The sequence below is a fragment of the Leguminivora glycinivorella genome, chromosome 16, assembly GCF_023078275.1.
Source record: "Leguminivora glycinivorella isolate SPB_JAAS2020 chromosome 16, LegGlyc_1.1, whole genome shotgun sequence".
Lineage (NCBI taxonomy): Eukaryota > Metazoa > Arthropoda > Insecta > Lepidoptera > Tortricidae > Leguminivora > Leguminivora glycinivorella.
Window position 1 is genome coordinate 11,068,853 of NC_062986.1, and position 135,603 is coordinate 11,204,455.

The 135,603-nt window shown below is 37.5% G+C and overlaps 2 protein-coding genes across 2 annotated transcripts; both read right to left on the reverse strand.

The window, feature by feature from the left end:
• Positions 1–17,359: 17,359 nt before the first annotated feature.
• Positions 17,360–104,254, reverse strand: LOC125234700 (G-protein coupled receptor dmsr-1-like). The gene is made up of 7 exons (XM_048141056.1): positions 104,153–104,254; positions 57,167–57,563; positions 55,875–56,033; positions 53,491–53,627; positions 34,504–34,606; positions 26,745–27,132; positions 17,360–18,461 (listed from the first exon to the last, which is right to left on the reverse strand). Exons 2-7 carry the CDS (start codon positions 57,428–57,430, stop codon positions 18,238–18,240), a joined length of 1,275 nt encoding a protein of 424 aa, XP_047997013.1. The 5' UTR covers positions 57,431–57,563; positions 104,153–104,254; the 3' UTR covers positions 17,360–18,237.
• Positions 72,385–73,310, reverse strand: LOC125234701. The gene is made up of 2 exons (XM_048141058.1): positions 73,068–73,310; positions 72,385–72,811 (listed from the first exon to the last, which is right to left on the reverse strand). The coding sequence occupies exons 1-2, from the start codon at positions 73,087–73,089 to the stop codon at positions 72,489–72,491; spliced, it is 345 nt and encodes a 114-aa protein (XP_047997015.1). The 5' UTR covers positions 73,090–73,310; the 3' UTR covers positions 72,385–72,488.
• Positions 104,255–135,603: the final 31,349 nt, after the last annotated feature.

Below are 135,603 nucleotides of genomic sequence, written 5' to 3' on the forward strand. Positions count from 1 at the left end.
TGCTCCAACAGAACTGGCAAATGACCTCTTGGTTGTTCAATAACGATTAGGAATTGTTAGTTGCTGCTCACTGTAAAATAGTTATTTATTTTACAAGGGGGCAAAGTTGTTATTTAACAAGCTATTTTGAAGCGCAGTTCGGTGTTCCTAACCCGATCGGTTCTACGATACTGAGCTCCATTGCACGTTAGCAAATATTGAGTCGGGAGTTATTGGCTTCCGTTAACGACCAAGTTTGGACGCCGTATAGTGTGTTAAGATAGGCAGGATACAAATGTCGACGAGTTATTAGTAGTTGAAATTACTCGCCAGACGAAATTGTTCTCTGGGTCTTACGAGTATATGCCTTTTGTATAATATTCAGAAAAAAATAGAAAAAAAATGGTTGTATAGTGGAATTTTACTATCGTTACCCACACGTCCTTAGGTCGGGGTGCGTAGCCGAATGAAACGCTAGTAGATATCTATCTCTATCGCCCGTGCGTATCGGCGCGACAGAGTCGGACTAACTGGCGTGGCGTTTCGTTTTCGTTTGGCGTCGGAGAAATGCCATTCGGCTACGCACCCAGGTCAGACTTTTAATCGTTCGGAAATAAATTGATGCATTTGATACTCGTATTACTTAGTTTAATGTTTTACAGTTAATATTTTCCAAATGTTTGTTTCATACGGTGGTAAAATGTGTTATAACCTACGTGCCTTGAAACTCTCGACATAGGATTGAAACTTGAAATACTCTTCAATCTCTACCCCAAGCCAAGTCACCTTTATTTGGTTCCCAAGCCAATGCAGCCGATCATAAAACGATAATTAAATACAGCCTACATCTACATAATTATGTTCTACTTTAGAAACACTTTGGTACCCAAAGTATATATAACCGCCAGCGGTAGTTTTCAAAAATTCCTGAAAATTTTACACATTATGAAAAAACATGTCATATGTAATTAAAGCGACTTTTCTTTCGAAATTGAACTTATCAACTTTTTCTCGGCTTACCTAACAGATGCGATTGTCACGATAAGAATAATAACATACAACGACTCAGCCAAAGCCTGCCCCTACCATTTGAATATTTTACATCCGTCCATATTACTTCCCAATAGTTTCGAAAACGGTAGAGAGTTGTAAGCTTTACAATCACCAGTGAACATGTGCTCGCCATATACGCATTGTTATTATTGACCAGGAGACCAGGTAACGCTGGTTTACGCAATAAGTAGAACAAGTAATGAGAATGGAATTAGCAATGCTAATGGTTCGCAGTTTCAGAATCGCTGTCGTCGCAAACTGCTTTGGGACTCATGACTTATGGAAATATGTCCCTGGCCGATTTCCAACAAGAGTTATTGTAAAACGCCACGTAATGCTATCCAGCAACCCCACATTGCGTTTTGGTTTTTTTTATTATACGAGGATTTAGTACACAATAGGTGCTGAAGTTGTACTTACTTGAAATGGATAGACCAAAACTTAAAAAAAACCATGTGTACTAAATATTCTAGCCTTTTATTTAGTGGAAAAATGGGAGCCTATGAGGAAATTAAGTAGGGGTTGCTTGGAGGATCCTCTCCAGCAACCCCAACTTCATTTTGCTTTTACTCCTAAACTAAAGGGGTACAAATTATTTCAAGTAAGTACAAATTCAGCGGTTACCTATCAAAAAGTCGAAAATTGTAATGTCGAATATTAGTAGCCCGAAAACGCTTCCCATTTTATTAATTGCCCTAAGTTTTGTTTACCCGAAAGTACTTTTCCCCTATTATTATTTTCCCCATTCTTATTTCGCTGTAATTTTGTTTCGCTTATGATTCGAATCAACACTTATTAAAATGCCTAAGAATCATTTGACAACTACTTTTTGTCGCGTAAAGTTTTTAATCCGAAATATTATTTAGCCGCTATATCAAAACTTCGAAATTCGAATTAACACTTGTTAAAATTCCTAAGTATCATTTGACAGCTATTTTGTATGGCGTATAGTTTTATAATTCGAAATATTAGTAAGCCGCTATATCAAAAGTTCAGTAAATCCTTAATTTTCTAACAAAAGTTTGTTGCCGACCCTCACGGTCGCAGTTCTTACTTGACCCTCACGGTCGCAGTTCTTACTTGACTTAAGAATCCTTGCCATAAGGGTTTATGGCAAAGGTTTGTTTCTGTATGATCGCAGTTCTAACCTAACCTAACCCACTTTTCTAGCACAAGTTTGTTTCTGTATGGTCGCAGTTCTAACCTAACCTAACCCACTTTTCTAGCACAAGTTTGTTTCTGTATGGTCGCAGTTCTAACCTAACCTAACCCACTTTTCTAGCACAAGTTTGTTTCTGTATGGTCGCAGTTCTAACCTAACCTAACCCACTTTTCTAGCACAAGTTTGTTTCTGTATGGTCGCAGTTCTAACCTAACCTAACCCACTTTTCTAGCAAATGTTTGTTTCCGTGACGTAACCTAACCAATTTTTTTGTATTTTTTTTACAATGATATTAGGGAACATGACATTTCGATGTCGCGTTAGCATCGGATTTATGAAAAGGTGGTTAACGAAACGGTTGTCAAATGATAAGATTGGCAACCGTTCTTCTGGTTATTGAGTTTCTATAAAATGGTATTAGGGAAAATGACATTTCGATGTTACGTAGCATGGGATTTATAAAAAGGTGGTTAACAAATCGGTTGTCAAATGATAAAGTTGGCAACCGTTCTTCTGGATATTGAATTTCGGGAAAACGATAATGTGGGATAGCAAACTAGCGACATATTGAAAGTATGGTAAACAATGTATTTGGATTATAAAAATTCTGTCAACCGTTTTCGGACAAGTGATAATCGGACAAAGGATTTTCGAAACATCGATAGGTTACCAAATTCAGCACCTATTGTGTACTAAATCCTGTATAAAAAAAAACGCAAAATGGGGTTGCTGGAGAGAATCACGTTTTATATCTTAGAACGCATAAGCGAAATTCTCTCCTCCTCTTGAATTTGAATGTTCTTGCGAGATACCCCCGTGTGGTTAAGAAATTAACCACTCCCTTTTCCCGTGGTGTAGTTAGAAGATGGCTGTAGATTATGGGTTCAATTATATAGTGGGCGACGTGCTGGCAAATTGGCTACCTGCTGTTGGTTTTCTTTCAACCCCTTAATTGCTAAAAGTGGCACTACAACTTTAGCAGTTTCATGTGGTTTGTCGGCCCCTTTTTGTGGTTGTCCATTACATGCCTCTTCATAATTAGTCTGATTGTACTTTACGTACGTCAAATGATAACTGATCGAGGAGCCAGTGATCTAAGTAGTTTGAAAATTGAAAATTATAAAACAGAAAAACCTCTTATCATAAATCTGACTAATTATAATACATATTGTTATTCGTCATCATCATCGTCATATCGGCATTTTATCACCCACTGTAACTAGTATGCCACTTGCCCCGGTTATGTATTTATAAAACGTTATTGAGCAACACCATGATAAGTCGGATTTTGATAACCCTGAGCAAGAGAAGTGTCAAGTAAACGTCATAATTGCATAGAACTTTGAAAGACCTCGCGCACAATCTAAAGGTATCAAAATACAGCTTCCTTTATAAAGATTTAATACTTCCTACCGTATTTTCTCGAAAATATTCTTATTCGTCATGATACTTCTGCGAATGTCGATATTTCTGGTAGACTGGCTGAAATAACAAAAGACGTTCGTGCGTTTCTATAATAATATTTGCACAGCTCTTTTTGTGTCATTGAATAACAAAGAAACCATCTAAGTTGTTCATATCTTATAATAATAGTAGCATTTATGTAATCATGCGGTTGTATAAATAATACTAATAAAATACATCTAAAGTTTATTTTCAAAATGTATCATCACATACTACGTTTATCTCTTAAACATTAGTATCAAAGGAAAAAGCTTGTCATCGCCAGTATTCACTAAAAGAAGGTAAAATAACGTATTTATCCCATAATCATCTAGATCGGATTTTTCACCACACCCTGCAAAGGCTACCTTTTCAAAAATGGGTAAAAAAATGCATTGACATGAAGTGCGGCAAAGGAATCTGTAGCAATTCTGCCCCGTGTTTAGAAATTTAAGCTCAAATTTAAGTGGTGATTTTAAATAACAAATACTAGCCCCGATGCACATGTTTTCGTCTAGTCAGACCATTTTTTGAGGTTCTCCTGTTTGTACAAAAATAATGTCTTAGTTCAAAAATCATTAATGTTTAATGCTAATACTAATCTAGTTTATTTTTTATGGCAGTATTGTACAATAACTAAATCTAAATACAAGAAATATCATTGATACTGAAAGGAAAAAAATGACCATTTTTATTTTATCTTTTATAGATGGGTATTACACTGCATGCCAGATGTAAGGGGTCCAAAGGAAATAAACTAAAAACAAATCTTCAAGCCTATGCATGCAGAACTGCTATAGAAGAGGAGAACGTGATTAAGATAACATTTTTTTAAAGTATTTTTTTTTTTACAATATAAGTTAGGTAACTTACATGCAATTTTATTATACAATCAAATTAAACTATATTATAGTACTTTTATAATTCTCATTACTGTGACGTGATATACCTACGTGTAAACGTTATTAGAATAAACAAAATGTTTCTGTATTACTAGACGAACTCTTTTGCATCGGGGCTAGTATAGATCAATGAATACCTTTAATGTGAACATTATTTACCTATAATGCTTAAAAGTTATTTGTTTTCTTTTTTCTTGCATTGGTGTGGTGAAAAAGGTGTGTCACTCGGAAGCAAAAGTTAAAATCTTTGCAAAGTTCAAAATTCTACTTGTTGAAGCATTCGCTATGCTCGTATTCAGTTTGGGGTTCTTTTGCTTTTGCAAACATCAACTTTGCTTCCTCGTAAAATATACACATAACTTTGTGCGTGATATTTAGCTAGTTCCCTTTGACCCTTTTTGTTAGACTAATAATAGATCCTAAATTAAAGAGACTCCAGACAAACATGTACTAACATGTACCGCTATAAATAAACTGTACATTCCATTAGGAAAATATTCTACACATTACCCTATATTACCTACTCATATTTACATAATTAGACAACAATGAGGGTCCTACAGAACAACCACGACAGATAAAAATATACGCTAAACAATACGCTTTATTCAAACGTCCTACGACTAAGTATGATCTTTTTCATAAACCGAATATTTTACGTGGTTTTTGCGTTGGTAACAAATCGTCCCGTGTCTTCTAAACGGTCATATCTCATAATGACATTTTTTTTTCGAATTTTATTTAAGGTGATTTGTTCCTCAAAATATATTTCTTCCGTTGTTAATTTAGGGATGTGCCCTTGTGCAGCAGTAGGTATGAATTGAGCACAATAAATAAGTGCGTGTTTGTGATGAAAATCCTGTCTGTAATCAGAACTTTTTAGTAAAAATACAAAATATATTATATGTAATTAAACATTTTGATCAGCTGTGAATAAATAAAAGAATGTCAATTATCATAATAATGTTGTCGGTTTATCACATTCTTTCAGTAACTTGCGATCTCTTAAAATTTATCCCGTATCTTTTCTTAAGATATTTTAAAGCACGAGTTAGACTTTGCTTTTAATGGACTATGTTCATTTATATGAAATTAACATCATATTATCCGACTCGTCTGCAGTCCTGCATTTTTGTGGTGATGGTCTGATGGTATAAGTAGAACCAAATGAATCTGAACCTTTTTAGGGTTCCGTAGTCAACTAGGAACCCTTATAGTTTCGCCATGTCTGTCTGTCCGTCCGTCCGCGGATAATCTACTGAGATTATCCGCGGACGGACGGACAGACAGACATGGCGAAACTATAAGGGTTCCTAGTTGCTAGTAGCTTTCTAGTGCTAACGGTCACTGGACCGTTAGCACTAGAAAGCTGAATTTTGGTACCAATATGTATATCAATCACGCCAACAAAGTGCAAAAATAAAAAAACCGGCCAAGTGCGAGTCGGACTCGCCCACCGAGGGTTCCGTACCTACAAAACTTTTACGTTACTCACATAATTCTAAAGACTGGGCTAGGCTAGAAGTATAGGTTCTCTAATGAGCATAATTGTGTTTAGCGCCACCTCTCGACGAATTCGCGAACTAATTAGCACAGCTTGCGTGAGGTCTTTTATAATGTTAACCAAATTCAACATTTTTTATTTTATTTTAAAGTAGGTGTTTTATGTAAACTTTCGTAGCTATAAATTTCAACACCCTTATTCATAAACGTACACTAAAGTATCCAGCCGATAAAGTTCGTTTGTCCCTTTCTATCACACCAATACGTCGGAAAGGGACAAACGAAATTTATCGGCTTGATAACTTTAGTGTACGTTTATGAATGGGCCATTTTTTTCAAAGTTGTCCACCCCGTTTTTGGCTTGTCCCATACTTTTGATATAATATTTAGCGTATTTAAAGAGTCTAAACTAATGAAGACTATTTTTTATTCGAACCCAAATTTAGTTGACAGTAATTTACAATATTCATTTAAATTTTTATTACAATTATGTATTTGTTAAAAATTATAATGTGATAAAAAATGGGCAATTTTTTGCTGTCCCACGTCAAATATCGTTTTTTTTTATGGATTTTATTCTATAAATAATTGTACTAAATATTGATGACGGCATAATTTGAAAAGATTGAGTTATACGCTATTATGTTATAAAATATTTCATGTTAATAAATAAACGTACTATTTAAAATTAAGTATAATTTGCCGAGACGGAATCTGGTAATTGTGGAATTTTCCATTCCGAAACCGCAGAATGACTGTTAAAATTAAAAGAAAGTTCCTAACATTTGGTAGCATTTTATTTAGCTTGGCAAAATTAATTTAAAACTACTCAATACCGCCATCTTGCATTTGCCAGTTGCCGCCAAACACGCATCAAAGTAGCTCGTACTCAGGGGTAACTTGTTCTCATTCCACCTTCCGAAACCAAATTTGCGGGTAAATACGTAATATGCAACCTTTTAACATCGATTCCTGAAACAAAGCACTAATACTGAAACCAAATAAGCCAATTAAAAGCAAGATTTGTGATTATTTAAGAAATAATTAAGTAAAATATCGCCGGAGGTAGCGTTCCGTTACTTCCGATCCGATACTAGATCGTTGGTTTCGTATAGGCGGAAAGAAAAACGTATCGGAATGGAAGTATAAAGCGGTATTCATGTGGTTTTAATGTGATGTTTTAGTTTAATTTTATTGCGGGAAATAAAAGAAAAACGTATGGAATTAAAACTAATTCATCAAAAATATGGTAATCAATCACGGACTACACACTCCGGTTGTTTTAGTCATTATGCACGATATGCTTTGGAGGTCTTAGGTACTCACGTTCAAGTGTAGACGAGACCTTAGCTTTCATCCGTTACCCATACAGTCAGATCCGTTACTGTCCCATGTTTCAAATAGTTTTATTTGCAAAAATTAAATACAATTTGTTATTAAACTACGTTTCCGTTATTTTATATTGAAATAGTAACGTTTAAACTATTGATTACAAGTGATGGCATCCTATAAACTTTTGAAACAGTATAGTAATCTTAAAAATTCTCCTCTACTTTGTACTGAAAGTAACGGAACGGATATATATATGGGTTTAAAAAAATAGTAGTCCGCATTTATGTGAAAATAAAAGTGTAATTTCTTCATTTGTTATTTTAGAATGAATAATAAACATATTGTAAAATTCCCAAACCTTTTATATTTACATTATCTGCGATTAAATTTGGTTGCGGAACGGAACACTCGCTTTTCCTCAACTCAACAAAAACATATTTTTTTCATTAATTACTTAAAATTCAAGTGAACCTTCTATATTTTATATAAATTTATTTATTAAAGAATCTATAAAAATAGCTTTTAATAAATTTCTATCGGTTTCATTTTCATATCAACTTTTTTCGGGGTGGACAACTTTGAATAAAATGGCCCGAATAACGGGGTAAGTAAGTATGGTAAACATCAGAAAGGGTGAGTAAAACAATCTGAAAGGTTCTAAGTTTTACTTAAAGGTTTTTTTAATCTAATCCAAATTTGGTTATGGTAGCTGAAAAAGTAGCTGTCAAACGAGCAAGTCGCATAAATAATCGCAGTACAAGTTTTATTAAAATTTTGAAGACAAACCTCAATATAAAGCTAAGGTCTCGTCTACACTTGAACGTGAGTACCTAAGACCTCCAAAGCATATCGTGCATAATGACTAAAACAACCGGAGTGTGTAGTCCGTGATTGATTACCATATTTTTGATGAATTAGTTTTAATTCCATACGTTTTTCTTTTATTTCCCGCAATAAAATTAAACTAAAACATCACATTAAAACCACATGAATACCGCTTTATACTTCCATTCCGATACGTTTTTCTTTCCGCCTATACGAAACCAACGATCTAGTATCGGATCGGAAGTAACGGAACGCTACCTCCGGCGATATTTTACTTAATTATTTCTTAAATAATCACAAATCTTGCTTTTAATTGGCTTATTTGGTTTCAGTATTAGTGCTTTGTTTCAGGAATCGATGTTAAAAGGTTGCATATTACGTATTTACCCGCAAATTTGGTTTCGGAAGGTGGAATGAGAACAAGTTACCCCTGAGTACGAGCTACTTTGATGCGTGTTTGGCGGCAACTAATATAAAGAACCAACCGGAGTGATAAGTGTAGCACATAACCTCACCATCATGTATCAGCGTTATATCGGACGAAAACCGTGAGTTACTTCACTTAAAATCAAAACGAATTTCACATAATTATGAATACTCAATGACGCACACATACACAAGTCAAATTAACGACCATAAGCTTTAAAAATAAATAAAATCTACCGCATCAACAGGTGATTTCATAAGTCATAACATTCAACTGACATTTGATACTTTGACAGTGACAGAAACGGTTTCGTTCAGAAAAGTGAACGGTTGCATTCCAATAGTTAAAAGCTGGTTGCGTTCCGATACCAAAAAATTGTTTGACTGAAGATATTTAAGAATACAATAGAATACAATGACTCCAACGATGATGAATAAGACTTCCAAAAATTATAGTTGCTACCAGTGTAAAAAAAATATCAAAACTACAAGCTACCTAAAGTGTTCGCAATGCCTGCATGCCTATGACTTGATATGTTTAAAAATGACCGTAAAAAATTTTAATGTCATGACTAAAGAATTAAAAGAAACTTGGCTCTGTAAAACCTGTCAAGTAAAAGAACAGTCAAAAAAGACATCAAAAGAAATAAGGAGCGATTCTCAAAATTCTACTCCAGATAATGTAACTCAGAGGAAGCATGTTTTACGCAAGAACCCATCCTGTGAAAGTTTATCCAGCTCTTCAAGCAACGTAGATATTCCAAGTTCCACATTAATTGATGAAAATAACACACGAATGAGCCTGCCAAATGTATCACATGGCGAAAACTCTGAAGTACTTGACCTAAAGGTACAAATAGAGGGACTTCATACTGAGTTATCTAGTGCTCATGATGAAATAATTAAACTAAACACTGAGAACACTGACTTAAAAAAAGAGATAGAAGACCTTAAGAAAAAAAATAAAATACTAACAAAATTACTTAATGACGACAATTCTAGAAGAAGTTCACCCATAAAGGGTCCCTGTGGTATAAATTCACCACTACGTAATTCTAATCTAGAACATAAGCTATCGGACACACTAGAAAAAATACAGAAATTAGAAAATGACATCGCAAAAATGGAAAAAAAGAACAAACAGTTACAAGCTAAGCTTAGTGAAGCTCTCAAAACAAATACTCAAATGAAAAGGAAGTCAGCTTTTCTTGACAGCAAAAATTTAACTCTTACGCGCATAGAACAGTCAACGAAAATTTTGCAAAGGACTGCTTACCAAATACAAGAACACCTTAGCAAGAATATTTCAATAGAACACAGGGATGTGAACTCGTCCATAAATTTGACCCTGCCTCCAGAACCGAAGGCTATTAGGAAAAGTGAAGCTGACACTGAGCGAAATATTCATAACTCTCACAAGCCAAAACTACTTCTACTATCCGATTTTCATGGCGCTGAATTGTTGTTACCCCTCTCAAGAATCAGACGTAATGATTACGACTTCACAGCGGATATTATTAAGTATGGGACTACTGAACGCGTCTTACAAGGTGTCAAAGAAAAAATTGCTAACTTTACAAAAAGTGATTGTTTGGTAATATTGTGCGGAGGAAGTGATCATAATATTAACTCCGTAAATAAGGTTGTAAGTCTCTTAGAAAGTACTGTTAAAAATGCCACTCACACCAATGTGATCATCTGTGATATACCCTATAGTGTTAACCAGTACGCTGAAGATTACAATAGTTATATAGGAAAGATTAATTTTGCCCTGCATAAGAAATTTGCTAACACTGACTCAAACGTTTGGCTTCAACCAAACAGTACTTATTTAGGGCCCGCTGACTATAAATTAAATGGTAATGAACTGAATTTTAGGGGCAAATACAAATTGGCCAAATGTATAAACAACGTGTTAAAGAGCGTGAATGAAGCATTCTATAATAAGGGTTCTTTTTTATAAATAACGTAACTAGCCGCAAGGCTAGTAAACCAGAGCTTGGTAAAAGTAGCAGTGCAGATCTTGTAACTTATAATCATATACATGTGTTACATCAGAACATAAATGGCATAATTAATAAAGCTGACGCATTAAGCGTCCATTTAGATAATTTACTTGAATCTGGTAAGCCAATAGACGTTATTTGTATAACAGAACATAACATGAACTTACAAGATGACATTCATTTAGTGATATCAAATTACAATCTAGCCGCCCATTTTTCAAGAAATAATAGAAATGGTGGGTCATGCATATTAGTCAGAAACATTCATAAATATAATATTCTACCAGAAATCGCTGGCTTTTCTATTCCTAATATAATTGAATGCTGTGCGGTGGAGCTAACAGATCACAAAATTATTATTGTTACAATTTATAGAGTGCCTAAGAATGACAATAATTCTGTAAGAATATTTTTTGATAAACTGTATTCCATTTTAAACCACATATGTAGTAGAAATAACAAAATAATAATCTGTGGTGACTTTAATATTGACATTCTAAAAAGGACCTCGTCATCATTAGAATTTAAGAATATATTATACAGCTACAATTTAACACTAGCTATTCTGGAGCCGACAAGATTATGTAGTAACACTTGCATAGACAATATAATCCATAATGTACGGGGCAGTAAAGCTGAAGTAATTGAATTAGCACTTTCTGATCACACAGCTCAAATTCTAAAATGTCCAGTAAAGAAAACTAACCTTCTGACCCATTGGTACATTAAAAGGAGAGACCTAAGCCAGGAAAATATAGATAAGTTCACTGACTGCTTGCAAAACTTAAACTTTAATGAAGTATACTCATCCGTTGATCCTAATGAAGCATTCAATGCTTTTTCTGACTTATTTAGCCTATTTTATAATCTATGCTTCCCTTTCCAAAGGGTAAAAGTATCATCCACAAAAAAACCTAAATGGATATCGAAAGGTATAAAAAACTGCTGCAAAAAAAAGAGAATGCTACTTTGGAAATGTCGATGCTCTCGTGAAAATGGCGACAAAGAGAAATATAAAAATTACTCTAAGCGACTTAAAAAAATTATTAACTTAACCCAAAAGTCACAAAATAATCATTTAATTACTGTTGCTGAAAACAAATCCAAAGCTACCTGGAAAATAATTAATCATTCAAAACTCAATCAGCCGAAGCAATATATTTCACAGATAGCAATGAATAATAATGTTATAATGAATCCTCAACAAATTGCCCAAGAATTTAACAATAATTTCATTGACCAAATTCAACCAATTAGTACAATTAGTTCTAATAACAATTTGACATTTAATGTACTGAATTCTTTATTTATGCAGCCGTGTACTCCCAAAGACATTAACAATATAATAGGATCTCTTAAAAATACGAACAGCACTGGCTGTGATGGCATTAGTACGATTATAATAAAGAAAGTTGCTGATATAATTTCACCCATTTTAAGTCATATCATAAACCAATGTATCACGTGTGGTAAATTTCCTGACAAATTAAAGTTGACCATTGTAAAACCTCTTCATAAAAAAGGTAGCAAAGAAAACATTAATAATTATAGACCAATAGCTCTAATTCCTGTATTTTCAAAAATTATAGAAAAATTTTTATATAGCAGCGTATCAAATTACTTTGAATGCAATAACTTATTTGCTAATGAGCAAAAAGGTTTCCGAAAGAATATGTCGATCAATATGGCTATTTATGACTTAGTTCAAACCGTCTTAAAGAATTTGGATAAAAAGCGCCCAGTCGCAGCGTTGTATATGGACATGTCGAAAGCGTTCGATTATGTTGACCATCAAATACTTTTGGACAAACTTCATCGCTACGGAATACGCGGCAATGTACATTCTTTAATAAAATCTTATTTAAGCGGTAGGAAACAATTTACTCAAATCAATCAACTATGTCCAAAGTCGAAGATGGAAGTAACATATGTATCGAATATAAGAGAAGTTCGTTATGGGGTGCCGCAGGGAAGCGTTCTAGGGCCCCTGTTGTTTCTGATTTATATAAATGATATGCCAAATGCTACAGACCATTCAATGGTTCTTTTTGCTGATGACAGCACCATTATATTTTCTGATAGTGTTTTGAACTCTTATGAGGTTGACATCAATGGAACTTTGTGTAAAATTATAGATTGGCTAACAAGTAATAATTTGAGAATTAATTTGGACAAAACGAAACTTATGACATTTAAACAAAAGACTAATTATTTACCTAATTTAACTGTAGCTTATAAGGGGCAAAATGTTGATGAGACGGACGTGACTAAATTTCTAGGATTGTATGTAGATGATAAGTTGACATGGAAAGACCAAATTGACTCTATATGTAAGAAATTAAACCAATATTCCTATGCACTGTATAATTTAAGAAAAAGAGTGAATATGCCAGCAGTGCTCACTGCTTACCATGCCTTTGTGACATCGACCCTAAGGTACGGAATAATATTTTGGGGTAACTCTACAGACCGAGAATTAGCTTTTCTGGCTCAAAAAAAGTGTGTTAGATCCCTGTGTGGCATTAGTTTTGAAGAATCGTGCAAGCCTTACTTTCAAAATCTTAAGATCCTAACACTTCCTAGTCTGTATATTTATGAAATGTGTATTTTTGTCAAATGTAACTCTCATTTATTCTTAAGCTTTAAAAGCATACGACTACAAGGAAAAATATTGCATTCAGTTGTACCCAAGACAATGCTATTCCAAAAAATGTAGTCGGAATGGCCCCAAGAATATTCAACAAAATACCACAACATATTCAATTATTACCACTTAACAAGTTTAAAAATGCCTTAAAATTGTTGTTAGCTCAAAAGAGTTACTACTCTATAAAAGAATTCTTAGATGATAAAGACTTCTGAATATTAGGATATAATTATGTAGGTAATTATTAATTTATAGTTTGACATGCATGCTCTCAAATTTGTATGCCGTAAGGCGCCACATAGTGAAACTGAACTGAAATGTAATGTAACAACTTATGTACACCTATGTTGGACAAATAAATAATTCTGTATTCTGTATTCTGTATTCTGTTTTTATTTGTTTACATGAGAGTTAAAATTCCATTGAAACCATTATGTACTTTAGAAAGTACATTCGGCGCCACGAGGCTAGATACACTGTCACCTACAGTCCGATCGCTTAGTTGCAAATGTGTGCGTCTAGTTGACAAACGAAAACTTCGCAATGTAGTAAAAACTACTTTCATTTTTTTACAAAAACAACGTTATTTCTTAGTAATTAAAGTTCAATTTCAAATGCAAGCAATTGGCGTGCACACTTACGCCATGTCTTGCGTGGGCGACGGTCGCGCGACCGTCGCCGTCACGTCTCATCGCATCGTCTACTTCCATATCGATAAGGTTTGATTTCGTATGCGTTGCATCGCCGTCGCGCGACCGTCGCCCACGCAAGCCATCGGCTTATTAGTCGCGGTCGTCAGAGGCGTCCCATAATTTGTTTCAAGCTTTATACACAAGTTTTCCTTTCAATAGCAATAGCTAACGTAACGCTTGGCTTGAGTAATAAAAACTGTATAGTTAAATTAATAAAATATGTATAAGTAGGATATTGAAATCTTCTTTCTTCGTTGAGCCCTCACAGCTAACTTTAACTTACAAACGGTCTTAAGCACATGCACTTCTGAAGGCGCTTAAGTCATTTTTGCTAATAAAAAAAAACCACAACGTTCTATGAACATTGGTCAGGTGCGAGTCGGTTTTCGACTTTTCCATACAAAGAACTCATGAGCGCCTGAACGACTATAATGGCAAAGTTAACGTTTCGCACTTTCAAGACTTTACGCATATATCTCGGAAACGATAAGAGATAGAGCAAAATGGACTTCAGATTTGGGCTTTCGGTGGCACAAATTCTATGTTTTCGTCAACAGACACCTTTTTTTGGACCGATTTGAATAAAATTTTGCTCTGTCAATTTATAAACGGTCTTAAGCGCCTCCTTTTTAGTAGGAACTTAAGTCATTTTGTACAAATGAAAAAAAAATTGAACAAGTTCTAAAAAGAAAAAGACAGAAATGAATTTCTTTATACCTGTCCAACTCGCTTACACAATTTTAAGACGTTTAGTAACTACTTGCAGCGGCAGTGAGTGAAATTCGTAATCTGAGTTTTTTTCTCTTAAGTCCGACTTACGCTTGACTGTAGATTTCTAATAGGTTTTCCTGTAATCTACAGGGAGAGGGCTATCTCGTGTATTTTTTTGAAAATTTTACGCTAAGTAGTTTCGGAGATAAGGGGGGGGAATGGTAATTTTTTGCTTATTTTCTTAAATTACTTCTAAATTACCAAAACAAAAAATATAAAAAAAATATATTTCAGATGCTGATAAAATGCTCTTTCATTTGATATGTAACACAATATAGTTTTAATAACTTTGATTTTTAATTTTCAATTTTACCCCCAAAAGTGACCCCTGTGATTAAATTTCATTTAATTAAATTACATGTCCGTCTTTGGGCCACAGGTTTACATACGTGTGCCAAATTTCAAGTAAATCGGTGCAGTAGTTTCGGAGAAATCGGCTGTGACAGAGGGACAGACAGACACGCGAGTGATCCTATAAGGGTTCCGTTTTTCCTCTTTGAGGTACGGAACCCTAAAAATGGAAAAAATGTATTATTAGGGTACCCCCCCTACATATAAAGTGGGGGCTGATCTTTTTTTTCATTCCAACGTGTGATATATTGTTGGATAGGTATTTAAAAATGAATAAGGGTTTACTAAGATCGTTTTTTGATAATATTAATATTTTCGGAAATAATCGCTACTAAAGGAAAAAAGAAGTGCGTCCCCCCCCCCTCTAACTTTTGAACCATATGTTTAAAAAATATGAAAAAAATCACAAAAGTAGAACTTTATAAAGACTTTCTAGAAAAATTGTTTTGAACTTGATAGATTCAGTAGTTTTTGAGAAAAATACGGAAAACTACGGAACCCTACACTAAGCGTGGCCCGACACGCTCTTGGCCGGTTTTTTTGGATAAATAGATTTACCAAAAACAAAAAATGCAGATGTGGCCGTTTAGCAGGCACGGGACGAAATGATACAGCAAACATTGTCCGTGATGCAAATTTTCATGCGGACCCTGCTCTAATCTCAAAGGATTTACGACAGGAATATTTCTACGCTACGCTAACTTGGGGATGTCACGAGGGGTTTCGTAAAAGGTTTAGGCTCTCGGCGCACGGCGTAACGAAATAGATGACCTCTATCTAGCCAAGCTTACAATAGACGGTCCATGGTGAAAGATACGTAACTGGCTCTGTTGCATACGGGAATGCGTATGAGAGAAATAACAATGACAGGTACGATACTGTTTAGAGCACATATAAGATCAAGTTGAAGATTGCACGCTTAAAACTTTTTCAGGCTACAGACTCAATGTAGTATAGTAATACGTGCGTAGAACAAAAGCGTATTGAGAACAAATATAATACTCTAATCTAATAAGTCTCGCACAAAGCGCTGTTGCAGCGAAAGGCAAAACCACCCAACTCGATCTTAAGGTTTAGATGCAATATGGTTTTATGTTAATAAAAGACGTTATAGTTTACATAATCGCAGCGACATCTTAGGCTTATAAAAGCGCATAATTTAACGTTAAGCGTATCGCTTCTCTTACTTTAGGACGACGCAGTGTGCTGAGAGCCTAAACCCTTGATATACAACCGGCCATAAAGGACTCCCTCTGGTTTGCATACGAATTTTCAGAGACTGCGGAGTAGACACAAACTATTTTGTAATTATGTCATTTAATTTATTACACATAAATGAACTTCATTTTTATGCTAATGAGTTCTCCATTTTCATTAAATCTGACGCACAGTAATTACTAACCTGATTACTGAGCACAAAACACGTGTCAGTGCTGCTAATAGCGATTATGAAAAACGTTGTGTTATTAATGAGTTATTGAGTTTGCATTCTAAACGTTAACACCAAAATATTTTGATGTTTGAAGATTTTTAAAACAATTTCAAAATCAGACTCGGGATTGCTGCTTTTTTTAACCTCTTGCCGCTCAATATCAAGATAGGTACATTTTGTTTCAATGGAATTTTAACATTCTAAGTGAAACTGTTTTGCCTTTAAAATATTTCAAACAAATGGACATACATGGTTAGGCAGAAACGTTCCAAATCATCTGTAATTGTCATTGAAATAAAGACACTCAATTTAAAGTATAATTAGCATCAAATTCCTCTAGCAAATTTCTAGTAATAGGTGGGCTATTACTAGGTTAAAACTGAGCACGTTTATTCGCGGAACATTGTTACTATTACTCGTCCATTTGGATATTCCAGTCCGAATTATAAGTTTTTTCCTGAAAATGTAACACAGGATTTAACCGCTGCAGTTATATAAAATTTAAAAACACTAACCTACCGGTTACCGCTATTCATAAAATGTTTCGCGAAATTCTCCATAAATTCAGAGGCACAAAAATTCAGTTTTGAATAAAATTTTCTTTACAGCATTTCTAAAATATTTTCAACTGCACATAACGATATTTGGCTCTGAGACTGCAGACATAAGATTTAGTTTTCATATTCCGGAAAACCCACATTTTAGCTTAAGTATAAAAAATCCGGGGATGGTGGCAGGAAAATATGGCAAGCCAAAAGATAAAATATACGGCTGGAGGAGGCTTTTACCCAGAAGGGGTCTACAGAATACAATCAATGTCTGTAGAATAATTATGGGGAATGATGGATATCTACACATTGTAAACACACTGACACATAATTTAATCATGCACCAGTCCATTCGTCATTCAAGCGCTCTCGACTATAGCCTGCCTAGTTTTCGAAGCTAAAGGAATATGTGTTTCAACACAGATTATTTGTATGTCTTTCCAATCATGGAACAATGGTGTTCCGGACCTTTGGGAGGCGTGCGCGGGGCCGGAGCCAACGCGTAGAGACCTTTTGACACTTTAATGAAATGTAGGAAGTAGACCGAGCGGATGTTTCCCTTGCCCGTCTCATGGGACACGCGCAGAGGCAGCACCAGCCAGGGTGTAAGGACTATTTGACAGCAATTGGAATCTAAAATGAACTAGGCTATTGGATGATGAAAGCGATGGACTAAACACAGATAATTATTATCAATATCTATCATAAGTTGACATCCCAACGGTACCTTTAAATATTGAAAAAGTCTTGCAAAGTAGGTCATTCCATTAATATAACATTAATGTGTTCATTGCGTTTGCATTGAATCTTGCTTGCACCAATATGTCTGTGACATTTATAAGTAGAAGCAGGTCAAATTTATATCAATTCCAAAATTCTAATTATCTTTCGGACAGTTTTGTAGCAAACACAACTCAATACCTCAACCGTCATCACTTCTAAAAACAGTTCCTTTCCTTATGCTTCTATTTTAATCATCACTCGGTAAATATAGTCTAGACAAAAATTTTATAAATCCTCTTGAAGCGACTGGCAAATCACATTACTTTTTGGCAACCGGTTTTTTCAACATTTGACTCTACTGAATGAGAATTTGCCGGGCAATCGTCCAGTGTACAATGAACTCATGTCAATGAGAGTCCCATGGAGAATGTTTGTTCCAAATTCAAACGAATGTAGTTTGAAGTTCGGTGTGAGACACGGCGCGCTGTGTGGGCGCGCACCGCGCTCGCACGATCTGCCCGAAGCTCGTGCGGAACTGGCGCGACATGGAGCAGTAGAGCACGAAGTTGATGGCGCCGTTCAGCAGCGCCAGCGCGTCCATCAGCTCTCCGAACAGGTCGTAGCAGCGCTTGAAGAAGCACCGCCCCAGCATGCCACTCAGCAGACCTGAAGATAGATTCTTGTTATATGGTGAAAACACATGAGCTTAACTTTTGCCGCGCAATTTCGGTCGTGTCATAGCTCGTGTCACGTCATCATGTGACCGAAATTGCGCGGCAGAAATTACGCTCGTAACACTTCATTCATGAATGGTCTTATTCTTAAGAATGCGTACTCGGTATCCTAGACCTACGAGTATCACTATACCTGTCGTTTCGTGCACTTTCGTACTTGTTACAAGCTTTCATAGTTGACTGGACTTTATTTTCACAGGCAACTAATACCTACTGACTGAGACAATTTAGAAGACCCCAAACAACATTATTTATCACAGCCACCTCCTATGACTTGCAATATTTGACCCGTACAAACATTATTTTTATGATCTGCAATAAAGACGAATTTCAAATGAAAACATCCATGCACTTGCAAGCATAATCAATAACGTTGAGGCAGAACCGCATGGTTCATTGGCTACACTACCGTGTCTGGGTGCACCTTTGTTTTATGATTCCAAGAACTACACCATAATACCGTATATTTCCTTCCGTGGAAGCGGTCATGAATACACTTCGGCGAATATACAAATATTGTATAACTTATTATTGTTTATATACGGCTCCATATGCTCAGAACGTGTAGGCTTTGGTGCATCTGAAGCATAGGAAAGTGTACCTTCTGTAAACGCTATAGATACTTTTTGGTTCCGTACCTTAAAAAGGAAAAACGGAACCCTTATAGGATCACTCGTGTGTCTATCTGTCCGTCTGTTACAGCCAATTATTTCCAAAACTACTGAACCGATTAACTTGAAAGGCACACATATGTTAACCTGTGACCTAAAGACGGACATGTAGTTTTAATTAAAAATAAATAAATATAGGGGCCACTTTTGGGGGGTAAAAGTCAAAACCCATTAGAAATCTACAATCAAGCGTAAGCGCGTTTTCACATTATCCGATCCGATATCGGATGTCGGCCCAATATCCCATACATTGCAGGTGCCATCTTGGATTTATTCTATTGAAATTCTTCCGACATCCAATATCGGATCGGATAATGCGAAAACGGACTAAGTCGTACTTAAAAGAAAAAAAAAAGTGAATTTCACTCACTGCCGCTGCAAGGAGTTACCAAATTTCTTAAAATAGTGTGAGCGCGTTTGAATATTATATATCAATTCATTTCTGTTTAGTTTCTTTTAGAAATTGTTCAAAATATCGATTATTACTTAAGTGCCTTCAAAGAAGGAGGCACTTAAGCCCTTCTTGTGGTGTACGGAACCCTTGCAACGCGAGTACAACTCGCACTTGGCCAGTTTTCCTCCTAGACACTGGAACAGCAATGGTTGAACAGATAGAAAATGACTCGCCCGTGTAGAAATGCGGTGAAGAGCCCCAAACAATGTATAGAGCGGTTTAGGATTATAGTTTCATACTGTTAGGGCCACTTGCACCAAAGAAAATGGAGGGTTAACCCGAGGGTTAACCCGCCATTTTATATGGAACTTGACAGTTGACAGCCCACTAACCCTGAATGGTTGGTTCAAGTGGGCCTTAGTGATTTGTCTGTTAAAAGCATCATGTATTTTTTTAATACAATATACCGAATACAAATATTATATTTAGATTTTATGTACGAAATAAAAGGCAATATTTATTTATTTATTTAATCTTTTTTGTACACAAAGAAAGAAAAACTTATAGTACAAAAGGCGGACTTGCCAGACAGCATTCTCTACCAGTCAATCTTTAGGCAAAGCAGAGATATTGTGGGCGGTGATATTACTAAAACTTTACATAGTTGAGTTACATAGTTGTTTAATATTTATATTATATATTTTATTTTAAAATTAGTCGTATGTCAATATGAACAGTCATTTATTTTAATGGCACTTTTTCCGGTTGGAATACTTTTTCCTAAAATAAAAAAATAAATACTACAGGATATTCTTACACAGATTGACTGAGTTCCAAGGTAAGCTCAAGAAGGTTTGTTATTGTCGGTACTCAGACAACGATATATATAATATATATATACTTAATATACAAAGAACTAATAAAATACGTCCAATTATGCTGCAGGAAATTAAGTAGTGGTTGCAAAGTGTAAGCAAATTAACCATTAATTAATTAAACCGTTTTTTATTGGTATTATAAATAAATTCGTATGAATTGACTTCTGAAATAGTCATACTAGTTATGAAAAAAAACTGCACTTTTGGATGGAAGCAAGCCGCTTTGCATGGTGATAGTAGACATCATAGTAAACGATTTTTTCCGAGGATATCGAAATTTCATCCCTTAGGAAGCCGAGCGTAGCGAGGTGTTTTATGAAAATTAAAAAAATTCTATCTTTTTATTGTGTAGTCCGATTTTGACAAAACGTATCTCAAATGAAAGGTATTAATTTTTGTAATTAAAAAAAATACAAAGAAAAACATTTGAAAGAAAAGTAAGAAAAAAATTAAAAAAAGTAAATTTACGTCTCGCACTGAATAACTTCAAAGAATGACAGACAAAATGTACAATGTCGATATACGAGTTTTTTTAATCGAAGACAGATAAATTTGTAGCTGAAAACTGAAGACCGCATTGAAATCGGATTAGCATTTTTTAAGATACAAGTTGCCAAAGTTGGGAAAGATCGCTTTATATGGCCACTTTGAAATTCCTTTGCCAGAAAGTCAGAAATAATATGTTTTTCTGACACAGAAAAATACATAGTAACAGTACACATCAAAATAAAATTAAAAATTCCGAGGATATTATAATTTCATCCCTTAGAACGACGAGCGTAGCGAGGTCGGTTACGAAAACCGAAAAAAAATCTCATTTTTCTGTACGTCGTCCGATTTTGACAAAACATGTTTCATTTGAAAGGTATTGCTTTATGTAACTTAAAAAAAAATATTGAAAAAAATTGGAAAAAAAATGTAAGATTTAAAAAAAAAACCTTAATTTTCGTATCACTCTGAATAACCGCAAAAAACGGTAGACACGGTGTATAATTTCGATATTTGATTTTTTAAAATTAAAGACAAATAAATGCATGATTATAAACTAAAAACCGAATCTAAATCGAATCAGTAGTTTTTAAGATGCAAGTTGTCAAAGTTGGCTTAGTTTGTTTATATGGTCGCTTATAAATTCCTTAGGCAGAAAGTCTGAAACATTATATTTTTCTTACAGTTAAAAGTATGCATAGGTAATAGACATCATAATAAACAATTTTTTACGAGGATATAAAAAATTCATCCCTTGGAAAGCCGAGCGTAGCGATGTCTGTTACGAAAAACAAAAAAAGGCAGTTTTTTTTTATTGGATCGTCTTTCTAAGGGTTTCTAAGGAATAAAATTTTTATATCCTTGTAAAAAAATGTTTATAATGATGTCTATTACCTATGCATACTTTTAACTGTAAGAAAAATATAATGTTTCTGACTTTCTAAGGAATTTATAAGCGACCATATAAACAAACTAAGCCAACTTTGACAACTTGCATCTTAAAAACTACTGATTCGATTTTGATTCGGTTTTTAGTTTATAATCTTGCATTTATTTGTCTTTAATTTTAAAAAATCATATATTGAAATTATACACCGTGTCTACCGTTTTTTGCGGTTATTCAGAGTGATACGAAAATTAAGGTTTTTTTTAAAGAAATCTTACATTTTTTTTCCAATTTTTTTCAATATTTTTTTTTAAGTTACATAAAGCAATACCTTTCAAATGAAACATGTTTTGTCAAAATCGGACGACGCACAGAAAAATGAGATTTTTTTTCGGTTTTCGTAACCGACCTCGCTACGCTCGTCGTTCTAAGGGATGAAATTATAATATCCTCGGAATTTTTAATTTTATTTTGATGTGTACTGTTACTATGTATTTTTCTGTGTCAGAAAAACATATTATTTCTGACTTTCTGGCCAAGGAATTTCAAAGTGGCCATATAAAGCGATCTTTCCCAACTTTGGCAACTTGTATCTTAAAAAATGCTAATCCGATTTCAATGCGGTCTTCAGTTTTCAACTACAAATTTATCTGTCTTTGATTAAAAAAACTCGTATATCGACATTGTACATTTTGTCTGTCATTCTTTGAAGTTATTCAGTGCGAGACGTAAATTTACTTTTTTTAATTTTTTTCTTACTTTTCTTTCAAAATTTTTTTCTTTGTATTTTTTTTTAATTACAAAAATTAATACCTTTCATTTGAGATACGTTTTGTCAAAATCGGACTACACAATAAAAAGATAGAATTTTTTTAATTTTCATAAAACACCTCGCTACGCTCGGCTTCCTAAGGGATGAAATTTCGATATCCTCGGAAAAAATCGTTTACTATGATGTCTACTATCACCATGCAAAGCGGCTTGCTTCCATCCAAAAGTGCAGCTTTTGGCCAAAAATTCTCCATAACAAGTATGACTAAAACTTAATTATAAAATGTTATAATTTGGGGATCAATTTTTGAATTTCGAACGCACGAGTTCGCCGTTCGAAAGTCTGTGGAAAACGACGTACTTAATTTTATTGTGGAAAAAAAGGACGGCAAGTAATTTTAAAACTAGTGGTAATGACCAGTCGTTTTCGATTCTGTTAGTAGAATTTAATCCGTAGTAGTGGAGATATTATTGAACGAATTTCACGAAATCGAATGGCCGATATTCAAAAATCGGGCCCCTGGTCCGAAAAAAATGTCACATTACTAAAAATTTAACAAAGTTACTTATATTAAGTAAAAGCGAGTAAATAATGTATTAACTACTAGTTACATCCATACTAATATTACTCGTATAAATGGGAAAGTGTGTTTGTCTGTTTGTTTGTCCGCGTTTCACGGCAAAACAGAGGCACGAACTGACGTGATTTTTTTAAGTGGAGATAGTTAAAGGGATGGAGAGTGACATCTTAGGCTAAGTTAACCCCCCAATTTCCTAAAACGGACGGGGGGGTGGACGTTTGTATGGAACATTCAGCAATTTTAGAATTTAATGCGAGCGAAGCCGAGGGGGGGGGGGGAAGCCAGTTTTACAGAAACCTTTGTAGTAAGGAAGTTCAAAAAACATTTTCGGTAAATTCTGGCGGAAACCTTCTTATTAATAAATACCAAGCTTTGAAACTTTATCTCTGCCACCTTGAATTTGATATCTTTATTTTTCTTGTAATAATTAATTTATTCAATGTTATATTAAAATTGTTTCCACGCTATAAACATGTGTGATTTATAAGTTATGATTGTTATGAAACAAAAATAGTTCATTACGATACTAGTGCGAAAAAAAGGAAGTTCGAATTTCCTTTTCGTACGTGTATCGTACAACGTTTTTCAGTACAGACGAGGCTTCGAAGTTTCGACCTGGCATATAATGAACCACTTCTCGCACTAGTGACTAGCACTAGTGCGAGAAGTGTAGTGTCGATTTAAAACACTCCCTTCGGTCGTGTTTTAATTTATCGCCACTCGTTTTGAACTTCCTTTTTTACGCACTTGTATCGTAATGTACTATTTCAGTACTGATGGTGTTTTTGTACGCAGTTTGTAGTGGTTTATTATATGTTAGGTCGAAACTTCGAATGGCCATCAGGGGGCCGATTTTTGAGTCTCACGGCGTTCGAATTCAGAAAATTGTCACTGAAAATAATAGGCAATTCACCGTTTTCAACCGGTATTTTAGTGACAGTGAGACTCAAAAATCGGCCCCCCTGTACTGAAAAACATCGTACGATACACGTGCGAAAAGGAAATTCATAACTCGTGTCGATTTAAAACACTCCTTTTTGTCCTGTTTTAATTTATCGCCGGTATCGAATTTCCGCTTTTCGGCATTTGTACTAATATAAATTAGACGACCGGTCTGGCGCAGTCGGTAGTGACCCTGCCTGCTACGTTGCGGTCCCGGGTTCGAATCCCGGTAAGGGTATTTATTTGTGTGATGAGCACAGATATTTGTTCCTGAGTCATGGATGTTTTCTATGTATATATGTAAGTATTTATATATTATATGTATCGTTGTCTGAGTACCCACAACACAAGCCTACTTGAGCTTACCCCTCGGTCAATCTGTGTAAGAATGTCCTATAATATTTATTTATTTATTTATAAAACAATTTAAATAAATCAGATAAACGTTTGATACCTGCTAACTCACGTGAAGAATGACCAGAAATATATGACTACTGTCAGAAGGGCGCTGTCATTTTGATGAATGGAGTGACAGTTCAGTTTAGTATGAAGAAAATAGTTCTTATGAATCTCCGCAACATGGCGCGTAGTACAGTCAACAACACAGCTGTGTATACAGACAAAGTGCCATAAATATGTATACAGAACTTTATTACCTGTACTTAAAGGTGTGTATACATCTTTTTGGCACTTTGTCTGTATACACAGCTGTGTTGTTGACTGTACACGTTAAACTTTCGTGAGACATATTCAAATAATTAATAAATCTACGGTTGTAGGTACTCACGTTATTATATCGTTATTGGCGCGTAGTCATATATTTCTGCTCAGGCTTTATGATAGAAAGGTTTTTCTAATATTTAATTTTTTTATCTAATATTGTGTACGATTACCGCCATACATCATTAATGAAGTTCTAAACAGATTATACATAGGGGTAAACCTAATGAGATTACTGAGTTTCAAAGCAAATTAATTAAATTATCCTCAGACGAAAATAATTTAACACTGGAGGTTTTGATGACTTTTTTTGATGTAATTATTTCATTCATTTCAAGGGTATAACAAACTTATACTTGAGAAGATGAAAGAAGTGAAGTCATCCGATATCAAGTTGTTACTTATGGTTAGCTGGAAGAAATCCCTTAAAGAGATACACTCGCCTTTGTACACAACCATTATAATTATTCACTGTACTTGTAATTTGTTCTGTGCAATAAAGTATTTACTACTACTACTACTTATTACTTTAAATAGATAATAAATAAAAAAAAAGATTTATTATAAAATAGACTTATTTACATTTTACTTAAGGCACTGGTTCCACCGCGAGCTATTTTTTCTTTTATTTGCACGCGAGTGCTTATTTTTGTTCGTTTTTATAGCCGATAGCGCATAGCTTAGCTCGCGATGGGGTCAGTGCCTAAAACATATTTCAAGTCTTTTCATTCAATTAATGTTTATGTTTCTATTACAATAGCGCTTAGAAAAACGCTCCTTAGAAATATTTGTTTCAATAAGGCTAGGGTTTCGGATATTAGTGGAGTGTATGGAGAGTGACGGTCGCTATATGATGGCACCGCTATCGTAGGAAACCCGAGCTTAATGAACGGCCTGGCCACGACATTGCTCTCAGGCGACAGTGGCGAGCGGAGACAGTGGCTTCGAACGAAAGGTCCTATCGCTGTGTCTCGCTCCAACCTAAGGTCGCCACTCGCCGCTGTTGCCTTAGACCTATGTCGTGGCCAAGCCGTAAGGTTACATTATCAAAGTATAAGGCCTGATTTAGACGGCGTGCGAACTCGCATGCGATTTTAGTTACCTTAAACGGGACTTAATCGCGTAAACACTTACTTAGCCCTTTATATTTAGCCCGACGTTTCAAACATCACATTATGTTCGTGGTCACGGGTAGACTGGCGAGGAATTGCATCAACATCTTCTAGCCGCGCGAGTTTTTCGAACTACCCGCATTTGTTCTTGATTGTTCGCTTTTGCGCTAGGTTTATGAAATGCTGAGTGCAAATCGTGTTTAAATCAAAATATATTTACCGATAAAATATCATTATTTAGAGCTTTAGAATGTGTTCAGTTAAAAATTACCAGTTTTAATACAACCAATTTAAGAATGACGATTGGTCTGGCCTAGCGTGTAGTGACCCTGCCTGCTATGCCGCGGTCCCGGGTTCGAATGGCATTTATATGTGTGATCAGCACAGATATTTTGTTCCTGAATCATGGATGTTTTCTATGTATATAAGATTTTTATATTATATATATCGTTGTCTGAATACCTGGAACACAAGCCATCTTGAGCTTACCGTGGGACTCAGTCAATCTGTGTAAGACTCCTATAATATTTATTTATTTATTATTTTATGAGAACTTAGTGTTTTTGGTAAACCCATTTTTAAGTACTTTGTGGATAGTGTAGGTATGCAACTTCACATACACCCGTGAGAGCGGTTACTAGGCGACCAGATCATTCTCTGGTTTCTTGATAGCGGTGCCACCATGTAACAGCCATCTTCATAATCGTAAGTGTTCCGCTATCCTAGGAAAAAAACATCATAAAGTTTCAAATTGAAATCAAGTACACTTACCCAGAATTCCCTGTGGAAACTCAGTGATCAAGAATAGCAGGAGGACAGCAAGCAGCATCTTAGTGGTCCTGTCCGTTCGCCGCTCGGCTTTTGAGCGCTTGGTCGATTTTCTCGTGAAAAAGTTTCCGTTCCCATTGACGCCAGTATCCGACGGACACGCATTGTAGCTTTTGAGAGCTTTTTTCCTGGTATTCGCCCGATACAAAGCCCGAATGAGCCACGCGCTTATGATAGTGAGGATTGCGCAGGGCAATAACTTTATAAACACCGCGTGAACCCAGAAGTTTATTTGGTAAAGACTGCCATCGAAGTCTGAATCCACGAAGTAAACTTTCATAGCGGCGCCGGAGCTCACGTCTATAGTGAAGTCCTTGTGTATTGTGAACACCTGGAATAGAAAAGTTGAGTGAAATGTCGTGTCAATAGGAGGGCTGAAGAGGAATTTTGTGCCAACAGAAAGGATGAAGTTATATCTGTTGTTCTGAAATACAGCTTGACAAAAAAGAGTAGAAATATAACTATTTTTTTTATCATAAGTAACATTTTCTCATCGAAGTGTCAAAATCTGTCAAAATAGTTGCGACATAACGGTTTACATAGACGATGGCGCCCCTATTTTGTTCCACTTTTTTGGCAGGCTGTAAATATGCTGTCATCTACGTAACGACCTACTTACTGCTACCACAATATAATAAAGAGTACTATCGTACAGTATGGCCACTCCCGCTCCCCGCTGAAAGCGCCGCCCACCCCCTCCCGGTTACCTCACAGTTACCGCATGTCAAAAACGCGAACAGTCAACCTGTCATATCTCACTCATACAAGCATGGTACGCGTTCACCTACACGAGCTTAGAATGTGTGCCAGGAACGCGCCTCTTTCATATATTTGATCGCCAGTTTCCGAGATGTGCTGCTACTACTATTTAAATACAGACAACTAAATTCAATAAGATGTGAATTTGCACCTCGTTATCGTCGTAAAATAAAATGAAGCACGCCGCTTTACGACTTTCAAGAACTTAAGATGTTTGTGATTTAAAAGTAGCAAAGAAAGGAAAAATATAATGACCTTGTTAAGAGAAATCATAATTGTTTTTCCTCTAGAGCTTTCCGTTCATAATTAAGTTTCCTGGCAACACAGACGATATTAAAATATTTGATCCATTTGATCACTTATTGTCACAGACACTAGGTATCCTGGATGGATGTGGAAATGTAAGACGACAAAAACATAGAAACAGTCGGATCAAAAACGTGCGTACGAACGAAGCAGGTCGAGCCACTTTAGTTAGAAATACTATTTTTAACCGACTTCAAAAAAGGAGGAGGTTCTCAATTCGACTGAATGTTTTTTTTTTTTTTGTATGTATGTTACTCGATATCTCCGAGAATCGTGGACCGATTTTCAAAATTTTTTTTTGATCGAACCGGTATAACCCCGAGATGGTCCCATTGGCACCAAGTCAGGGGTCTGATGATGGGATCTTGGAGAAATCGAGGGAACTCTTCAAATGTTATAGGCACATGTAATGATTTTAGTGTATTTTTCAAAGGTACACCAGTATTTACGCCTGACGGTAGTAATTTTATGTGGCTGAGCTGATGATGGAAGGTCAACTCCTCAATGGTTAGGAGTTAAAGGATAATTCTTTCACTACTGTACATATATTCGGACTGATACATATAATATCACTAGGAACCACTAAAAATCAACAAATAAATTAACTTTTTAACAAAAAATAAAACCGCCTTCAAAAATAAGCGCGTTACAAAACACGGAGAAACTAAAAAGCAAAAAATAATAAACCTTTGAATTCAGATTTCTTATCGTATTGCAATAATCTAAACATCCAAATTATAAACAAATCAATTATTTTTGGAGTCGGTACCAGACCTGTTCGTCGCCTTGCTATTGCCTGTTTGCCCCACCCAACCATACACAGGCTGCTGGTACCGACTCCAAAAATAATTGATTTGTTTATAATTTGGATGTTTAGATTATTGCAATACGATAAGAAATCTGAATTCAAAGGTTTATTATTTTTTGCTTTTTAGTTTCTCCGTGTTTTGTAACGCGCTTATTTTTGAAGGCGGTTTTATTTTTTGTTAAAAAGTTATTTAAATAGCCTATAGGGTGTCCCACTGCTGTGCAAAGGCCTCCCCCCCTAGATTTCCAATCCTCCCGATTAAGTGCAGCATCCTTCCATTTGTTGAGAAAGGAGTCCAGATCATCTCGCCATCTCTTTCCGGGCCGACCCTTCAGACCCTTATTATAGGTATACTTATCCTTTATTCATCTTTCCTCTTAAGTTAGGCTGTTTATAATATGAATATAAAAGTAAAATACAAAAACACATACAAAACGATTTAAAAAACATATACTTAAACACATTATAAAAAACCTAACCTAGGGTGCCGCCAGCAGCGGGGCAGGGCCCAAGCTGCCGGTGGTTAGGGTTGCAGAGAGAGGAACCGTCGGACTATCCGCGCTGTGTCCAAGATCACCGCCTTCTGCATCTGGCCCTTGATCCAGCCACCTATCGAGACTATCGAGAGTCTCTTAAGATGTTGGTCGAGACTCTTCGCTATGAGATCGTTCGCTGAAACGACTATCGGAACAATGATCGTTGATTCAACATCCCACATGGAGGTTATCTCGTGAGCCAAGTCTAGGTACTTACTGGACTTGTCCTTCTCGGCTTTCACGAGATTCTCATCATGGGGGATGGTGATGTCAACGAGCACTGCCCGGCGTTGCGGTCGATCTATTATCACAATGTCAGGCTTATTGGCTACAATAGTCCTGTCAGTGATAATAGATCGATCCCAATAGAGCGTGACACGACCATTTTCGAGAACTGGCGCAGGTAAGTACTTGTAGTACGGTACTTCGCGGTCCACAAGGCCGTATTGAAGAGCAAGTTGCTGGTGAATAATCCTGGCTACGAGATTATGTCTGTGCAAGGTATACTTATTATTATTAATTACTGCAGCTCTACTTTTACCACAAAGGTTACTCTTAGCTATTAGCGCCTATATTAATTACAACAAGGCTGATCACAAAACAGTCGTCTTAGGTTTTAGGGACTTTTAGAACTTTCTCATTTATAGAGTTTCGAAGCTAATAAAGGATTGGCATCCGTGATTGATTGATGGATGGCCATTTTTAACACGACTGAACTGAAATGATGAAGATATAGATGATAAGTTAACGAGTGACTTATGTACAGTTGAGTTCATAAATATCTGTACATTTCACATGAGGTGAAAAAATATACACATATTTATGAACTCGACTGTACTCCAACTGTAATACCTCTGCCACACACTCGACGAGCAGCGTGGGAAGTAGCGAAGGAAGTAGGCAGAGGCATAGTGTGGCCACGCTACTCGTCATGCCGCTCGTCATGCTACTCGTCAAGCCCACCGCTCCCTATTTTGTCGGTTTTTTTGGCGCGAGTCAAAGGGCCGGCAACAACCTAGTGCGATAATCGTGCGAGTAGGGCAGTGTGTGGCCGGGGAAGGCAACATCGCGAGGAGCAGCGCGAGGTGCATAGTGTGGCAGAGGCAAAATGACTTGACTGATGACATGACTAGACTGTACAAAAGAAAATTTTCATATACTGATTAAGGCAACCGGGACAAAAGAAAGTAAGGTAAGAGATTATTACAGCTATTATCTTCGTCATTTCATCTTCAAGCCTGACTTATTTACTTGCATAACAACTAACTAACTAACTAACTAACTATTGTGGCTCAGTGATCCAAAGTGAATCTTGGCCTCCGAAACGAGAGATCGCCACCTGTCCCGATCCTGCGCAGCCTCTTGCCAGTCTCTGACTTGAAGCCGACGCAGATCCTCCACCACACTGTCCTCCCAGCGGTACCTGGGTCGACCCGCCGGGCGGCCACCAGCCGGTCGACCCAAGAACGCTCTCTTGACAGCCCGATCGTCTCCCATTCTGAGTAAGTGACCGAACCAGCGAAGTCTGTGGGCTTTCGTTTCGCCGATGATATTGGGTTCGGCCACTAACTCCTCGATCTCAGCATTTTTCCGGACCCTCCAGGTGCCATCGTCTCTCTGAATAGGTCCCAGGATCTTGCGAAAAATCTTTCTCTCCGCTACCAGGAGCTGACTTTCTTCTTTCAGTGTTAGTGACCAGGCCTCACAGCCATACATAAGGATAGGCCGTATGACGGTTTTATATATCCGTAGCTTGGTATGTTTGCTGAGAAGCCTGGACACTAACACTTTATGAAGGGCTGCACTGCACCGCAAGGAGTTTTGGATACGTATTTGGATTTCCTCCTCTCTGGTGTTAGTGTCAGTTACAGTGCATCCAAGGTACCGAAACTTGTCGACTCCACGATAGACGGTACCTCCTACATGAAGACTATCTCGCCGGATGCGTGTGTTCTTGTAGCGTTTCATGTGTAGGTATTCTGTCTTTTCCTGGTTGATCCTGAGACCTAATCTAGACGCCTCTTGTTCCAGGACACTGGCTGCCTCCGCTACTTGTTCACGGCTTTCCCCTAATAAAGCTAGGTCATCTGCGTACCCTACCACCTTGTGCTTACCGTTCAGCTCTACCCCAATGTTCAAAGTCAGAACCTTCCGAACAACATGTTCTAGGGCTAGATTGAAGAGCACAGGTGATAGGGCATCCCCTTGCTTTAGGCCGGTCATAACCGTGAACTCTTCCGACAGTTCATTCCCTACTCTAACTCGCATTCTGCTTTCCCTGGTTGCTGCGGTGATTATGGCTACCAGTTTTTTGCATAACAACGTTATATAATATTAATATCATAACAACTGAATAATTATTTAGTAGGTATCAATACCAAAATAAACTAGGATAAAAAAACAGTAAGTCCAAAATCCTCGTAAGAACCCCACGTTGAGTTGAGAAAAGGAAGAAGTTTAAAAAGAAATGACTTAAATAATCTAATTATTTAGTTTTTTCATCTTCATTACCTAGTTTATTTACTATTACTACGCATAAAGTACGAGTATGTTAAAACCGAAATACAACAGTATACATCCCTAGTAAATAGCATTCCCTAGAGTTCCAATTCGAAACTATTATTAATCTGTGTTTCCGTAATGAATACTCACAGATCGATTAATTTAAGGTGCGACGCGCAACCTTGGACAAGCTTCTATCACGCAATCTCTCTTTATAAATCACACGGGAAGACAAATGGTAACTCAGACGAGTTATAATCAGTCAGCGCTTCTAAACTCATTAAGCTTGCATAAGTGTGGTCTGATTGGAGCTAAGTTTCTAAGCGAGGGACCAAGTTAATAGCCTTCCACAAAGCTTATAGAGAAAAGCTTGTTTGCTTGCGAAAACCACGTCCCCGTTAAATAATATACTGTATTTTGTAATTGTTGACATTTACTTAAAAACTCATTATCTGTACAGTTTTAAGTTGATGAATTTATAAAAATCAGACTTAAATTTATTGTTATGGTTTTGGTTTTAACATAAAAATAGGTTCGCGTTTATATATTCTTATATAAAATACCTCGTAGACAACTGGGACCGATTGAAGTCTCTTTTCTAAAACATGTATTGTATACATTTATGTAAGTTTTAACTTGAGTCCGACAAATAGGCTCCAGGATAATTTCATTTCCAAGTAGGTAGAACACTTTTAGCCGACTTCCATTCCATTCATTTACGCCCGTGTGGTGATGGGTTAAGAATTTCACCACCCCCTTTCTTCCCGTGGGTGTCGTAAAAGGCGACTGTGGGATATGGGGTAAATTGTGGCGTAGGCGAGAGGCTGGCAACCTGTCACTGCAATGTCACAGTTTCGTTTACTTTCAACCCCTTTTTTGCCAAGGGTGGCACTGTAACTTTAGCAGTTTCATGTGCTCTGCCTACCCCTTTATGGGAAACAGGCGTGATTGTATGTATGTATGTATGTCCATTTATTAAACGAAAATATTTATGTTACTATTTATCATTAATCTTTCTAATCTACAAATATAATGTGTCATTCCACGAAATAGAAATAGAAGAAATTAATTGCTTGGTACTAAACTGCGGGCGTAGCACACTAAGTGGGATAAACTTTATCGAATCGATGCGTCCCTATTGCATTTACAAATAGTGCGCAAAGGATAGCCTGACGTTACACCGTTTATTAAGCGACCGTGCTTGCCTGCCTACCTACTGTCTAGTCGTCACAGCTCGCCGGGAGTGTAGGTATGCATGCAATTTTTTCTTACACACTAACTAATTAATTTGTCATCCAAGATGACTTTTTTTTTATTTATTTTTTATTATAAATTGGCTTACTCTTGGCCACAGACTAGCCGAAGGCAAAGACGTGGCCTACGATGGAGTGAGCTCGCCCAGAAGATGCCTGTTCACTCTTGATTTGAAGGTTGCCGGGTTATATGAGCTCGGAAATATAGCCGCTGGCAAGGAATTCCACTCCTTGGCAGTGCGCATAAGAAAAGAAGAAGCAAAGCGCTTCGTGCGAATTCGCGGAATATCTACCAAGTAAGGATGGAAACCGGCCGTGCGTCTAAGAGTCTACTCCTATACATACATACTTTTTGCTATCTTTTAAATTATCTAATACTCTATTAACATTTCGAGCAACATTGAAACGTGGTTTCTCTGAAATGTACCAACATATTTAATGAGTTTAATGACTAATAAAAGTGAAGCTTAACAACGTAACGTTCAATGGGAGTCTCTAAATTGTGATAGTAGATATTAGATAGTAGCTCTGCCAGTTTGTGTATGCCTTTAGGCGCCGATATCTTAAACTTATTTTGTTGGCAGTATTTCCGAATAGTATTATGGCTGAGATCAAAATAAATCCAAAATACAATATTGTGTCGATAAACAATCAATGCACATCGTAGATTTCCGCGTTATGGCACTGTAATTAATTAAAAATATAAATTTTACCATGATTTTTAAAATCTGTGTTGATGACCAGTCTGGCCTAGTCCGCGCGGTCCTGGGTTCGAATCCCAGTAAGGGCATTTATTTGTGTGATGAGAATATTTGTTCCTGAGTCATGGATGTTTTCTATGTATGTATATAAAAGTAAGTATTTATCTATTTAAGTATGTATGTCGTCGCCTAGCATCCATATTACTCAAGATTTGCTTAGTTTGGGGTTGGTTGATCTGTGTAAGGTGTCCCCCAAAATTTATAAAAAAAGCCATGACATGAGGTCATTCTTTTCATCGCTAGCACACAGGCCTACTACCAAGCATGTCAACATAATAATATTATCAAGTTCGAGTTCAAAACTCATGTCCTTATTCCTCAAAAACCTTTGTAATCGGTTGTTGAGGAATAAGGAGATGATAAAGTACGAATAAACGTATACTCAGTCTACTGATTTTAAAATGATTACCGAATAGACCTCAGATTCTTAAATCTGTGGAATAGACGGAATGGACACCAAACATGACGTGCCGGCGTGACGGCAGACCGCGAAGGAGATGGCGGCACGATCTTGGCGTCTTTCGAAAAGATTTTTTTTTTATATTGGGGACACAAAGCTTGTACTATGGATGCTAAGCGACGATATACATAGATAGATAAATACATACTTATATACATAGAAAACATCCATGACTCAGGAACAAATATCTGTGCTCATCACACAGATAAATTCCCTTACCGGGAATTCGAACCCTTATTCGAACCCGGGACCGCGGCTTAGCAGGCAGGGTCACTACCGACTGAGCCAGACCAGTCAGTCGGTATATAAATACTTACAAAATATGAAGGAATACAAAGGATTGGCGGCAAGACGAAGCTAATAAGAATCGCCATGGAACAGCGACGATCTGTGCACAGCGTTGGGCTGTATGAAGGGTACCTGCAACAACAAACAACTTGAACCAAGCATATAACATAAAGTACGATCAACCAATTTCAATCACATGCCACTCTAGAACCCTGTCTTATTAACACCGTGCATTATTGGCCATAGACGTCACTTTTGACATTGACTGTGAAAAGGTTCAACAGTGGCCTAGGACTGCATTAGGTCACATTACTAAATATATCATGGTATTCATGGTACATATGTATTTTTTATCTATTTTCGTATATTTATATTACTTATAATACAATAAAAGACTCATATATATGATATGACAGACGACAATAACCCACACTTAAAATGGGATACGCAATTACATGTTATCTAAGCGTTGCCTACGAATCTTTATGTATACCAGGGTGGCTAGCCGAATGGCACAATCGCTCACGAAACGCTCACGAAACGAAGCGCTAGTAGATATCTATCTCTATCGCGCTTGCGTATTGGCGCGACAGAGCCAGCGGCGTATCGCTTTCGTTTGGCGTCGGAGAAATGCCATTCGGCTACGGGGCCAGTGCCGTAGCCGAATGGCATTTCTGCGACGCGAAACGAAACCGAAACGCCGCGAAAGGTAGTCTGGCTCTGTCGCGCCAATACGCACGAGCGATAAGGATAGATACCTACGAGCGTTTCGTTTCGTGAGCGTTTCGTTAGCGTTTGTACCATTCGGCTACGTAACCCACAGGCACAGGTGTGCAGGCCCCGTAGCCGAACGGCATTTCTGCGGCGTTTGGCGTCTATCTCTATCGCTCTTGCATATTAGCGCGACAGAGCCAGGCTGCAGAAATGCCATTCGGCTACGGGGCCTTTTTTTTTTACCCAGGGGGAATCCGTTATGGATCCCACAGGCCCGGGAGAAAGCCAGTGGGTATGTCCGACTCCCACGGACTAAACCCCCTGGGATGTTCCGACGCTCGCTTTTTTGGCAGGGTTTCGGGTTTCGGGCACTCGGTTGTGTGTTATTCCATATGGATGTATGTACTTATAGGAATAAATAAAGTAGTAGTAGTAAAACACTTTATTGTACCAGAAAATAATACAACACACAACAAAAAAAAGTTTATCACTAGTACAAAGGCGAACTTATCCCTTTAAGGGATCTCTTCCAGTTAACCTTTGAGCAATTGAAGGAGAATTGGAGATGGTAGGCATACAGTACAAACGGCGCAAAGTACGCCAATGGTAGCGCCATATCTCTTTGCTAGCTTGTAAACTCCTGAGTTGATTCAGCTAGGAGGTCGAAACATACTGTCTGAGCCTTCGGAAATGTCATATACTTGGAATTTTCGACCGTTGCCTTCGTGTTCGTGACCCGGAGGCCGAGCGGTTTAGGTATCCGTCCGGTAAACGGAGGACGCTGGTTCGATTCCAGCTCGGGACACTTGGAGGCCTAGGTCACTTTTTAGGGTTCCGTAGTCAACTAGAAACCCTTATAGTTTCGCCATGTCTGTCTGTCCGTCCGTCCGTCCGTCCGTCCGTCCGTCCGTCCGTCCGTCCGTCCGTCCGTCCGTCCGTCCGTCCGTCCGTCCGTCCGTCCGTCCGTCCGCGGATAATCTCAGTAACCGTTAGCACTAGAAAGCTGAAATTTGGTACCAATATGTATATCAATCACGCCAACAAAGTGCAAAAATAAAAAATGGAAAAAAATGATTTATTAGGGTACTCCCCCTCAGCGCCGGCCCGTGAACTCGATCAGGGTAGAGCGAGTTTGAGTTTTGGCGCCCTTGGAAAGAAGTTTTACTACGTAGGAAAATAAATCGCTAGCGTAGCGAGCGCGAATTTTTTTTTTAGTAATGCCGTAATTTGAAGATTAACGCAATACGCGCGATTTTTTTTCCTATTGACTCTATTAATTAAGACAACCCGCCAGCGGGGAATCTGCTAACTTTCAAGCTTTTATCGTCTGCAGAGCTGCGGTCTTTGACATATTTTGGGGTATTTTGACTTCACAAGGCGCCTATGTTCCCGACTTTTAGGCCTTATATTTCGCTATCACTACTCATAATTTTTTATAATACTAAGAGTTAATTAAGAGATTAATTGTGGACTCGATCGACACCGTCGGGATGCCCATTTCGGTATTTTGCCACTAAGTGATCTGAGTGCTTTGAAACTCGCTCACCATCTGCTGTGACTCACACAATTGCGCCTCTCTGAGACGTTTTGCGCCTTTGGCTTTATGAGGAACTCCGCTTTAGACTATCGGGTAGACTCATATTTTTGCATTTTGATAGCGACGTAACTTTGCCGTTCGCCGCACAACAACGTGGTTCGTCAAGGGCTAGAATCCTCCTTTCCTTTTACGGAGCCCTTATGAATGGCAATGTGGTGCAACTTCCCACTTAATCTAAATTACAAATCTAGATTTTCAATAGGTGGATTCATTTCCGACTCCTCTCGCCATTTTGTGATATGTGCGCGCCCACGCAACGTACCTATAATTTTTTGTATGGCTTTTTCCACAATCTCAATTTTGGCGCCCCCTTATCATGTGGCGCCTCGAGCGGCCGCTCCACTCGCTCTACCCTCAATCCGGCCCTGCTCCCCCTACATGTAAAGTGGGGACTGATTTTTTTTTTCATTCCAACCCCAACGTGTGATATATTGTTGGATAGGTATTTAAAAATTAATAAGGGTTTACTAAGATCGTTTTTTGATAATATTAATATTTTCGGAAATAATCGATCCTAAAGGAAAAAAAAGTGCGTCCCCGTCCCCCCTCTAACTTTTGAACCATATGTTTAAAAAATAAGAAAAAAATCCCAAAAGTAGAACTTTATAAAGACTTTCTAGGAAAATTGTTTTGAACTTGATAGGTTTAGTAGTTTTTGAGAAAAATACGGAAAACTACGGAACCCTACACTGAGCGTGGCCCGACACGCTCTTGGCCGGTTTTTCTTTGTATATGTCATTTATTTCATGTTTATGTTACCGTTTCCGTGGCCGCTCCCGTATTCCGTATTAAAACTAGAACGTTTTCTACTGTTTTAACGCATTAGGTCTGTCTTACAGAACGTTTCAATTATCCATGTGCTTCTAGATAGTCACTCTTCTCTGTTTTTACCTATCATTAGGTTTGTTTTATCTAAAAACGTAAATCTATTTTACGAGTATTTGCCTCTTGAACGAGCGCGCTGAATTGGTGCCTATTACAAACATGATGTAAAAATTGTGTTTTATATCTACGCCCAATTTTGGTAACATTTCTTTTAAGTAGCACTCACTTGCAATTGCAGGGTTCATTAATCTATTTTTTATGAATCATATTACGTTTTAACTTGTAATTTTTTTTTTCAAAGGACATTTCGACATTGTCACACTTTTTAACCGCCGCCCTTAAATCTCAAGAAAGGTGGTTCTCAATTCGTCTGTATTTTTTTTATGTTTTATGTTTGTTCCACGATATCTCCGCCGTTACTGGACCGATTTTCAAAAAAAATTTTTTTGATTGAATGTATATGCATACAGATTGGTCCCATTTTTATCAGAACCCAGTTCTAATGATGGGATCCTGGAGAAATCGAGGGAACTCCTCAAATCTGAAAGGCATACATATGGTGATTTTTGTGTTTTTAAAGGAACAGCATGCATTTACGTCCGGAACAGTGACATTTAGTGCAGTGGAACTGCTGATGATGGTCAGAACGGAACTCCTCAAATCTGAACGGCACACTTATAGTGACTTCGCTATTTTTATAAGAACAGCATGCACTTACGTCCAGAACAGTGACATTTGGTGCAGTGGAACTGCTGATGAAGATCAGAACGGTACTCCTTAAATCTGAACGGCACGCTTAAAATGACTTTGGTATTTTTATAAGAACAGTTTGCGTTTACGTTCAGAACAGTGACATTTGGTGCAGCGAAACTTCTGATGATGATCAGAACGGAACTCCTCAAATCTGAACGGCGCACTTATAGTGACTTTCGTATTTTTATAGGAATAGCATGCATTTAAGTTCAGAACAGTCACATTTATTTGTTAGGAGATTTGTTATCTTTGTTACTATACTTACATATTGAGTTTTCAAATTTTGTCAAGCTCGATTTCTTATAATCGGATATCGGATTCATGAGGAATTGAGGAAACTCTTCAAATCTTAACGGTATACGTATATTCATTTGTGTTTCCATCAAATAATCAAAGATTTATATTAAAATCAGTTTTAAAATATACGTCCACATTTCTACATAATCCAACATTCGCAAGTACCTTTCACCAGAACCCCAAAAGCGGCGGTTTTTTTTCTTAAAAATTATTTCTGTTACGTCACGTCTACATAATTTTAAAGCGATTTATTCATTTAATGATGCTCCATTACTTTTATTGTAACAATGAAAACAAACCACTCCTAAGCAATAAAGAATCTTCTAAGACGATCAAATATAATGGTCCTGTAAAATTATCTTCAGAAAACTGCTTAGAGAGAGTAGGGTATTTATCATGAAAATAAATGACCGAAAAATAGCTATTACCCTGAAGTAACTAGTTTAATTTCCATTGCGTAGTTAAAATAAACCTCTGTATTTGATTATGTTTTTGAATGAAACAGATAATTTTCAAAGTTGAGTTTGCCAAAGACGCCTTGCCTTTCAGAGATAACATACACTAGACAATTTTCGACTCGACTGGTATGGCGGCCGGGTGGGTCTAGCGATAATGACGTTAACAGCATAAAGCTGTTTTCCCCTCACTAGCTCGGAAACACGTGTTTTGTCCTTTAATACCAGCGGGTAAAAACGCATTTATTTTATCCACTAGTGGGTAAAGTAATTTGACCTTGAATAAAGTCAAATTAACTGCTTTAAAATTGATAAAAGTAGGTGAATCTAGTAATAAAGATGGTTTACCACCCGCGGAACTACTGGAAGCAGTGAAAAATGCATTTTTTTGTGTTGTACTTTCCTCACTACAGTGAGGGGAAAAGTTTTGTGTTACACTCGGGTGCAAATGTATTTTACTTCTCGTGTGTTAAAAAACTCGCAAGTTCAGGATTCTATTCTCGAACCACTTGCTTCGCTCGTGGTTCAACTATAGAATCCTTTCACTTGCTCGTTTTTCAATTCCACACTCGTCGTTAAAATACAACTTTGCCCCCTTGTATAACAAATAACTATTGTTGGTAAGCCCCGCTCAAATACCGGTTACTTTTTCTTTAGTTTTTCTTTAGCCACTGATGATGTGTTTTAAATTAGGCCTTTTTAGGATTATTTTAACCATTGTAACAATTTTTCTTTAATTTTCTTTTAGCCGCTGTTGATCTGTTTTTAATATTAGTGATTTTTAAGATTATTTTAACCAATGTAACAATTCAGTGCTCATACTTAGGTATTTCATTTATTTGTTACAATTCTGTACGGAATCCTAAAGAAAGAGAACCATTTAACATTTCGCAAACCTCTTTTCCCTACTCTGCGCCAATTAAATTAGCATAACGTCATAGTTTGAGACGAGTAGAGTGCGCTCAAGAGGGTTCAGGTCTCAGGAAGATAGACGGCCGACCGAATAACCGACGACTCTTGTGATTTCTCATAGAGTACCTACCTACCTACTTATTAACGTTATTTAATAAATTTCTTCTATAAAATTATTAGTAGTAGCTTTACGGCACATAGCGTTGAATGTCATTCACAAAAACACGTACATTCTTTCGTATTGTGAAACCATATAAAAGTTAGATTTGTCAAGGTCAAGTCACAAAACTATATTTAGAAGAAAATAATCTACTTGTAAAGGAGCCGAGCGTGTCACATTTTGTACTGAGATTAATATTAAGTATATTACATGAATTTCCTATTACAGGTACCTCCTGTGACAGGAAATATATACCTGACCCTTGAGTGCTCACAATTTTTATATTGTTGCAATTAAATATCACATAACAAAGCATTTTTTAAATGTATCGTTGATTTTCACCTGAAAAAAATGACGCACGAAAGCTGCAAGCTGTAAGTAGGGCCGGACTACCTATGTAGACGTTTTAATTGAGTTTGTTTGGTATGCTAAGTGGATGCGTTTGCTTGATCTATAGTATATTTATATGAAATTTGTGGACCACAGAGATTGTCACCTGGGCTAGGTACCGTGAGCTGCAAAATTGCTTATGAATGATTTATTTTCACCAAAGACATACTTATGTAACTCCGTATAGACAGCTACAGTCTAAGAAAAAAACGTACCTCAGAACAATATAGAAAAAGGTACGGTGGCCTAGATGGCGTTACATCTTTGGGGGACGCTCGGCTAGATGGCGTTAATATTAATATTTGACATTTCAAGCTAAGCATAACACATATCAAGCTAATAATATGGGCCAAATTGTCAAAACTGAGGTTTAAAAGTTGTAAGCTTGTGTCGAGGGATGGCATGCAGTCTATGCACTGTGATGACACATTTTACTCTGAAATAAGACGTGCTCAGTTTCCTGACTCTTTCATGAGACTACTTAAACTCCATTTTTTATGTCTTCCGTAATATTTTTGTCTGATTAGTCCTTCTAAATACCTGGTACTGTTATATGTGTATTTATTTATATATTTTTTATTTGTATATTTATGCATATAGTTATTTATCTTTATGTATGTATGTTTACCTATGTATTTTATAAATTTTTTTTAGTCTGTATTGTGCGATAAGTTTATTTCTTCGAATTTGTTGACACCTACTGACATAATGTAAATTTATCAATTTCCGCCATTGAACTACTATGTACTACGTACTAGAAATGACAACTCGAACATATTCTGTGCTCCGACCGGCAGCGGCGGCAGCGCGAGGCGCATGCGCGTGAAGCGAACCGTGTCATAGAGTAAGACTTGACCACCTAGACGCGACACTTTTAGTGTAGACCTTTGTTTTATACTTTGTGTGTGAAATACTAAGTAGTTTACTTTTAGCACTATTATACATTGTGTTATATTTAATTTCTACTCAGTGAAATAAAAATAAGTAATTGTTTTTTTCATAAATTTTAATTTCCTTTGAATAAAATTAGTTTTGTAAGTTTCTGTCGCTCAGAATAATAATCGCGCCATTCACTTTGTTTTACCTCCCTTAAACACCGGTTGCATTAAATACTATTTCAGTTTTGGTGTCATTATTTTTCGTCAATAATGAGAATTATAATTCAGAAATAATTCAAAATCATGCTTATTGTATAATATTATCGACTAAAATTCGTATTAGAACCGTGTAATATTCAAAACTATAAATTGAAATAAATATTTTTATATTATATATTGAAAACAGAAGGGTAAGATGGTTGACAGTGGATCACTCAATTTTTCGGAGGCCATATCTCAGGAAAGGTTTGACATATTTACATTTTGTTTGGACTCTTATATACATCATTTATTTAAGATTTATTGTGTTGTGGTTTAAAAGCTATATTATGAGACATGTATGGTCACTAACGCTTTAAAAAAAAAATGGAATTTGATCCACTGTGCAACAGGGGGTGTGAACAATGGATATACCAGTGGTCCACAGTGGACCAAAGAGAATCATATCAGAAAGATAAGGGGAAAAAGAATGAAACAGAACATGTATTAATTTTTATTAAAATATTCAATACTAAATATCAAAACCTAGTAACATAGGTGTACTGATCATCTAACTAAAAGATCCAATTTGTAAGAATTTCCACTTTCGGCCATACAAGCTTAGTAAACAGCCATACAATAAAACAAAAATAAATATTTCTTGTTATCTAACTTAAACTTTATAATGTAAGAAAATTAGACCAATAATTATTATGCGTATATAAATAATTAACTACTCAAAATGCTTTTATGGGATCAATATTTCTGAAATGAACATTTCTGACCATACAACATAAGTAAGAGCCACATAAAAATAGTCTTCCAAGATTTTTTTATGGCAGCCTATGCTTTTTCCACTCGTTCGTTTGGTATTCCTCCTTCATTTCTACAGGTGTGACCCTTTTTAGAGGCAGTCTGTAACATAGGAATGTGTATTAAATCTGACCCACTGTGTACTTGACCCATATGACCCAATGTCAACCTACACGCCAAAAAAATTAAATAATAAAAAACAAATACAAAAAAAATATTTATAGCGGAAAATGTTAAAACACACAATAGCTTTTTAATCAAGGTAGTAATAAAAACGATAACAAGACATTCAATGGCATATAATTCGAAATTATACGATAAATTCCAACTTACGTAAATATGCTACCCGCGGAGTGATATCACGTTCACACCTGCACACAACGTTCTGTTCGCGCGGTCCCCTGGGCACTGAGCTAGTAGGTACGTGTTGGCCAGAGGTATCCACGGCGCGTAATAAATTAATAATAGTGTATTTGAATTCGTCGTAGTGTGCGTGACCTATTGTGCACCAGCGACCCACTGTCAACCACCTTACCCAATATGATCACAATTATTATCTACATGTCATGTCTGCGCGATTCATCTATGATTCCAGTTGTCAAAATGGCGGCCATAGCATCGCGTTTAAGGAGCCCGTCCCTTCATTATAATAATTACTTAAATTCAGTTAGATCAAAATAGCTTGTCTACTAACCGATGAAATGTGACACCGTCACTTTTATTAGATTTTCTCGTATGGCTTCAACAGTATCTTATAGCACAGGAAGGCATTTTTTCATTTTATTTGTGTGCAGTCAGAGACAACCTCCTCCCACCACGCGCAGTGACTGACTGAGGCAACATAAGTCCACTGGACTTATGTTCGTGGCGCAAACTTTTTGTTCGCCGTGTCCTCTCTAGTACATTATACCTCAATGATTTCCGCTACCTTAAGGTGGTCTGGAAGAAATCGCTCTTTAGCGATAAGACCGCCTGTTGTTTACCTTTGTTCGTGTTGCTTCCTTGTTTGTATTGTTGTATTTTATTAAGGTGTGCAATAAAGAGTATTTGTATTGTATTGTATTGTACTCTCTATAATACTCGATCCTCTTTGTTTTCACTGATAACTTCGTCCTACATTTTTGCAGCTTACTGTACCCCTAGATGGACTGCAAACTAATATTTGTTTCAAGGTGCAGTACGTATCGCAAGTTTATCGAAGTAATTCAAGCTGTGATCTACACACAAGCCTGCTTTTCCCAGTAACTGAACCTCCCGCCCACTGAGAATTTCCCAGTATCATCGAAACGCCAAAGGAATTGCTCCGATCCGATCGGACTACAAAGGAGGCAAACTAGTTGTAGCGGGCGGTACTTAGATACAACACGAACACGACCCAGGCAGTAGGGATTGCAAATCCAGTTCGCCCGGATCCCGTAATAGTACATTGTGCAACAAGGGAGGTAAGGGGATCATTAAATACGAGTGTCGTGATATATTCACGACAGCCGCAGGCTGGAGTGAATATAGACACGCGTATTTAATATCCTTACCTCCTGAGTTACACACAATGTTTTTCATCACATTTGAGAGAAAATACAGAGAAAAAAGTCATAAGGCAAAACTTTCAACGCAACGGTGGCGTTGTGACCAGTAGGTAGTGTATCTTCATCTATATCAGATTATTCATATTAAATCCATCGTTAGTGATAACAAACACTTTTTGAACGAAAATAAACACGAAAATTCTGCATATAACTTAAATGCAATATTCAAAACAGCATATAAATCATATAATTAAACAAAAATTTTACTTATTTTTCATTCATTTAAATATTTTGATCTGTTGTACTCTCCGTTGCTAGGCAACGGTGGGTGTTGGGTGGGTGCCTCGCGTACGCACGCGGTCAAGCGCGAGTAGTGAGCATATTGTCAGATTTTTTTTTAATGGCTTCGCACTCCTGGCGCATTTAGCCAGCCGTATTGTCAGATTGTAAATTATAACGAATTATCTGAGTTTTACGAACTAAATTTACGAAATAAATGCAAAACACGCCGAAATAATTGTAAAACATAAATAAAATGCACTTTTCATACCGTATAATATTTTGTATAGCTTAATTGGCAAATTTTGGTTGTGCAACAAAAATCCTTGGCTGATTGAAGCATCCTTTGCCTGATGTATTGTACGAATTGTAATAATTTTTAAAACTAAATCCATTACTCCCTTGGGAATAAAATAGTACATTAATGCTTCAGTACAGCGAGACCTTTAAACAGCAAATATTATTATAGGACATTCTTACACAGATTGACTGAGGCCCACGGTAAAAGGCTTGTGTTGATGAGACAAATACAAATATAATACAACACAGCACGTTATGAGTTGAAAGATAATTTAAGGGTTATGTGATAAGCTGTGTATAACAAATTTATTAAATATCAAACTCCGTTTTTACTATGTGACTGGCGTTGTAATGTAATACATTTTGTTACTTAGTTTCATTAATTTGTATGTCTTTCCCATCACGGAACAATGGTGTTCCGGACCTTTGGGAGGCGTGCGCGGGGCCGAAGCCAACGCGTAGAGGCCCTTTTGACACTTTAATGAAATGTAAGGGGTACACCGAGCGGATGTTGCCCTTGCCCGTATCATGGGACACACGCAGAGGCAGCACCCGCCAGGGTGTAAGGACTATTTGAGAGTTAATGGAATCTAAAATGAACTGGGCTATTTTGATGAAAGTGATGGACTAAATACTGGGCTATGGATAAAAAACCGGACGCCTGCCTAATAAAACGGTATTCAATTTTATTTCCGGCAGACGGTGACTCGTCCCCACAAGATGGGCCCCCACAAAAAGCGACATCCACGATGGCTCAAGGGCAACACCGGTGTGAGAACTCAAGGGTGTCGAGAGGTCATTAATTTTATTGTTAATAAGATCAAAACCTTCTGGTATCATATCATGCAAAAAAACTAGTTTTATTTTTATTTTATTTTATTACGAGTATCATATTGATATCCCTATCCAAAACCAGGACCACCGGACCGAATCACGACTATTAATAATATATAATTCGGCCAGGTGCGACCAGTTTTTATTTACCAAAGCGGATTGCAATCACTGCTAGGGAGCTAGGAAGATCTTGCACCTGTCGTCTTGCCGCTGGTTGAATCTCAGAATCGGCCTGCTTTCCTTTACCACACCACAGTATACGTGCGTTTTGTTATTAGGTGATCCGATGTCGGATGTAATATTGTATAAGGTACAGTGGGACAAATCTCGACTGGGGGGCAAATGTAACTGGTCCATTTTTTCCATGTTTTACTATGTTTGCATTATTAAATAGAGTGTCCACCGGTTATTATATGGTAGGTGTGTTCAGTGGATACATGTAGAACTCAACATCATAGTGTAATATTGGAAAAAATTGACTAGTTACAATTGTCCCCCAGTCGAGATTTGCCCCGCTGTACCTTAGGTATGTAATTACAACTTGTAAAATAGAAATTATGCTTTATGCTTTATTTGACGATTGTTATGAAATAATTAGTTTGATTGCAATCATATATGTACCTAGTTCAAATATCCTATTAAGAATGCAATGGGTCCAATTCCAACTTGGACCTACGGCAGTTGTATAAATAAATAGACGGCTTAAGACAACATACGATTTATACGATTAGACTATAGACTTGTCTTGACATAATTATATTATGTACGGTTGTAAGTATCTGTGTACGACCCTGTTAATGACAAATAAAAGTACGGGAGTAGAAAAAAAAATTTATAAGAATACCTACTTACACTTACCCTAGAAAATACACCGTACGTGTTTGACAGCGATTCAATGTCGAATCGTGGCTTCCCTTTCTAATTCACGGCATCGACACTTACAAACTCTGTCGGCCATTTAGGGCTGTCAAAAAACAATTAATTATTTTTCCCCTCACTAGCTCGGAAACACGTGTTTTGTCCTTTAATACCAGCGGGTAAAAACGCATTTTATCCACTAGTGGGTAAAGTAACTTGACCTTGAATATAATCAAATTAACTGCTTTAAAATTGATAAAAGTAGGTGAATCTACTAATAAAGATGATTTACCACCTGTGGAACTACTGGAAGCAGTGATAAACGCATTTTTTTGCGTTGTAGTTTCCTCGCTATAGTGAGGGGAAAAGATTTGTGTTACACTCGGGTGCAAATGTATTTTACTTCTCGTATGTTAAAAAACTCGCAAGTTCAGGATTCTATTCTCGAACCACTCGCTTCGCTCGTGGTTCAACTATAGAATCCTTTCACTTGCTCGTTTTTCAATTCCACACTCGGCGTTAAAATAAAACTTTGCCCCCTTGTATAACAAATAACTATTATCCGTAACGGATATAATTAGTCTTATTAGCAACGCTGAGCTAAAAATCAGGTATCGCTCAAACGGGTGAGTTTCGTATCCGCGCAGCATTTGTTAGCTATATGACTTCAGATTTTGCTATCTTAATAATAATGTACATACCTAGGCAGGTAGTCTATCTACTCCTACAAAATTAATAATTTTCACATTCATAGTAACCCAGTTACCTTGCCTTTACTGTTAATTTACAATGCAAAATGTGCCAAGAGTCGAGACTTGAACCCATTTGAGGTTATGTTTAGTTGCAACTAAAATAGGTAACGAAGAATTTCAAGACATAGGTTTGTTGTTTTAAAATGAGAACGAGGAGCGCTCAATATAATAAAATAAATATTGTTACTAAAACGTTCGTGGCCCACAAACTGGTCTCGCCGGAAGATCAGCGCTGACCCGGGGTCAGCATTTATGCGTGATATTTCGTGGTGAACCCGACTTACTTTTTTTTCTAAGGTACAGCGGGGCAAATCTCGACTGCGGGTCAAATTTATCTAGTCCATTTTTCTATGTTTCACAATGTTTGCATTATTAAACAGAGTGTCCACCGTATGGTAGGCGTGTTCAGTGGATACACGTAAAACTCAACATCGCAGTGTAATAACGGAAAAAATGGATCAATTAGAATTGCCCCAGAGTCGAGATTTGCCCCGCTGTACCTTGATCTTATTTTTGTACAGTATTTTTGCGATTAGTTTTGAATATTGATTTCTTGATCTGGTTTTCCCTTCTGTTTGCTGCTTGGTATTTCTATTGAGGACTTATGACTAACTACTTTAATTTGTATAATTATTTTATTTATTTATTTTATTTATTTTATTATGAAACAAACAGTCATCCAATGAAATAAGGTCACAACATGTTTTCTTAATAACGTATAATAGACTTTATGTGATTAATTTTCTTCACTCGTCGCACTGTAGACTTCGAAGTTATAAACTTTTTAGGCAAATCCCTTACAGAGAGGGCTGGTTTTCTTTGCAAAGCCGCTATGAGTTTCTTCTCAATTTTTCTATCTACAAACCCCCTCACTTACGACCACTTCCAGGTCAGCACCGAATCCCACCAGTCTTTCTAAATCGTTTAAGCACCCTTTGAATGGTTCTTATGCCTGTATTCAGCTCCTCTGCTACTTTTTCCTAGTATTGACTCCATATTCGACGTGTTTGTACACTATATTTTCGTGCAACTTTTCTTGGGAAGACGAAATCTTTCAAAATGTATTTTAAATTGACTTTTTTTTCTAATAACTATTAATATAGGATTGTAACTTACAAATGACAGTATTTTTTTAAACCCTTTTGATTGAAAGTTGTAACGTAATCGCTGCTTGTAAAAACGACATTTTTTTCTGGGACAAGCTTTAAATCAGTCGATGACGTAAGAGTCTCGGAAAATTCATTTTATGTAGAATGTGAACAGAGCCTGCGAACAAAATTTATTAAATTTACATTTCGACTTTTACTCTAACAAGTATTCGTTAACATATTAATTAACGACTATAAATAAATCGACTCGAGTGACGTCACAGACGTCACGGTCAATTTACTTCATACACTTATATCCGACTACTGGATTTAAAAAGTGCCACTGTCCATGTTTTTCTTATAATCTTATAATGAAGTGCTTAAGGTGGCTCGCTTTCCATACAAAAAACATCTACCATTTATTTAGTCACCGCACACTACAACTAAATAAAAATATGCGCATACATCTTACTATACATTATCCATCGTCGCAGTATTGAACGAAATACATTGTTTCATACAGAAATCATGGACAAATCCATGTGAATTTTTTATTAATTTTACGAAAATGTGCGTGCCAAATTTTGTGTACAGACACAGAGCCGTCATATTTCGCGCATTTTTAGTTGACATTGTCATCAGTGACACTTGGCTCTTGACAAGTAATTATTTAAAGATATTGGTTTACTTAACTCAAGCAGACTCAGAAATAATGACTTATTTTGTCAATAAAGATACATATCGTGTATTTCGACACTGCTAGTGTAAATCGAAATGGCGTCTCGGTCAAATGCATTGACTATGAAGCAGGAGATCTCGAGTTCCATTCCGGAGTCATTTTTAATCATTTGAACTTTTTTTGGATTTATTAAGTTTTTTTTATATTTTTTAATAGAATAAATATTCTATTAAAAAAGACTCTTACTATATTTCTTCTACAAAAATACAATACAATCTTTATTATGCCTTTGTTGATAAAATAAAATATTACACGTCAGGTCAGGTACATAGGTCATAGTGTGGGCCACAGATGTCATATATACCATAGATCAAGCAAACGTATCTACTTAGCGTGTCAAATGAACTCAGTGAAATCCACTGAGTTGTCCGTCTTTAATCGCAGCTTGCAGCTTTCGGGCGTCAATTTTTGTAAGTTGAAGTCAATCAAAACATAAAAAATGAACTTGTTTCTTCTATCTAAATATAGTTCTGTGGTGTGGGCATAGTATTAGTAATGTGCTGACTTCCTTACATTTAAGCCCCATTTAGATGGTACGAGTTTCTCGCTCGCCTTGGTCGAGAAACTCGTATGACATTATCGTATGCGATAATCGCCTGGCGAGTATCGTACGAAAACGTTTACATTAGTGCGAGAAATAAAAACTCGCATACGAGTATCGTATGCGAGACTCGCCAGGCGATTATCGCCAGGCGAAATAGTTTAGACGGAGAGTAGAATTTTCGGGAGATATTTCCATAACATTTCTCGACTCGTCTAAACCGGTTCTCGTATGACATTTTTTCTCGAACGTGCGATTATTGCACGAATCGGAGCGAACCGATTTTCATACGAGTTTTGCCTGTCAACTTGCGTGCCTAGTTGCTAATTAATTAATTATAAACACATATATTATATGCTTTTTTATAATATTGGGTATAATTTACCTTGGATTTATTCGAATTTAAGATGTACCCAATAATATTAAAAACACTATAAATGATTTATGAAGGTCTCAATAATATACAATAGGGAAAATAATGATTTTGACCGTAGCGTTACCTAGCTAATAAAATCTTGGTTTCGATACTTGCGATTAGGTTTAGGATATTATTAAACATAGAATATAAATAACATTTTTTTTTAATTATAGTAGGCATTTTGCCCCATAGATATATGGTGTAAAATGTCAGTAGGTAAACATTAACTGTATAATATTAATAAGCCGAATTTATTTTTGGTTTTAGCAGTTACTGAGAGGTAGCTATAAATATAAAAACACCATGTTTTACATGATTTCTACTGAATTCATTTCGACTGAGTAGCGTATAAACTCGTATACGATTCTCGCATATGAGTTTTGTTTACACGGAGACATACAAATATCAAAGGCGAGGCGATTATCGCCCCCTCTCGTGCGATATCGTACGCATAGTTTACATGATACGATATTTTTTCTCGTACTTCGATAATCGTACGTTCGAGGCGAGAAACTCGTACCATCTAAATGGGGCTTTACTGAGCTAGTTGACCTAATGTTATTGTTGTGTGAATGTTTTTCTTCAACAACTAAATAGTTATTATATATGAATATGTATGTAGGTATGTGGGTAGCTTTTGCACATTGTAATTTTTCCTCAGTCACTCGTTGGGCTCAGAGACCACGAACGCTGTAGTGTTCGAAACGTCGGGATGAATTGTAAATTCATTATACACGATTTAATCCGTTTTCATAGTTTTTATTTCATGAGTAACTATCGCGGTAACTGAAGACAATATTAACTAAATGGTTACAAATAATAATTATCATCAATATAATCTGGTCCAGGCAGGCAATTATGGTCGCGCGATAAATGATAAAACATCTGGCCGTCCCTATAATCGCACTTACTAATAGTGCGACAGGGACGGCCTGATATTTTATCGTCTATCGCGCGACCATGCTACCCGTGCTGTACTAGCTTTTGCCCGCGGCTTCGCTTGCGTTAGAAAGAGACAAAAGTAGCATATGTCACTCTCCATCCCTTCAACTATCTCCACTTAAAAAACATGTCAATCCGTCGCTCCGTTTGGCCGTGAAAGACGGACAAACAAACAAACAAACACACATTATCTTTGGTGAAACAACGAATTCTTCCACTTCAGATTATAGAGTAACCAGCTTTTCCCATTTATAATAAACTAGGTTTTGACCGCGGCTTCGCTCGCGTAAGAAAGAGACAAAAGGTAGCCTATGTCACTCTCCATCCCTTCAACTAAATCCCCTTAAATAATCACGTCAATTCGTCGCTCCGGTTTTGCCGTGAAAGACGGACAAACAAACAGACACACACCCTTTCTTATTTGTAATTTTAGTATGGATTTGACATTATTATTTATATTTAAATAATTATATAAGTACGTATAGCCTAATTTCGTCGGTAACAGCGTGTTATGTAATGGCGTCGTTGGTGAACAGTCGCCTGTCACGCCGTGAAACTACGTTCGAATCCCGGGATTCTATAAACTTTTTGTATTTTTTTTGAATATAAATTTCGTATTTTTTATTGACCGAGCAAGAATGGAGAGCCGAAGATTTTATCTTAGAAAACATATTGATTTTTTTATTGTCATTTTGATTTTCTATTTATTAAGTTGAGAATTGAGATATAAAACACAACTTTTAATACCCTCGCTAAATATAATATATTCTCGAAATTACTCCTTTGATAAAAAAAGTCCACTTGAGTTTTTAAAGCACTACGATACTCAGTTAACTATTGCATTTTCATTTACTAATTTAAGATTTCAAAAGCGATTTGAATACCCTTGCTCCATCGAAAATTAACAATTAGAAAAAAAATCATTCGAATCGTACTTTAGAAACTAAAATTTATCTATACTTTTTGGATTTTTTTACGGAACTAATTTGTTCCGTCTATTGTCCTTTGAGTCGTCGGCAACCCAAACCTTCCTTTGAACTTGTACATTCCTTTTTGCTGTGCACACACAGCAAAGGGGAGTGTACAAGTTTCTAATGGGGCGGCAACGCGCATGCGACACTCTTTGAGTTGCAGGCGTCCATAAGTTACGGTGACCGCTTTCCATCAGGCGGACCGTATGCTTGTTTGCCACCGACGTAGTATTAAAAAAAAAAAGAGAAAAAGTCCTGGATTCGAACCCAGTACTTCCATGCAAATCATGCGATGGCACGTATTTACCGCAAGGCTATTTAAACAAGCTGTCGCCGCGTGAAATTATCGACTAGAAGGAATACAAAAACACTGTTTGTATGTGTGAGTGCTACTTAAAAATAGTGTAAAATAGTAAATTTATCTACATTAAGGGATATACGTTACAATGAGAAGTTGAATGTATGTTGTAATACGTCAATTTTAATATTAAATGTTCGCGAAGCATAATTGAAAGTATATAAATGCCTGTACGACTCCACAAAAAAAGTAAGACCGGTAATTTGCAGATTAACGCCATCTAACGCAGCCTGAGCTTCGGGTAACCTAGGCGAGCCACCTTAATATCGTGCATGATATATTTTTTTAAGGACAAATAAGTTATCTATTGTTGCAAAACATTAACTGCCATTGTCATCCGAGTATAACCGTCGTCGAGAGCATTCAAGTCATGGAACGACGATAAATCAACCAATTTGATTCGAAACCGAGCCGTATTTAGGGTTCCGTAGTCAACGAAACCTTATAGAGCCGTCCGTCCGTCCGTCCGTCCGTCCGTCCGTCCGTCCGTCCGTCCGTCCGCGGATAATCTCAGTAACCGTAAGCACTAGAAAGCTGAAATTTGGTACCAATATGTATATCAATCACGCCAACAAAGTGCAAAAATAAAAAATGGAAAAAAATGTTTTATTAGGGTACCCCCTACATGTAAAGTGGGGGCTGATATTTTTTTCATTCCAACCCCAACGTGTGATATATTGTTGGATAGGTATTTAAAAATGAATAAGGGTTTACTAAAATCGTTTTTTGATAATATTAATATTTTCGGAAATAATCGCTCCTAAAGGAAAAAAAAGTGCGTCCCCCCCCCTCTAACTTTTGAACCATATGTTTAAAAAATATGAAAAAAATCACAAAAGTAGAACATTATAAAGACTTTCTAGGAAAATTATTTTGAACTTGATAGGTTCAGTAGTTTTTGAGAAAAATACGAAAAACTACGGAACCCTACACTGAGCGTGGCCCGACACGCTCTTGGCCGGTTTTTTTAATGTCATCGAACTAGTTTATTTGTCAAATAACAGTCACATTTCGTCACTACTTTTAAAAAAACTTGTATCTTCGTCTGTCAATGAAAAGAAAATTGTAGTAAGCATGTATGGAATGCATATAGACTTCTGCGTTTTAACTTTGAGGAGCAGCGTGAGATACGAGATTTTTTCAAAGTAGTGACGATTTCATTTATCCTAATACTGTACCTAAACCTTCTTTAGGTTCAAGCACACATTGCTTGCCCTAATTGGTCAAATGCGCGCAGAGAGAACATACTCTAGAGAATTTACGACGGGTACCACGGCGGTTAAGATGTTGTAGAGGTGATCACGTGAGCCACGATAGCTGTAGACCCGGTACGCTGTACACCGGTGGGCTTGAGAACTTATTCTTTCGCGTATGGTAAGTATATATTTCAGTTTATAACATTCACTTTTTTTACTTACTTGATAGCTATATATCGCCAGACAGCAAGGGACAACGTGAGCAATATGGAGGCGGTGTGCAAGATCTGCGTGAAGTGCATGTGAAACAGCATGTACACAGCCCACGAGTGCGGTCTCTCGTCTTGTGCCGGTAGGATCTAAGTAAAAACAAACAAAATACTCTATTAAAAAAAATGCAATATACTACCCTACGTAATAGAACAAAAAATCTACAACTGAGAAGTGAAAGACACTGTCAAGGCCTTGGAATATTGATGAATGTGGTTAACGCGAATTGAGATTAAGAGTATCCTTCTTTTTCAACATTATCTTTAGGCTACGGACGCAAAATACTATTAAAGTGCGACCTGTAGACGGCAAAGGGCACGTACTCCAGCATGACGAACACGTCGGCCACGGCCAGCCACTTGAGCAGCCGGTTGATGGGCGCCGCGGCCAGGTGCTGGCGAGTCAGCACTGCTACGAGTAGTAACAGAGAGCACTCACCAGGTACCTGTAGACGGCGAAGGGCACGTACTCCAGCATGACGAACACGTCGGCCACGGCCAGCCACTTGAGCAGCCGGTTGATGGGCGCCGCGGCCAGGTGCTGGCGAGTCAGCACTGCTACGAGTAGTAACAGAGAGCACTCACCAGGTACCTGTAGACGGCGAAGGGCACGTACTCCAGCATGACGAACACGTCGGCCACGGCCAGCCACTTGAGCAGCCGGTTGATGGGCGCCGCGGCCAGGTGCTGGCGAGTCAGCACTGCTACGAGTAGTAACAGAGAGCACTCACCAGGTACCTGTAGACGGCGAAGGGCACGTACTCCAGCATGACGAACACGTCGGCCACGGCCAGCCACTTGAGCAGCCGGTTGATGGGCGCCGCGGCCAGGTGCTGGCGAGTCAGCACTGCTACGAGTAGTAACAGAGAGCACTCACCAGGTACCTGTAGACGGCGAAGGGCACGTACTCCAGCATGACGAACACGTCGGCCACGGCCAGCCACTTGAGCAGCCGGTTGATGGGCGCCGCGGCCAGGTGCTGGCGAGTCAGCACTGCTACGAGTAGTAACAGAGAGCACTCACCAGGTACCTGTAGACGGCGAAGGGCACGTACTCCAGCATGACGAACACGTCGGCCACGGCCAGCCACTTGAGCAGCCGGTTGATGGGCGCCGCGGCCAGGTGCTGGCGAGTCAGCACTGCTACGAGTAGTAACAGAGAGCACTCACCAGGTACCTGTAGACGGCGAAGGGCACGTACTCCAGCATGACGAACACGTCGGCCACGGCCAGCCACTTGAGCAGCCGGTTGATGGGCGCCGCGGCCAGGTGCTGGCGAGTCAGCACTGCTACGAGTAGTAACAGAGAGCACTCACCAGGTACCTGTAGACGGCGAAGGGCACGTACTCCAGCATGACGAACACGTCGGCCACGGCCAGCCACTTGAGCAGCCGGTTGATGGGCGCCGCGGCCAGGTGCTGGCGAGTCAGCACTGCTACGAGTAGTAACAGAGAGCACTCACCAGGTACCTGTAGACGGCGAAGGGCACGTACTCCAGCATGACGAACACGTCGGCCACGGCCAGCCACTTGAGCAGCCGGTTGATGGGCGCCGCGGCCAGGTGCTGGCGAGTCAGCACTGCTACGAGTAGTAACAGAGAGCACTCACCAGGTACCTGTAGACGGCGAAGGGCACGTACTCCAGCATGACGAACACGTCGGCCACGGCCAGCCACTTGAGCAGCCGGTTGATGGGCGCCGCGGCCAGGTGCTGGCGAGTCAGCACTGCTACGAGTAGTAACAGAGAGCACTCACCAGGTACCTGTAGACGGCGAAGGGCACGTACTCCAGCATGACGAACACGTCGGCCACGGCCAGCCACTTGAGCAGCCGGTTGATGGGCGCCGCGGCCAGGTGCTGGCGAGTCAGCACTGCTACGAGTAGTAACAGAGAGCACTCACCAGGTACCTGTAGACGGCGAAGGGCACGTACTCCAGCATGACGAACACGTCGGCCACGGCCAGCCACTTGAGCAGCCGGTTGATGGGCGCCGCGGCCAGGTGCTGGCGAGTCAGCACTGCTACGAGTAGTAACAGAGAGCACTCACCAGGTACCTGTAGACGGCGAAGGGCACGTACTCCAGCATGACGAACACGTCGGCCACGGCCAGCCACTTGAGCAGCCGGTTGATGGGCGCCGCGGCCAGGTGCTGGCGAGTCAGCACTGCTACGAGTAGTAACAGAGAGCACTCACCAGGTACCTGTAGACGGCGAAGGGCACGTACTCCAGCATGACGAACACGTCGGCCACCGCCAGCCACTTGAGCAGCCGGTTGATGGGCGCCGCGGCCAGGTGCTGGCGAGTCAGCACTGCTACGAGTAGTAACAGAGAGCACTCACCAGGTACCTGTAGACGGCGAAGGGCACGTACTCCAGCATGACGAACACGTCGGCCACGGCCAGCCACTTGAGCAGCCGGTTGATGGGCGCCGCGGCCAGGTCGCGCCGCGTCAGCACCGCCACGTTCAGGGCGTTCGCCAGGCTACCGAATAGGCATACCTGCACAAAAATACCTCTTGATAACTTATTATTCGTAGAATGTATATATATATGCAGTTGTGTGGGCAATGGACTAGCAACCTGTCAATGCAATATCACGATTTCGTTTTCTTTTAGCCTCTTAATTGTGTCGCTTAGCTACAAACTCAGGCAAAACCAATCAGCTTGTGTGAAAATGTGAAAAAAAGTATTATTAAATATTCACCTTAGAACGCAAGGAAATAACCTTCTCGAGTTTGAAGTTAAGCGACACAATTGCTATGAGCAACAATGACACTTGAGCAGTTGTATTTTGCTTTATCTTTTGGGAATACACAGGCGCGTATAAATTTATGCAAAACTTAAATAATGTGTAAGTAATACGGTGTTACAAAAGGTTAACAACATAATAGGTTTAATAAGCTACCTACGTTAATACAAACATCGTAAATTTTCTAGCATTTTCCGTGCAGCATGCAGGAAACAAAGGAGTTAACACAAACATTTTGCTGGATAGATGATCAATTAAGGTTCAAATTACTGATATTAAACATAATTAACTATTCAAGATACATTTAGATATAAAGTTTGCTCTTGCTACATAATTAACTCACTGAAACTAAGTAATTAGATACCTATAGGTTGATTCACGAAAGCTGGCACGAATTGAATGAACGACATTTTTATGGTGTGAGGGACATCTGCATCGATATACAGTCGTAACTTTCAAGAGCCACCATTTTATTAACCCCCGACCCGACGCAAAAACGCTAATTTAACTAAGCTAAGTGTAAGAAGTAGATCATTTAAAGAAGCCGTTAATAACCTAACCACAAAAATTAAAATTTTGAAAAAACCCCCGACCGCGACATAGTATACCGATTTTCATGAAACATGGCTAAGAACACTCCCGACTAACTCAGCTTTCAGACAAAAAAAAACTAAATCTAAATCGGTTCATCCGTTCGGGAGCTACGACGCCACAGACAGACACACACACATACACACACACAGACAGACAGACAGACAGACAGACACACACACAGACAGACACGTCAAACTTACAACACCCCGTCGTTTTTGCGTCGGGGATTAAAAACTACGAGGGTTCAAGGAGAGAACACGTGATTTTACATAAATAAGTTACAACTTACCAACAGACTAACGTATCCATGTATACTGTTGTACGCCAGTATAACATCCCTAAACTCCCCCGAACAGTAATCCAACGCCGAGCACTCTGTGCCAACCCTGACGGAAATGTTGTTCCTGGTCCTCCAGTCTTCCAGAGCCACGAGGACATCCTTAAAACTCGACCGGTTTTTACCGAGGAGTGACAACAAACTCGGTTCGTAAATGTAGTCAGAAAACTCGCCTCTGTATGTGTCATTGCCGTACCGAGTGTCGTCGGCTAGCATTGTTACGTATTGTTCATCACTTAACGCTACATTTGAATGGTCGCTCTATGATGTTTCTTATGGTTGAGTGAGTTGAGTCATCTCTTCTGCAGTTCGTGTTTGGACAATAATCGTATCATCCTTGTTTGATGATCTGTAAAAAGAAGAAACTAGTGTTAGATAACTGTGAGCAATATCACGAGTATAAGTATCCTAAAAATAGAACGTAAGATGATCATAGAACGTATGATCATAGTAGCTGGTCAAATCCCATAAACACTCACTTCTAATTTAGTATAGATATGGCTCTTCAGATGTTAACCAAAAGAGATCCCATACAATGATTAGTTATATAGTTAGCCTCTGCTTTAAGTACATACAATTAGTAGTCAATTTAACAATAGGATAAGCATACATATGACTTCAAACATATGTACATATCGCTTCATACTCGTAACTAAGGTTATTCCGTCCGACGGAACCGGAAAGAAGCCAATTTTTTGACGCAGCGAGCCGAAAGTAGACGCTTTCCGTTCCGAGGGCAAAAAACTATACCTCCATAATTCAGCTTGAAATTCATCAGTTATATTGGAGCTTTATAATAAAGACTACAAATTTAGGGTTTCACTTATGAGTAGTACAACCTTTGTATGTACAATGAGTGATTAGCCGTTCTCAGTAATTAGTTTCTTTTTGTTTTACATGGGGGCAAAGTTGTTGTTCAACCGGACGTGCCAATATTGATACCCGAGCAAACGAAAGATTCCAATATTGAACCGCGAGCGTTGAGAGTTTCTAGGCACGAAGGTTAAACAAACTTTGCCACCGAGTGAAATACAAAAATTTTCACCACACCGACACGAACAAAATACTGACTATAAAACATCAAACTAAATCAAATCCATCAATTTATCCAATATTTATGATTCAAAATCATCATTTTATAAGATAAGACCAGTCAGCTTAAGTCAGATGAAGTTAAAATTTGTATGAAATTACTTTGCACTTTAGTGGATAAAATGCAATTTTACTATGTATCTGTTTTCGATTAGCAATGTACACACTTATTTTACTATCTGTTTTCGAATAACAAAGTTTAACAATTGTCGTGGGGAAAAGGCAATTTATCCTATGTGTATAGGGAATATTTCCCGGGAAGTAAGTAAGTAATTTCCCCATACAAATCGGGTAAATAACTGAGAACGGAACATAGCTACAAAATAGAGTACCTACTGTGTCTTTCGTCTACCTTACTCGTAGGTATATGTTAGGTATAAACAAACAAATCAAATTGCTTACTCTTAAAACGATTTATAAATATGTATATTGTATTTATATTTCCTTTACAAAATGATCTTAATTTATACCTATCATATCTATTTTAAAATTATACAAGTTTAGATCGTTTTGTAAATGAATGGCGAAAATGAAACGTTGAGATAGGAATACTTTTGTTCATAAAGGTACATTTGATAAAGCGTGGGAAACAACATTTGCGGCTCCGCTGTACGTAATATTCTAATGGAAGGGAGTAAATAGATAATAATATTCAAACTAGTTACGCGGAAATGTTATGATAAACGAGAACTAATTAAACTGAGCTGACCAATAAGTGGATGGACTTTATGCCGGTAATTAAAATTGATGGTAATATTCTACTTTACGGGTTGGAAGGTCAGATGGCAGCAGCTTTCGTAAAACTAGTGCCTACGACAAATCTTGGGATTAGGTGTTTGTCAAAGCCCGGGCTCCCATAAACCGTGGTAAAAAATCGGGATAGCCCAAGGAAGATCTTAGGTACTTAAATATCTGAAATATCAGTTTACATAAAATTTATCGAAATATCTGCATTTTTATGTATGACCGATGGAAAAATACTAACCGCCGTATTCATAAAAGTTCGTTTCTCCCTTTCTATCACACCAATACGTTGAAAAGGGACAATAGTACATTGTGCAACAAGGGAGGTAAGGGGGTCATTAAATACGACGAGTGTAGTGATACACGAGTATTTAATATCCTTACCTCCTGAGTTACACACAATGTTTTTCATCACATTTGAGAGAAAAATACAGAGGAAAAAGTCATAAGGCAAAACCTTCAACGCAACGGTAGCGTTGCGACCAGTATCAGACCAGGATCATCTATATTAGATTATTCATATTAAATACATTGTTAATGTTATTGATAACAAACACTTTTTGAACGAAAACAAACACGAAAATCCTGCATATAACTTAAATGCAATGTTCAAAAAAGCATATAAATCACATACTTAATAAAACTAAAATTTTACTTATTTTTCATTCATTTCAATATTTTGATCTGTTGTACTCTCCGTTGCTAGGCAACGGTGGGTGCCTCGCGTATGCATGCGGTCAAGCGCGAGGAGAGAGCATATTGTCAGATTGTAAATTATAACGATTTATCTGAGTTAAATTTACGAAATAAATACAAAACACACTGAAATAATTGTAAAACATAAATAAAATGCATTTTTCATACCGTATAATATTATCTTTTATAGCTTAATAGTCAAATTTTGGTTGTGCAACAAAAATCCTTGGCTGATTGAAAAAACCTTTGCCTGAAGTATTGTACGGATTGTATTAATTTTTAAAACTAAATCCATTACTCCCTTGGGAATAAAATAGTACATTATGCTTCAGTACCTACACGCCGTAGACGCAATGAGACCTTTAAACAGCAAATGTGATGAAAACGAACTTTATCGGCTTGATAACTTTAGTGAACGTTTAGTAAGTAGTCTATTTAAGTAATTCCTTACAAGGTATTTCTAGATTTAATTACCGTAACATCGGGGTACTTTAGCCCTAGGGGGTAACGCCGTGGACTGCGCGGGCGACGGTCGCGCGATGGTCGCGCGACGGCGATGCGACGCATACGAAATCAAACCTTATCGATATGGAAGTATGAGACGCGACAGCGACGGTCGCGCGACCGTCGCCCACGCAAGACACGGCGTAATTCGTGCTACTCATCGTTAAATGGCCGTCCATACGTCCATAGTGATGAGTAGCTATCCCAATTTTAGCGACAAGTTGGTAGTAAACTACGCGAATTTAAAAAGTGCAAACTTCTTTACGAAACAAAGAAAGCAGGTGAGTCTAAGTGTTTGATTGTTATCAATCCTAACATGGGATCCTAATGTGATATAAATCAAAGGTTTTTAAGACATTTTTATGAGAAGTTTATAATAATCAAAATCTTAGTATTCTTTGGCTATCTCTTTCGGGTAACTTTGATCCATGATCCGTGAACATTACAATGTATTGGTTAAATGGTAACCACGCGTTTATCCAGGAAATAAATTATCTGTATACGAAAAAGCAGCGCTAGTAAGTTGTATGAAGAGGGGAAAATCCTGGAAATGGCCTGCAATTAAAGATGAACAGTTATACCACTGAGAAGAAGTGATAAAGAAAATAAATGTTCTTTAAGGGTATAGCAGGATAAGCTAAGAAATAATGCCCCCAGCTTTTGTAGGTTGAAACTATAATCAAATGATGCCTTTTGAAGAGGTAATACCCTGCACAAATTTTCATCCCTCTGTTGTCCCCTGGGGGTGAAAAACACCCGATGAACTGTTTTATTTATTTTTTCCTAAACTATGAAAGTGACGATTTTCAAATTTTGTACAAACATTAATGGCACTAAAAACTATGAAAAAAAATGACACATTAACACAATTTAAAATCATAAAAAAAAATAAACAAATTTAACAAGTTCGGCTCTTGGTACAAACACCTTTTTTTTTTTAAATATGAACCAATTTATTCTACATCATACAAAAGTTTCATCGACCTAGTCCAGAAGGAACATAACGAAAATAATATTATTATGAATTGGCTCTTTGATGCCTACTATTCTCTAACAAACTCCTACATAGAGACTTGCATTATACCGGGTGGGCCCTATAGTATAACAAAAGCAAAAAATTAAACTGTAAGTAGACTATTACTTCTTAATGTGACCAACATTTGTTCAGCGACGTTTAAAAATTATGAAATCTCTTCAAAATGCATCATTTAATTATAGCTTATCCTGCTATACCCTTTGTGAAAAAAGGCTTATTTAGGTACTGTACATGTAATTGATTCTGCTTAGTTCAGCCACGTTTTATTATATCCATGAATTGAGGTTGTCTATTGTTTGCCCGACAGTAATTTAACATAATATTCATATGCCCGAATCTAACTTGCCTGAATTTCATTTGCCCGAATGATTTGTTTATCATAAACATTGTATGACATACTGGTTGTTTATCCGAACATTACCTTCCATAATCATACAATGCCATACTATTTGTTAGCCATATTATTAAGTGCAATAATATGGTTTAATATAATATCCAAACGCCATAAGCAATTATTGCCATATTAATTGTTGCCCATATTATTACCTAACCTACTTTTTGAGAGCAGTTTCATTTTCCAAGGGGTCACAGTTCTACCCTAACCTAACCTACTTTTCAAGCTATTACCTTTTCCAGGGTGTCACAGTTCTAACCTAACCTAACCTACTTTCTGATAGCAGTTTCATTTTCCAGGGGGTCGCAGTTCTAACCTAACCTAACCTACTTTCTGATAGCATTTTCATTTTCCAGGGGGTCACAGTTCTAAACTAACCTAACCTACTTTTCAAGCAGTTTCATTTTCCAGGGGGTCGCAGTTCTAACCTAACCTAACCTATTTTCTGATAGCATTTTCATTTTCCAGCGAGTCACAGTTCTAACCTAACCTAACCTACTTTTCAAGCAGTTTCATTTTCCAGGGGGTCACAGTTCTAACCTAACCTACTTTCTGATAGCAGTTTCATTTTCCAAGGGGTCACAGTTCTAACCTAACCTAACCTACTTTCTGATAGCAGTTTTATTTTTCAGGGGGTCACAGTTCTAACCTAACCTCACCTACTTTCTGATAGCAGTTTCATTCTCTAGTAATTCTAGTAGTGTCGCCTCTGTGATAATTACGCATTTCGATGATTCTGCCAAATCACATTATGGAAATGGATTTTTCTGGTCGCTAATTTGTATGACAAATGATGGTATGGAATGTGGTAATTACTGATTTCAATGATTCTGACAAATGACATTATGGAAACTGACTTTATGGGAAACAAAGTTTCTGGCACTTGATTAATATAGTAAACAATGATTATGGCATAAGATGTTATGAAAATAGTTATTTGTTATACAAGGGGGCAAAGTTGTATTTTAACAATGAGTAAAATTTTGGCACTAAGCTTCCATAGTTCCACATGTAAAAAACTAGATTCACCTACTTTAATCAATTTTAAAGCAGTTAATTTAATTATATTGATTGTAGTGGATAAAATACCCGCTGGTGGACAAAAACGTGTTTCCGAAATGAGGGGAAAACAAATTAATTATGGCAAATGGTATTCTGGCAAATGGGGGTATCTCATGAATTGATTATATCCACAACTAAAACACCTATGCCTATAAAAGAGTCATATTGCCATTTAAATTCAAGTACTCAAACGAGAAGTAAAAAAACCGGCCAAGAGCGTGTCGGGCCACGCTCAGTGTAGGGTTCCGTAGTTTTTCGTATTTTTCTCAAAAACTACTGAACCTATCAAGTTCAAAACAATTTTCCTAGAAAGTCTTAATAAAGTTCTACTTTTGTGATTTTTTTCATATTTTTTAAACATACGGTTCAAAAGTTAAGGGGGGGGACGCACTTTTTTTTCCTTTAGGAGCGATTATTTCCGAAAATATTAATATTATCAAAAAACGATCTTAGTAAACCCTTATTCATTTTTAAATACCTATCCAAGAATATATCACACGTTGGGGTTGGAATGAAAAAAAAATATCAGCCCCCACTTTACTTGTATGGGGGGTACCCTAATAGAACATTTTTTTCCATTTTTTATTTTTTCACTTTGTTGGCGTGATTGATATACATATTGGTACCAAATTTCAGCTTTCTAGTGCTAACGGTTACCGAGATTATCCGCGGACGGACGGACGGACGGACGGACGGACGGACGGACGGACGGACGGACGGACGGACGGACGGCGGACGGACGGACGGACGGACGGACGGACGGACGGACGGACAGACAGACATGGCGAAACTATAAGGGTTCCTAGTTGACTACGGAACCCTAAAAAGTGTCATGATTTTGGGACAAAGTACTCCGATGTTACGGTACCTACTGTCTTATTCAAGCATTTTCCATTTCTGAAGAAAACGGTGCCTTTATTTAATTTCTTTTATTAAATTATTAATTTTTCCTGCCATTTCCTGCTTTTCCAAATAACTTGTATTTAATGTGAGTTTCTGATTAAAATATGACTTCTTAGAACATTTTTATGTTATTTATGTACTTTTGGACGAAACGTGTTCCAGGAGGGCGATTTTTGAATCTCGCATACGGGATTTTGTTACTAAAATACCGGTTGAAAACGGTGACCTGCTTATTATTTTCAGTGACAATTTTCTGAATTCGAACGCGTGAGACTCAAAAATCGGCCCGCAGGTAGTGTAAAGCAAAAATTAATATCACTTTATCCAGAAGAGTTCTTCAAATAAAGACCATATTTTTGCGCGTTATGAAATAAATTATACAAAACTACATTGAGATAAAATTAATTTCATTTCAATAAATTATATTAGGTAAGTACGTAGTAAATATCAGACCGTCTTCAATTCAGAAATGTTCCCTTAAAAATAAAATAAGGTACGGATAATGTAAATGATATACACCCACAGCTTTAAAATCACAACTATTTACCAACGTTTTAGGTAAGTAGACTGTGCACGATAAAAATCGGCCATACACACCAAGGATTATTTATGTAGGATTTACGTGCTTCATAGAATCGCATTACCTCGATTTTTTAGCGCAACCTATTAAATACTTATCATAACTACACTGATGACGCCTACAAATTTATTTTTTCAAGGTGTGTATTGACGTGATATCATGATTTCAAAGTAAAGAATTATGTCATTTGTTCTTATAAAATATAAGAACACGCAAAACATTTGGAGAAAATATGATTTTGGCCACTTCCAGGCTGCGAACAGCGCCATCCACTTTTAAGCCTAAAATGCCCATACATTGCAGTGGTACGCTTTTTATGGGCTTTGTTAGTCCCGTATTAAATCGTTCTTGATACAAACTAAGGTGTGCCAATGTTTTTTTGCCCAGGGTCTTGTGGATTCTGGTGGTCTTACTGTCTGTCACTGTATGTTACTTCTAATCTGTCAATCTGTGTCTACCAAATAGAGGTTACAGACAACAACAGCAACATACATATAGTAATTTATACATTCCTATATTAACTGGTTTATTAGAAAACCCAATGAGGGCGCTACTGGACGGAAGACGCAGTATTAAAGAAATTATAGGTACTATTTCCCTACATAAGCGTTCAAAAATACATTTCACGATTATTACCTCGAAGTAGTTAAAAATACATTTGACGGGTATAATTAACGACTTTAAACCGTCGTGGTACAATCCTCAATAAATCTCGTCAATAAACTTTATAGTTCCATAAAATGAAATAATTTATTACACGTTCCAAAAATACTATCCTGTTGTTGGATATTTTTGGCATCAATAATAGAGCTTATCAAATCAATCGATTAATGATCATGATGTTAGGCCCAGGGTGGCTAGCCGAATGGCACAATCGCTCACGAAACGCTCACGAAACGAAGCGCTAGTAGATATCTATCTCTATCGCGCTTGCGTATTGGCGCGACAGAGCCAGCGGCGTATCGCTTTCGTTTGGCATCGGAGAAATGCCATTCGGCTACGGGGCCTGGTTTCTCTGGCCCGCCACACGCGACCGGCGGCGTCTGGATGTGCGACGCCCGCTGTGCCACACGCCGTCGGTCGCGGGTGCGTGGGTTTTCTGACCCTCGGTCACTCGTCGCCGGCGACGCGGCTCAGAGGCTCTGGTAGACTGCTTTTTGAACTGTTGTGTTGTGCTCTGAGCAAAACGAATGCAAAAATACTTACATTGTAACTCTTAGAGGAAGAAGATGTTCATGAAATAGGTACCTATTGATTTTATCCAAAAAAGAGACAGTCAAACGATATTTGTATAAAACCGGTAAAAAGAAAGTGCAATTTTTTAACTTGGTGCTCAAACACTTGCAGTGCAGTAAAGAAAAATTTACATCGTATAAATATTCGATTATCTCGAAAACACTTCACAAAAGTACAATTCATCATTATCTTTAGTGAAATCAGTCATTTTCCATATCAAGACGCCACCCGCCGTCCGTTGCTATTCTACAAAACGAATACAGACCGTCGCGTGCGGCCGGCGACCGACGCGGGTCCGCGGCCGACGACGTTTGAATGTTTTGTTCGGAAATATTTGAGAGTGGTTTCTCTGAAACGTCGCCGGCGGCTGGTAGGTCGACGGGCGAAGGTCACACGCCGCACGCGACGGTCTGTATTCGTTTTGTAGAATAGCAAGGGACGGCGGGTGGCAACTTGATATGGAAAATTACTGATTTCACTAAACGCAACTATGGGAACAAATCAAATTATTTTTAACAAATATTTTGATTTGTGTTTTTTAAGTAGTCACACTACATATATAGATTAAAAATCGAAATAAGATGTCATATATTAAAGAAAAAAAAATGACGAGCACCACCAGTGGCCGGCCTTCACCACTGGTGGTGCTCGTCATTTTTTCTTTAATATATGACATCTTATTTCGATTTTTGGTTTCACTAAAGATAATTATGACAGTACACTGTTGTAAACTGTTCTCGAGATAGTCAACATACGATGTAAATTTTTCTTCACTGCACTGCAAGTGTTTGAGAACCAGTTTAAAAATTGCGCCTCCTTTTTGCCGTTTTGTAAACATATATTATATCTATTATCGTTTGGCTGGCTTCTTTTTTTATAAAATATATATTTCATCAACTTCTTCTTTACAAGATAAACATTTTTGCGTTCATTTTGCTCAGAACAGACCAAAAAGCGGGCACAACGCAGTCCACCAGAGCGACGGGTGACTGAGTGTCAGAAAACCCACACGCACCCACGATCGACGGCGTGTGGCACGGGCAGCGTGCGAAGGTAAGGAACGCAGAAAGCGAATTTAACGGCTACCTAATGATTCTCCGACAATTTTTTAGCCGATTATTGATTCGCCGACAACGATTCGCCGAATGCCATTTAGCCGAATAATCAAACTATCGCTGTCACTTTTGGTCGAATAACGTTACGTAGAATCTTGATTCGCATACAGTTCAGTTCGCTTCTGTGCAAATTATCCGAACTATTATTGGACATTTTACATTTAGCAAAGTAATATTTTCGTTTAGGCCACGTTTAGTCGAATAACGTTTCATTTTTAAACATTGTTAAAATATTTTCGAATGATTGACTTATCGCTGTTGTAAAAAAATTAGGCACTTATAGACGATTTTTTTTCTTACATACATACAGGCCCATAAAGGGGTAGGTAGAGCACATGAACTACTAAGTTTCAGTGCCACTCTTGGCAAAAAAGGGTTAAAAGAAATCCAGATTGTGACATTGCAGTGACAGTGCCACAATTTAACCCATACCCCACAGTCCTACGACACCCACGGGAAAAAAGTGGGGGGGGGGGGGGGTCTTGAACAATGTATAATGTGAAATTCTTTTCGTTGCGGTAATAATTTACATGCACTGGCAACATTATGTTCTTTAAAAAAATTGGTGAGTTGAAAACAACAATACATAATTTACTAAAATTAATCCTTAGAATCATTAGAACATGATGATTAATATAAATAAATAAATTAAATAAATGTGAATTACTCTTACAAACGATCTAACAACTAGATTTTTGAATCCGCAGAACACTTTTTACCCAAGTTCCAGGCTCCAGCCAACTCACCAAAAAAAAATACCAAATGATCACTCGACCTATTGTGTTTCGACCAATTTTGTGTCGGCCAATTTTTACAATTACTAAATGATTGTTCGTCGAAAAGTAAATCGGCGTATCAAATTTCTGCCTACTGACTCCGTTTACGAACGAATATTATGCGAAATGAGAATCTTCCAATCGTTATTCGGCCAAAACAGACGTCGGCGAATCGTTGTCGGCGTACCGAAAATCGGCGTATTTTATTTCGGAATATCAATCGGGCACCGAATTTAACAAGGCTTGACTCGGCGCGGCTAGTGGACGCCAGGCTTAATTGTAAACTAACCTACTCATAATTGTAAACTTAATAAATTAGTCAAGTTTATATCTATGAGATTGTTTTTGTGAGAATATACAATTGGCCTCCAGTTTATATTTGACTTGTTAATATGTTTCATATGCTGTTGGTTTTCAATAAATAAATATCGGATGCGATAAAATACTCTTGGCCCTCAGTACCTAACACATTTCCCTGAATACTTCATCCAGTGATTAATATTCATCGCTTATTTCGTTATTTAGAGCGAAGTGACGCAACCCTGTCAGGTCAGGACAGATGCGATAAAACTCTCTTCAACGCGGATCAGGTTTAATCTACTTTTTCAGCAAAATGAACGAAAAGGAAAAAGAAAGTTTACGAAGGGAAAGCAGCGGCGGTAGGAGGAAAAATCTGTGTTTCACTGGAAACAAAAGTAAGATTCAATTTAAAATTGCGACGAATGACAGAAATGCTCTGGTAATTCCGAAAGGGGAATCTTGACATGATGGAAATAATGGTGATTTTTATGCGACTCACGTAATTAGACGACTTTCGGCATTACCCTAATGCACCTTAATATAATTACTCCTACCTTACTTCCTGTTACTTCCGTAATATAATTTATTCTGCCATTTTATTTTTAAGGTTCTTTCACACTAAAGTTATCAATTCATTTATTATGTATGAAAAAAAAATTCATCGATTTTAACAAAGATTGATATCGCCACTACTTTAAAAAAAACTTGTATCTTCGTCTGTCAATGAAAAGAAAATTGTAGTAAGTATGTATGGAATGCATATAGATTATAGACTCAATGCGTTTTAACTTTGAGGAACAGCGTGAGATACGAGATTTTTTAAAAGTAGTGACGATATAGCGACTTGCCTTCTGTTAAATAGCCTTACGATGTATCGAATTTAACGGAATTTAAAAAAATACGGTCGTATACACCGTGTTTTGATTTCCGTTAAATATAAACTCTTTTTATCCGCAGGTAAGTACCTAAATAAAATAAATGAATTGGCTTCAGCAGAAGCCACCTCGCTAAAAAAATAAATTATATATATGGTGACGTGCTGACGTGCCCTTTGACTTTGAAACCAGTTTTTGGTTTTCAAAGTCAATTCTTTACATAATAGTAGAGTCGTTGACGATGAGCCTGTAAAATGTAGATAATGCGTTTAAGGCGCAGTATGTTCAGAAAAGTAGTTTTGGAAAAGTCACAACCTCACAACGCTTTCTGGATTTAAATATGGCTGCCACAGATTTAATTGGTAATCTTGATGTCTTGCTCGAGAGCCTAGTTAGCTTTGAATTTTGGGTTTTTAACTTTCGCTCGATACAAAAAATCTCGCACAAAGGCTAAAAATATGAAAATTGCTTCAATCTGTAGGCCTAGCACATGATGGCCGCGAGAGTATGTCGCCGCGAGATAGATCACACGTCTTCTTCTAACTGTAGGTATTAATGACATAAGGACGGGTAGTCTATCTCGCGGCGACATACTCCACGGCAATCATGTGCTAACCCTGCAGGGCCTTATCACACTTGCGATTTGCGAGCGCGTTCAAAGCAGAGCGAGCGCGCCACGTGTTCGCAGCGAGCGTGTAATTATTTCGTCGCGCGAGTGCACAACGATTTTGCCGCGAGTGCGCAGCGTATAGGTTTGAGACGTCGAAATGCTGTGAAATATACGATTTTCATTCGAGTACGCAGCGTATTCGTTGCGCGCTTGCGGCGAAATCGTGACGCATTCGCGACGAATTGGTTACGTTACGTGCTCGTGACGAACTCACTGCGTGTTCGCTTCGCTTTCAACTCGCTCGCAAATCGCAAGTGTGAGAAGGCCCTTAGACAACGTCACATATTTTTAACCCCCGACGCAAAAACGACGGTGTGCTATCTGTGTGTGTCAGTCTGTAGCATCGTAGCTCCCGAACGGATGAACCTATTTAGTTTTTTTTTGTATGAGTTTTTTTTTTTTTTAGTATGAATAGGCAGGCAGACGTTTGACCACGATCACCACACCTGATGGTAAGTGATGATGCGGTCTACGGTGGATCACGCTTACCTATGAAATACCTATTTACTCTTGCTTTAAAGAGACCTGGATTGTACTCATGTGGGAACACAGACTCAGGCAGGGCATTCCACTCCTTGGCGGTTCGCAAAATAAATGTTGAAGCGAAACGCTTAGTGCGTATTTTTGGAATACTAACCGTGAAGCGATGCCGCATTGCCGATTGTCTGGTGGTCCTAAGGTGAAATGGGGACGGAGGAACAAGTTGAATTAGTCGGGAGTGTTCTTAGCCATGTTTGATGGAAATCGGTCCATAATGGATCGGGGGCTTTTCCAACATTAAAAGTTTTCGGATAGGTTAGTTGAACGATGCGTCACCTTAACCATAGATTAAATATAAGAAGATTATACCATCCTGTACATGCGATCGCCTAAAAACGCGCAAAAACTAAAAGGCTCCACTAAAAATGCCTTGTTGCCATCGATTATAGAGGTACTTGTAGATGACATTAAGTGTCTCGAAAGTGACACTAAACGCCAATCTACAAGTGATTAATGGCAACAAGGCATTTTTAGTGGTGCCATCTGGTTTTTTCCGCATTCTTAGGCGGTCGGATTTTAATGTATGGGATGGTATGATCTTCTTATATTTTAATCTATGCCTTAAGACGATACGGTAGGGGTCAATTCTCCATACAAACGCTCTCGACTATTTCCTCCCTGGTTTTTGAAGATAGAGCAATGATTTTTTCAACACCGATTGTTATTATTTTTATCTGTGTCGGACCGTTTTGAATTTTTTGATATTCTGCTTTTTAAAGACTCTAGAGCCAATCAAAAATTTCCAAAAACGGCCTTTTTCATTGTGGCGCAAAAAAAGGTGTGATACTCAAGATTGGTAACAATTAACCAAAAAAGCTAAACGGTCCGACATAGACTATTTCATTGTTATTCAGATTCTCAAATTTCGCTCCGATTGATTAAGTTTTGAAGGAGGAAAGAGTCGAGAGCGGAACCTCGATTTTAAAGATTTTTTTGAAATATCTTTTGACTGAGTTGTTCTTAATAGACAATTTTTTTTCGATAAATCTAGTTAATAACACTTGTATATTTAACTAAAATTCCCAAGTTGAAAGGGGGGCTCCTTTCCATTTTAGCATTTTCGCTACCGTATCATCTTAACCAAGCGCCAGGCGTCAGGCGCCGGAAAGGCGCACCGCAGACACACAATGATCGTTTTGGAACATTTACATATACTCGTACACAGCTTTCATAATTATGCTGCAACCTTGACTCCCTGATAAGGTTACTTCACATGGTGACGCTAGTCGTCAGAAAACGATCAGTTTGCCATTGATACATTGCAAATAAATAAGTACCTTAATATTTATAAATGGGCTACTTGACCCTTTTTAAAGTAATATTGTCTTCGGTTACCGCGATAGTTACTCATGAAATAAAACTATGGAAACGGATTAAATCGCGTATAATGAATTTACAAACCTTTACGTTACCTTTTTAAAGTCTCTTTTATATTATTAATTACTGTTGAATGAACCGAAAAAAATATTGCCATATTTTATTATGACTTCAAAACCGCAAAAAATATTTTTTCTCAAACATGGTATGAAATATTGATGTTATGTGCCTTATAATTGGCAGCGAAGTATGACGTTGCAGGTGCGGCTAGGACGATTGATAGATAATGGAATTTCATACAAACCTTGCAGGCCAAGGCCGGCAAAGTCTTCTTTTTTAATTTCCAAACACAGATAATTGTGACATAACATCCAGGTATTTAGCCAATTAAAAAAAAAACTATAAGGGGCTTTAAAGACGTGCCGACTGCAACTGGTACGGGCCCTAGACAATATTTGATTTTGGGTGCGTTTTCATACAAAAAAAAATTTTTTCGTTTTTTTTTAATTTTTTTTTTAACTTTTTGTTTTTTTATAAGCGTATACGGGGTGTCAAAGGGGAACGAAAATTCGATTATTTTTGCGCTACGACGCACCGTTTAGGAGATACAGCCATCCAAAGTTACTATTTTCAGTAGACTTTATTTATTTCATACCATGTTTGAGAAAAGCACTATACATACCTCGGCGGGAAATGGGGTTGCCCGCCTCAGACATATGTCTTCGGCCGGCAACCCCCTTTGTCCCGGCCTCTGTAGTAATGTACTATTAAAGTATACTTTTATTTAATGAGGCAAAAACAACATCAGCCATGTTAGTCTTATTGATTAACTGTCCATGTCGTCATTCTGCTCGAAAACAACATTTTTTGACATTTAAATATATGGCACAAATTTATGATTCGACATGAAATAAGTTGGAATCCTTTGAATCCTATGACGTCAATACATCGCCGACAGCGTTTTCGGTGTCCAAATTAAAAAAAAAACATATAATTTTTAATCGTAAATACGTAGTCATCGTGCACTTTTAACCTCGTAAGGCCCAATCTATTTTTAGGACATTTATCGTAACGGCCCAGTGTCCTAATTTTAGGCACTTATACTAGCGGCCCAGACCTTCCACTTGCTGTAAAATCTGAAACCTGCGTGTTTTTAGGTAAAGTCTTATTGTATACTTTAAAGGTAAGTATTATGAACAATATTAATGTAAAATGAGTCGAAAAAGAAATGTCCTATTTTTAGGTCACTGGGACGGTATTTTATGAATGTGTGTTACTTTTATGTATACATTACATACATAAAAAAGAAATAATGAAATAAAAACGAATATTATCGTATAATCATGTTTATTTAAGTAAACGTAGGTAGTACATTGTACTTAACCAATGACTAATCAAAACTTGTATATGTATCTAAACATCAACAAAAAATCATCAAACATCGCGTCCACGCGATGACCTTCCCCGACCACGACCACGTGAACAGCTTCGAGTCCTTGGACCTCCACGAGAACGGCGTGAAATGTGAGATTCTGCACATGCAACATTTCTGTTTCCAATCGGACTAGTAACTGTCTGAGTCTCTGGAGGTACTACTTCATTTTCATCTTCAGACGACGAAGATGAGGAGTGAGATGACTGAAGATAACGGCTTGAGGGTTGAAAATCCGCATCAAGTAAATCATCATCAAAATCACTAAGTTCTAAGTCGGACTCGTTTAGATTTAAATATTTTTCTAATTCTGCATCCATCAAACCTGTAACAAAACAACACTAGGAATAACCGCCCAAAGTCCTAAATTTATGACATAGCAATAATATACTACTATTGCAATAACGACCCATCGACCTAATTCTAGGACATCGAAGTTTGCTCTCATCTCCTACTCGAAATAAATCACAGCGGAGATAAATTTTAAGTCATTCATATAGTATAAAGCTTAAATAAGTATTTTTAATTAAATTTAAGTTAAAATAACTCAAGATTATGATGAAAAAAACGGATTTACTTACCACGTTTACGCGAGGATGCCATCTTCTCAACTTCCGCGTGTCAAAGAACTGACATTTGATTGTCAAATGTCAAACTGACAGCTCCATCAAGTGGCTGCATTCAGTTCCGCCATATTTAAGACACAAACGTTTCATTTCACGCAGATATTAGGGATCGGTACGTGTTAGAAGCGTATGACCTAATTTTAGGACCATGGGCCGCTAATTGATAGATTTAAATAATAGCTTGGGCCGGAAGGACGACTTTTCTCAGTCCTAAAAATAGGACGTTGGGCCTTACGAGGTTAATGCGTCAAACCTATAAATATTGGTTTCTAAAGTCAAATTCTACCGAAAACAATCATTTATTGTGCCAATTTTGATATGAGGCCTAGTAGCCTGTTACACCCAAATAAATATTCCCTAATAAATATTAGATTACATTAAATTACTAATACATTTTTGTACCTACACATTATTTATGTCTCCTACAATTTCCTCATAAATATGTATATGATGTGATGATGTTGATGTGTTGCAGTATTGTTGCTAAAATATGTCCATCTATGACTTAGTTTAGCCCACGTAAATGATGTAATTTAGCTTCACTATGAGACTATCCACTATTTTCTGCTTTCAAAAAAAAAACTCACTGAACGTTATAGTACATTACATCAGAGGCCGGGAAAATGAGGATTTCCGGCCAAGTGGGTAAAAAAACTCACGGGAATCCGAACGCCGAGGCATGTATAGTGCTTTTCTCAAACATACAATGAAATAAAATAAAATGCTCTAAAGGACAATATTTTATTTATTAAGTGACAAAATACAAATACACTCAAACGTCAAGTGTGACAAGTATCCAGATCACACAAAAATTAAAAAAGAAAGTGACATGACAGTACTGACAGCTTACTTAAAAAAGTTACTTTGCAGGCCTAGGCCTAAAAAATAATATGAAATCCCTTTACAGTCCTCTCGAGTTGTTGCGCCCAAAAAGCGACACTTCCCAGCCCATTTTAAGGAACGTAAAGACAATATTTCATTGCATGTTTGAGAAAAAGTACATTACGATACAAGTGCAAAAAAAGGAAGTTCGAAAGGAGTTACGATAAATCAAAACACGAATTCCTTTTCGCACGTGTATCGTAATTTATATATACTACCTATTTAATCATCATTTATTCAAAAAACGAGGTGAAACCACGTGCTTATAAAATGATTTATAATAAAAATGTATTTGACATGTGTATAGTGATATATAATGGATTACCTAATGACATGAAATTACTACAAGGGAATAGATTTAAGAAAAAAATTACTGACTGGCTTCTAGAAAACTGTTTCTATAGCGTTAAAAATATTTGAATCGTGAATGTTAGATTTTTTTTCTTTATATTTTAATTATTTTATAAATTGTTAAATTGGAAATTTTATCTTATACACCCATGAAATTGTTTAATGTATTTTTAGTTTAGGTTTAGTCTATAAATATTGACTCTCGATTTTTTAATTATTATTTTGACATGATTTTGTAAATATTAATTTGCCTGTTTTTAAATATTTGCACGCCTGCATGCAGACTGAATGCACGGATTTATTTATTTTGTAACACCTTATAACTGTGTTCTATGGAAATAAATTCTTTGAATCTTTGAATCTTCAGATGTTTAATAATATTTTCAATATACAGGGGAAACCACAAACACCCAACTCAAATTCTTCTTCCGTGTGATAGCTGACAGCCCCTAAACGTGCGGTGCTTTAATAAAAAAAAATGTGATAGAAGGGCCCGTCAACACTTTTTTCGACGACTACGACAGGCCCTTCAATTGAGAGCAATAGTTATTAAATAAATAAATAAATATTGGACACCTTACACAGATTAACTTAGCCCCAAACTAACCAAGGCTTGTACCACAGTGTAATAAAGAGTACTATCGTACAGTATGGCCACTCCCGCTCCTCGCTGAAAGTGCCACCCACCCCCTCTCGGTTACCTCATAGTTACCGCCTATCAAAAAGCGCGAAAAGTCGATACTATGGGTGACAAGCAACGATATACATAGGTATTTATATACATAGAAAACATCCATGACTCGGGAACAAATATCTGTGCTCATCACACAAATTAATGCCCTTACCGGGATTTGAGCCCAGGACCGCGGCTTATCAGACAGGGTCACTACTCACTACCGACTGAGCCAGACCGGTCGTATTTGTTGGGACAAAGTTGATGTTTTTTAACCACACGTGTTAATATACCCGAGCAAGTGATAGATTCCAATACTGAGCCGCGAGCGTAGCGAGTGATTCTAGAAGTGGAATCTTGAGCGTTGAGATATTTTAACAAATTTTGCCACCGTGTGAAACAAAGTTTTTCACCACACCGACACGAGGAAAATACTAACTTTAAAACATCAAATTAAATCAAGTAAATACATATTTAAATATAATAAACATTTATGATTAAAAATATAATTTAACCCTTTAATCGGTAGCAGCAAAATACTTGCCATCATACTTAAAACCAAAACGCATCTCTGCAATAAGAATTACAGTTCAAAATCGAATGAATAGAACAAACGTCAAAATTATTAAAAGGTTAAAGGTCAATTCTATAGGATATGAAACTCACCCGCTTTCGAAGAATCAAGAGCGCCTTTACCAGAAACGCCACCGAAACGCTATAAATGTAATCTGGCTCTGTCGCGCCAATACGCAAGAGCGATAGAGCTATAGCTACGAAAGAGATATTATCGTGAGCGTTTCGTGAGCGTTAGCGCATTCGGCTACGCACACTGTTTGTGAAGTAATAACATTTAATTGGTTATTCGTCTAAATTTGGCGAGACTCAGAATAACTAGCTCTTTTCATCAAGGATAACAAAAAAAAATCAAACATTATCAGACATTTTACATACATTTTGTAACCGTCGTACAGTGTTTTAATATGGTAAAGAATTAGAAATTAAATATTCAGGCACCTTTTTTTTCCATGTTTCCAACCTTTTGATCGTGATTTTGAGTAGGAAAATATTTCTAGAACTTCAAATTCTAGAAAATGAATAGCTATCTTCTCTTGGCTAATAATACTTAATTAATAGGTAAAGTTCGCAGTCGCTTCAGCTAGCGTGACCCGTCGGTTTAAACTACTTCCTTCCAACCAAACTCAACAGCCTTCTTGACCTGTTCAAGATTTGCTGTAGGTATTGCTTATTCCAGTACCATTTGACCTAAATAACTAGCATTAGGGCCCATTTACACGGATGCGAGAAAACGTGAGTTTCATTACTATACCTAGATATTTTTCTGGCACGAACGTCAAGTTGTTAGTGCTTGACAAAATAAAAACATCGACAATCCTTTTATCGATAAATAGCCTTACATAAGGTTATTAATTACCCCTAATAATAATCTCTAAAATCTTTAATAATCATGTAAGAAATTATGTAACTACTGTAATTATGAAACTATTAAAATATGGTTCGTTTTATTATTATTGTCCATTTATTTTCAAACATGTGACATTTGTATAAAACATGAATGTTATATACACATAAATTCAAGCCTATATTCCCTAAACGGGGTAGGCAGAGCACATGAAACTACTCAAAATTCAGTGCCACGGCAATAATTAATGACATAATTACAATAATTGATGACATTATAACATGATATGACAAATTATAATGTAAGTTATCGATGAACTAAATATCGGGAAGAAGTCACTAGTGTCAGAAAAATATCTAGGTAAGTATATTCATTACATAGCGATATAATTGAATGGTGTGCTCAATTGTATGTAATGTATCCTCAACAGTCTGTCATATAACTAATATTTCATGTGAGTTCACGCGTTGTCTACTTAATCTAATCTCTAAATGGACCCATATAGAGTGATCCTGACTTCGACAGCAACTACACCTGTAGTGCAAGTATGGCCGCGCGATAAATGATAAAACATCTGGCCGTCCCTATCGCACGTACGAATAGTGCGATAGGGACGGCCTGATGTTTTATCATTTATCGCGCGACCATGCTCATATGCCTGCAGACGTAGCACAACTAGTTGGATAAACTTTATCGCATCGGTGCGCTATCGCACTTTACTAATAGTGCGACGGCCTGACACTTATAGTTTATCACGCGACCTGCAAGGCAAGCATCTACCTGGGGCCCATGTCGCGAAAGGTACAAGCCTTGTATTACAAGTGTGTTTCCATGACAACCCATACGATTTGACAGTTCGCGCACTTGTACGAGGGCCGATTGATAAGTATCCGAAACGAAGAGGAAAACTCAGAGTTATTTGAATAAAACGATTTTATTTTTCAACATAGGTTCCTCCTAGCTCAACAAACTGTGACCAACGCTTCTCTATTGCCATAATTCCGTTTTTATAGAAGCTTCTGTCAAGACCCTGAAAATAGCCGTTAACGGCGTCAATAACTTCAGAGTCAGTCGAAAATTTTTGTCTCCCTAGCCACTTTTACAAATTTGGAAACAAATGGAAATCGCAGGGGGCCAAGTAAGGCGAATAAGGCCAGTGCGGCAGTATTTCGAGGCGTAATTCTTGAATTTCTGAAATCGCAACTTTTTCCGTGTGAACCGCTGCGTTAGCGTGGTGGAAGAAGATTTTTTCTTATATAAGTGGGGTGTTTCTTGTTCGACTACATCGCTCAGCTTTTGCAACAAGTTTGCATAATATTGGCCGTTTATTCTTCTTCCCTTTTCAAGATAATCTACGTAAATGACACCTCTAGCATCCCAAAAAACGGTTGACATTACTTTGCCAGCGGCCAAGGTCGTATTTGCCTTCTTTGGGGCGGGTTCACCACTTTTTGTCCACTGCTTGGATTGCTCTTTAGTTTCCGGTGTGTAGTGGTGGATCCAAGTCTCATCGACCGTTATGAAACGACGATGAAATTCTTTAGGATTCTCTCTAAAGATTTGCAAACACTCTTTAGAAACATTCACTCGGTGTTTCATTGGCTGGTCATTCGAAAACCGCGGCACCCATTGAGCACAAAGCTTTTTCATAGACAAATGCTTATGCAGTATATTAAAAACACGTTCTAACGAAATATTTACAATCTCTGCTATCTCCCGAAGTTTTAATCGACGGTCCCCCAATACAATGTTTTTTATTTTAGAGACCATTTTTGGGGTTGTTACCTCATTTGGTCTTCCACTACGGGGAGCATCATTGCAGCACTGTCGTCCTCGTTTGAAATCCACGACCCATGTGTGAACAGTGCTCAACGATGGCGAAGAATGCCCTTACACACGATCCAGCTTTGTTTTAATATGAGTTGCTGTTTTTCCTTTTAAAACATTAAACTTTATAACAGCACGAACCTCCATTTTCTCCATTTTTAACCGACTTCAAAAAAGGAGGAGGTTCTCAATTCGACTGAATGTTTTTTTTTTTTATTATTTTTTTGTATGTATGTTACTCGATATCTCCGAGAATCGTGAACCGATTTTCAAAATTTTTTTTTTGATCGAACCGGTATAACCCCGAGATGGTCCCATTGGCACCAAGTCAGGGTCCGATGATGGGATCCTGGAGAAATCGAGGGAACTCTTCAAATGTTATAGGCACATGTAATGTTTTTGGTCTATTTTTCAAAGGTACACCAGTATTTACGTCTGATGGTAATAATTTTATGTGGCTGAGCTGCTGATGGAAGGTCAACTCCTCAATGGTTAGGAGTTAAAGGATAATTCTTTCACTACTGTACATGTATTCGGACTGATACATATAATATCACTAGGAACCACTAAAAATCAACAAATAAATAAACTTTTTAACAAAAAATAAAACCGCCTTCAAAAATAAGCGCGTTACAAAACACGGAGAAACTAAAAAGCCAAAAATAATAAACCTTTCAATTCAGATTTCTTATCGTATTGCAATAAGCTAATCATCCAAATTACAAACAAATCAATTATTTTTGGAGTCGGTACCAGCCTGTGTATAGTTGGGTGGGGCAAACAGGCAATAGCAAGGCGGCGAACAGGTCTGGTACCGACTACAAAAATAATTGATTTGTTTCAACCAGCCCTCGTAATACAAGGCTTGTACCTTTCGAGAAACGGGCCCCTAAGCTGAACTAAGTTACTTACTTACGATTGCAACAGGTGCAGTCCAATAGGTTCCTTTTCTTGCACCACACGTGCAATGTTTCATTACAATTAATCGTTGGTTGTGTAGTCTAAACAGCTCAAGAGATAAGCTAAAGTTTGTTCTTGTACCGCAAATGCTAGGTTTACGTGTTATATTGTTATATTATATAGCACTTCGAGCAGTATCTGCAGTTTTCTTTTTATCTGGTAGAAATCTCTTTACTTTTTATTTAAAAAGAAAACAATTGATATTATTTTGTTTTTAAAATTTAATGTTTACAAAAAAAATTGGTTGTCTGTAAAGTCGGTTTACGGACGGTAGTTTAACGTGATAACGTCAAACATTACAGTAAGTAGTATAGACAGGGGCGGTCAGAGTATAGCAAAAGGGGCCCGATTCTGGGACTTTTGTCACGTTTTTTTATTTATTTATTTATTTATTAAAAATACACAAAAGTTAACAGTACCTATTTCACCAAAGCACTTATGTGGTAATATAATTATGTACATGTTAAATTGACATAAATAAAAGCAAACACACTTAAAAGTTAAACTATGGTTATTACATTAATCACCTAAGGAGTGTAGAGTCTATGAACTTTAAGAGTTTTCTGTAAAACACACCAACACTATCAGCAAATATGTCAATATCGTCTGTCTCCAACATGATGCGGTTAAGAGCAGCTCGGGCTCGAGCGGTGCGCCGGCCGCCGCGAACAGGTGCCGCTGCCGCCGCGCCGGCACCGCGCCCGGCATGCCAACCACCACATTCGCTCTTGGCACTTGCAGCCCCATTCTCTCAAGCACGGATGCGTCATCTACTCTGTGGTGAAACAGTTGGCGGTAATGCATAATATGCAGCAGTTTCCGTCTGGTTTCTAGAGTTTGAAGACCAACCATTCCTGTTACGAATAGAGATGGATACATATATGGGTAATATCCGTACAGTCGTTTGTACATGTGCCTACAGAACTTCCTCTGCACTCTTTCTAGCATAGTGTTTTGTTCTTATTAGAAAGAATGCATTAAAATAAGCATCTTTTATAAATTAAAGTTTTTTCTAAAACCTACTAATTTAGGAGTTAGAGTGGTGCAAAGTTGCAAAATTTTCCCGTAGCACTACTAAGGCGCCAGAGACAGAAAGCGATATCGACGGAGCCCCGCTTATTACAGAAACTGCACAGAATAGGAGCCTTCGGCCGTTTGAAGATACCTAACGAACCTAACCTATACCTATATAAAAGTCGTAATTTTGTATCCTAGACCGTTTGCGAGACACGCGTTAATTTTATTAAAGTGCTAGTGCTATTTACTAATCTTAGAACCCTAATATCTCAGTAAATATTAATGGAGAAGAAAAAGTTTATCCAATCAAAACATCCTTATTTAAAATTGTTCTATATGATTTATCAATATTAACATAGGTTATATTGGTAAAAAAAATCATCGTAAATTTATTAAGTCTCTGGCGCCTTAGTAAATACTATGGGAAAATTCGCAACTTCGTACTGCTCTAACTCCTAAATAAGTAGGTTTTTCAAACAACTTCATTCTATAAAAGATGCTTATTTTAATGCAATCTTTCATGTTTTTAAATTACTAACACTCAAAAATAATAAACACGGGCGCGCCATCTGTCGCAGCTGTGGTGCTTTACTCAGGCCACACGCTACAACCATACCGAGCGCATCGATCAGCCGCTTAGTTCCAACGCGCGCCAATAGATGGCGCTTAAACTATATTGGGAAACGGGACAATGACGTCATCTTTTTCGTGCATGCTGCCCGTAGTAACGTCGAGTTATTAGACGTTATCACGTCAAAAAACGTTAATAAATGACTGTATCACCTACGATAGTAGGTCATTTACGTTTTTTTAATTAATTATTATTTTTATTTACGCATCGCGCACGCGAGTCATCATGTGACGTGTTCAAAACACACCACATTTATCATAATATATCATAAAGCTTGTAGGTAATAAGAATAAAATAACACCTACTTCAAATTTGCTCCTTCACACAATCATAAAATAAATAGGTACATTTAAATATAATTTAGTAGTGGGTAGAAAGTTTGTGCTCACATCACAGAATTTCTCTTCATAATGGCTAAAATAGCTGATGCTTTACACAACTCCATGCCAGAATATACATAACGTTCCACCTTGATAAGGATTAAACCCCAAATATTTCAACTGTAATTGTATTGTGAAATGTCATATTATACAGTCAACCCTTTACTTGTATGGGTGCTCTCATACAAAAACAAATTATTATTATTACACTCATATTATAGGCACCTACAATAAACAACTCAAACCGCAATAAAGAATAATGCTAAATAAATACCTATTAAGTTTTTCGTTCAACATTTTCACTATTGCGACTCAATTTCGTTACTAGCTTTTGAACGCGACTTCATTTGCGTAGTTTACTTGTTTTTCATGTAATATTGTATTTATATCTGAATGTTTAAACGTATTTAATTACTTTATTACAAATATGTTATACATGTGTTAAATAAAATTATCTTACAAGTTAGGTAAAACTAAACTATTAAATCTAAAATTAAACTTAAAATAAAAATTAAAATTAAATTAAATTAAACTAAATAAATCTAAAATTAAACTAAAGTAAATCTAAAAACGGCCCCTGTGGCATAGTACCAAGAAGACGTATGGCAGCATTTCCTCGCTGGATTGTCAAGTTAATACGCTGAGCGAGGAAGCTGCCAGCTCTTCAAAAAAGTGGCGTCTCTTAGTCTCTTCGATAAGTCCTTGAAGAGACTCAGAAGCGCCAGTGGATCCACGGACCAAGGGTCTGGACGCCGAATGGAATAAAAATATATTATATTTATATCTGAATGTTTAAACGTATTATGTATATTTCATGTACTGTGCCAATTGACCTGTAAAAGAGCCCTTGTGGCCTACTCGCTGAATAAAACGTTTGTATTTTGTATTTAGCAATTTAAAAATTAAAGGCACTAAATAATTAATTTAATTTAACAAGCGAAAAACTTTCATTCTGCAGGGTTATTTCACTTTCGGGGTGGATGTGAAGAAGAGTTTTTACCGACTCAAGGGATGTTATCCGGGATATTTTCAAGTATCCTATATCCTTCGCCAGAACTCAAACTATCTCCGTACCGACTTTCAACTAAACGTGGCCAGGGGCGACTCACTCCGCGATTGTATCGCCGCGCTACAAGTACATGCTGGCGGCCGCGAGTTCGCGGCCTAATCAGGGGTGGCGCGCGTTCTCACGGAACGCACGTTCGCACTTTCTATTGTTACTTTACGTCGCGGTTCATATGCGATGTCTACATGTGTAATGGCTAATAATGCATAGTTAAATAGACATCATGAATAAAATAGGACAATATTACACAGATCTTATTGATTAAGTCCCACGGAAAAGTTCAATAAGGCTTGTGATGCTGAAGGCTTAAACAAAAATATATAATACTGTATATATACCTAGAAAGTACCCAAGACTTAAATATAGAGTATACCATTTTATTTGAGAATTAATTCGTTTTAATCCATAGGCAACCCTATCATCCGACGCTGCGCACGTGCGGCTCGTTTCTTTGTTAGAATTTTGTAGGCATTTAAAAAGGCGGCATTTCATGAACATCAAAGCAGTGGGCCTTCTGTACTTGTACTATTATGTATTCTGTGACGTGGCTTGAACATGAAGAAGTAACTAACACATAGACAGACGCACATTGTTACAGCTCTCATATTTTTCTCAAATTTCCACGCAACCTTTTGCCCTTCATCACTTTTTAGTCTACAATAATCTAGTACAAAAATAGACTAAATTGTGAAAACATTCTGTTTTGAAACACTTTGTTTCGTACAATAATAGTTCTTTTATACCACCCTCGCTATTTTACAAATTAAATTATAATTTATACAGAGTGGGGCCTGTAACCAAGGTGAAGAATTGAACTGTAGGCTATTCTCCTTATACTGATCAACATTTGTTCAGTGACTTTTAAAAATTATGAAGTCTTTAAATTTTTAATTTTTCATACAAAATAAATATTAGCTTCAATGTACGCCATTATTGTTGTCATTGACGTTGTCTGTCACACTTTAGACTTAACAGAATTCGCAATACATTACCTCTTAGAAAAACTTTCAAGGGTAATAAAAATCAAAATACAAGTTATTTTTAAAAGTCGCCGAACAAATGTTGATCAGTATAAGGAGAATAGCCTACAGTTCAATTCTTCACCTTGGTTACAGGCCCCACTCTGTATTTAGAGTTTCGTTTTCTTTCAACCCCTTATTTGCCAAGAGTGGCACTGAAGCTTTAGTAGTTTCATGTGTTCTGCCTACCCCTTTATAGGATACAGGCGTGATTGTATGTATGTATCTATTTAGAGCTTATAAATACAAAGTGAAATAAATACTAAAACTATTACAATTTCATGAACTTTAGACACCTTGTTTAACATTATGAGTAAAGTACGAGAAACCCCTAAAGAGTTAGAAACTTTTAATAATATCTGCTCACATTTCATAACATAAGACTGAAGGCAATTGTTTTAGACACGAACAATTCTTGTGTCTCGAAGCTAATGTAATACTTCGCTGAACTGTGTAGATACTCTATGGCAAGGACGTCACAGACATTCATTTTTTTTTTTTTAATAGGTCGCCTGAGTTACGCCCATAGACAGAGGTTCAGGTGCGTTGCCGGCCTTTAAGATGGGTGTACGCTCTTTTCTTGAAGATTTGAAGAGCGAGCGACAATTCATTACAGTTTAGCTGTGCGGGGAGCATTTCTGGAGAAACGCACAGTTTTGACAGCCATCTAAATGATGACGATGACCATCTAAATGTTTCCTCGATTCAAAAGTTCAGACCATCGAGAAACGTATTCTGACTGTTCTGAGCCAATAGTAGCTGCATTGGTGTTATATTTCTTCACGTCAAAGAGCAAATCAATCAATATTCAGTTTGATTACTCGCATTTGAAACACGACAAGGTTAAGGTTCACTCGTTTAACTTTTACGGGGCGTGACAAGAAAGGTTATGCGATTTGTGTTAATATTTGATAACCTTCGAGTATGTGAATGCAGAGATATACAAACATGATAGTAGGGATAACCGAGGAGAGATGAAGCAGAGATAAGTTGAAACAAAGTAACATTTGAAATGTTTTAGCTATAAAAATATGTTGTGAAAGCATTTGTACCTAAGCTACGGACTTTCGATTTGACTAATCAATATCTACAAATACAAACATAATAAATACTGAACACTTAATACACATTACTTACTATACAATTAAGTATTACCTGCGTAATTTTTAATTGGATTGTCTTTTAAATAAAATATCAATATTTAGAATATCGATGAACACATTTGTCACATGATATCTGGCTACGCTTCGCACCTGGTACATTATAGTAAATTAGTATGCTAGTTAGTTATTATTATGGTATCATATTGATTTTCAAATGATCGTGAGTATTAATTACTAAAGATATATTGAATAATTAATTTTTATTGAATATCATATTTATATGTCGTTAATAGATGAGGTAATTATAATTACATACTATTTAATAGTTGATAATAAAAATGGATATCAGTCTGAAATACCGATTGTTTCTCAGACGAAAAATCAAAATTAGAAATACTGTGTATACTATTACTAAGATAGGAAATAAATCATAAAATTATCTGGGGCCTAGGTATAATATTGAAATATGTTTTTTTTTTAGACGGCGCTCTTTCATGTTGATTACATGTGATTTTAGTTACATTGCGGACTGTCGTACTTTCATAGAATAAAGCTCAACAATCAGCCGCAATGTAATGAAACTCGCGTGCAAGTTCTCGCACCGTGTAAATGCGCCTTTAGTCAATCAGCTGTCAAACAGTGCGCACGTTATATTAGCGCACGTCTTAAAAATTCATATCTTATTAGCAATGACAGTTCAGATCTGTCAGTGTCTTGTCATCGTTCGATTGCATACAATAAGATTAGGAGAGCATCTATCGTTCGAGAAATAAGGAGGCACACTGACATTTTATCCCGCCAGGCGGCGCCTGTGCAAGTGCCTAGGCATGTCACTGTCATTCATATAATAACTCTATAGTCTATACCATACTATTCAATATACTCTATGCTTAACACTACACTAACATTAACCTTTACTACCTATAGTACCTATAGTATATCAATCAATCAATCAATCAAAATATTTATTCGTAATAAACTTAAAACTACACAATATGCAAAAAAACAGTATTACTAAAACTACAAACGTACAAGGGATTAATAAGTTTATCACGAAAAGGTCCCGTCTCAGCATAATGCTGACCCGGAGGTCAGCGCTGATCTTCCGACGAGACCATTTGTGAGACCACGAACGCAGCCGCACGACACAGCCCCATCGCAATTCGAACGCATCCTTATTGAAGCGATCTTATACTGTGATACAGGTCCTATACTGTGAGAATAGGGTCCACCCAACTTTTTATTTTTTCCACACCAATTAAAGGATCTCTTGATACTAATAAGTACTATACTAAATTGAATGACAAAAGTTGCGTTACTTATTGTCATTATATGCATTACTTGCATACAACTTTGCAAAATTACAACAGTGCAAAGTAATTTCATACAAATTTTAACTTTATAGCCAAAAATAGATGGTAGAATTGATTAAATGTCGATTTAGAATGTTAAAAAAATATGAATTTGATTTAGACTGATGTGCAAAGTAATTTCATACAACTCAAATTTTAACTTTATAGCCAAAAATAGATGGTAGAATTGATTTTTAAATGTCGATTCAGAATGTTAAAAAAATATGAATTTGATTTAGACTGATGTTTTACAGGTAATATTTTCCTCGTGTTGGTTAGGTAAAAATTCTTGTTTTTTACTCGGTGGCTAAATGAATTTAATCTATATACGTGCCTTGAAAAACTCGCAACTCTTAAGATTCCTGAGCCGCCCGCGGTTCAATATTGGAATATTTTTCATTCGTCAATCAATATTGTCACGTGCGGTTAAACAACAACTTTGCCTCTATGTAAAAAAAATTTGTTAATAATTAAATACCCAGTGTGCTGACGGGTTATGAACTGCTTGGACCTATAAGAATAGGCTACTTGCCTCCTAGTCAAATCAGCTTCTTTTTAAGAACTGTCAAAACGAATTTGAAAGACTTGCTAATATGGAATTAATATAAAATCGAATTGTTGAGTGACGTCACGGTCAATTCAGTTACTCTATATATTTCTACCTGACTTATTAAATAAAAATTGGATTTAAAAATAACTTCTAGCTTCTTAAAGCTTTATTTCGTGCATGGTCTAAAATATTTTATTTTAAGAACAGTCAAGTTCCCTATTGCACCACAGCCTTTCCCCCGTTTGCCTCGTTGAACTCGGATATGGGTGCAATCGTGGGATAGGTTAGCAAATTTAAAAGTCTGAATTGGCATGGCCTCTGTACACGACAAACTCGACCATAACCGGGTATGAAGTGGTAACCGGTATTATGAAGTGGGAAACTTACTCAAAGGAAACTGGAAATCAATCGGATGTGCAATTACCTCAAGTGTTCGGTATAATATATGTTAATGTTTCGCGGCAACTCTCTTCTGGAAAGGATCGAGATTTTAGCGCACTATTTTAATTTAAGAGCGTTATAACATTTCGGCGTCGGGCGAAATTAGGTATTTTACCCGTTTAAAATAATATTAATTACGTTAAAATTTATTTAAAAATTTAAAATAATAATTATAAACTGTGATCATATTTAAGTAGATCCCATCCCAAATGTTTGCTTTTGTTATATGATAAGTATTAGAGTAAAGTATATATTAATATGATGATAAAATAAGTCAAATATAATTCTAATTACTTCAAGGTGTTACTCAGGGTCTGATGATGGAGAGAGATTGTGGTCACCAAAAATCAACTCGCATATTTGAATAACATAAAAAAACGAAGTGGTTCAGTTACATGGGTTTATTGATGGTACCGGTGACCACCATCTGGCTCCAACATCAGACCCTCAGTACCACCTCTTGTCAAAGGTCTTATTAAGAAGAAGTAAGAACCCAATGAGCCTGATTACTAAATGGTTTAGTTACATGGATCACTGGTACTGGTGACCACCATCTGGCTCCATTATCAGACCCTGAGTACCACCTCTTGTGAAAGGTCTTATTGAGACGATCCCAATGAGCCTAAAGACGATGTGGTTTAGTCATATGGTTCATTGGTACTGGTAACCACCATCTGTCTCCATCATCAGACCCTGAGTACCACCTCTTGTCGACGGTCTTGTTGAGTCGATTTCAATGAGCCTACATACGAAGTGGTTTAGTTCCATGGTTCATTGGTACTGGTGACCACCATCTGGTCCCATCATCAGACCCTGACTCACCCTGAGTACCACCTCTTGTTAAAGGTCTTATTGAGATGAACCCAATAAGGCTAAACACAAAGTGGTTTAGTCATATGGTTCATTGGTACTGGTGACAACCATCTGTCTCCATCATCAGACCCTGAGTACCACCTCTTGTCAAAGGTCTTGTTGAGACGAACCCAACGAGCCTAAACACGAAGTCGTTTACTTACATGGTTCACTGGTACTGGTGACCACCTTCTGGCTCCATCATCAGATCCCGAGTACCACCTCTTGTCAAAGGTCTTATTGAGACGATCCCATTGAGCCTAAATACGAAGTGGTTTAGTCATATGGTTCATTGGTACTGGTGACCACCATCTGGCTCCATCATCAGACCCTGAGTACCACCTCTTGTCAAAGGTCTTGTTGAGACGAACCCAACGAGCCTAAACACGAAGTCGTTTACTTACATGGTTCACTGGTACTGGTGACCACCTTCTGGCTCCATCATCAGATCCCGAGTACCATCTTGATGTGTCTTATCATCTTGACCGTATTGTAATTTTCGCATATTTATCATCATAACGTTGTAATACTTTAACATTCAAACATAACAAAATATTACAAAAGCAAATATTTACGGATCTAGGATCAAATTCGTTGGTCGCTGTTTACACACACACAATGCGAGGATAGCCCGTGTATAAACAAGGCGTCCGACCCACACAACGATAAATATTCTCGACGTTTGCGATGAAAACTCGGAGAGCGAAGCGACATACGTCTCACCTCCTCGAGCTCCGGCGCGGCACTGAAATCGCAGGCGTCCGTCGCTGGTAAAATAGCGACAGGAAGGCTAGTTTTCAAAAAATTGGCAAAAATCATGATAAAATATTATAATGACAAATGGATAACAGCAATTTAAGCATATTGTGCAGATTATTTATATACTAAAATAACTTCGATAACATGTAGATTTTCGGAGAAATGATCACTTGTTTCGATGTATTTTCAAGACAAAATTGAGTTCGTTTTACTTTCAATTTCTCAATTTCAAAGGATTAAATGATAAATATTGTTTAATGGGCCTAAAGTACAAGATATTAGGAATTTAAATTTACCGCATTTATGAGAGTGAGCTTATCAAATTGTACATAATAAGAGCTCCGAAATCTGTGCTTCGCGCGGTTTTTCCTAAACGAGCATCAGAAAAAAAATCATTACTAATTGAAAAAGCTTTTTCTTCCATATGTTTTTTAATGAACCGACAGTTAATTAGATTTTCTAACTGAAACAAGTACTTTTACTGTCTTTTAGTATGAGTAAAGTGTACAATTTTGCGATAACTATTGTACATTTTACAATATATCGCCTTTTTTTGTCATAGTTAGAGTTGGGTAGGTATGTAAAAACTACTTTGAGAGACGGGAGCACTGCTGACCTAGCCGAAGTGACAGTCGTCACACACTGGCGATCAAATATATGAAAGAGGCGCGTTCCTAGCACGCAGTCTAAGCTCGTGTAGGTGAACGCGTACTATGCTTGTTAAGTGAAATACGACAGGTCGACTGATCCCGTTTTTGACAGGCTGTGAGGTAACCGAGAGGAGGTGGGTGGCACTTTCAGCGGGGAGCGGGAGTGGCCACACTGTACAGTCGTTGACGCTACATGGCGATCGAAACGCAGTCTGGCAGTGTCTCGCCACTACAGAAGAGCGATAGGGAGAACTAGCTAAGTTACGCTTACGGAGCGATTGTGACGATGCTATAGGCAAAATGGTGGCCTACTTAGCAGTAAGAGCATGCAACTTTCAATCCGAAGGTTGCAGGATTAAACCCCTGCTGTGTTTTTCGGAACACATGTTGGTAGGAAATATCATTTGATACCTATTGATTTTTCCAGTCCCGTTTTGGTGAAGGATAACATTCGTGTGGACAGGACACCCAATTTATCGAATCGAAGACGCTAACGAAAAATTCAACCATGTCGGAGCCCTCTTCCACTGACAAATAAAGTAAAACCTAACCACAAAATTAAAATTTTGAAAAAGCCCCCGTCCGCGACCTAGTAGACCGATTTTCATGAAACATGGCTAAGAACACTCCCGACTTATTCAGCTTTCAGACATAAAAACTAAATCCAAATCGGTTCATCCGTTCGAGAGCTACGATGCCACAGACAGACACACACATAGACAGACAGATAAACAGACAGACAGACACACACACACAGACAGACACGTCAAATTTATAACACCCCGTCGTTTTTGCGTCGAGGGTTAAAAATGAAAAAAGAATTGAATGTGGTTATGGCGCCTAGATTTAGCTATGACAAAGGAGGTTCGTTAAAACATGAATTTTGACGACCGGTCTGGCGCAGTCGGTAGTGACCCTGCCTGCTACGCCGCGGTCCCGGGTTCGAATCCCGGTAAGGGCATTTATTTATGTGATGAGCACAGATATTTGTTCCTGAGTCATGGATGTTTCCTATGTATATAAGTATGTTTATATTATATATATCGTTGTCTGAGTACCCACAACACAAGCCTTTCTTACCGTGGGCCTCAGTCAATCTGTGTAAGAATGTCCTATAATATTTATTTATTTATTTAAAATATTTATGAATGAGCAAAATCTAAGAATGTGGCCCAATAAGGAGAGGTACTTATTAAAAGTAAATAAAATACATAATGATTGTATTATCATTAGGGCTTAACTTTTGTATGGTTGTCATAGAGAAAATAAACCTTCTTGGATATACTTTTCTGTACAGAACATAAATAACAAAGGTAGGTAACTCTTATCTAGGACAGCGTATGCCCCGATGTATTAAATAATCACGAAACGAAAATAAATATAATATTCGGTTTTCACATGTCACTAACTACGCAAATACACGAAACCAGTTTAAAAATGATACGAAATACGTCTAATGTGACTTTGTGTAAACACGAGCGTGAATCGACGAACGACTTGTGTATATTTCGATGCATTGAAATTCTACGTACAGTCACCGGCATAAATAAGTGATGATTTCTGTGCCTTGTCATATTAATGTCTTGTTTGAAATGTCATACGAAATTGTCAAACGATTAAAAGCGACAAGGTACAGAAATCATTACACTTCTTTATGCCGGTGACTGTACGCTGATTAGCATAAAATAACCGTGAATCATTCAAAACTCACATTTCCTTTTTTTTCCACTTTTATGAAGTGTGATATTTTTGAGAAAAAATGTTATTTCTACTCAGAATCACTAGCTTTTTCAATCTTAATAGGTAAATATATTGTCCCATACAATTATTTTGTTACAATTTTCCGTAGATATTGTGTGATTGAGATTAAGATTGAAAGTGCTCGTGATTCTGAGTACAATTGACCTAAAATTCCCTAAAAATATCAAAATAAAAAAATGGCAGAAAAAAAAACGCTCTGATCAGTTGCTACCATGAGTTTATGATGTTTTACAATATATATTTTACTCAGTAGCGTAATGTCAGGGAATAAATAGTACATTACGATAGAAATGCGGAAAAGATAAAGGTCATTTACTTTTCGCACATTTTGAAGTCCGGTCTGGCCCAGCGCGTAGTGAGCCTTCCTGGCGCCTGCTAAGATGACGGATATGTGACGTCATCATTGTACCAGGTTTCAGTTACGACAATAAATAACTAAAATGACTGATATCCAGTTGTTCACCAAAAATACATACCTACATTAGGTATGTAAATTTATAAAGTTTAGTAGTTAATATATAATTTACATAAAGTTGGACAGAAAAAGCGATACCACGAATATCTGTATCTTTCAGTAGCTAGGTTACATGGTATTCATGAGAGTAAAGAAGTGACATTAAGGCTATTTTGACTCTGCTTAAAACCTTCTGTCTATATTTTTTCTGTGTCTTTGGTGACCGATATAATTTATACTGGGCGTGAAACGGCAGCAACAGTCAGGTCAATGTACACAATCTTTGTGGAAAGCGTCTCTTATTTAAGGGCATTTTCAGAATTTGGGACCCAGAATTAGCGTAAGTTGTTAACAAAAATTAACTCGTTGTCAGTTTTGTGACGACAGTTAAGCATAAAATCTGTCTAAAAGTTAACTTTTTTCACGTTCTGAATGTAGATTATCGCTAATTAACTCAGGGTAAACGCGGGTACAAAATCAGGTGCTACATGACACCATTGTACCAATGTGTATAGGCAAAATGGTGGCCTACTTAGCAGTAAGAGCATGCAACTTTCAATCCGAAGGTTGCAGGATTAAACCCCTGCTGTGTTTTTCGGAACACATGTTGGTAGGAAATATCATTTGATACCTATTGATTTTTCCAGTCCCGTTTTGGTGAAGGATAACATTCGTGTGGACAGGACACCCAATTTATCGAATCGAAGACGCTAACGAAAAATTCAACCATGTCGGAGCCCTCTTCCACTGACAAATAAAGTAAAACCTAACCACAAAATTAAAATTTTGAAAAAGCCCCCGTCCGCGACCTAGTAGACCGATTTTCATGAAACATGGCTAAGAACACTCCCGACTTATTCAGCTTTCAGACATAAAAACTAAATCCAAATCGGTTCATCCGTTCGAGAGCTACGATGCCACAGACAGACACACACATAGACAGACAGATAAACAGACAGACAGACACACACACACAGACAGACACGTCAAATTTATAACACCCCGTCGTTTTTGCGTCGAGGGTTAAAAATGAAAAAAGAATTGAATGTGGTTATGGCGCCTAGATTTAGCTATGACAAAGGAGGTTCGTTAAAACATGAATTTTGACGACCGGTCTGGCGCAGTCGGTAGTGACCCTGCCTGCTACGCCGCGGTCCCGGGTTCGAATCCCGGTAAGGGCATTTATTTATGTGATGAGCACAGATATTTGTTCCTGAGTCATGGATGTTTCCTATGTATATAAGTATGTTTATATTATATATATCGTTGTCTGAGTACCCACAACACAAGCCTTCTTACCGTGGGCCTCAGTCAATCTGTGTAAGAATGTCCTATAATATTTATTTATTTATTTAAAATATTTATGAATGAGCAAAATCTAAGAATGTGGCCCAATAAGGAGAGGTACTTATTAAAAGTAAATAAAATACATAATGATTGTATTATCATTAGGGCTTAACTTTTGTATGGTTGTCATAGAGAAAATAAACCTTCTTGGATATACTTTTCTGTACAGAACATAAATAACAAAGGTAGGTAACTCTTATCTAGGACAGCGTATGCCCCGATGTATTAAATAATCACGAAACGAAAATAAATATAATATTCGGTTTTCACATGTCACTAACTACGCAAATACACGAAACCAGTTTAAAAATGATACGAAATACGTCTAATGTGACTTTGTGTAAACACGAGCGTGAATCGACGAACGACTTGTGTATATTTCGATGCATTGAAATTCTACGTACAGTCACCGGCATAAATAAGTGATGATTTCTGTGCCTTGTCATATTAATGTCTTGTTTGAAATGTCATACGAAATTGTCAAACGATTAAAAGCGACAAGGTACAGAAATCATTACACTTCTTTATGCCGGTGACTGTACGCTGATTAGCATAAAATAACCGTGAATCATTCAAAACTCACATTTCCTTTTTTTTCCACTTTTATGAAGTGTGATATTTTTGAGAAAAAATGTTATTTCTACTCAGAATCACTAGCTTTTTCAATCTTAATAGGTAAATATATTGTCCCATACAATTATTTTGTTACAATTTTCCGTAGATATTGTGTGATTGAGATTAAGATTGAAAGTGCTCGTGATTCTGAGTACAATTGACCTAAAATTCCCTAAAAATATCAAAATAAAAAAATGGCAGAAAAAAAAACGCTCTGATCAGTTGCTACCATGAGTTTATGATGTTTTACAATATATATTTTACTCAGTAGCGTAATGTCAGGGAATAAATAGTACATTACGATAGAAATGCGGAAAAGATAAAGGTCATTTACTTTTCGCACATTTTGAAGTCCGGTCTGGCCCAGCGCGTAGTGAGCCTTCCTGGCGCCTGCTAAGATGACGGATATGTGACGTCATCATTGTACCAGGTTTCAGTTACGACAATAAATAACTAAAATGACTGATATCCAGTTGTTCACCAAAAATACATACCTACATTAGGTATGTAAATTTATAAAGTTTAGTAGTTAATATATAATTTACATAAAGTTGGACAGAAAAAGCGATACCACGAATATCTGTATCTTTCAGTAGCTAGGTTACATGGTATTCATGAGAGTAAAGAAGTGACATTAAGGCTATTTTGACTCTGCTTAAAACCTTCTGTCTATATTTTTTCTGTGTCTTTGGTGACCGATATAATTTATACTGGGCGTGAAACGGCAGCAACAGTCAGGTCAATGTACACAATCTTTGTGGAAAGCGTCTCTTATTTAAGGGCATTTTCAGAATTTGGGACCCAGAATTAGCGTAAGTTGTTAACAAAAATTAACTCGTTGTCAGTTTTGTGACGACAGTTAAGCATAAAATCTGTCTAAAAGTTAACTTTTTTCACGTTCTGAATGTAGATTATCGCTAATTAACTCAGGGTAAACGCGGGTACAAAATCAGGTGCTACATGACACCATTGTACCAATCTGTCGCCAGAACCGCTACCCTTCAACGGCCAAGTCACACAACATTAACTATAATAATAAGAAAATCGTCATTGTCTAGATTTCATTACGTTTTAGAGAAAAATAAGCAGCTCCATCGAGACTTGGCTTGTTTTTTACAGAATGTTTTTGGTGGGATACTTTTGATCGCTACTGTAAATATCATATACAATTCTAATTTATTCATTCAATCACAAAAAGTTTGTAATAATAACGACCCCATTGCCCGCTCTGTCCATAATGTCCGTACACCATAGCTGGGCATTTACTCGTTAATCCGTTAATCGTTAATTAACGAAGTTAACATTTGGGTTAACGGATTAACTTTTAAGTTAACTTTAAAAAATGTTAACGGATTCGTTAACTTCCGTTAAATTTCTTCGAGTCCGTTAATCGTTAATCCAGTTCCGCGCGTGCCGAGTAAAACTTCCTCTGACCGCTACTGTAAAAGGCCGGAGTAAGGCGAAACCTAGGATTTTCCCGTAAATTCACAGTCTACCTACCAATTGATGCTTTTTGTTGGAGACCTGCTAAAGTTTATTAGTCCTACTGCACCCATCACTAACTGGGAAATGGAATGTAAATCATCAAGGCGTACACAAATCGCGCAACCGACGCATCAAGCTAGGGTTCGTTCTAGCAAGTTACCGTGGATCACAACTTCGATTAGAGGTGTCTCAATCCGAGGAACATACACACCATGACTACGACCACATGAATGACCCAATATCTACATTCTACAGCTCACCAATTTAAAACCTAGGATTTACCGAACCAACGTCGGTGTAAGTCCATAAAGAAGAATATTTTATTAACATTTCGCTTTTACCAATTGGCAGCTGGGATTTTTTAAGAGATTTTGGCGAACTTCGGGCTTTTACAGTAACATATAAACTTATACGCACACTACAGTAAAATTATTTTTTTATCACGATTAACGGATTATCGATTAACTTTAACTTCCGTTAAATTTGTTGACATGTATCGCTTTAACGATTAACGAAGTTAACTTTTATAGTAACGGATTAGCGATTATCGAAGTTAACTATTTGATTAACGGTGCCCAGCTATGCCGTACACTAAATTCATTACGGTGCACTATTTTAAAATGTAATGCTCCAAGCTCATTGTCAGTATTCTCACGTACAACGTTTGTGAACGAGTAATTCAGATGCACCTGTGTGGCTACCATGAGTTTAAGATACGTTACTCGATAGTCATAGTCATTTATAATTTATAATATTACAAAATATTACATGTCACATATTATACCTACAAGGGATGACGACTTGATAAAATAAATGGCACTCGGTTTAGTCCGTCAGTTAGAACGTCCAAAAATACTGGACACATATGTTTCGCTTTTTCTAATTAATGAAAATCCAAATATCCGGAGTGGGGGCTTGTGACGTCACTTCTAAGTAAAAATTGTACCTAGGCGTGACGTCACGCGAATTTCTCTGTCTTCATTTTTCGTTTAGGAGAAAAAAGAAGATATTTGTGTTAAAAATTCTTTGATAATCTAACTGACGGACTAATTAGTTTTTTTAGTCGTCTCGCCTATTAACATTAAAATTAATTCGATAGCATAACAATGTTTAAAAGTTGCGCCTATAACGGAAAAGATGAGGAGTGTCAGGTTGGCGTGGTACGACCGTAATGTAATGAGGGGTAAATCTCTTAAGAATATACCTAATTAAAAACATTAGGACATTATTTAACATTGGACAAAAATCTACAATGGAGTCCTCATATAAGGAAACTAGCAAGCAAATTAAGTTCAGCCGCATACGCCGTTAGGAGAATCAGGCAACTGACTAATGTTGAGACAGCTCGCCTAGTGTATCATAGTTATTTTCACAGTGTAATGTCATACGGTATTCTGGTTTGGGGCAAAGCAGCTGACATACAGACTATCTTTGTATTACAAAAGAGAGCCATTCGTTCTATTTACAATTTAGGAACACGTGAATCAGTAAGAGAACTCTTCAAAGAAATTAATATCTTAACTGTAGCTTCCCAATACATTTATGATAGTATAATTTATGTTGTTAAGAATTTAGACTGTTTCACTAAGAATTCTGATATCCATAATTATAACGCTAGAAACAAAAATAAGCTTTCCATAAAGAAGTTTCGTGTCCGTAAAGTACAGAAGTCATTTGTTGGGCAATGCATTCATTTTTATAATAAGTTACCTGACACTGCTTTGAGATTACCCCTCCCAGCTCTTAAGAACTACTTAAAAAAATCATTGATGTTAAAGGCTTATTACAGAGTCGAGGACTATTTGACAGACAAACATGCATGGCCCGAACCAGAAACTACTAAAAACGAATAGCAATTAAAATAATTGTATTATGTATAGAGGACACAGTTCAGATAAGAAAGCACATCAAATATTTTATATTTTATGTTGTGTAGGTAAATTACATATTTAATGATATTGAGATTCATATTACTTATCTTTTTCTTCTGTGACAATTTGATATGTTTTCTCTGAAGAAGAACGACGTATTATTAAGCAATAATATAATTTATTGAAATTAATTTCCATAGAGTACCTAGTCTGTTCATATTCTTTGATGAATACTTTTGCATGTTAAATTGTATCTTGTTATTTAATGCATGTTAATTATAAGATGTAATGTTTTGAAAAGAAGTTGCCCGCCGAGTTTCTTGCCGGTCCCATAGTGGATACCCCCCTCCCAACTGAGGGGGGACTGAAATCTTCTCGAGGCTGAGGCGTAGGGTTAGAGCCGGCGTAGCTTTATTTGACGTTCATATGCGCATTGTAATATGCCTACTTGAAAATTAAATATTTCATTTTCATTTCATTTTCATTTTTCATAGGTAGGTAATACTATAGCACTAAATATAATTGTAAATGGCCTACGAATGAAACGCAGAGAAAAACCACATGTTTTAGTCTGGTGGCAAAAGAAGTGCTCCGAATTCATTAGTACTCGTTTAATTTCAGAATGTTTTCAACACAACGCTTACGAGTTCACGAAATGCTTCATGTAAACATTTATGCATAAACCGATACCTAGTGTTTTCGGCGTTTCACAAAAATTACGTATTGAAAATTTTTGATTCTCACATATCCTCATATTTTTGGGATCGTTCCATAAGGATTAAGGATTGTATAAATAATAAAAAGAAAAACGACAAGTGTAGTGTCATCATTTTCCTTCAGCGATTCCAGTCGCTATCATAAGACAATTTCAGAACAGGATTTCCGAGTCAAAATTACACGTTTGCTTCATAATAAAATTATAGTATCTATGTAAATGTATGGCAAAAGTTTCCATTGATTTGTGGCTTTTTAGTACATCATCGTAAGTTGATCCCTAGAAAACTATACGGAATGAAATCGATCAAAAAATTGTATCGATTGTATGGGAAAACATGACCATTTCTCACAGCCTATAAGTATGCTTTATCCAAAATATGTAAAATAGGGACCATGGCCAAACCATAAATGGCAAATTATATGTCTCCCGAATTTAAAATAATTTGTTTCATACAAATAGCAGTCAGAGGCTATTTAATTGTACGGATTGATGGTTTCAAAAATGTCAAGCCTTTCTACGAAAAATATTAGTAGTATAGGTTGCGTGACTCAACCTCGTATATGTTTTGAATTACTATTCAAACTCGTATAATAATCGCTTTAGTAAGCAGTTTGATTGATTGATTGGGACTGTTTGCGTACAGGTTTGATGATAAATGGAGGCAAATGATGCTCGGCCTCACTTGATGTATTTGTTGTAATTATTTTGGTATTTTAGTACTTGGGACGCTGTGAATTAGATTTAAGTAAATATTATTTTTGATGGAATTATTAACATAGATTAGTACCATGTACCTAAGTAACAATTTTTTTTGGCCCTTAACCTGAAATATTTAAACTTATATTTAATTTAATTTAATTGATCAGGAGAATGAGCTAACCAAGAACCCACACTTAACTAATAGTAGTGTAGTGTGTTCGTGTATGTATTGGGTTGGTAAGAAAGTAATGAGCGAATCATAACCAATATTGTAATTTTTATTTAATTTATTATTTTAATCATTTATCAAAAATATAACGGCCTTCGTTATCTACTACTTGTCTCCATCGTTCTGGTAAAGAATGAATAGCATCGGCGAAGAAGTTCTTAGGTTTAGATTCAAAAAACTCAGCTATGTACTGTCGTAGATGGGCTTGATCATCGAACTTTTTTTCATTCAAGGCATTGCTTAGCGATCTGAACAATGCGTAATCCGTAGGTGCCAAGTCTGGAGAGTACGGTGGATGAGGTATCACTTTCCAACCTAGCTCCAATAGCTTTAGCCGAGTCACTTTTGCAATGTGTGGGCGAGCATTGTCGTGTAAGAAAAAAACTTTAGCATGCTGTGGACGATTCTGACAGATTTTTTGGTTTAAATTTCAAGCTGATTACAGTATACTGATGCGGTAACAGTTATTCCACTTGGTAGGAGTTCCCAGTGAATAATACCATGAATATCCCACCAAACGGACAACATAACTTTTTTCGGGTGAGGCTCTGTTTTTGGTGCCTCTATTCCTTTTTCGTTTGGAGCTAGCCACTGACGTTTGCGTGTGTGATTTATATATAAGACCCATTTTCCATCTCCAGTGATAAGATGGTCCAACCAGTTGAATGTGCGGCGAAAAGACAGAAGTTGTATGCAGATATCGGCACGGCGGTTTAGTTGATCTCTATCAAGTTCGTGCGGTATCCAAACATGTGTTTGTAGTTTTTTCCCAACTCGTGTAAATGTGTTTCTATGGTGACATGAGAGCAGCCTAACTCGGTAGCAAGAGTACGACTCGTTAGCCTCGGATCTCCTTCAATTAAGGTTTTTAATTTGGCTACATCAATCTTCACCGGTCGACCAGACTTAGGTTGATCTGATAATGAAAAGTCGCCACTACGAAACCGCTGGAACCATCGTTTCGCCGTGGCCTCAGACACAACTTCAGGAGCAACACGCTAACATATATTACGCACTGCTTCGGCGGCTGAATGGCCAGACTGAAATTCATATAGTAAGCAATGCCTTACATGCACTTTTAGTTCGTCCATTTTCTTCCTTATATTAGCTCGGCGACAGCTAGTGAATGACTGACGAGAAACTGTGTGACTCGCCCTTTATATACTTTCGACCATAGAAGATTCTAGAACTGTCTCAAAAATTTTATGTGGAATTCAATCGATCGCTCATTACTTTCTTACCAACCCAATAGTTTATTTCATAATATTATTTAGTATTTATGTAGTTTATTTACTTGTGGACATTATTTTGGTTTATTTCTGACCTTTATTGTACTTCTGTAAGTTTGTCTATCTTGCCTACTTTAATGTTCCTCTCATCTAATCTAAGGTTAGCTGGAAGAGATCCCTTATAGGGATAAGTTCGCCTTTGTACCTTTGTTCCTGTAAACTGTATATGAATCTGTTGTACACAATAAAGGGATTACTACTACTACTACTACTACTAGTTGAGTCACACAAGCCTCAAATGAGCATTCCGCAAGAATTTCGCTTACAACGCGCAATTCTTCTAATACTTCTGAAAACGCTAAGGCAAAGTTGTGTCTGACAACCTTTCAAAGTGCTCTAGATTTCGCTTGCTGTGTAGGTACAGTCAGCCAAGAAAGTGGTTTACCACTTTTCGATTTTTTTTTATGACAGAGGCAGCAAACGAGCAGGCGAGCCGCCTGATGGGAAGCAGTCATCGCCGCCCATGGACAGAAGCAACATCAGGGGAGCCACCTATGCGTTGCCGACCTCAAACACATAAGGTCGAAAAGTGGTAAACCACTTTTTTGGCTGACTGTACCTATGGCGTTGTGTTATGTGTATACACTGAGAGAAAATACAACCAGTTTTCATGTTCGTTCAACAAGTTTTTTGGTTAAAATAGCGCCTACGTGCTCTTTGGTTCAAACAACAAGCTACTTGTCATTTGAATCGGCAATATATTTGAATCAACAAGTCGATTTTATAAAAACAACCTGACACATATTGTTTTAAACATACGTTTGGCTGATTCAAACGGATAAACCGCAACAAGTCGAACTTGTTAAATGTACATTGTACAATGCAAATTTCTCTCAGTGTAGTATGAAGATACGGAACATACCTAATGATGCCGTTATACGTGATCTGACACGCACTTGACTGGGCTTTTTCCGCCATTTGTACTAAATATGTGGGTGTTACAGAGTACATAAATCATCATCATCCTCCTTGCGTTATCCCGGCATTTGCCACGGCTCATGGGAGCCTGGGGTCCGCTTTGACAATTAATCCCAAGATTTGGCGATTTATAGAATACATAAAATACAATTAGTTAATAAGTTACTAAGTATATTTAAAAATATTCAGTTTAGGTATTTTATTACAGCGTGTGGATTCCATACAGGCGAATAATAAAAATATCCAGTTATAGTATCTGATCAATTGATCATACGATTCGTATAGGATAATCATTTTGTTAAAAAGTTTTATTAATTAAGAGTAATTAATTTTTAAATCTGATCAAGCAGCAATGTAATGACGCTAATTGATGTGGACGTAATACATTGCATGCTGAATTATTATGTATGAAAAAAAATATCTCATCTATTTAAAAAAAAGCATGTATTTAGGCTCCTTTAGGTCCGATTATTAAGATATTCGCCCGTATGGAATACACACGCTGTATACATACTTATCCTTAAAGGCGGTTTTATATGATTTAAAAGTGTTGTAATAACCCACTAACATATGTTTTTGTACTGTCTAGTTCACAGATATCTATACAAATCAACATTCCAAATATATGTGTAGGTACATAACCTTATTGTCATTGTCTTAGACGTGTGTAAATATATTTAGGACATGGCTTGTAAAGACGTTTGTGAACTCGACCTTACATTCAATAGTGTCCCACCTGTCCTAACAGGTACTACACATTTGTTTTCCCCTCACTAGCTCGGAAACACGTGTTTTGTCCTTTAATACCAGCGGGTAAAAACGCATTTTATCCACTAGTGGGTAAAATAATTTGACCTTGAATAAAGTAAAATTAACTGCTTTAAAATTGCTAAAAGTAGGTGAATCTAGTAATAAAGATGATTTAACACCTGTGGAACTACTGGAAGCAGTGATAAACGCATTTTTTGCGTTGTAGTTTCCTCGCTATAGTGAGGGGAAAAGTTATGTGTTACACTCGGGTGCAAATGTATTTTACTTCTCGTGTGTTAAAAAACTTGCAAGTTCAGGATTCTATTCTTGAACCATTGGCTTCGCTCGTGGTTTAACTATAGAATCCTTTCACTTGCTCGTTTTTCAATTCCACACTCGGCGTTAAAATACAACTTTGCCCCCTTGTATAACAAATAACTATTAGGACATGTTGGCTTGTAAAGACGTTTATGAACTCGACCTTACATTCAATAGTGTCCCACCTGTCCTAATAGGTACTTGTTTACCTACTAATGAAATTAAACACACCGAAATGTATTGTCGCTAAATCGATTATTTACTACGTCACACAAATAGCCAGGCCTCGTAGCCGAATGGCATTTCTGTGACCCAAACGCCGCAGAAATGCAATCTATCTCTACCGCTCTTGCGTATTGGCGCGACAGAGCTAGACTGCATTTCTGCGGCGTTTGGCGTGCAAAAATGCCATTCGGCGTCGTTAAAATGCCATTCGGCTACGGGGCTAGGGTACCTAGCCGACGTCACAATCGGTATTCGGTAACGCTTCGTAAGCGTATCATAGCTAAGTAGGTCTCCGCTCTTCCGGCCTAGCAGAAATGCCAATCGTTGACGCTAGACGCCGATCGAAACGCAATCTTTTTTTTTAATACTACGTCGCGTCGGTGGCAAACAAGCATACGGTCCGCCTGATGGAAAGCGGTCACCGTAACCTACGGACGGCTGCAACTCAAGGAGTGTCACATGCGCGTTGCCCACCCATTAGAAACTTGTACACTCCCTTTCGTGTATTTAACACAGCGAGTCTGGCTTTATCACGCCAATACGGAAGAGTGATAGAGAGAGATAACGATATTATCGTAAGCGTTTGTGCATTTGGCTACGTACGTTTGGGTACCTAACCTAGCTGGCGATGACGTCACAATTGCTTAAGCTTCTTAAGTGTGTAGTAGCAGTAGTAGCTAGCTCCATACTCTTTAGTCGTGGCGCGACAAAGCCACTGCGACTGCGTTTCGGTCGCCACGTAGCGTCAACCCACGATGCCAACTGTCACTTCGGCTAGGATGGCAGCACCGCACCCTCGGTATAGGTACTTTTGTTAGTTACTTAATGGTTTATGTATAAGTACCGAAGTAATTGGAGGACCGAAGACATTTTCCGAAATTAAGTGATATTAATGTTGTTCTATAATTGTAGTGTATTCTAAGCTTTATAAATTAGATACTTTTATTGTGTGTTTCATGTAGTGTGAGTTATAGTTCATAAAGTTAGTTCTTACTTAGTTCAATTTTATAATTTTTCGTTTGGTCGAATTAACAACAATTCGACTTTCGGTGTATAGGTAACATAACTATTCTGACAATCATTTAGTACTTTTTTCGAGTTACTCTAACTAAACACTGCAAAATGTCAGGTAGGTATCTAATTCTTAAAATCGCCTATTGGATACCTACGTTATTCCTACCCGACAATATCAAAATTTTTGTAATTATTAATTACTTACTCTATTTTATAAGTACAGTCGAGTTCATAAATATGTGTACATTTTTTCACCTTATTGCAACGAGTTGATGAAGAAATGTACACATAGTTATGAACTCGACTGTACCAAATCTATCGTATTCATATGCATTATTTATAATAGGTATAGATAAGTAACTATAACTTGTATAATGTACTAGTGAAATTCCACAGTAAAATGGCACTATTGAATGTAGAGGTACTAACACAACCACAAACAGCGTTTATTTATTTAGAGACCATTTACTTCAAAGAACTTTGCATCGTTCGCGAACACAGAAGTTGCTGTGAACTTCTTTCAGTAACTAGTTGAATGTTTGCTAATGTGGGTTAGTAATACGCCGGCTTAGTCGCTAGCGGCTAGAGACTTCAGTAATAGGTATGCTTCAAACAGTATTCAACTGTTAACCTAAATAATTCTAGACTAAGTATTTTGCCAAAGCCGTGCGCGTTGTGTTATGACGCTTTTAGCGCACTTAGACTACGAATTACTAACGTATTTTATAATTTTTCCCCTCACTAGCTCGGAAACACGTGTTTTGTCCTTTAATACCAGCGGGTAAAAACGCATTTTATCCACTAGTGGGTAAAGTAATTTGACCTTGAATAAAGTCAAATTAACTGCTTTAAAATGGATAAAAGTAGGTGAATCTAGTAATAAAGATGATTTACCAGCTGTGGAACTACTGGAAGCAGTGATAAACGCATATTTTGCGTAGTAATTTCCTCGCTACAGTGAGGGGAAAAGTTTTGTGTTACACTCGGGTGCAAATGTATTTTACTTCTCGTGTGTTAAAAAACTCGCAAGTTCAGGATTCTATTCTCGAACCACTCGCTTCGCTCGTGGTTCAACTATAGAATCCTTTCACTTGCTCGTTTTTCAATTCTACACTCGGCGTTAAAATACAACTTTGCCCCCTTGTATAACAAATAACTATTTCTATCTTGTGCACAAAGAATCAGTTATAAAGTATTCAAGTCAGATTCAAGAGCAAAAAGTAATGATCGTAAAATATTACTTAAAATCGTAATCCAAAATAGTTCGTAGTAGTAGTAGTAATCTAAATAGTTTGTTTTAAGAAAAATTAAAAATAACTGCGCGCCGCGCGTAATTTCGAACGGAAACGTTTTCCATGTTTACATAACTCGATAATGGTTTACAAGATAAAAAGACTGTGTGTTTAGTACTTACGAATGTTATCCAGTAGTACAACGGTTATCAAAGCAAGCTCTGTGGGTATTTATTTGAAGTTGTTCACGACTAGGCCGCGTTCGGGCGGTCGACTCCACCGGCGATTCTGTATCTACTGAGCCTGTTGCTGTTCGACTGTTCGTCCGCCAACATCGCCCATACTTTATCTTTTATTACTATCGCCTAGCCGGTGCTTCTGCGAACTTTACTGCTAGCCTCTAAAGGCTGTTTATATGATAGATTGAACATAAACCATAAACATTTTGGTGATTCAAGACACAAAAGCAAGTTAATTACAAACTGGGGAAGCGCTATTAAGTCGGGGGGTTATTAATGTTTGGGAATTTCGCATATATATAGCCGAGTAATGCCGTACGCAACGGAAACTTTTTCGTAGTTCTACTTTTTAGGAACTTGTTCTTTCTGAAGGTACTAAATTAAGTACCTGAATATCATTATTCAGCGAGCGACAAACTTCAATAAAATATTTTTGTTACTTCTGTGCTTTTGATCTTACGTAGGGGCAAGTAGAAAAAGTTTTAATAAACAGAGATCGGTATATTTAGACTCAATTAGGTCCCGTGTGGTCCCGTTTGCAATTTCACTTGTGTATAAAAATCGTAAAACTAGAAATCAGTATTCCTGGGGCTGCTAAGAATAATTATCAGTAATAGATGTTTTGAGTTTTTATATTTTATTTTTATATACATATTGTAAAAAAATCCTGAAATAAAAATTATTAGTAGGTACCTACATCTACAACATTTAAGTAAGTACCGAAATATTTAGAGAATTTACAATACAATACAATACTCTTTATTGCACACCTCACATAGTTTACAAGAAACAAAACAAATTAAACAGAGGTAACAACAGGCGGTCTTATCGCTTAAGAGCAATCTCTTCCAGACAACCTTTGGGTACTGCATGGAGTTAATATAATCAGAATATATGGTAGGTGGCTCTAAAAAATATGTGAAGTAGAATTTAACGTCTTAACTCAACAGGGAGAGAGTTCCACAGTCGAATAGCTTGGAAAGTAAATGAACGATTATAAAATTTGGAAGATGAAGATGGCACAGATAGAAGCAAATTTTGAGAGGATCTAATTGAATTAAGATAAGAGAAACGCTCCTTGAGATAGCGGGGAGTTGCTGGATTAAAAAGTATAGAATAAAGAAGAGAAATTATGTGAGAATTCCGACGACGACGGATGGGGAGCCATTTTAGTTGAGATCGAAAACTGGAAACATGGTCGTATTTGGGCGGTTCTCAGGGATGACGTTCGGTGCCTGATTTCGGTGCTGATTTTTATTTACTACTTTATTGATATGTCAGTCAATTTACTAAAATCTAGCCTAAATATAAAAAATATTGGTGGTGAAGGCCTCCATTAGAACCTTATAGTTTGCAAGAAATCTGACATTTTAAAATCACCGAAATTATGTATGGGCACTGTAATCAATTTGCGCCACCGAATTCAATTTTTTACACATTATTCCACATTTCAACTGAATATGTAACTTATTATTCAATTTATTGATATTTTTCATTTTAATTCGATGACAGGTCATGTAAAAAGGCTCATAATCGCGCAATTTTACTAAATTTAACATGGTAATATGCTAGTCATTATTCAGTAGAGAATTTTGTACCCATACAGTGGCGTAATTTGCTTAGAAACATAGTTCTATGTTTTTACAAGGTATATCCTACTATTTAAGTATGAAATATTAGAAAATAATGGACATTTAATCAGTTTACAACGTGGCAATCGAAGTCGGTGGTCACTTTTTTTGATATCGGTGGTCAAAAAATCCACCGAAACCACGGAAATCAACTCCACTGATATCAAATTTTATAGCTTTTTTGGAGATAACTGCAATAGCATGCATGATACAGAGGAGATGTCATAATGACGTAATAACATACTTTCAAGGATTTATTAGTACCTTACATAACGACAAATTGACCTAAACTGTGGGAGTAAATTGATCCACCGAATCTTAAAAAACATGGGACCAAACCCAGCGAACGACCGAGAAACCTTCAAAAAGTCCCCTTTATAAAACGGTACTTCATCTCCTCTACACTGAATGGTTAAAACATAGCTAAAACTAACTATATTTGTGCTACTACGTCCCTGATCTATTAATTTGTAAGAGTACTGTCATGTTTCACAAATTACACCGAAATCAGTCACTAGCCCGGGACACATCGTAAATTTGTCTTTACTCGATGAGTTTAGCTAACATATTATTTTTATATAGAAAATATGATAGCTTAACTAACACCTTATACGTGAATATCTATATCAACTGCGATCAACAACTCCATCTTGAGTTATGATTTTTTGTTTTGCAAATTCTGGGTGCGGGACACGCCCACCGAAGGTCATTTTTCGCGTTTAATATTTTATTACTTATATTATACAGATAATAAATAATAGTTATTTGTTTTACAAGGGGGCAAAGTAGTTGTTTAACCGCACGTGCCAATATTGATACCTGAGCAAGCGAAAGATTCCAATATTGAACCGCGAGCGTAGCGAGTGGTTCAAAAAGTGGAATCTTGAGCGTTGCGAGGGTATCAAGGCACGAAGGTTAAACAAACTTTGCCACCGAGTGAAACACAAAATTTTTCACCACACCAACACGAACAAAATACTGACTATAAACATCAAAATAAATCAAATCCGTCAATTTATTTAATATTTATGATTCAAAATCATCATTTATAGGTAAAATCTAGCAGCCAGATTAAGATATCAAGTTAAAATTTGTATGAAATTACTTTGCCCCCTTGTGGATAAAATGCAATTTTGCTATCTGTTTTCGAATAGCAAAGAAAGCCTTTACCAGTTGGTGTGGTGAAAATAATTTTATAGTGTACCAAGTAGTACAGAGGCTAATGATTATGCCTGAATTAATTCAGATTTTTAGACCAGTCCGTTCTGACGTTTTTTGCCCCGGACACGTAAAAACGCGCCTCCTGAGAAATGCCCATTTGCGCAGCCCAAATATGAACCGAATGCAGACATTTTGAATAGTTACGTTCAAGCTTACTTAGCTGATCCTCAGTAATATCCAAATAAGAAATGAGAATTTGTATTTTTTGGGTCACAATAAGAATAGATAATACAGTGTCAACATCTCTCACTGACGCAAATTTCACGTAATGTGTTTAATCAACTGATTACCATTGATTATCATTCACCATTCATTCATAATAATAATAATAATAATGGCACGGCTCCCGCTGCCGGTGGTGTAGTGCGTCGCATGACGTGGACTCGACAAATAAACGAGAACGTCATGCGCGCCTATTACGGGGCTACAGAGGGGGGAACCCGGCTATCCGTGTACCGTTCCAAGATGCTACCTCTGTTCCAGGCACTCGAGCCATCCATCACCGTATCGGAGCAGCGTCTATCGGATCAGGTGCGCGTCATTCAGCGGTCAAAGCGACTGGATGACGCCACACTTGATCGGCTTCGCCAGGAAGCTCTCACTGCTCGCGCGGACCCCGCCTCGGGGCGGGATTTGCCCGCCATGTCGCCGGACCCGGTGCCCGAACCCGACCTGGCACCGGAGGCGCCGCGGGTTGATCCCGGTAACGACGGCGGGGACTTCGCGAGTCAGAGCGTGAGTGAGCCTGCCAATGAGCAACTGAGGAGGTCTTTGGAAGAGGCGATTACGCAGTATCGCTCCACAAACAACTCTAGGCCACGATTACCACGTCTGCCCATGAATAGACGCAATCTAGCGCTAATAGGAGCCTTAAATGCTTTGCTAGAGCCATATATACGGACTAGTACGAGTAAAGATCTAGATGATACACACTCGATCATGTACTGCGGGGCCATCGCGGCGTGCCGTGTTGCTCGAGTCAAGTTTCCGGACGCTGACCGTGCACCTAGGACCGTCGCAGGTGCCCCTGCATGGCAAGTACGGATCGAGCGTCGTATCAGCTCGTTTAGGACTCTCATTGCGAAGCTGATCTGCTTCAGGGGGGGTAACAATCGCCCCCGAGTAATGCGCTTTGTGAACCAGGCGTTCGCGGGGACGGACATCAGACCCCGCGACTATTTGGCCAATGTCACAGAGCGCATCGACTTTCTGAAGCAGAAAGTCTATGCATGGGCAAGCCGTATTCGCCGCTACAGAAAGCGTGTGGACCGATTCCAGCAGAATCGTCTTTTCCAAAGCGACCAAAGGAAGGTATACCGAAGGTGGGAGGAAGCCGACCCCCGCGTGTCTGACGTGCGGCTACCGGATGCTACTGCCATGTCTGATTTCTGGCGTAGCATCTGGTCGGTGCCCGTTGAGCACACGGAGGGCGAGTGGATGACCGTTGTCGAAGGCGCATGTGAGAACATTGAGCCTATGGGGGCCATCACCATCAGCCCCGAAGACGTAAGTTGTGCCATCCGTACGGCCCAGAACTGGAAAAGTCCTGGACCGGACGGATTGCACAACTTCTGGCTAAAGTGGTTTCAATGCTCGCACTCGCGGTTGGCAACGCAATTCCAACAAGCCTTTGAGCTTGGTTCTCTCCCACCTTCCCTAACAACTGGTGTTACCTTCCTGCTCTATAAGTCCGGTTGTACCACGGAAGCAAAAAACTACAGACCCATTACGTGCTTGCCTACACTCTACAAGCTCCTTACATCCATTTTGAGAGCAAAAATTAACGCGCATATTGTCGTAAACAACATTTTGGCCACCGCTCAAAATGGATGTAGGGTTGGGTCCCGTGGTACTAAAGAGCTCCTCCTCATAGACATGACCATTTGCCAACAAGTTCGGCGGAACAAGGGGGCCATCTCGGCCGCTTGGATTGACTATAAGAAGGCCTATGATTCGGTGCCTCACTCATGGCTGAGGCGGATATTGGAGCTGTATAAACTTGATACAGCTCTAGTATCCTTCCTGGCCGCATGTAAGAGGCAGTAGACCACAGTCCTTCGTCAACCAGGAGGTAGGGATGCCCCCCCTGGTCCGCAGGATTTCATAAGGATTGAGCGAGGTATATTCCAGGGTGATAGTCTGAGTCCTTTATGGTTCTGCCTAGCTCTGAATCCCCTGAGCACCCTGCTGAAGGATTCTGGGCTAGGTTGCCGGCTTCGGAGAGAGGGTGAAGTCATCTCTCACCTTCTGTACATGGACGATCTCAAACTATTTGCACCGAACTCCCAAGACCTGATGGTGCTACTGAAAACCACAGAAGTTTTCAGTACCGCCATCAGAATGGAGTTTGGTGTCGATAAGTGTGCGGTTATGCATGTACAGCGGGGGAAGGTTGTAAATTCAGAAAATTTACAACTTTCTGAGACGATGTCGTTCAGATCTATCTCTGAATCAGAAACCTATAAGTACCTTGGTATGTCACAGTCGTTGAGTATTGAGGATGTTGGCATTAGACGGTCGGTGAAGGAGCGCTTTTTCAGTCGGCTGACAAAAGTCCTTAACAGTCTTTTGTCAGGAGGCAACAAAGTGCGCGCCTTTAACGCCTGGGTAATGCCTCTACTCACATACTCCTTTGGCATACTAAGGTGGACACAGACCGAGCTGGACGCCCTGGATCGGAGGGTCCGGTCACTGCTTACCACACAGCGTATGTTACGCCCGCGCTCGTCTATTATGAGATTGTACATCCCACGGAAGTGCGGAGGTCGAGGCTTCCTAAACGCCAAAAATCTCCACAACCGTGAGGTGTACAATCTCAGGAATTACTTCCTTAACAACGAGTGTGGGATGCATCGTGATGTGGTGGCAGTGGACGGAAACCTCACGCCGCTCTCCTTGGCGAAAGAGAACTGGCGCAAACCTGTGGTACTAAGTACTGCGGACCGCAGGGCGGTATGGGAGAGCAAGCAGCTACACGGGCGGTTCTACAAGGCCCTCACGGGACCCGATGTAGACCTGCTCGCATCGGTGAACTGGTTACGATTCGGGGACCTCTTCGGAGAAACTGAGGGTTTTGCCTGTGCAATTGCGGACGAAGTTATGATGACGAACAACTACCGGAAATATATCCTGAAGGACGGTACGGTCGACATTTGTCGGGCATGCCGCCGTCCCGGAGAATCACTCAGGCATATCATTTCCGGTTGTTCTCATCTTGCTAACGGTGAGTACTTGCACAGGCACAATCTCGTAGCCCGGATCATTCACCAGCAGCTTGCTCTTCAATACGGCCTTGTGGACCGCGAAGTACCGTACTACAAGTACTTACCTGCGCCAGTTCTTGAAAATGGCCGTGCCACGCTCTATTGGGATCGATCTATTATCACTGACAGGACTATTGTAGCCAATAAGCCTGACATTGTGATAATAGATCGACCGCAACGCCGGGCCGTGCTCGTTGACATCACCATCCCCCATGATGAGAATCTCGTGAAAGCCGAGAAGGACAAGTCCAGTAAGTACCTAGACTTGGCTCACGAGATAACCACCATGTGGGATGTTGATTCAACGATCATTGTCCCGATAGTCGTTTCAGCGAACGGTCTCATAGCGAAGAGTCTCGACCAACATCTTAAGAGACTCTCGCTCGGTGGTTGGATCAAGGGCCAGATGCAGAAGGCGGTAATTTTGGACACAGCGCGGATAGTCCGACGGTTCCTCTCTCTGCAGCCCTAACCACCGGCAGCTTGGGCCCTGCCCCGCTGCTGGCGGCACCCTAGGTTAGGTTTTTTATAATGTGTTTATATATTTTGTATTGTTTTGTATGTGGTTTTGTATTTTACTTTTATAATCATATTATAAATAACCTAACTTAAGAAGAAAGATAAATAAAGGAAAATAATAATAATATATACTTTATTGTGCACCACTTATTAAAAGGAGATTACATTAATAAAACTATTAAAACTAACTAAGGTAACAACAGGCGGACTTATCGCTTAAAAGCAATCTCTACCAGACAACCTTTGGGTAGCAGGAAACAAATTACCATAGTCATCAGGAAAATCATCATAGTCATTTACCATTGAATAGCTACCTATTTGATGAATGGTAATCAATTTAGAAAATTCTATTATTATTGATACAACATTGAATGTTTTCCTTGGTGCTTGAACTAGTGGAGCAACCCTGTCTTGGAAATGAATGTTGAACTTTAGAAATAACGCACGTTCTTGCCGCTATGTTACCAGCGTTTTGTAATAAAATAAAGATTTGTTTTAGGAATAAATAAAATCGCATAATAAATGGACCATTTTTTTACCCCACTTTTTTTGTAACATAGGTATTTTTTACGCGATACATACTCAGAATCGCGAGGTCTTTCGATCCTAATAGAAAAAAAATGTCTCAAGATTTCTATGCATTTTTTCAAACCTTCCATTGCGTTACTGCCATACAAAATGTATGAAAAATGGTAACGGAATGGGAAAAAACCTTGGGACACTTTTTTTCTCCTATTAGGATTGAAATAGCGATTCTGAGTGGAAACCACATAAAAAATTCCAAATAAAAAAGTGGGGTGTAGAACTTTGAAAAAAATGGCCCAAAAATTGTTTATCCATAATACCATCAGCAACACTGTCTACCGATAGTTAGTTAAGGGCGTTGCCGTATCGTAGCGAAAATTGTTTTCGGCCTAAGGCAACACTAAATTAAAAAAAAAAACATTTCTGAGAACAATCCTTAAAACATTAAATTTCCCATACAATAACGAAACAAGAATATCAATCATATTCACAAAGAATACCTAACGTACAGTCGTACATATGACGCGCGAAGAGCAATATTCTTACATAATATTGATAGACAGCTTCACGCCGCGCCGTAATTTTGTTTGACTTCAGTCTGGAAAGTTATCAGCATATTAAATACAAACTATAGTGTCAAATAAGGAAAAGTTACCGTGTTTTACAAGTAAGGTAAGAATATAAAAAATTGGCCCATAGTCGAACAAAAGGCCAGTCTTTGGCCATGAGGGTTTTTTGAACCGTGTATTTTTCGCCAGGCAGCGTGAGGCAAAGAAGGTTTTATATATGTTAAACTTTCGTGAGACATAAGTATTCAAATATTTAATGAATCAATGGTTGTACTCAAATTATTATATCGCTACTGCTGCGACATGTTTCGGCCCAATTTTGGAGGCCCCTCTTTAGGCATAGGTATAGGAGTCTAGCCGCTGCGAGCACTCCTACTATATGCCTAAAGAGAGGCCTCCAAAATTGGACCGAAACATGTCGCAGCAGTAGCGATATAATAACGTGAGTACAACATTAAATATAAAGACGCAAACACTGCTATGCTACGAATGTTTAATTTATTTTTGTTACACCCATGCCAGATTATATTTCTTTATAACAAAGTATTTCACACTAAGTACGGAACAAAGCAGAAGAAGCAAATTTTGAAAAGGTTCGTACAATTTTCCTCTTTTAAATTATTTTCCTTATACAGTCAATAGGTATAATATACAAATTAAAAACGTTGGTAGCACGAGGAATCCGAAATATTTTAATAATAAGTTTAATTCGGGAAAATGAGGATTTCCGGCCAAGTGGGTATATACGGCCGAAGTGCGAGCGAGGCCGGAAGATACGAGGACGGGAATCCGTTTTCACGCCGAGGCATGTATAGTGCTTTTCTCAAACATACAATGAAATAAAAAAAAATGCTAAACTAGGCCTAAAAAATAATATGAAATCCCTTTACAGTCCTCTCGAGTTGTTGCGCCCAAAAAGCGATACTTCCCAGCCCATTTTAAGGAACGTAAAGACAATATTTCATTGCATGTTTGAGAAAAAGAACAAATAATTATTAAATGTATCTAGAAAATTACTTTGCTATTCCGGGAACAAATAACGCGCTAGTCTGAACAAATATTATGTATGTTTAGCTAAATTTCGTTTTTTGGTATGTCACTGTAGGTTAAAGCCCGAAGTGCCGACCCGAAGTGAGAAACATATAGTTTACTTCGTACTTTTACCGACATTTATTCCAACATTTACCACGGCGGCATCAGGCAGAAGTTTCAGGGAAGTTCGATGAATAACTTGTGCCACTTATATGAAGCGCGCTTCGGGCCTTTTGAGTAGCATACCTATAAATAAGATTACATTAAAAATCTAAATTTTTGAAAAACAACAACCGTAAAATAATTTTGTAAATAGAAATAATAATGAGTCTATTATGTCGTTTTTCTCATGGTAATAACTCTGCAACTAGGCGAAATCCAGAAAAGTTTAAACTTCAAATGTGATCAGGCAGGCAAGCATGGTCGCGCAATAAGTGATAAAACATCTGGCCGCACTATCGCACTATTTGTAAGTGCGATAGGGACGGCCACATGTTTTATCATTTATCGGGCGACCGTACTTGCCTGCCAGGAATACCTACGCTGTTAAAATTATTTGGTTTCCTCAAGTTTTACCGGGTATGATACCTATACAAAAGGGAACTTACTAATACTTTAAGAGGCTTACATTTTTTTGTGGTTCGTGTGATCCCGAAATGTTTTCAGTTAGCGCACGAATTCACAGACTTAAACCGATTCGCAGGAGTTCAGAGTTGTAAAACAAAATTTTATTTAACTTCAGTCGCAGGTATACCCGGGTAAGACTGGAATATTTTTCGGTGAGCGAATTGGAAAGACACAAAATCAAGCGACGTTTTACATGGCCTTTGGACGTAGTCACATAAAGTAGATACCTACCAGTGGCGTAGCGTCGATACAACTCGATTCCCAACGGGTTCCTTTTTTTAACGGTGGGGGAATGCATTTACGCATGCCATCCGGCCGGGGGACCAGGGGCGATGACGGATCCCAACGGGTTCCCTAAAATTCTGCAGTATACAGATACTGCTACTTCTACAGAGAAGTCCATACAAAAACAGATCCCGAAAACTCCTCCGGCCTTACTAACGAAAATTTTCACGTCACGCCACTGATACCTACCCACTGCTTACGCCGTGGCTTGCGTGGGCGACGGTCGCGCGATGGTCGCGCGACGGCGATGCGCCGCATCCGCATACGAAATCAAACCTTATTGATATGGAAATATGAGACGCGACGGCGACGGTCGCGCGACCACGCAAGCCACGGCGTTGGCACACTATAGTGAGAGAAAATTGCATCATATCTCACTAACTTTTACCTTCTTATGTGTTATGCAAATAATAAACAAGCAATTCAAAATTATATTATAAAGTCCCTTAATGCTGCTTATTTATACAATTTAGAAGTATTTTTGTCAGAATTAAGTTTTTCTAGACACCAATCTGAAAACCGTTCTTGGACATTACTCAGGACTAAAAGCCAATTCCAACTCTAAAGCTAAAATTACATATTAGGCACTGCACACGTCGAAAAATATATGGTAGGTACAAACTCACTTTTACCTTTGTAACGTATTTACATATTACACAAATGACTAACACATAGTATTGTAATATAATTAATAAGTAATGTAAAATAAACTTAATTATTTCTCAAATGCGAGCAAACGATCTTAACCTCTACTTATACCAAAGAGGATAGAGTATTATAGAGAGTTACTGTCAAAGTAAAATGTGTAATCACAGTGCGCAGACTGCCATCTCTCGACACAGGCTTAAAACTTTTGAACCTCAGTTTTGACATTTTGGTTATAGCTTGATATGTGTTAGAATAGAATAGAATAGAAAACATTTATTTAACGCCACAACAAAGTACAAATAAAACAGAAGTCATGCAAACAAAAAACAAACGGCGTAAAAAACAACGTTTGTTAAAATGTCAAATATTTTTATTAGCGCCATATAGCTAAGGTGTTTCTCAAAGGTGTAACGCCATCTTGGCCACCGTACCTTTTAGGGTTCCGTACCAAAAAGGTACAAACAGGAACCCTTATGGTGCGACTCTGTCCGTCTGTCACATTCCTAAATATCTCGAGGACTACTAATGCTATCAACTTGAAATTTGGAATAGTTGTCAAGAACAGGTTGATATATATAATATATAAATACTTATATACATAAACCTGACTCAGGAACAAATATCTGTGAAAGTCGAACCCGGGATAAGGGTCACTTTTTTAAATTTTAAAATATATTAATTTTAATTGTAGGTAATGGCCAAAATGAAAGGGGGCAAACTGTAAATTTCAAGTTACTAGGTCAAGTGGGGTATCGTTGGAAAGAGCTCAAATTGAACGTAAATAAGCTATTTATTATAATTTTTTTGTTGTGAAAAAAAAAAAGAATTTTGAAGGAAAATGTAAAAAAAAATACCGTTCCCCCCCCCCTTATCTCCGAAGTTTACCAACGAAAAATTATGAAAATTTTAGTAAACATTGGTTTTATGCTATATATTACAGGAAAAATATAATCGTGTTTGTATTTTGAATACTTACTTTTTTTTTAATTCACAAAAAACTTTTCAGATTTTTACTTTCAATTTACCCACCCTTGCGGATGTATATCGTACTTCAAATTAATACGAGATGTTACGTAAACCATCTTCTGTCCAATAAAGTAAAAACTGTTTAAATCGGTTAACATTATAAAGAATTATCCCTGAAAAACCAGGTCGCGCAAATTAGTTAGCAAATTGACCGGGAGATGGCGCTATACACTATAATACTCATTAGTGCCTATACTTTTGTCTTCTAGTCAAGTCATTATAGTTATATGAAAATATGAGATTATTTTTACTAGGTAGTTTGAAAGAAAGTTTGTACGGAACCCTCGGTGGTAGGGTTGCCAACCGTACTATATAATATAGTATTGTACTATATTTTGGCCCAGCGTACTATATTCTATATGACAAAGATATAGTACGCAAAAGTACTATATTTTTGGGGTCCTTGCTAGTGGCGAATTTACACTAGGATCAAACCGCCCAGGGGCGGCGTTTTTATGATAAAAATAATTTCGCGCTCGCTACGCTCGCGCTTTCTGCTTGGCATCCATTGTACACATCATTACTTCGTTCTGACATGAAATTATTACAGTTACAAATATATAAAGCCACCGTTGTTTGCAAACATTTGTCTTTTTAACCCCCGACGCAAAAACGACGGGATGTTATAAGTTTGACGTGTCTGTCTGTTTGTCTGTCTATGTGTGTGTGTGTGTGTGTGTCTGTCTGTGGCATCGTAACTCCCGAACGGATGAACCGATTTAGATTTAGTTTTTTTTGTCTGAAAGCTCAGTTAGTCGGGAGTGTTCTTAGCCATGTTTTATGCAAATCGGTCTGCTATGTCGCGGTCGGGGGTTTTTTCAAAATTTTATTTTTGTGGTTAGGTTAGGTTATTCCTGGAATATTCAATAAGAACATTTCTTAAGACAGCTTCGATTTGAATCCATTAGTATGTATTATGAATATTATGATAGTTTCTAAAGCCTATCATATTAACAGCATCGTCTTTAAGCAAACTAGTAATACTAGTATCCCATAATTACTTCACAGCTCATTGATCCTGTGATATTTAGCATCAAAGTTGAACTGTTCTAGGACCAAAACTGGTTTTTTAGGGTTCCGTATTCAACTAGGAACCCTTATAGTTTCGCCATGTCTGTCTGTCCGTCCGTCCGTCCGTCCGACCGTCCCTCCGTCCGTCCGTCCGTCCGTCCGTCCGTCCGTCCGCGGATAATCTCAGTAACCGTTAGCACTAGAAAGCTGAAATTTGGTACCAATATGTATATCAATCACGCCAACAAAGTGCAAAAATAAAAAATGGAAAAAAATGTTTTATTAGGGTACCCCCCCCTACATGTAAAGTGGGGGCTGATATTTTTTTTCATTCGAACCCCAACGTGTGATATATTGTTGGATAGGTATTGAAAAAGGGTTTGCTAAGATTGTTTTTTGATAATATTAATATTTTCGGAAATAATCGCTCCTAAAGGAAAAAAAAGTGCGTCCCCCCCTCTAACTTTTGAGCCATATGTTTAAAAAATATGAAAAAAATCACAAAAGTAGAACTTTATAAATACTTTCTAGGAAAATTGTTTCGAACTTGATAGGTTCAGTAATTTATGAGAAAAATACGGAAAACTACGGAACCCTACATTGAGCGTGGCCCGACACGCTCTTGGCCGGTTTTTTTGATCAAAACTGTTGCCTTAATTAGTTTAAAATTAAAATCGCTCTTGCATTTTTAGAAATGTCTAGATTTCATGTATGTAAAGATCCTTCACCAAAACAAAATTTCCAAACATGTTTTTAAGACAATGTCAAATTTCATAAAAATATAACAACATAATACATATACATTTTTTTTTCGATATAGGGGTCTTACAAATATAATACGGCCTTTTCGCAAAACCATTTTTGGCCGAGTTTCATTTGCCAACCAACATTTCGCCGAAGTTTCATTTTCACATTTTAACATTTAGCAACTTTTCAATTGGTAGAATTATTGTAAAGCAGATTATTAAAATCCATCTGAACTTTTACCAGACATATCATTTGTCAAATGCTTCACTTGCTGAAACTACTCTTGGACAAATAACGTTTCGCAACGAAACATTAGGCAAGTTACAAATAATTTCTAACATCATCCACAACTAGTTGTATATTCCGCCAAGTAAAACATTCGACGACATGAAAGTTTGCTTTTTAAAAAAAGGCCAAATGTTAAGTTAGTAAACGTGAGCTTGGCAAATAAAACAATTATGATAAGTTGGGAAATGAACATTCAGCAGAATAAAATTCCGCGAAACTTGAGTTGGGAAGTGATATTCGGTCGTTTTACAATTTTCGACGACAAAATAAGAGAACGAATACAACACAAAACTTGTCAAAATCGATGAAAACCGAGTGGAGCCCCTTACAGTCGGCAGAAAAAACGATTTCTACGACTCGGTTATCGATTATCTATACCGTACTATATTTTATCTCGGTGGGCGAGTCTGACTCGCACTTGGCCGGTTTTTTTCATTATGGTTTTGAGGTACGTTTTTTTCTTAGACTTTATCTGTATCTGTCTTTGTCTATACGATCTTATTCAGGGTGGCTAGCCGAATGGCACAATCGCTCACGAAACGCTCACGAAACGAAGCGCTAGTAGATATCTATCTCTATCGCGCTTGCGTATTGGCGCGACAGAGCCAGCGGCGTATCGCTTTCGTTTGGCGTCGGAGAAATGCCATTCGGCTACGGGGCCTGGTACCGCTTTACTGCCGGCTAGCGGCTAGAAGCGCGTGTTAGTTATATAATAAAAATAAGGCTATATGGTATGGATTATTGAAAGATGTTAAATGATAAATAAAAATAAAATGATTATTATTGTGGTTTTATTGAAAATAAACATATGGGTATGTTTTTAAATTCGTATAACTGTATTTGTACCACCTTTGTACATAAAAACATTATCAATATTAAACACATGTCAAACATGTATACACCTGGTTCAACACAAATCAAAATAACGTAAACAAAGTAAATATATGAATATTCTTTAACATAGTCTGATGGAAAGAGGATATAACAAAAACCAGGTTTATACACCTTAATTTATAGAATGTCTCAATAAGCAGAATTATATTAATACTTAGCAATATTTGAATATTATTGTTTTCTTTACTAAGCAATAAACCAATATGTGAACAAATAGCAAAGCAATATCTAAATATATAAAAGAAGAAGCTGACTGACTGACTGACTGACTGACTGACTGACTGACTGACTGACTGACATATCAACGCACAGCCGAAACCGCTGGTCCTAGAGATTTCAAATTTGGCACGTAGGTTCCCTATATAGTGTAGAGGAGCACTAAGAAAGGATTTTCCAAAATTCACCTCCTAAGGAGGTCTTTAAAGTTTGTATGGGGAAACAAGATTAGTTTGACTAATTTATTCGAAACTTCACAGGAAGATTCCTTAAGACATATGACTGAATACGTGTTTCAGGTTTTTTGAAAATTTAACCCCTAAAAGGGTGAAAAGGGGGTGATAAAGTCAAAAAATCAATATGGGTATCGTTTTTATGGTTTATCGGGTCGCTGATCACGATAAATACAACGTTTTTAAAATCTAACGAGGCGGAAGTGAAATACCTTCTCCCCTGTAGTGGTGCAATGGGGTTTAAATATCAAAAAAATATATAAAAGAGGATATTGACTGACTGACCGACATATCAACGCACAGCCGAAACCGCTGGTCCTAGAGACGTCAAATTTGTCAAGTAGGTTCCTTATATAGTGTAGAGGAGCACTAAGAAAGAATTTTCCAAAATTCACTTCCTAAGGGGGTCAAATGGGGGTTCAAAGTTTGTATGGGGAAACAAGATTAGTTTGACTATTTTATTCGAAACTTCACAGGAAGATTCCTTAAGACATATGGCTGACTACGTGTTTCAGGTTTTTTGAAAATTTAACCCCTAAAAGGGTGAAAAGGGGGTGATAAAGTCAAAAAATCAATATGGGTATCGTTTTTATGGTTTATCGGGTCGCTGATCACGATAAACACAACGTTTTTAAAATCTAACGAGGCGGAAGTGAAATACCTTCTCCCCTGTTGTGGTGCAATGGGGTTTAAATATATAAAAGAAGATATTGACTGACTGATTGACATATCAACACACAGCCGAAACTGTTGGTCCTAGAGATTTCAAATTTAGAATAGAATAGAATAGAATAGAATATTTTTATTCGAAAGCACACAGATAATAATAGTATTTTATGCAACTGGTGGTTAAAAGAGGTCAAAAAAGGTGAGTGGCGTGGGTAACAATTTGAGGCGAAGCCGAAAATTGTTAATAAAGACGCCACGAGCATTTTTTGACTCAGTTAAACACCGTTGCATACAATACTTTTTCTACGACCAAGCACTTATTTTGAAAGAAAATTATAAATTCAACAAATACCTACTTTCAGTCATCTTAGTTATCTAGGTGGACCGCCTACCATTTTGAATATGCAGTTTGAGTGCAAACATGAAAGTAAAACTGTCTATGGTATGGTTCTTTGAAGCCTGGCCACTAAGACGAATCGAGCCGAGTTGAATCGAGTTCTATACATTTGAATGCGATTCGACGCGTCGCCAATGAACGCAGCAGAAAACGAAGGAGTCTCGACTCTGCGAATTGGTTTGTTAAGTTGGTACCAATGTATTTACTGAACTGTAAAACAGCTATATCGTGCGACTGCTACTAAATGTTTTCAGGGTATAGACTAGATAGACTTGTCCTGACATCTTTTATGTAGGGTTTTAAAGTTCTATGCACGACCTTGTAACTCACGAATAACAGTACGGGAGTAGAAAAACAATTTTACACTGACATAAAATAGTAATAAAGTGCCACGAAATGGCTTCACCTCAGCATATTGCTGGCGACTTCCAGCGCAATTTGGCACAAAGGTTCCTTATATGGCGTAGAGGAGCACTAAGAAAGGATTTTTCAAAATTCTCCTCTTAAAAGGGTGAAATGGGGGTTCAAAGTTTGTATGGGGAAACAAGATTAGTTTGACTATTTTATTCGAAACTTCACAGGAGGATTTCTAAAGAAATTTGACCCCTAAAGGGGTGCAAAGGGGGTAAAGTCAAAAGCACAATATGGGTATCGTTTTTATGGTTTATCGGGTCGCTGATCACGATAAATACAACGATTTTAAAATTTAATGAGGTGGAAAAGAAATATTCTCCCCTGTTGTTGTGCAATGAGGTTAAAATATCCAAAATAGCCATAAGTATAGCTTTAGTTTTTATCTTTACTTCTGGTTCAAGAGATTTCAAATTAACACGGAAGTTCCTTAGAGGAGCACTAAGAAAGGATTTTTTATAGTTCACCTCCTAGCATGATAATTTGACAGGGGCAAGGACAGGGACAGGGACAGGGACAGGGACAGGGACAGGGACAGGGACAGGGACAGGGACAGGGACAGGGACAGGGACAGGGACAGGGACAGGGACAGGGACAGGGACAGGGACAGGGACAGGGACAGGGACAGGGACAGGGACAGGGACAGGGACAGGGACAGGGACAGGGACAGGGACAGGGACAGGGACAGGGACGGAACGGGATAGGGTTAGGGATAGGGATAGGGATAGAAATAGGGGACGGGGACGGGGATAAAATGCAGGTGGCTCAGTGGGAAGGTATTAGTAAGTAGGCATCGGCGAGTATCCTGCATCCGTAATAACTATTACATTCAATGTGCTGTAAGAAGATCGTTGTTTGCTTGCCTTTTATATGTTTACGTTTGCAATAAGTATAAGCAAAATGGAAAAAATTGTAAGCGATAATGCAAGGAAGTACTTTCTACCCTACCGACCATAGCGTCGAGATACTGGCTATGTGGGTTGTATGAAGTTCAGTATAAATATTTAAATAGGTAAAATACATACATATTCGTACCTACTACCTACGCTGTGGTCGCTTTGTAACAATTCTACAATCATTGCAAGAATTTATTTTAAAGCAATAGTAATATGTGTAAGGTACAGTCAGCCAAAACCGGACCGTACAGCAAATAGATCAGTTACAATGGCCCTCCAGTCGAGAATTGCCCCGCTTTACCTTAATCGAAATAATCGCGGACAGATGTACCTACAAAGAAACCTACGGATCCAAATGAAAATCTTATTTTTTGTAAACGTTTCAATAAGAATACTTTTATTACGCGGGCGAAGCCGCGGGTAAAAGCTAGTCTACTATAAAAATAATTTCATTTCATTTAAATCACAGCAATATAGAAAACAATAAAATGAAGCATCGTACCTCTTGTTGTCTTGTCGCTTAACCAGAACAAACTGTCGGACAACTGAGCTACCTGGCCTTTTAAAGCATTTAGAACAAAGGGCAACTATGCTAGTATGACCAGTTATCATCGTTATCAGTTAACCATCTTTTAAATAAATGGACAATACATTATGATCACAATTATCATCTTTACGAAACTTCAAATCACATAAGATATTTGTTTTCTTAGATTACATTACAGTAAAATACAATTAAATTATAGATAGGAATAATAATATAAACTAAACTGAAACATCAACGTCCAAGTAACCAAATTGTGATACTAATAATGAGGGTAGTTTACAATTCTGAAATGTTACTATGACACAATCTTTAAACATAATGAGGTTTTATAAATCTATAAGTATGTGTATGTGTTTGTATTGTATTGTATTATATTAGATAGAAAGCTATTGCAAATATAATCTATCACGCGCAGTGATTAAATATTGATGTAAAATTAGTATGTTATTATTAAACGATTCTAAATATGCCACCCACTCCTTACTTGCGGATGCAAAGCGTAAACCTTTCATACAAACTACGTTACGTCCAGATATTTTGGAATATTTAAAGAAACTTCACTAGCGTAGCAACCAGGTTGGGATTTGGGTTATATCAGGGGCGGCTCACTCCGCGATCCTTTCGCCGCGCTACAAGTACATACCGGCGGCCGCGAGTTCGCGGCCCATTCAGTGGCGACGACCTTCGCGCGGCGCAATAGAATTCAATGTCGTCTACACGCGTGCGGTCCGTTTGTTAATGTAGGTAAGAATTTAGAATGGCGGCGTTTTGTGAACATCAAAGGAGTGAGCCTTCTGTACTTGTACTATATTCTGTGGTTATATGACAATTTTTCATAAGAAAGAGACTCGTGCTTGACCGGCCGGGGCCGGGCCAGACCTTCATTCTACTTTGTTTTCTATGAAAAGCATCACTTGAGCACCGATCAGTCTTTATAAAAAAACCGGCCAAGAGCCTGTCGGGCCACGCTCAGTGTAGGGTTCCGTAGTTTTCCGTATTTTTCTGAAAAACTACTGAACCTATCAAGTTCAAAACAATTTTCCTAGAAAGTCTTTATACTTAGAGTTCTACTTTTGTGATTTTTTTCATTTTTTTTAAACATATGGTTCAAAAGTTAGAGGGGGGGGACGCACTTTTTTTTCCTTTAGGAGCGATTATTTCCGAAAATAGTAATAATTATCAAAAAACGATCTTAGTAAACCCTTATTCATTTTTAAATACCTATCCAACAATATATCACACGTTGGGGTTGGAATGAAAAAAATATCAGCCCCCACTTTACATGTAGGGGGGGGGGTACCCTAATAAAACATTTTTTTTCCATTTATTATTTTTGCACTTTGTTGGCGTGATTGATATACATATTGGTACCAAATTTCAGCTTTCTAGTGCTAACGGTTACTGAGATTATCCGCGGACGGACGGACGGACGGACAGACAGACAGACATGGCGAAACTATAAGGGTTCCTAATTGACTACGGAACCCTAAAAATTACTTAGGAAATTATCATACAGCAATGCCCGCCCCTGTCAGCCTAGCCGAAGTGATAATCGTCGGCGCTGGGCATTTTCAGAATTTGAGACCCAAAATTAACTTAAGTCGCTAACAAAATTTAACTCGCTGTCAGTTTTGTGACGACAAATTAAGCATGAAATTTCAATAAAATTATTGTTTTTATGTTAATTACATAAACTTTAAGCGATAGTCGTCACAAAACTGACAGCGAGTTAATTTTTGTTAACAACTATACGCTAATTTTTGGTCCCAAATTCTGAAAATGCCCCGCTACGTGGTGATCAAAAACGCAGTCAACCGGCCTAGCGGAAATGGCAAGACCCTGAGGGCGATTTTTGAATATCGCATACGGGATTTTGTCACTAAAATACCGGTTGAAAACGGTGACTTGCCTATTATTTTCAGTGACAATTTTCTGAATTCGAACGCGTGAGACTCGAAAATCGGCCCGCCCGATCGAAACGCAATCAGGCTCTGTCGTGACAATACGGAAGAGCGATAGGGAAAGCTAGGTAAGGCCACTCGTTATAGGGTCAATATCTCTATCTCTAGACCTTATAAAACTAAGTTCCCCGCCGTGTCTGTGTGTCTGTGTGTATGTGTGTTCGCGATAAACTCAAAAACTACTGAACGGATTTTCATGCGGTTTTCACATATGAATAGAGTGATTTTTGAGGAAGGTATTATTATTTGTTGAGATTTTGTTTGAATTGGTTGAAATATGACGATATTTTCAAATCGAGTCGGATAAAACCCTGCTGGCTGAGAGCTTTAATCGAAAACGCTGCCCAAACCGTTTGAGCTATACGAGTATCAAAATGTATGGCGAAATTGAGTCTCTCTAATGGTCTACAAAAAATTCCGTGATGCATATGTACCTATATCTTTTACGGATAACTTAATATTATATATAACTATTTTTATGATAATGCCCGTGCGTAAGCGGAGCGGACCGCTAGTATATAAATAAATAAGATAAATATGTCAAGATCTTTTTTTATAATTTATTATTTCTGTCTTTATGCCATCCGTTCTTAATTGTCAAAATCGGAAAATTTATGTCGTGTTATTTATCGAGTTTTCCTTTACTTTCAGTAAATAATCATTATTCACGTGTAACAAGCACTTCGGAAAACAAACAATAATGGGGTTACCGACCGGCGTTGGTTAGAATTATTCAAGATATTTTTAACCAGACGGCGATATAAGGGATTTAACGTGTCCTTGCCCTCTGCTGTAACAATGTTAATACGTTGCTGTAATACGTTCGTTTCGTCTGGGATTAGAACTGTGGAAGTGTAGCTGCTGAATTTTACCATAGAGTAGGTCTAGTCTGTTAATATTTTTTTTGTTGAATACTATTGCTTTTTAAATTGTATCTTGTTTTTTTAATGCATGTTAATTATAAGATGTTATGTTTTGAAAAGAAGTGGCCCGCCGATTGTCTTTCTTGCCGGTCCCATAGTGGTTAAATATAACCACCACTACCGTGTTACGCTTTTCCCACCAAAACTCAATACATAGTATATGAAAATTATAGGAATGTTTGATAACCAGCTAAATCTTGATGACGTGACGTCACATTTCCGCCAGGCCGCCATCTAGGATATTCTACAATCTATGGCCGTCCATTTCCATAATCCACAACTTTTGTTAACTTAATGTTCCACGTGTTGCTTATACATATATAACCTAAGCACAAAATTAAAATTTTGAAAAAACCCCCGACCGCGACATAGTAGACAAATTTTTATGAAACATGGCTAAGAACACTCCCGACTAGCTCAGCTTTCAGACAAAAAAAACGAAATCTAAATCGGTTCATCCGTTCGGGAGCTACGATGCCACAGACAGACACACACACACACAGACAGACAAACAGACAGACAGACAGACAGACAGACACGTCAAACTTATAACACCCCGTCGTTTTTGCGTCGACAAATTCATGATATCGAAAATGCTTTCGGTGTGTATAATATAATTGTCTTACCTGTCCATTTATCTCAAATAATTGTGTAGTAGATACTTCCTTCTTTATGTATTTTTACATCTTTTTAGGGTTCCGTAGTCAACTAGGAACCCTTATAGTTTCGCCATGTCTGTCTGTCCGTCCGTCCGTCCGTCCGTCCGTCCGCGGATAATCTCAGTAACTGTTAGCACTAGAAAGCTGAAATTTGGTACCAATATGTATATCAATCACGCCAACAAAGTGCAAAAATAAAAATGGAAAAAAATGTTTTATTAGGGTTTTTACATGTAAAGTGGGGGCTGATATTTTTTTTCATTCCAACCCCAACATGTGATATATTGTTGGATAGGTATTTAAAAATGAATAAGGGTTTACTAAGATCGTTTTTTGATAATATTAATATTTTCGGAAATAATCGCTCCTAAAGGAAAAAAAGTGCGTCCCCCCCTCTAACTTTTGAACCATATGTTTAAAAAATATGAAAAAAATCACAAAAGTAGAACTTTATAAAGACTTTCTAGGAAAATTGTTTTGAACTTGATTGGTTCAGTAGTTTTTGAGAAAAATACTGAAAACTACGGAACCCTACACTGAGCGTGGCCCGACACGCTTTTGGCCGGTTTTTTTTTGATGTGTTTGATCACAACAAACAAACAAGCTCTTATTCATTTTACTTTATTAAGTACTAGCTTTTGCCCGCGGCTTCGCTCGCGTTAAATTCGAAAATTGCGGAATGCTCCATATAAACTGCCACCCGTCATTTTAGGGAAGTGGGGGGTTCAAAATTCAAAAAGTAGCCTATGTCACTCTCCATCCCTTCAACCATCTCCACTTAAAGAATCACATCAATTCGTCACTCAATTTTGCCGTGAATGACGGACAAACGAACAGATACACACTTTCACATTTATAATATTAGTATGGATATTTCATTTCACGTAAATATCAAGTTACCTGGAATTAATTTTAAATAAATAATTGTCCTTAATACCAAGTATCGTATGTTTCAATTAACGAAGTGACTTTTCTTTTATCTCCGACTAGCGAGATATTATTTACGCTCTCCGATATCAGCGCCGGCGGCCATGATAAAGTAGACCAATATTTCTTTTTAACAAAACACAGGAGATACCTAGGTAGTCAGCGAAATTATTAACGTTACTCGAATGTAAGGCTAGCGCGAGTTTAACTCGTTTCTCGGAGGAAACGTCGCGAAAAATGTATGTAATTATTGGTTTATAAGTACTTGTAACTATTTATTAACATGCACCATCAGTACAAAACTAACCACTAAAACTTGAATTTGGAGGATTTTAGTGGCGATCTTCACTTTCCCCATACAGCTTCCGTTAGATTTACGCTACTGAGTAATGTATTATTAAGCCGTTCCTTAAGGCTTTCATGTGAAAAATAGTGAAATCGCAACCGAGCGCTTAATCATACCGTGTGTAGTATCAAATTAAAGAGCTTTCCGCAAAATATGAGAAAATGTCCAGAAGTGGCAATAATTGTGACGGGGAAGGCTCGTTTTCAAAAAATTGCCAAAAATATATAATAGAAAGGCCGTAGCAGGATAAGGGAACAAAAAGTGCCCTTTATGATTAGGACCTGGTTTTTTTTCTATAGTTACTTACACTTAGTAGAACGATTGTGCAAAGTTTTGTTGAAAAATTCCCAGTGGTTCAGCCAGCAGAAGAAAAAAACCAAATTCATGAAATATGATTTTTCTCTAAAATTATTTAACTTTATCATACGTAATCTTTTTTTCATTTTGGTTAACTAAATAGTACTATATAGTACTTATAACTTGGAAGAAATTTGAGTCTCCAACTATAATATTTCTGCAAAAAGTACGTACTTAAGTCAACATTTCAAAAAAAATTAACATTACACGATCAAATAAGTAGGTTAAAGACAGGTCCAAATAGGGGTATTTCACTAAAAAAAGCTGGCTATTAGTCGATGTTTTTAGGGTTCCGTGCCAAAAAGGTACAAAAGGAACCCTTATGGCGCCGCTCTGTCCGTCTGTCTGTCTGTCTGTCTGTCGCATTATTAAATATCTCGAGAACTACTTATGCTATCGCTTTGAAATTTGGAATACTTATGAACATCGTTAACTTCTACAATTTTTTGGTTTAGGAAAAAACATGTTTTTTGAAGGAAAATGTAAAAAAATACCCCCCCCCCCCCTTATCTCCGAAGTTTACCAACATAAATTTATGACATTTTCACCAAACATGCCTATTATAATGAATATTACAGGAAAAATAAAATCGTACACGTGTCTTGAAAACTTTTTTTTAATTCATAAAAAACCTTTCAGATTTACGTTTTCAATTTCAACACCCTTGCGGGTGTTTATTGTACCTGTATTTTTTGACAAAATAACAATGAAATTACCTGCTTTCAAATAGAGGCAAAATGGTTACAATCGGTTCACGCAATAAACAATTATCCCATAAAAATCATCTTCCATACTAGCTCGCGCGCATTAGTTTACTCAATTTGCCGATAGATGTCGCTGTACGTTGAACGCTCATTTCCTACATCTCGTTTTTCCTGATATAATGAGGTCGGTTCAGGAGCGTCCTTGCGACATGTCGTAAATTATTGAAGTCGAATAGTAAGTAAGTAAGTAAGTAAACACTTTATTGTACAGGAAAATAATACAGCACATAATATTTAAAATAAAAAGTTTCAGTACAAAGGCGAACTTATCCCTTTAAGTCTAGTAATAGTCTTGATTTTATTTGGACGCTATCTAACAATAACATTGTATATTAAAATATTACTCGTTATGTGGGAAATTGAGTCTTGAGGGATTTAGTCAAGTTTGTAGAGTTCTATGAATAACATTTTGATGATTCAACTATTGAAAGTTTGTACGGAACCCTCGGTGAGCGAGTCCGACTCGCACTTGACCGGTTTTATTATTAATATTATTATAAATGGGCTTACTCTTGGCCACAAACTAGACAAAGGCCTACGATGGAGTGAGCTCGCCCAGAAGATGCAGTTCACTCTTGATTTGAAGGTCGCCGGGTCGGTCTTAAGTAAAAATAAATTAAAACAGCATAGGTATTTGGATTTACACAATAGAACTACTTATAGAAATGTACTTATATATAAATAATTTTGGCCAGCTTTTTTAGGGAAATACCCCTATGTGAGGTCGCTCAGTGACAGATCTGCTTGGTTTTGTATTTGGTTGGTTAACCGACAAAATGTTGCAACTACAGGAAAAAACCGGCCAAGAGCGTGTCGGGCCACGCTCAGTGTAGGGTTCCGTAGTTTCCCGTATTTTTCCCAGAAACTCTTCACAACCTATCAAGTTCAAAATAATTTTCCTAGAAAGTCTTTATAAAGTTCTACTTTTGAGATTTTTTCATATTTTTTAAACTTATGGTTCCAAAGTTAGAGGGGGGGGCATTTTTTTTAAATTTAGGAGCGATTATTTCCGAAAATATGAACATTTTCAAAAAATGATTTTAGAAAATGAAGAAAAAAATCACTCCCCACTTTACGTATAGGGGGGTACCCTAAAAATACTTTTTATTTTACCACTTTCTAGTGGTCTAAAATTTCAGCTTTCTAGTGCTAACGGTTACTGAGATTATCCGCGGACGGACGGACGGACGGACAGACATGGCGAAACTATAAGGGTTCCTAGTTGACTACGGAACCCTAAAAATTACATAAAATTTTTTTATGTTTATTTGAGTGCCTAGAAGTACAGAATATCCGTTATAATAGGCTAGTTTCCTACTAGTCAAATCAGCTTCTTTTTAAGAACTGTCAAAACGATTTGCTAATATGGACTTACTATGAAATACTGAGGAGTGACGTCACAGTCAATTCATTAACTTTATATCTTTCTCTTTGACTTATTAAATAGAAATTATGTTTAAACATAACTTCTGTCCATATTTTTCTACTAATTATGTGGTGCTTTATTTCATGCTCTGCATATAATATTTTATTTTAAGTGTAGGAAACTAGCCTATTGTCACTCCTTTACGAAGAGCTGAATTTAAAATGGCGGATTATCTCCGTCGGTTAAATTAAAATGTGACCTTTTCCCGAGTCGCTTATTTTGCAGGAATTTTGCACCGCTGGTCAACATTGGCTTCATTTCTGCTGGCTTCTCTGGGGTTCGTGAGAATTCCTATCGGCCGCAAAAAAAATATTGGCTACATTTTTCAATGCGTGCTCAGTTTAATAGTTATTTGTTATACAAGGGGGCAAAGTTGTATTTTAACGCCGAGTGTGGAATTGAAAAACGAGCAATTGAAAGGATTCTATAGTTGAACCACGAGCGAAGCGAGTGATTCAAGAATAGAATCCTGAACTTGCGAGTTTTTTAACACACGAGAAGTAATAGTTATTTGTTATACAAGGGGGCAAAGTTGTATTTTAACGCCGAGTGTGGAATTGAAAAACGAGCAAGTGGAAGGATTCTATAGTTGAACCACGAGCGAAGCGAGTGGTTCGAGAATAGAATCCTGAACTTGCGAGTTTTTTAACACACGAGAAGTAAAATACATTTGCACCCGAGTGTAACACAAAACTTTTCCCCTCACTATAGCGAGGAAACTACAACGCAAAAAATGCGTTTATCACTGCTTCCAGTAGTTCCACAGGTGGTAAATCATCTTTATTACTAGATTCACCTACTTTTATCAATTTTAAAGCAGTTAAATTGACTTTATTCAAGGTCAAATTACTTTACCCACTAGTGGATAAAATGCGTTTTTACCCGCTGGTATTAAAGGACAAAACACGTGTTTCCGAGCTAGTGAGGGGAAAAATACATTTGCACCCGAGTGTAACACAAAACTTTTCCCCTCACTATAGCGAGGAAACTACAACGCAAAAAATGCGTTTATCATTGCTTCCAGTAGTTCCATAGGTGGTAAATCATCATTATTACTAGATTCACCTACCTTTATAATTTTTAAAGCAGTTAATTTGACTTTATTCAAGGTCAAATTACTTTACCCACTAGTGGATAAAATGCGTTTTTACCCGCTGGTATTAAAGGACAAAACACATGTTTCCGAGCTAGTGAGGGGAAAAATATATATTTTATGCAACGAGTTCGCCGAGGTCGGTTATTTAATACTCACTTCTCACTTCACTGTTGTAAACGTTAGATAGGACTACTGTTCGAAGTTGCCCAAATACTTCATGGTATGAAGTCGAAATTATAATTGTTTAGTTTATAATACAAATTTAATGCTTTATTTAGCAAATAGGCAGGCCACGGTGACACTTTTACATGTCATTACACAAACTGACTATGTAATTATGTCATTATATTATTAAGGGCGTTCCCTGCGCCTATGACTTTCGATTTGAATCCATTGATATTATGATAGTTTCTAAAACCTATCATATCAACAGCATCGTCTTTAAAGAAAATAGTATGTCATAATTCCTTCACAGCTTATTGTTTCTATGATATTTGGCATCAAAGTTGAACAATTTTAGGGTCAAAAACATAGAGTTAGTTACTATATTAAGTCTATGGTCAAAAACTGTTTTTTTGGTAATACATACATACATATAATCACGCCTGTATCCCATAAAGGGGTAGGCAGAGCACATGAGCTACTGAGTTTCAGTGCCACTCTTGGCAAAAAGGGGTTGAAAGAAATTCAAATTGTGACATTGCAGTGACAGGTTGCCAGCCTCTCGCCTACGCCACAATTTAACCCATATCCCACAGTCGACTTCTACGACACCCACGGGATGAAAGGGGGTGTTGAAATTCTTAACCCGTTACCACGTCGCGTCGTCACACCGTCATCACGGGGTTTTTGGTAATAACTTTTGTTTTAATTACTTTAAAATTAAAATATCTCTTCTATTTTTAAAAAGCAAAGGTAAATCCAAACATGTCGATTTCATGTAGGTATTCTTCACTAAAATTAAATTTCGATAAAACTGTTTTTTAGACCATGTTTAAAAAAATCATACAAAAATAAGTTTTTTTTTTCAAAATATAGCTCTTATGAATAGAGATAAAAGATTGAAGAACCGATGGCCGTTGGTCTTATAATTCTATCTGTAGTGCAAATTTAAGAGTTTCAACTTAAAACGTGTCAAAAATCGATGAAAACCGTGTGGAGCCCTCAGCATATTGCGCTCAATATATGATAGAGCCTTGAAACATCATGTTTCAGGCTGATTGAGTCACCACTGCCAAGCAAAGGGTTTAAGATTCCATTTGATCTGAACTATTTACTTTGTGTACTTTGTGTGTTTAGTCGTGTTCAGTTATATTTATTCACATACATGATCTGAATACTACTCTAAATTATGAAGTTACGTTAAACTCCAGGGGTACTACTAATTCACTATCATGCCAATGCCGAACAATAAGGTAGGTAGAACATGAACACGCTTTAAATTAAATTTGGTTGTTAATTGGGTCAAGAATCGACCCTCTCGATCCTTCGAACAACGTTTTGGTCCCAACAATTTGTGCTCCGAGCAGGCATTCCTTTACGTGTAAATTTGATTTTAATCAAGACGCAATGTTTTCAGATGCCGCCTCTGGAATTTGTAATGTCCGAATGTTGGTAATAAGTTTAGGCGAGTTATCTGATGAATGTTGTCGTGTCCTTTTTAATTTTAGGAGAATAACAAAACAAGGACAATGCGCAGCTAAATATAAAGTTAGGCTTTACGTACTAGCTTTTGCCCGCGGCTTCGCTCGCGTTAGAAAGGGACAAAAAGTAGCCTATGTCAATGTCACTCTCCATCCCTTCAACTATCTCCAGTGGAGATAGAAAGTACCTGATATATAACCAGGCATTCATTGTAGACATAGGAGGAAGGTATGAGGATTCAAATCGTTAACATATTTAGAGCTGTCTGTACCTATACTTTTATAGCTACACCTCAGGAAACCACGACTAATTGACGCGATTTTTTAAGTGGAGAATCGACTGTAGATATATCATATAATACTTAAACTTGTAGCCCCACAGACCAACCTCAAGATGGTTTCCTGTGGTGTAGCTATAAAAGTATAGGTACAGACAGCTCTAAATATGTTAACGATTTGAATCCTCATACCTTCCTCCTATGTCTACAATGAATGCCTGGTTATATATCAGGTACTTTCTACATATACCTACATTATTATAAGAATTAGTCCAAAAAGTTACACGGAAAATTTTATTTCGCTAGGTATACAAAGGCTGATAAAAATATGACTATATTTGCGAATAAATAATTAAGATACAAGATGTTGGAAGGATTTCAATGGAAAAAATCCAAGATGGTGCCTGTAATGTATGGGATATCGGTCCTACATCCGATATCGGATCGGATAAAGTGAAAACGCATGCACTAAGCCTCTAATTAAAGGTTAACTGGAAGTTCGGGAAAGAGACCTCAAAGGCAGAAGTTCGCCTTTGCACTTCGTATTGCTTATTTGCATGTCGCTTTTAATAGTTTTAATATGTGCCTTTATGCACTTGAGAGTTTAGTACCTCAAAACTTAAATGGTTGCATAATTTTGTTCAACGATTTAACTTAAACGTTTTACAAATGTGTTGACTACAAAAGCATATTTTTTCAATACATAACACCGTTTATAAAGAAAAAGCACGCAATGGCAAATGTAAGTCCAACCCTTCTGGTGTTTCGGATGTCCATGGGCGGTGGTGGACGCTTGCCATCAAACCTGTCGATGGCAAGACAGGCAATGTGCAACTTGTGCAGGATTACAGTTAGTGCGTTTTCACATTATCCGATCCGGTATCGGATGTCGGAAGGATTACAAAGGGAAAAATAAAAGATGGTGACCTTAATGTAGAGGATATCGGTCCTACATCTGATATCGGATCGGATAAAGTGAAAACGCACTAAGTAATACTCGATAGAGGTAAAGAGTGCACAGCCTGGCAAAAAAAATAGAAAATAGTCTGTGTAAACCGTTTTGCATGTGGCAACCATTATGAAAAAAGTAAGTATTGCTATAATTAAAAAAAAAATAGTTGCATTTCTACTTTTTTTTGCCAAGCTGTATACTTGTACCTATCTCTGGAGGCGAATGAATGAATTTATCAGAGTGAGCGCTAGCTCCTAACTGGTTTATCGGAAAATTAGGTAAGTACGTGCTGATACTCAATAGAATTCCCTTGTCAAACTGACTTAAGGCGGTACACCATGTACCCTTCAACTGTATACAAAATCCTGTAAATGAAACCTTAAAAACATGCTTACTTACCTCAGAACAGAATAGTACACATAACATGAATAATGTCATAATGTAAGATTTATGATTCCGTACCAAGAAGGTACGGAATAAATAAATAAATAAATAAATATTAAATAAATAAATATTAAAGGACATTCTTACACAGATTGAATGAGACCCACGGTAAGCTCAAGAAGGGTTGTGTTGTGGGTACTCAGACAACGATATATATAATATATAGCTTTTACCCGCGGCTTCGCCCGCGTAATAAAAGTATTCTTAGTCAAACATTTACAAAAAATAAGATTTTCATTTGGATCCGTAGGTTTCTATGAAGGTACATTTGTCCGCAATTATTTCGATAAATACTTATATACATAGAAAACATCCATGACTCAGGAACAAATATCTGTGCTTATCACACAAATAAATGCCCTTACCGGGATTCGAACCCGGGACCGCGGCGCAGCAGGCAGGGTTACTACCGACTGCGCCAGACCGGTCGTCGAATCATGAAAAGGTACAAAAGAATCTCTTATGGTGCGACCCTGTCCGTCGGTCTGTCTATCACATTGCTAAATAGGTATCTCGAGAACTACTTATGCTATCGATTTTTAGACCCCTTTGCATACAAATTTGTATGGCAGGGGGTCTCCTTTTCTCTGCAGCTGACTGTACAAACAGCAACCCTTATGGTGCGACTCTATCCGTCTGTCTGTCCGTCTGTCACATTACTAAATATTTATAAAATTTAATTTTAGAAAATGGTCAAAATGAAAGGGGGGTTGTAAACTGTAAATTTCAAGTTACTAGGTCAAGTGGGGTATCGTTAGAAAGAACTCAAATTGAACGTAAATAAACAATTTTTCATATTTTTTTTGTTGTGAAAAAAAAAAAGAACTTTAAAGGAAAATGTAAAAAAAAATACCGTTCCCGGGGTCCTTATCTCAGAAGTTTACCACCGAAAAATTATGAAAATTTTAGGAAATATTGGTTTTCTGCTAAATATTACAGGAAAAATAAAATCGTGTTTGTATCTTCGAAACTGTTTTTTTAATTCACAAAAAACTTTTCAGGTTTTTACTTTCAATTTAACCACCCTTGCAGATGTATATCGTACTTCCAATGAATACGAGATATTACGTAAACCATCTTCTTTCAAATAAAGTAAAAACTGTTTAAATCAGCGAATTCACCGAGAGATGGCGCTATACACAATAATGCTCATTAATACTTCTAGCTTCCAGTCTTCTAGTCAAGTCATTAGAGTTATATGAAAAACAGTTTGAAAGAAAATTTGTACGTAACCCTCGGTGGGCGAGTCCGACTCGCACTTGGCCGGTTTTTTTACACGGTGCAGCCAAAAAAAGGGGACTCACTACTAATATCTATTTCTATTACTAATGACGCTTCCGTAACTCAGCATCGTAGGTACCAAGTTACCAACATAATTCACACGCAACCATCAACAGAGGTACATAATATATAATCCCGGTATCCCGTAAATATTTACCTACTGCTCTGTAATATCCTTTACCTATTAGGTAGGTATTAATTAGTCCGGACGTGGCTTCTTGGAATTACTATTTCCTTACCCGTTTTCCACTTCAGTTATTGGCAAGATGTACAAATGCACATTGCTGTGTCCCCGCAGCTTAGATTTGGAATCAAGCAGGTTTTAGTACCTACTTTAATTCATATCATGACTTTTTTATATTTGTTTGAAGTTATTTATTTAAAAAATATTCAAGCTATTCAACAGTGAAAGAGTATATAGTTATTATAACGTAACTTCTCGCTAACCGACTATGTTCCTTGGTCATATAAAACAGTTGTTTTTCTGGCGTATTTATAAGTTAATAACTAAACGAAATACCATCAGAAATACATGGTTAAGTGTATCGTATCCAAGCTTCAGTCACTACAATTGGACCAAAACTGCTGCAACTTTTTTTTAAAGCAAATTACCGAAGCTCGTTTGAAGCTCGTGAAGGTTTTTCAAGGCCGCATTTACTGCCATGGATCCGAACTAGCAGGA

What these genes read in the sequence shown, in the direction of transcription:
- LOC125234700 (XM_048141056.1), bottom strand. Translation starts at nt 57,430, where the DNA reads ATGCTAGCCGACGACACTCGGTACGGCAATGACACATACAGAGGCGAG. An exon ending in ATGGATACGTTAGTCTGTTG is followed by an intron (nt 56,034 to 57,166) that starts GTAAGTTGTAAC and finishes ATTTTTGTGCAG; the next exon opens with GTATGCCTATTCGGTAGCCT. An exon ending in TGGCGATATATAGCTATCAA is followed by an intron (nt 34,607 to 53,490) that starts GTAAGTAAAAAA and finishes TTGTTGTTGCAG; the next exon opens with GTACCCTTCATACAGCCCAA.
- LOC125234701 (XM_048141058.1), bottom strand. Translation starts at nt 73,089, where the DNA reads ATGGCATCCTCGCGTAAACGTG. An exon ending in GGCATCCTCGCGTAAACGTG is followed by an intron (nt 72,812 to 73,067) that starts GTAAGTAAATCC and finishes GTTTTGTTACAG; the next exon opens with GTTTGATGGATGCAGAATTA.